The 142,526-nt window shown below is 38.0% G+C and overlaps 7 protein-coding genes across 11 annotated transcripts; 2 read left to right on the top strand and 5 right to left on the bottom strand.

Moving 5' to 3' along the window:
- Positions 1-3,631: 3,631 nt before the first annotated feature.
- On the bottom strand, positions 3,632-12,013 carry LOC133843845 (V-type proton ATPase 16 kDa proteolipid subunit c). Its single transcript, XM_062277581.1, has 4 exons — positions 11,847-12,013; positions 10,833-10,946; positions 5,529-5,718; positions 3,632-5,460 (listed from the first exon to the last, which is right to left on the bottom strand). The coding sequence occupies exons 2-4, from the start codon at positions 10,915-10,917 to the stop codon at positions 5,256-5,258; spliced, it is 480 nt and encodes a 159-aa protein (XP_062133565.1). The 5' UTR covers positions 10,918-10,946; positions 11,847-12,013; the 3' UTR covers positions 3,632-5,255.
- A 392-nt stretch (positions 12,014-12,405) lies between these two features.
- LOC133843846 (heat shock protein 75 kDa, mitochondrial) lies at positions 12,406-14,825 on the bottom strand. The gene is given in 4 exon segments (XM_062277582.1): positions 12,406-12,703; positions 12,766-14,414; positions 14,416-14,522; positions 14,569-14,825. Coding segments are annotated over 4 exon segments (2,070 nt in total). The 5' UTR covers positions 14,708-14,825; the 3' UTR covers positions 12,406-12,528.
- A 130-nt stretch (positions 14,826-14,955) lies between these two features.
- LOC133843843 (angiopoietin-related protein 7-like) lies at positions 14,956-17,048 on the top strand. Its single transcript, XM_062277580.1, has 3 exons — positions 14,956-15,296; positions 15,359-16,341; positions 16,409-17,048. Exons 1-3 carry the CDS (start codon positions 15,216-15,218, stop codon positions 16,545-16,547), a joined length of 1,203 nt encoding a protein of 400 aa, XP_062133564.1. The 5' UTR covers positions 14,956-15,215; the 3' UTR covers positions 16,548-17,048.
- Positions 16,982-22,559, top strand: LOC133843842 (AT-rich interactive domain-containing protein 2). 2 transcript variants are annotated; one of them, XM_062277578.1, is made up of 4 exons: positions 16,982-17,274; positions 17,337-18,397; positions 18,456-21,358; positions 21,413-22,559. In XM_062277578.1, the coding sequence occupies exons 1-4, from the start codon at positions 16,982-16,984 to the stop codon at positions 22,373-22,375; spliced, it is 5,220 nt and encodes a 1,739-aa protein (XP_062133562.1). In that variant the 3' UTR covers positions 22,376-22,559. The 2 variants fall into 2 exon arrangements, with proteins under 2 accessions (XP_062133562.1, XP_062133563.1); XM_062277579.1 differs by having other exon boundaries at positions 21,416-22,559.
- A 1,241-nt stretch (positions 22,560-23,800) lies between these two features.
- On the bottom strand, positions 23,801-25,128 carry LOC133843457 (guanine nucleotide-binding protein subunit beta-like protein 1). Its single transcript, XM_062277028.1, has 3 exons — positions 24,915-25,128; positions 24,343-24,856; positions 23,801-24,280 (listed from the first exon to the last, which is right to left on the bottom strand). Exons 1-3 carry the CDS (start codon positions 25,050-25,052, stop codon positions 23,961-23,963), a joined length of 972 nt encoding a protein of 323 aa, XP_062133012.1. The 5' UTR covers positions 25,053-25,128; the 3' UTR covers positions 23,801-23,960.
- A 16,754-nt stretch (positions 25,129-41,882) lies between these two features.
- LOC133841603 (mucin-21) lies at positions 41,883-121,189 on the bottom strand. Of its 4 annotated transcripts, none has more exons than XM_062274203.1 (6): positions 120,892-121,189; positions 118,470-118,995; positions 100,853-100,898; positions 70,615-70,738; positions 49,844-49,959; positions 41,883-46,656 (listed from the first exon to the last, which is right to left on the bottom strand). In XM_062274203.1, coding segments are annotated over exons 2-6 (2,616 nt in total). In that variant the 5' UTR covers positions 118,472-118,995; positions 120,892-121,189; the 3' UTR covers positions 41,883-44,328. The 4 variants fall into 4 exon arrangements, with proteins under 4 accessions (XP_062130187.1, XP_062130188.1, XP_062130189.1 ...); XM_062274204.1 differs by lacking the exon at positions 120,892-121,189 and adding an exon at positions 120,856-120,874; XM_062274205.1 differs by lacking the exon at positions 120,892-121,189 and adding an exon at positions 119,966-120,060.
- LOC133845983 (uncharacterized) lies at positions 102,746-103,655 on the bottom strand. Its single transcript, XM_062280681.1, has 3 exons — positions 103,507-103,655; positions 103,132-103,442; positions 102,746-103,075 (listed from the first exon to the last, which is right to left on the bottom strand). Exons 1-3 carry the CDS (start codon positions 103,580-103,582, stop codon positions 102,908-102,910), a joined length of 555 nt encoding a protein of 184 aa, XP_062136665.1. The 5' UTR covers positions 103,583-103,655; the 3' UTR covers positions 102,746-102,907.
- Positions 121,190-142,526: the final 21,337 nt, after the last annotated feature.

Below are 142,526 nucleotides of genomic sequence, written 5' to 3' on the forward strand. Positions count from 1 at the left end.
TCAATAAACACTAACTTAACCAAATACGTCATACAGATTTCAAGGAAAGACTGCAGGCTAATGCTCGGTATTTGAACTGGTCACTGTTTCTCGGCTGCCATGTTGTAAAACTGAGTATCACGAACAGCGATCAGTGCAGCAAATGCAACAAGTAAGAAAGCTACAGTCGAGTGTACTCGACTGTACTGTGTATGGGTACCCGCTACCCATTTTGAATAAAAGAAATATATTTTGCGGTATTTTTCTAAAATTATACCAATTATACTGCAAAAATACTAAAAATATACCAAACGGTATATTGGTATGTCGATATAGTACCGCTTTCAAAATATACCATAGACGGCACAATATACCAGATTGTCGGCCAAAGCAACTATGACCCCTAGTAAGTAGGCGTTTTTGCCCATACAAAAGTATTTCTTTAATAACTTCGACAACTTTTATCTAATCGCAACCAAATTTTCAGGAATCATAACTATTATAGTAGTTATTGTATATACCAAAATTCTAGCTTTAAAATTACGCTTGTTATTCGATTTTTTTTATTTGTGGGGAAGGAAGTGTGCGTGGCAAAAATTTGAAACAAACTTGATCTGCGTGCAAACATAACAAATGCTGACGAAAAAAAAATTATTGCTCTATCTCTTATAGTCTCTGGGATCTAGGTGTTCATACGGACAGACGGACATGGCTAGATCGTCTCGGCTGTTGACGCTGATCAAGAATATATTTACTTTATAGGGTCGGAGCTGCCTCCTTCTCCCTGTTACATATATTTCCTGCCGGCACTAAGTTATAATACCCTTCTACCCTATGGGTAGCGGGTATAACGAGTCCGAAGTCAAGGAAACACTTGAGCATCTTCTCTGTAGTTGTCCAGCGTTATACCGACTCCGGGTGAAATATCTCGATTCGGGGTGTCATAACGAACTTCGTGACGTTTTACGACTTCCACCCAGGATGGTGCTGTCTTTTACCAAAAATGCATCCATAATGTGTGACTTCTGAGACGAAGACACCCTTTACCGGCACAGCTACGGACCTCCACTGGTCTATGCTTCGACCCTATCAGGGGCAGCCGATCCTACCTAACTTAACCTAACAACCTTTATAAAACTTAATTTTAGGATTTGTTAGTTTCCTGCAGTTAAAGTGTTTTATCGCTCTTTAAGTTGATGTGTATCATCAATAATTAAAAGTTTAGTATCAGTTCTTCATCCCAATCAAAGCAATCCCTTTTTCGTTTCGAATTGAGAAAAGGTGGCTTAACAGAAATCCATTTAATTTAACACCATCATCAATAATGTTCATAATGTTCATAGCAACAATAAGGGTTTTGGGATAATCAAAGTTTGTTTCTTTCGTAAATGTGATTTTCATTTATGAATCATAATTATGACAAATGGGCAATGAGCATTTACATTTTCTATATAGTCGTTTGTTATGATATTCAGAGCTTTGGTTTTTAGATTAAGATTATATACGCGATATTACTTAATATACATAGGTAAACATGGCAAAATCCTAGTATTAGAAACATTGATTTAAGGATTTAGGCGATTTTCTGGACATGTTTTGCTCAACATAATTATTTTAATTTGGGAGTTTTTTTATTGGTTTTTATGTGTTATAGTATGTTAGTCTTTATATCATCTTCTGAAACTAAAAGAGCTAAGCACTAAAATAAACACTTTGGGTTCTCGACTTTTGTTAAAAACAAGTGAGTAGTCTACAGTTGTCTGTGAGATACCATCTTCAATAAATTCATTTATTGCAAAACTGCTAACACTCCCGAATCCTCAACCTGGTATATCGAAATAACAAAAGAGAGTACAAATTATGCCAGATTGTCAACCAAAGCAGCTAAAACCCGATTGTCGTTTTTCTACAATTTTCATCTGACCGCAAAAAAAATTTTCAAGAATCTTTAAGACTTAAGATCTTAGCATTCGTTTGGAGAGAAACACATGGCTATGTCTTCTCGACTGTAGATGCTGATCAAAAATTTATATATCTTATAAAGTTGGAGATGCCTCTGGAAGCACGGAGATATAATACTATTCTACCCCATGAGTAGCGGGTATGAAAATAATCAACTTTTTAAACTTCTGCAAGTTATCCTTACATTTTCTATTATAATCTCAAGATTTCAATATTTCAAGTTTCAAAATATAAATCGAAAAATATGACTTTCATTTTATGTATCGCAGCCGATAAGCAAAGTTGTAACTATAACAAAACGAAACGAAAATTTTGTAAAAACCTCAAGCATAACAAATTTTAAAACGTTGTACAAAATTTATATAATTCCTAGCATTTCACATTGTTTGTAATCCAACAAGGTTAAATCAATTATCAAATTGAAGCTAGATTAAGATTCCATAACGGTGTCAGTAAAAGAGAGTTGAATATTTAAAATCAGACAGCAAAAGTGTTTGTTTTATATATATATAATATATTAATCGTTGTTCTAAATTTTACAGTGGTGTTGTAATTAGACAAGTTCTTCTTTACCGTTGAAAAAAAGGTTTTTCACCTAAGCCATATTTACATATATGTATGTTCAAAGTAGCTTTAGTGCCCAACCAAGATCTCTTCACTAGTCCAGCCGTTGGTTAAATCCGATCTAAACCCATTTAAACCAATAGAGAAGTCAAAGTATTTTTTTTTTTTTTGGAAATTAGAAATTACAATTTATTTCATACAATGTCTGTTGTTGTTGTTGTTTTTATCGAGTACACAGTTACAGTTACAATTAAACCTTAGATCGATTGCATGCGAGGAGGGTGAGAGCGAAAAGAGAGAACGCAAATTGCACGGAAAACAATGGAAATACTCTACAAATTTTCCCCACCAAACGCAAACAAGTCGAACAAATCCGACAGCCACATACTCTACACACTTCAAGCAATTACCTCTGTCACTGACCAACTTACCCCCCGCGCGTCGCATTTCTCCTGCCCCCAATCACACCAAGTGAACGCAACACGGGCGCTGCAACTCAGTGGGCATAAGGAGGGAGAAGGGAATGCTTCGCGGGCGGGGGGGATTGGATGGCAACAGAGCATTATGTACAAATGTTGTAGACTACAGTGTAGAGCACATCGCGTGGATCCTCTTGAATTGTTGTTGTCTTTTTTGTGCATGTTTTGTTCTTGTCTCCGCTTTGGTGGGGATAACTCGAAGAGTCGAGTCACCGCCAGCGAATCTCCAGGGCCGGATCAGTGGCGAAAGGGGGGAAGAGGCGCCCCGCACAGGTTGGTCACCTCCGCGTTCTCAGCATCACGAATGCATCGGCGGCCAACGGGCAGGGAGGTGTTGCCTCGCCCCCTCTCTCCATGACTGCATACCCCGGGGAAAAGCGTTGCGGATAACTCTCAGTGGCCAGCAAGTTGCAGTGCTCCCCTCTCGCTCTCTCCTTCGTGTTGTGGTGTTGTTGGTTTAACTATACAAATTGTTGTTGTTACTTGCTAGTTGCATACAGATCGAATATTGGATGTTGGTTTTAAGGTTTAGTTTTCGATTAACTTCTAATTTGTTGGGATTTTACAATTTTTTTGTTGCATTTTTCAACGTTGACACAAAGTTGGTGTTGTTTTGTTGTCTACGTTATTGAGTTTTTGTTTGTTTGTTTGTTTTTCGTTTTGCTTGCACGACTTTTGGTTTGATGTTGTTTTTGTGTTGTGTCGGTTTGTTGTTTTATAATTTTGCTACTACATTTTCATGTTAATATTTTTTATACATAATATATATTTTATATATAATATTTGTTTCTTTACTATACAATAACAGCGGAAAAATTGTGTGTGATTTTATATAGGTTTTCATTCGGGTTGATTTGTGTTTTCTCATATTTCTCGTTTTTCAATACCATCCTTTTTGTGTTTATAACAACTCTTTCTCTCATGTTAATATGTATAATTGTTTATCATTCTTTTTGTATATATATATGTATATATATATATTATGTATATCAATACCGTAATTGTTGTTTTTGTTTTGTATTTGTATTACAATTTTTTATGTATTTTCTTATCACAAAAAAATCATAATTATATATATATATAATTTATTATTATTAATTTTTAATATATTATTCTTAGAATTGAACAATAATTAAAAATAAACATAGGACTTAGTTACATTTTTGTATGCATGTATGTGTGTGTGTGTGTGTTTGGGTGTATGTGTGTGTGTGTGTAGTTTTTATGATTGTATGTAGTTGTTGGTTGCAGTTGTCGAAGTATTGCCAAGTAGTTTTTTTTTTCTATGTTGTTCTTGTCGACTTCACCCCCAACAACAACAATTCCTATTCTCGCCAGCCGTTGTGAGCTTCCGCGGCACAACAATTGTTCGCCAGGGTGGCAACGCCATGCATGCGCGCGCGCGCTCAAACAGCTGCTACCGCCAGAGTTGCCCTTAAACAATAGCTGCAGTGTGTTTTAGATGTTTTTGTTTTGTTGTTGTTGTTGGTATTCGCTTTTATTTGATGTTATTTTGGCCCTTTTCGCTAAATTTGTTTTCAAATTTTTATGTTGCAGCTGAATGCGCAAATTTACAATTGTTGATTGATGTTGTTTTTGTTGTTGTTGTTGGTTTTTCTTTACAAACTTCTTTAACGAATTTTACATATACACTAAACATTATTTAATAATAATAATGGAAAAAACAAATAACAAAGAGCACACGTTTTGTGGAGCGCAAAAAAATAAGAAATATATAGTTTAAGAAAGAGACAAATTTGATATTTGATATTACAACTTTATGAACTTAACTGCAAAATTGATTTGAACGGAAAAATAAACTAAACTAAACAGTGCACCAGCAATTTGTTGTTGTTGTTTGTCGCAATTCGCAAAGTAAAATACACATAATTAACAAGTAAATCAAACGTAATAAAAATGTTGTCGCTGTTTGTTGTTGTTGTTGTTGTACACACTAAACCAGAACGAGAATGACAACCCTGGTGCCCAACTCCTATTTGCAGTTGCAGTTATTGTTATTTAGTTTTTGTTGTTGCTATATACAAACGGCCACCAGAGTTGCCACCCAGACGCGTGCATTTTCATTCCTTTTGTTGTCGTGGTTGGTTGATTTCATTGTTATTTTGTTGGATGGTTTACTATTTGATACACTTTTTACTTGCATTTCTTGACGTTGATGTATGATGTTCTTTTGTTGCTGGGCTGTTTGTCTACTTCTTCTTCTTCTTCGTGTTGTTGTTGTGTGTGTGTGTGTGTGTTGAATTGATTGATTTATTTCGTGTACAGGTAGATGGCCACAATCAAACCGTAGAGACCCAACACTTCGGCGAAGATGAGAATCAGGATCATGCCGACGAACAGACGAGGCTGTTGTGCTGTTCCACGCACACCGGCATCTCCCACGATGCCGATCGCAAAACCGGCTGCCAGGCCCGAGAAGCCCACAGACAACCCAGCGCCCAAATGAATGAAACCCCTAAGAAATAGAAAACAAATTATAAAATTGGGAAACTCTTTGATTTTCCTTGTCTCTTCGATACTCACTTGTACAGGGAGTAAGTTGTGGGCGTATCCAGTTGGCCGGCAATCAGGACAGCGACGACCAGACCGTAAATGGCAATGATACCCGCCATGACCACAGGAATGATGGATTTCATGATCAGTTCAGGACGCATCACTGACATGGCAGCAATACCGGTACCAGACTTAGCAGTGCCATAGGCAGCGCCGAGTGCTGTAATTGCGAAATAAGAATTGCGAATATTAATATTTTGAAATAAATAAGGAATTTTTACTTCATTTTCGTCATGTCCATCGAATCTTCTACCTAACCTACATATTTAAATTCAAGAGCCTTTCTTAAATGGGGTCACACTGACAGCCAAAGTAACCTTGAACTTTGTCCATTCCGTTATTTTGATCATTCTGTTCAAAAGTACTTCAAATTTATGCGATAAAACACAGTCAGCGCTAAATAAAATATACTGTAAAATGAACGTAACATTTTTGTTCGTCACATGACTGCCGCACATATACAGCCATAAAAAAATATGTATGTGAGTGTACATAACTGCTCAATACGCGCTAGAGTCAGAGTTGTTGAGTGGTTTCTCTCTCTTTGCTCTTTGTCGCGCGGTGTCTCTCTTGTTCTCATATTTGACTGGCTCTCATTACGATATTTATTTGATAAGGTCGCCTAAATGCAAAGAAGCTAAATTGCTAGAGTTGCCAAATAGTCTGTGCATGTGTACGTGTGAGTGTGTGTGTGTGCACGCGCACTGAATATTGAAATATAAAACCAGTTTCGTATGACGGTCAATGGTATTTGTTAAATTCATTTTCAAACAACTCATATTGTGTGTGTGTGTGTGTGTGGAGCGCTAATAAATCGAATTAAAACACGCACACAGTTACGCTCGTAAAGTGCTGGTAGGCTAAAAGCAAATGCATGCCTTGTGACTGCCACACTAAGTACACGTATGTGTGTGTGTGTGCGAGTAAAGCTTTCATGGTGTGCGGGCGTACGGGCGAACGGGAATGCGGCTACAGTCGCTTCCAGCATTAATTGTCACAGTCATGTGATTTTTAATACTAATTAACTACATTCATATTCGACTCATTCTTACGGTGTAAATTAAAAAGGCTTTGCTAAATAATTAAACGCTATCAACAATCGTGTGCCAAAGTCGTGCTGTTTTCAAATCAATATCTAATAGATTATCAAATATATATTATTATTTATTATTGCTGCTTCATTTGTCAATGTCGAAAGAGAGAGAGAGAAAGATAGAGAGATCACGCATAGATACAAAATGTACGTCATACGCACAAAAGCGGCGTCATCTCGCAGTCATAAAAAACCGGAAAGTACTCGTTTCTTTTTATTCTCTTTTTGTTTTTATCCTACTACTAATCTAAAGATACAACATATATAGATACACTTGCCGCTATCAATACATGGCAAACAAGCTAAAATCTGAAGCTCAATCTGACGTTGCATTTACCATCGGAAACAAACAAGATTTTTATTGGTCATCGTTCGGGGATTTCCAGACGCCAATTTAAATATAGCGAATGTATGCGCACGTATAAATAAATAAAATGCGTATCTGCATTTATTCAAAGTCTTTTCCCGCCCTAGCAACAAAATGGAAAGGCATCGACACTCAATTGCAATTAATCAAGTGATGTTCATTCATTGAAGACAATATTTTGCATCTACTATAGGAAAGCAAACCATCTGCCATCAAGGCATGTAAAAGTTGTGAATTAGATTTGTGGTAGGCAATTGATTCATATGGTTCTAAACAGGTTGAAAAGGTTTCTCCTACCTTTACATAAGATCTAACAGAGAACAGGTGCAATTTTTATTATCGCCATTAGCACGACAAGGTAATAATCTAGTATACATATGTGTGCTTGATTCTTCCCATACTACCGCAAATGTGCCGTTGTGTGTGTGACTAACTGACGTCACAACTTTTATCTGATTAAGATTCGCCCTAAAAATATAACAGCTGAGCTGCTGAGGTGAGCTACGTGCATCGTTATTATTGTCACTGACTGTAAAGGACAAACAGTGTGTACACACTGAAATAATGATTAAACACAAAACAAACAGACTTTGTTTTTGGCTTTGACAGCAATAATAAAGCGAACGTTGCGCTGCATTTAAATGTGCAAATTTGCACTTATTAATGAATACATCATTTCAATTTGAAAATGTGGCATTGGCTTGTGCTTGGTGCTCGTTTTAACTGATCTTTCGAGCGACAGACGCATGGCAGACGTTATCGTGGGCGTTGCTGAACAATACAATACACAAAACGCGGCGGCGGCGGCTAGAAGAGGAAGCAGCAAACAAGAGCATAGAGGAACAAAAACAAACAACCAACCAGCACATTTTAAGATAAATATAAAATGTGAAGAATAGTATATGTGAAACGAATAACGATATATGTATAGCTACATACGTATGTACACATAGCATACGTGTGTGTGAGTGACTATGTGTACAACAACAAATTGAAGCGTCACAGTTGAGTGCGCACAGCAGACTCTCTCTCGAGAGAGTGAGAGTGAGCAAAAGAGAGGCAAATAATAGCAGTAGGCAGCATCTTATCAAACACTACTCAAAAAGGAATGAGAGAATTGTTGTTGCCATGTTGTCGTTTTGTTTAAGACAAGCGAAAAGTCAAAGGCGTTGGAATGCACAATCTACACACTCGACGAACAAGACGAGTGAAAATCAAACATTGTGTACATTTGTTCTGAGCATCTTAAATTCATTTTCTGGCTCTAGTTCTAGCTCATCCATCTTTCTCACTCTCGCTGGCGCAGATAACAAAAGTTTGCAAAGTTTGTGATTACAATTGTTTGTTTTGTTGTGCATTAATCTTCGTTTTTGATTAGATAATGTGCTTGCACAGGATGTGAGAACAAGAATTGGCAGTTATAAATTAATCATATTAATTACAATTGGTTATTAATTAATCTAAAATATATATGGAGTTAAATTCCCCACCCACCAACACACGAAAACATAAAAGTTGAGTTGAGTTAGAGTTGCCACGTTTTAACTACCTCTCTATCTCTCTCTTACTAAAACAGGGTCGTTATTACACTCAAGCTCTCTATGGACATTGTAAGTTATCCCAAGTTAGCGAAAAGAATAAACAGCAAATCTAGCACGTGACTTTGCTTACAATTTTTACATAATTAAAAGAAGCACTTACACACATACGGTCTGTGCATGTATGTCTGGTCTATATATAAATATTGGTTTTACTATCATTTTTATATGTAAATGTATCTACTACTATTTTGCTACTGAGTTTGCGCACGCAAAAACAGCATGTGGGAGTAAAAAGTTGCTTGCGTGTTTGTGTGTGTGAAGGATTTCTGAAATCATTAATAAACGACTAAAACAAAAGCACAATGGAACAGACACTGATAAAAACTCAAAGCAACGCCCAATGCAGCAGCAGCTGTGACGATATCGAAAGCCAATGAGTCACAATTGAATCAGTCACAACATTTTGAGCGATGCACAAGTTATTTTGCAAGTGCGAGCTTTACATCAATTCTCTCTCCCACTCGTTCGCTTGATCACAGCGTTGCCAGACTTCGTTGCCCATCAACTAACCAATCAGTTTTATGCAAATACAGCAGCAGTTTGTGAGTTGAAATGTACTTGGGGAAACGGCTTAACAATGAATTATGCTGTTGACTTTGCATTACATAAGTAATAAGTACAGAGGCGATATCATTGTTGCCATGTCAAGACGTTTTAGCGCTATCTAATATAAATCTTGTGACACTAACAAGAAGGGTAAACATTATTTAGTGCAAATCACAAGACTGAGTTTTGATGCGTGACATAAGAATTATGTCATTGATTGTTTACTTTCAAATAGGTTGAGACCTTTTCTTTTGCTGTTGTCCAGGAAATACGGTTAAAAAATGCATGAATTAACAGTATAGTATTCTTTGATCAAAAAAGTGAACGAGGAGCGCGTGCTATTTTTTCATTACTTTCTTTGCTTTACGCTGGTGATCTTATCTTATCACTGTCAAGTTATTGGTAAATAATCCCGCCCCACTTATCAGCTAAGGTAAATAAGTAGAAATGTATGGCCTCAGATAAGCTTCATAAAAGAATCGCAGGCATGTGATGCCACTTTGCAGTGTTATGGACTCGACTTGGCTCGACGATTGATCGTCGCAAGGGGTGTTTGAGGTAACAAGACGGGGCATGTGATTACGATTATGATTATTATGATTACCATTACTGCCTTGTGAAAAATGAACAAAGCAAGCAAAGCGCTCAATCATGTGTTTGTTTAAATAGTATTTTCCATGTGAATATTACGATCAGATAACAACAATGGGATTGATCGGAAATCAAATACACGTATGTATGTTGTGGGGTAACCCGCATACATATATCAGCTGACTTATATTTACATGTTAATGACACACGTGATTTAGAAAAATGCATATGACACATACATCAACATATACTGCGTTTAGTGGAAACCTTAAGAATGCTACTGCTGCCTGTTATTCATTAAAAAGATAAACCAAGTAACGAGGGGCAAAGAAAAAAAATCATTTAGTATGGCAACACCGAAAAAGTTGGTCTTGTGACTGTGTGTGAAAAGGAAAGCGAGCTTCGCCGACTCGTACAACTTCACCAAAAGCGTAACTCTGCTCTACTCTCTCACGTACATAAGATTGAGAGAGCAAGAGCGAAGAGAACAATAACGAAAAGTGTGCGCAGGGCTCTCTCACGTTCACTGGTGCTCTCTCGCTCTTCTTTTATCTACCGCTCAGAGTTGCTGTTGTGTGTGTATGAGTAATGCCGTTTTTAGCATGAAGAAAAAAACGGCAGCAAAATTTCTAATTTCGATGCTGCCATTTTTGTGTTTGCAATAAAAGCAATTAAAAAAAATGCGCACAAAACATTTATACAAAATTCAATTGAATATTTTTTTTATGTAATAAGGGTGTCTATTAACTGTTGTGGTTAAAACATGGAATTTTTTTTTTGCTAGTCACGCGCATTTGAAATGAACTCAAACTCAACACAGACACAAGTGTTTGTGTGTGTGACTTTGGATGTGTGTGTATTGAATTTTTGTACACTTGCCGCTGCCGTCCTCCTACAAACGTATCTACATGGATACTTTTTCTTGTTTTTTCTTTGCTGCGCTGCTGCCTTTTCTTCTTCTTCTAGTCTTTACGCCACACAAAATGTTCGATTTTTCTACGCATGCAGCGCTCTGATGATTTAAAGGAGTTTTCTGCGATGTGACGATGATAGATTAAAAATGGGAGAACACTCACCTGAGAAGATAATGGCGGACGCTGCGCCCATAACACCGAAGAAGGGGCCATAGATGGGGTTATCGTTGCTGACATCTGTAGACATGTTTGCTTTGTTTTTTGTGTTTTATTGGGCTACAAATGAAAATCGAAATTTGAATTTCTTTTGTTTCTGTTGCTTTTTCGCTTATATTATTGCACTTTGATGTTGTATTATATCGGCGCGTTTTTCTTTTAGCTTTGCAAGAAACAAAGTATTTTTATTACATATACAATATACGTATGTGTGTGTGTATATATATGTACAAAAAATCTTGCGCTGCTTTTCGAACCACAATGCTGCTACGACGACGTACGATTTGTGAGTGAGAGCGCGAGATACGAGAGACCGACCGAGAGCAAAAGCACTCGCTTGGCTGACGATTGCCTCACAAATTATTGAATTTTATCTCGACTTTTTGAGTGCGACGCTGAGAGCTCTTGTCCATGTGTATGTGTGAGTGCTCATGTCATGTGAGTGCAAAAGTGTGTGTATGAGCGCATGACGGAATGAGCTCACATAAAAAAGTCCAATTGGCAATGACAACGCGCTGGAAAATTACACACGCACACTCACATACATTCACCGAGTCACATGCACACGCACATGAGTTATTTAAAACTTCTTTTTTTGAAACACAATTGACAGAATTTGCGCGTTTTTCTTCGTTCTTTTTTTCTTTCGTTCAGTTGCTGAGTTAATTTTGCAGCAACTTTTACGCTCACCGTTCGCTCACACATACGCAAACATGGTTCGCTCATTGCCATCGGCCTGTATTGTGCATATGTGTGTGTGTGTCTGTGTGTGTGTATGTCGTGGCAGAAAATATTGTACCAAATTTTGGTATGACTTTTTTGCTCGTGGCTTTTTCTTTTCTGTTTGCTTTTCGTTTTTATATCGTAGCAGCATTGTTGTTAACATTGTAATATGATTACATTGTTGATTTATCATTTTGATTGCGCCTCATATGACTGGTTGTTTTTTTTTTCACTCACGTGATTAGAAATCTAATTTAAAGCAACTCGCTTCTGTGGCTGGCCTTTCGGGTTTATTGCTGGCTGCTGCTGCTGGGCGACTGACTGCACGCTCTGCTTTTGGATACGGCACTGAACGGGAGTTCGAGTTTGCGTTTTCTTTTATAAATTTTGGTCACGGGGGCGGTTGTAATCAGCGTGACCACGGGCTTAATTTTAATATATACTACGTTATAGGCAAAATATACCGAAATATGTCGCGATCATAAAGAGTGGATGGTTACATTTAAAATGTTGTATTGGTATTTTCCAGAAATCCAAAAATGCAAGATACAAATACATGCATACCATCAATGATTCAATTTATAGCAAAACGAATATTGAAAAATCACAAGTGTTTATGAAATTATGATAGTTGTTTTTGCTTACGAATACGCTACAAATTTGAATTTGTGAAAATATGACAAACGGTCACATTGTGGAACCACATCGATATTTTTAAATCCGAAAATATCGATTTAATTTTTGCAGTTCGTAGGAGTTGAGTCGGACTGTTATTAGGAAATTTAAAAATGGAATATTGTTGCTTTTTCAACTTATTGAACATTAACATATATTATCGTTTATTTGGTAATTTTTACATTTTAACTATTATTATTACATATATATGGATCTCTATAATTTTGGAAATAACAGACTGTGCTTAATATTTCTCTAAAGCTTTTGTCAATAAGCTGTTCATGTTGGTCAGCAGCATACGAGGATCTTCCGCTAGTCCTGCGCCCACCATGGCATTGGCGAACAGCTGCTTAGTGATCAATAGCGCCAATTCGGGTTCGCTTTCGCGCAAGGCGTTCAGTTTCTTGATAATGGGATGCCTGCAAAGGGAATAAATATATTATTATCTGAGGTGGGGGAGACATAAAAAGCACACTCTCACTTGGGATTGATTTCTAGTTCGGGCTGCAACAGCGCAAAACGATTCTCTTCGGGCACTTGATGACTCTGAGTGCGTATGAAATGCCGAGCTGCGGCCATCTCCTCGACGGTGATGACACACGGATGTGTATCCAGACGTGTGGTGGCCTTTACCTTGGCCACCTGACCCTTAAGCTGATCCTGCAGCCAGGGTATTAGGCTATCCAACTCGGAACGCAACAAGCTGCCCTGGCCAAAGTCTTCGAGTGCAGCTGGATCCTTGGACTCGTTGCGCATCTCTTTCTCAACTGACACGAGCTTCTTGCTCTTGAACTGACCCAACTGCATGAGGACTAGCTCATCGTAGGGTTCGTAGCAGAAGAGAACCAGCTCGTTGCGCTTCTTAAGGTTCTCGTAGTATGGCGAAGCCTCAGCTAGAACTCGATTCGGTGCAGCCAGGTAGTAGATGTCCTTGTGCTCATCGCCCACCTCTTTGTAGTACTCCTCGAGTGAAATGCGACCTGTCTCCGACTTGGAGGATTCGAAACGCAACAGCTTGGCAATCTCCTCCTTCTCGGCCGGATCGTTGGAGGTGACAATACCTTCCTTAAGGAAAAGACCGTAGTCGCGATAGAATGCTTCATATTCCTCTGGCTGCTTCTTGGCTCGTTCCTGCAGAAAGCGAATGACACGACTCGAGATCACGCTGGACAGCTTGCGAATGAGATTGTTGTTCTGCAGCAGCTCTCGGCTTAAATTCAATGGTATATCCTCAGAGTCTACGACGCCCTTGACGAAGCGCAGCCACTTGGGCAACAGATGCTCAGTCTTCGACTGAATGAGCACCTTACGAGTGTACAAAGCGACGCCAGTGCTGCCGTCACGCGACATTTCAAAGAGTCCCGGTTTGCCCTCGGGGAAGTAGAGCAGCGCATGGATGCTCAGTGGAACGTCAGCGTTGTAGTGAAGCGTGAAGCGAGGCGTGTCGAAGCTGTTGCTGATGAAGCGGTAGAAGTCCTGGTGCTGCTCCTTGGTGGTGCTCTGTGGATCCATCAGCCACAGCGGCTTAATCTCATTCGCCTGCTTGCCGTTCAGCAGAATGGGAGAGCCCACAAAATTGCTGTACTTCTTGATGACAGCACGAATGCGATCCTCATCCGCATACTCACGGCACTCGGTCTTCAGATGCAGCACAATCTTGGTGCCGTGCTCCACGTCCGCCACCTCCTCGATCTCATAGCTGCCACTGCCGTCTGTGGACCAGCGCAAACCAGGCGCCTTGGGATCAGCGGCACGCGTAAACACCTCGACACGTTGGGCTACTATGAACGAGGAGTAGAAGCCCACGCCAAACTGGCCAATAATATTGGATCCCGAGTCCTTTGCCTTACTTGGATCATTCTTTAGCTGCTCCAGAAACTGCTTGGAGCCACTGCGCGCAATGGTGCCCAGATTGCTGACCAGCTCCTCGCGTGTCATGCCAATGCCTGTGTCCTGAATGATCAGCTGCATCTGCGGCTTGTCTGTGGTAATCCGTATCTCAAGCGGGCGATCCTTGGCGGCTAATTGCGATTCGGCTGTGGTGCTGAGAGACGTGTAGCGGAACTTTTCCAGGGCATCGCTAGCATTCGAGATCAACTCGCGTACAAATACCTCGTGATCTGAGTAGAGGGGAACGTGCTACAATGTCCAGCAATTGACGGGTTTCCGCTTGGAACTCGTGCTTATCGACAGTCTTCGAACTCTCTGCTGCAGTGGCCAAATGCCGCTTCGGTAGAGCTGTCAGCAATAAGATGTAGAAGTTTTTGGTTTGTATTGTAAGTGCACAGCTCACCTGTCGTTTGTTGTACCAAGAGAGGAGCCGCTCGAGTCCAACTCAGAGTGCGATTTGTTTGCCGGCAAACGCTGGCCAAGCGAATTACTTGACGAGACTTTAGAAGTCCTCCAAAAGCACGCACGCTCATTTTTATCTATGTCTTACAACACGAACTTTTGTCGAATTTATAAAAGTAAAACACTTTTGTTTCTTTTTTGAAAACTAATTGGAAATATGTGTTATTTAACTGTCCGGTCGCACATGTGTTGCGATTGTCAATAACATGTGTAATCGATAACTCTTTTGTTATCGCAGTACTTGTTTAGGGTGTGACCAGCTTAAGCGACATATAAAATTCGTTATTCTTTATTATTTAAATAAATGTTTGTGCTTGTATTCAACGAATTTTATTATAATAAAAGCTGTATTAAGAATTCAAATAATATTTGTTAACAGCTATTTGAATATCTTAACATTAAATTGTGGAGAAATTCAAATTGATAAGCTAATGTAGCATAGCTGGCATTTGACCCTATTATGAGTCTTATCATTGTTTGTAATTTTGCACAAACTCGGCAGATTAAGAAAACTATTAATTTCTGCTGTTAGTAGATTAAACATATTCAACGCTAGTTGAACTACAATTTCCGGCGAAAATGTATCTGCTTGCCATATTCTTGGGCATCTTTTTAGGTGGTCTTTCAACTTCTCATTCAGAATTTAATGTAAATAATGAGGTAAGAAACTTGTATTCAACCTTTGCTCATTTATTAACGGAAAATTGAGTTTATTTACAAAGCTCGATGCTGTGGAAAATAATTGTGCGGCATATTGTCTAAATCTTTTTTTGAAAAGCAATGAATTTGCAAATAACAAATTGAAATCTTGTGAAATGCATAGTAAGCAAATGTCTATTCTTCAAACTGAACTAGTAGTTTTGAAATTAAAAGAAGAAATCTCTGAAAAGAAACTTAAAAAAGCTGATGAGAGATGTACAAAGACTCAAGAACAGCTCGACACCGATCTACACTCAATAAAAAACCTTCTTTATCACCTCACGAATCAATCGAGAGACGAGGCAAAGAGACTCAAGGAACAGCAAAAACAAATCGGAGATTATAGGGATTTAATTGAAGAAAAGAACGATATAATTCGAGTCTTACAATCTAAATTGGAAATCTATGAATACTCAGCAAAGATATTGAATTTTAATGTTTCATTAATTCCACCAGCGCCTATGATAAAGCATGAGATACCTGAACAGCAAATTAAAATTTATGAAACTAGTTGCTTGAGTATGGGAAACTCTTCAGATATTTTGGAAATCCAAGTACCAGGAATGCAACCATTTTCTGTGGCATGCGATGGAGATACTGCTGGACCTGGATGGACTGTAATTCAACGAAGAGTTGACAATAGTGAGTACTTTAATCGTAGCTGGAATGAATACCGAAATGGCTTTGGAGATCTGGAGAAAAGCTTCTTCATGGGATTGGAAAAGATTCATCATATCACAAAATCACAGAACTATGAACTATATATACATCTGGAGAGTTTTAACGGTTCTGTTCGCTATGCACGTTATAATAAGTTTGGTATTGGAAACGAAACGGATGCCTATGAACTAAAAGACTTGGGAGCGTATTCTGGTGATGCTGGCGATGCGCTAGTTCAAAATATAAATATGAAGTTTACAACTTTCGATCGGGATAATGATAAATTTTATAGCAATTGCGCCAGTGAGCGCGATGGTGGCTGGTGGTATAATCAATGTGCTCGATCGTAAGTACTAGTAAATTATTCGACTTTTACAAATACGCTTAATGTATATATATCTAATTATTTTAAGAAATCTAAATGGACGTTACTATGAAAGCGAAATGGATGTATGGGCAGGCATTTGGTGGTGGAATTGGCAAGAAACGCGCACTCTGAAAGCAGTGCATATGCTGATAAGGCCAACGAATACGACTATAGTGAAAAACTAATTGTTATTTAAATGGGAAGTTTTGTAAGTAAATAAAAATAGTTGTCAACTGTTCAAATAAACTTTTTTGAATAATTTGCTTATTTCTTACATTTACGGAAAACAAAAGTACATAATATTAGTTTGTGCTTTTTAAATTCTGTAAAAATTAAAATTTGTATATTACTAGCGATATTTATTTTCGAAATCGGTAGTCCAGCACATATTTACAATCAGTGTAATTGTGAAAGGCGCAAAAATACCGAATGTATATTTTTGGAAATACAAGTTACGGTCACATTAAATGCAACCCTGCTTGTGGAAGCGCGTCGTCTGCGCGTTTTGTAGCTCGTAGTTTTTTTGTTTAATTTTTAACTACTATAAGTGAACGTGTGCGTGGTTTTGACTTAAAAGAATGTATTACGCGTATTACCGTTGCAACTAAACCCACATAAAATGACCTCCATTGATAGTGTACGTGTACTGCTGCAATCGCTGCCAGCAGCAGCGCCCTCTGTCAGCAGCAACAACAACGCGCTGCAAAATGAGTTGACGCCGGCAAAACTTGGCGCTGCTGCAACTCCATTGCGCGCGAGAAACGCGCAGCAGCAACAATATCAGCAATATGCTCCACAGCAGCTGTTTTACGGCAACACGCCGGAAAAATCAACGCCAGGAGTAAACGGTCAAGGGCAAGGAGCGCCAGAAGAATTCTGGCGGGATCTGCATCAGTTTCACGAGCGGCGAGGGTAAATCTTTGATCTTTAACTTAATATCTCATTTTATTAAATATAAACGCATATGTTAATAGCACGCCACTGACGCAGGCGGCCAAGATCAGTGGACAACACGTGGATCTGTATCGACTTTACCAGGAGGTGACCGAACGCGGTGGCTTCAACAAGGTGAACATGCGCGATGAGTGGGACGAGGTTTATAGTGCATTGGACACGCTGCGCGAGCGCTGTGTGAATGGCACCGCCGGCATCAAGCACATCTATCGTCGCTACCTCGACAAATACGAACGTTTGAATTTCCACGGCGAGGATCCCGACAAATTGGAGGCTCTGGAAGCGGCCATCGAGTGCGCAGAATTGGGCGCCAGCGCAAGAGCACGCTCTCGTGCCTTGGCCAGCGGCGGTGGTGTTGGCAGTGGCCTGGGACTTTCCGGAGGTGGCTTGGGCAGCATGTTTGGAAATGCGCATTCCACTTTGACGGCGGTGCCGATGGCCTACAATCAGCGGCAGCACATAGTGAATGCGGATCGCCGGCGGCAGTACAAGATGTCCACACAGCTACACAAGCACAGCAGCTATGAGAAACTATTGCTGTCGCTCATCTCACCGCTACCCAACGAGCAGGACTTTGCCATCAATGTGTGTACGTTGATGGCCAACGAGCCGCGTCCCACGTTGCAGCTGAGTGAGTGCCCTAAGCTGCTGGACGTGCTGCTGGCACATCTGGGCGTCTATGCGGATTACACGATGCGTCAGCTCTTCCAGCATGGACACAACACGGCTGGCGTGCAGGTGCGACGTCATTCGAAGCTCAATTTCTGGCGCGATCTGTTGTACGACAAGCCACAGATATTGGACTTGTATACGGATGAGCAGGCGTGGCTGGACAACGGTCTGATTAGCAAGGATGTCGACGCTGCTGGCAATTTGGAGCAGCTGTCGGATGAGTTTGACTTTGAGCTGGACTTTTTGAACCTGCGTCGCAGCCATGGCACCGACGAACGCATTGGACAGCGTGTGCTGCAGATTGTGCAGCTGTTGCGCAGCCTGAGCTTTCATCAGGAGAATGTGACGCTGCTTTCAGCGAATCGTACGCTGTGGCGATACCTGGTGATGGGCGCCAATGTACGCTGGAGTAAGTTCAGCATAGCGATTATAATCATTTCGTATTCTAAACTCTTTTTGCTTTGCAGGCAACATTCACATTCAGGCCTTGGAGACGGCTGGGAATCTGGCGCAGCAATTCGAGCTGCTCGATCCCGCCACAGACGAGTTGTCGCGCAATTTGCTGTCCACGCTGTGCGAGGGCATCGAGTCCAACGATCGCGCCGTCATCATCAGCTGCCTGGAGATACTTTATAAACTGTGTGGACGCGAGGGCAACGCCCAGCATATAAGTCGCTGCCTGGGCTTGGATTTCTATCAGCGTGTCATGCTTCTGCTCTCGCTCACCGATGTCATGCTGCTGATCTTTACGCTGGAGGCGATTTATGCGCTCAGTGCGCTGGGTGCACGTCCCTGCTCCATGCTGATGCAGGTGCGTGGCCTGTTGGATCAACTTGTGGCGCTGCTCACTGTGGAGGCGCAATCCTACGGCGCTGCTGGCTGCATTTTGATGCGCGTTGTCGAGGTGGTGCCTGGGAATATGCTGCCCACAATGACGCAGCCAATGCCAAGCAACCAATTGACGCAAATGATGACAGTGAAGCAACCGCATCCCCAACCGCAACCAGCTCCCATTGTGGCAGCTCTGCCTCCGCCTGCTCCCACCCAAGTGCAAGTGTTGCCACCGCAGACTGAAGCCGTCTCGGTGCCCGTCTCAATTGTGCCTGCCCCCAATCCAGCGCCGCCTGCGCTGCCTGTGCCGAGTCTGCCGCAGGTGCAGCTGCCCATGCCCAGCTTGCCTCAAGTGCAGCTGCCGCCAGCTGTGCTGCAAGCCGCCGCCGCCGCCGCAGCCACATCCTCCCAAGCAGCAACCGCGACTATTTTGCCCGCTGCTCCCTCGGCGCCGCAGAGTTTTACCCACGAGGACGAGACGTATGCGCTCGCCTGGCTGGGCGCCACTTACGAGCGTGCTGGCAATGGACACGAGCATCGCGTGGAGCAGCAGGAGCTGTACACCATATATTTGTCGCACTGCCAGAAGGCGGGCAAACATTCGGTTGTGAATCGCGTGCAATTCCCCCGTCTTGTGCGACTCATCTTCAATCCTACCGTGGGACCAGCCATTGTGCGCCAGGTGGATGGCACCGATCTGCCCGGAACACACTATATTGGTATCCGCATGCGTGCCCAGCCGCTGCCCATGCAACAGCACAAAGCAGCGCCGGCGGTCGTAGCTACAGCTCCAGCAACTGTGGCAACTGTTGTTGCCGCTAAGAAGGATGCCGTTGGCAAAGCGGAGCCAGCTGCTGGCGAGGCACAAGAGGAAGCGACGACAGCGGCGGTGGCCACGCCCAGCTCTTCGCTGATCAAGAGTTTGCTCGCCAACAAGGTCAACGAGCGGCAACTGAAGCAGAAGGCGCAATCCCAGCCACAACCACCAGCACTGGTGGCCACCACGTCCTCGGCGACGGGTTCGCCAGCAGGCCAACCCATTAAGGTCACTTCGACGGCGATTAGTGCGTTCGTGAACAATCCGCTGATGCAGCACACGCCCGTCAAGGTGGGTCAGACGACCATTAAGCCATTGCATCCGCAGCTAGCGTTGGAGAAGAAACCCATGACGGACTCGGCCCCGCCTCCTCTGGCGCCGCTGAGCGGTGCTAATGTGCTGACCAAGGACTCCCAAGGACGCACACTGATCATACAATCCAAGCGCAAGCTAACCATCGATGAGGAGCAGAACAAACGCTTGGCCTTGGACAGCAGCAGTGTTGTTGGGGTGGCTGCTGGCAAGGAGGAGCCTCAGGTGACGCCCTCGAAGAATGCGGCGAATCTCTATGCGGATCTGGCAGCCTCCATACTGGAGGACGAGGATCTGGACGATGTGCCGCCCCTGGCAGCATCCACACAAGACCAGCAGCCCACACAACAGCAGCAGCAACAACTGCAACTGATTCCCGCCAAGGTGCAGCCGGCACAGCGCCAACTGATCTTTCCGGCGGGCAATGCGACTGCGGCGCCGCCACAACTGAAACTGGCCACCACAGCGACCATCAAGACGGACCAGGGACTGCAGACGGTGCCCGTCATACTGCAGCAGAAGTCGGAGCAGCAGCAGCAACAGCAACCCACACAGACACAGTACGTGCTGGCCACCAACCAGCAGGGCCAGACCTATCTGGTGGCCCAGCAGACGGCACCCGTGGCTGTGGCACCGCCCACGGCACCGGCCACGCCCACGCTGCTGGTGACACAGACACAGCCGCAGCACAATCAGCAGACGAAGACGATTATCATACTGCAACAGCCGCAGGGAGTGAGTGCATCCAATGTGCCTGGCACACAGAAGGTGATCATGACCACGGCCCAGGGACAACAGGTGCTGGTGACGACGACCACAGCGCCAGCTGGGGCCCAGCCACGCCCCCAAACACCGTCCGTTCAGCAACAACAGCAGCAACAGCAGCAGCCACAGCAAATCTTCATCAATCCGCAGCGTGGAGTGCCAGCAGCTTTGGGTGCGGGTCAGATGTCGCCTTCGCTGTTGTCGCAGCTCAATCAGATCCCGGCCACCATCAAGCTGCATCAGCCACAGCCTGCGACACAGCAACAGCAACAACAGCAGCAGCAACTGCAGCGAAGCAGCATTGTGGCCACGAAGGCGTCGCCGATTCCACAGCTGCAGCAGCATCAATCCATCATACAGCAGCACATCATCTCGAGCCCAGCAGCGACCACAGCAGCAGCAACAGTTGACAAGCGGCAAATACTGCTGGGTGGTATCAAGGAGACGACGCTGATTACTCAGACACCGGTGACGTCGGCGCCACTGCAGCAGAGTCAACTGAATTCGCAGACGATCATTACGACGCAGCCGCCGATTGTGGCTGGTGCTCTGCAGCAGCAGCAGCAGCACATACGCAACGTACTCGAGCAGCAGCAGCAGCATCATCCATCCATCATACAGCAGAAGATATCGATGCCCACAACGGTAATTCGCAGAATTCTCTTCATCGAAATTTTGATTTCATCAAACTCTCTTTAGCAGCTGTCCGATGCAGGCAAACCCAAGACGACGCCTGCGTTGCCCATAGCCAAAAAGCAGCTCCCGTTGGCAGCGTCGCCTTCGCCGTCTCTGAAGCCCCCTCAACAACCACAGCAGTTGCCTGTAGCTACCAGCGAATCCGCCAGCAAAGTCGTTGAAAGCAAGCCAGCGGAGCAAGTTGTAAGCCCTGCGCCAGTTGTTGCTGTGCCGGCAGCAACTTCGGTGACCAGCGTGATCGCCCAGCCCAATCCCACTGGTAATTCTCAGCCAGCCGTTGCTGTGCCTGTTGCCCCTGTGCCCGCTGTGCCCGTCGACGCCAACTGGCTGTTCATCTGCGATTGGCGCAACTGTCCGCGTCGCAAGTTCAAGTCGCTCAACGAGCTGCAGCATCATGTGTGCAACGTGCACTGTCCCGATCACTTGGATGCTGGTGCCGAGATCTATTGCCAGTGGGGCAGCGGTCCCAGCTTGTGCGACAACATTGCGCGCAAACGTTACTCGCTGATGACGCATCTGGTGGATCGCCATCTAGCGCTGGACGATCTACGCGCCAGCGTTCAGCGTCGCCTTGCCACGGGCATACACAATGTGGCGCCCGCCCAGCCCACGGTAACTATTGTGCGCAATGCAGGGAATGCGGCGGCAGCGGCGACGCCAGCAGGAAGTGCAGCAGCTCCGGCGACGGCGGCAACGGCAACCGCTGTTGGCACCTCTGCATTGCAGGCGATTAAACGGCATTCTGCTGATTTCCTCAACTCGAAGGAGCTGATGGATGAGAACGAGGGACCAGTCACGAAGAGCATTCGCCTGACAGCGGCGCTGATTCTGCGCAATCTCGTGAACAACACATCGACGGCAAAACGCAGCCTCAAGCGCTACGAGCCGCATTTGGCGAATGTTGCGTTCAGCAATGTGGAGGCCAGCGGTGTTCTGTCGCACATATTGCACGAGCTGAGTCAGTAACAGATTAGGTGTCTATATCTACTATATACTATTGTTTATACATACATGTATTTTTGTACGCTATTCTCCATGTGCTGCTCTTACAAAATTATCAACAACAAATTAATTCAACTAACGACACTACTTATAAAATGTGAACAGAATTGAGTTGCTAAATTAATATACATACATAATAATATTTTAATGCGAAATGTGTCTTTATCATAGATATCACAATCTTCAAATGGACTTTGATATTGTTATTTGTCTCGTCGTTTAATCGAGTAACATATTCTATTGTGTTGGATCTGCTTTTTAATATGAACAAGAAAGCTACAGTGGAGTATGCTCGACTGTGAGATATCCGTTACCAATTGTGAATAAAAGCATAACAGTGTGGTATTATTATTCAAATATGCCAAATTAATATACCGCAAAAATACTAATATATACCAAAGACTATAATTGGTATATTGGTATACAACAAAATGTATCAGATTGTCAGCCAAAGCTACTATGACCCGTAGTAAGTTGGCGTTTTTGTTTAAACAAAAGTATCTGTTAGATAACTTCTAAAATTTTTATCTGAATGCAATCAAATTTTCAGGAATTATAAAAACTATGTATTATTGCGCAACTGAGCGAGGCAAAAATTTTAAACAAACTTGATTTGCGTGCTAACAAGTGCTATCTCTAGCTCTTATAGCCTCTAAGAACTAAGTGTTGATGGTGATGATATATACTTTAGATGTATATGAATGTCTGTATTTACGGTGATGTCTACTTTTACCCGTAACATACATTTCCTCTCGACACAAAATTATAACACCCTTCTACCCTATGGGTGCAGGTATAAAAACGTATTTGGGTAGAATACGATTTCAATCACTATGAGATCACCTTCCTTGATTTTATAAAAAATCGAGACAGTCTTGAAAGGGTCTAGGAAATGAAGAATACCCCAGTTTATTTTCCAAATTTTATAATTTTCAAAGAATTTCAGAGAAAATCCTAATCACTTAAAACTGAAATTTAATGTATTTTATATTTGAGAATGAAAAAATTAAATACCAGTCAATTGCCCCAAAATGTATAGCTTTATGTTTTTGTAATCGATAATTTATTCATTATGCAAATTAGGCTTTCTGCTGTCGAATACTTCGAAAAATCTTTAGTTTAATACCATGTTCTTTGCAGGGCGGATGTATAAATATGGCTGAAATGTCGCAGCGTAATTCGATTGTTACATTTGAATTCCCTGACTTTATGCAGAATTTTGTGTTAAATATCGTCAAACAGTTGACTAATTGTTTCATTTCTAGACAATGGACTAATAGCATAATATCAACGGGATATCATAATAATATGACATACTGATACGCATAGTCTAGAATTCGATATATTTTAGATGCATGGTCTTCAAAGTTTGTTTGGCTTTCTTCTGCCTCTAATCCAATAAAATATTTCTTGCTGAATGAATCTTCATTTATTAAGCATACAAATTAAACTATTTTACAGCTGTCTACGAATTGTCAGTCAGAGAAAGGTTGATAAACTCAACTGTAACACTTAAAACTAGAATAGTAGCGCGGCTATTCACGCTCGCTTAATTGTACAGATCCCACAGCGAGATCTGGCCATCCATGCCAGCGGCTGCCATAATTGGAGCACGCCACATGGACACGGGTTGCGGGGAATAGGCAATGTCCATAACGCCGCCTTGCTTGTGCTGCGTGAGCACGGCCAATGGACGCAGACTTTTCCAGGAGAAGATGCGTATACGTCCGTCCCAGCCACCACTGGCAAAGACCTTCTGATCGCCACGTATGCGCACGCAGTTGACGCCAGGGTTCTTAATGCACAGTTCCGAGCCGCGCTGCAGCTGCATCGATTGCCGTTGATAGCTGAAGGTCGTCAGCTTATCGTCTAAGGGAAAAGAAGAGAAAATGCTATAATTTCTGACTGTGTAAGGAATATTCTTTGCATACTGGCAGTGCCGACAATGCCACGATTGGTTATGGCATCGTAGTCCACGGATATAGCTTCAGGCGCCAGGTCTACAATGTCAATCATGACGCCGGAGCTGAGATCCCAGGTGAGAAAATGTCCCGACTCGTAGCCAGCTAACAGAAAGAGCTGCGATGCGCACTCGAAGGGCTTGAAACAGGTGACGCTGCCCAGCTTTGGCAATTGTGGATCATCCGGTAGCAGCATCTGTGTGGGCGCCGCCGGATCTGTGACATGCAGCACCCCAATGGCCGTCTCCTCGCAGGGATAGAAGAGCAGCTGTTCGTTCGTATTATTGGGATTGATGTGCAGCGCTGTTCGGCAATATCCGAGGTGATTGCCAGGAATGCTGCGCTCCTTCACATAGCTGCTGTTGCTGATCGAGTAGGTGGTGATGGTGCCACCCTTCTCCTGTGTGACAAGGTGTTCTTTTGTATGGTGAAGATTTGTTATTGGCTCGCTGCCCACTTCAAAGTGCATCGGCGATCGATTTGTCTACAAGCCAAACAATGTAATTTGTTGTTATGATGTTGTTGTTGTTCTTGTCAGTCACCTGTAGATCCCATAGAAAGACTTTGCCTTTTTGCGTGCCAGCCAGCAGACGTTCGCTTTCGTGGAAACACAACGAACTCACAGCTCCCATTTCCGGGCACCGCAGACTGAACACGGGATCTGGTGGTAACACAGCCATATTAAGTAGATATTAATTAGTAAAAAGAAACTAAAGCGTGCTGCGTTGTTAGCTCGATAAGATAAATAGTGTCGGCGATAGATTGTGGTGGCTAAACGATAACAATTTGCATATATTATCGACCAGCGACAGGTGCATCTCAGCAGTGTGACCAATTTCGATACTTTTCCGTTAAATCTGGCCTATTTGAAGATCGATAACTGAAGAAACTTAGAAGTTGAAAAAAGGTGGAATATTGCGTTTGTTTGCTTCACTTTTTTTTTAATATTGCGAATAGTTTTACTTACAACTATCCTCTAAATGGTTGCCTTCAGATCTGATTGATGCAGCGTAGGTAGCGGCGCTTGTTCAGTACTCATCTGCCATGAATAATGACTGCTGCATTATTTTATTAACGAAACTGATTGTAGAACTGATTATTACTTTTTGATTTCACAAGAAGGCAAGTACTCTAGCAAAAACAATCACAAACATCAACAATTCGTTTAAAGTCGATTGTTGGAATACAATATTTGCCCTTAGAATATTATAATTAACCAGGAAAGGGAGGCAACCAAATAATGACTTTGAATGTATTTAGATGAAACTATAAGAAATCCACCACAAGAAATATGCAGTCCACAATATACGCAACTCACCACAGCCAGCGGCTTTGAATAGTTCGCCACGTAACCGGTAGAGGTCGCTGCTGCAAGGCGCGTCCCACAACATTTGAAATGCGACAATTGAAACTCATAAAACAGAAAATAATAGAAGCCCAGCACAAATAATATCAAAAATATTGCCGCACAACCACTGAGTATGAATGGGCTTAAACATTTATAGCAAAATATCATTAAATCACAAAATGCCACTGAAAGCGCCAGTGCTATTAAAAACATAACAAACTGCAAAGCCGGGCGGCTTTAATGGACTTTGACAGCGTCCAGTCTGCCCGGCCTAGACGCTAAGGCAACGATCATAAAAAGACTTGTCAGTTGTACTTGGAGTGACTGTAACAACCTCAGTCACAACTACAACAACAAAAAGAACAACTAAAAATAAATAAAAGAACAGCGTGGAGAATTATGTGGCCAAAAAGATCGCAAAATAAACATGCTATAAGCTCGTTAATCAATGCTAAGTTGACAGTTTTAAGTGGCTTTACCGATTTTATTTATTTGTATATATTTTTTTATATGCTTTTCTTGGTGTTGTTGAGACTCCTGTTGCGTCTCACTGTCAAATGATTTAGTAGAAGGTTTGCGGAAAAAAACAACGAAGAAAAATCTAATTTTATAGCAAAGAAACAATTTTTTGAAGTGTTGTAAAAATTCCAGAGCTGAAGAATTCGTACTCCCACATTGACTACGTCTAATTGTTAGACGATTGGGGTGCAACAAGTTAACAATTCCTCCGTTAACAACTCTCGCAAGGAATTCTCACAACTCGCAGGCATGAAGTGGAGTTCCTTTAACGGCAAAGCGAATCATAAAAAAGGGTTCAAAGCCTGCATTACTATGCCAAGCTCATTTGCTTTCGTTTCGGTTTTTATTGGCGCAGAAACTGTGGAGCAGTCGGACAGATAGACGGACGGAGAGTGAGAGAGAGAGAGAGAGACGGACAAACTGTGGACAACTGGAAGAAGTACATAAATCTTTTTGGCACAGCGGCCGAGGTGAAGCATTTAGTGGCCAAAACTATTTATGCATGCGGCTATGTGGGTAATCCATTTGAAATGGGTCAACGACTACAACAACTGTAGCAACAACATCAACTCCTTAAACGATTCGAATGACCCAAAAGCAGAATAAGCAAGCCCAGCCCAGTTCCAGTTCCAGAGATGTTTAAAACATATTAGCTTGTTACCTTAATGAAGTCATAAATTTTCGCTATCGGATTGGAGCATCAGCAACTCCTTGAGCCGAAGCCTCAGTCGCAGTCGCAGGGTTTCTAAGGAATTCCAATTGCTGCCAGACGTAACCAAAGTGTTTTGGCACACATATCCACAACTATATATATCCATACCCACATCCAGCACACATCTATAGTTATATCCACATATAACCAATGCTCGATAGTTAATCAGGCTTAGTTTGATATATGCTGACAGTGCGGTCCTCTGGTGTAGGCCGCCACTCCAGACTCGAGTCCTCATCTCTTCTCGGGGATAACCCGCTGGGCGCGTTCCGCGTATCCGTAGCGTTGGCTATGAAAATGAAGTTATCACGCGACAAACAATGAACCGGGTTGCTATTGCTACCTATAACTTTATATGGTTGTCATTATTAGCCAGAAATTAAATGGCCCTCGGCCAGCTCCCAACTTATTTATGTGCTACCTTAATGGACCTCATCTACTCCATGTTCAACTCGCTATATATGTTAGTGTGCATTATGTAGGAGCCAGTCTGTGTCCAGTGTTGACTTTTTATGTACCTCACGTTCGTTTCTTTTTTTTTATGGCATTATTTCGCAATGCTCATGGATAATGAATCATATGCCGCATATTCCCGGGAACAACAAAACAGAAAAGTCGCAAAAGCATCGCCAGACATTGCAAAGGTGTTGGAATTTTGATTTGACTGCAACAATGCAGCTCGGGAAGCGATCAATAAAACCTGCCACTTATTTTATTATTGTCATCTGAAATACAAAAAAAAAAAAATATAAATAACAGATCAATATTATTTTCGGGGGTTTTTATCCAGGCGTTTTTTTTATTGATTTCTTCACAAATATTTGCATAATAAAGAAAGTGAAAAATGAGTTTTATAAATTAACTACCATGAATTAAATTATTAATTTAAATTCGATTGACTTTTCACATTGATTTTATTTTATCTAAATAGAAATGCAAATAAAAAATATGTAAAATTTAAAAAAAACTTTCTTTTTTGGTCAATATTCGAGTTGATTTAATAAAACCTCATTAATAAATAATGATAAACATAATAGGAGATTGTTGATTTAATTATTAGTAGTTAAATGATCACAGAATGAATTGTTATTATTATTATTATTATTATTATTATTATTATTATTATTATTATTATTATTATTATTATATTATTATTATTATTATTATTATTATTATTATTATTATTATTATTATTATTATTATTATTATTATTATTATTATTATTATTATTATTATTATTATTATTATTATTATTATTATTATTATTATTATTATTATTATTATTATTATTATTATTATTATTATTATTATATTAAATATTGAAAAATAATACTAAAAATGAAATTCCAAATAGTAACACATTTCTGAAATTATTGATTAAATCCACAAATATAATTTGCGATTAAAGCTTGTTCCAGAAACCACACGAAATGTGCCACGAGCTTTGAGATCAACATTGAAGAGAAACAAATGTAAGAGAAGAGGAAAACAAGACAAGACAAGACAAGTCGAGTTAGAGATCCAAGCGCAATCAATTAAAACATCGACGTCTATCAGCATTATTATAAATCAAACGATAACATAAAATTGACACTAAAGGCGTTTCGCCCATTTTTCATGCGACGACGACGAGATTAAGCCTCGAAATTGTAGATTGTAGATTCAAAAAATCGAGAAAAAATAAATGTAACTAAAAAAATGGAAATAGAAAATGAAAAACAAAAACTGAGGCTGAACTTTGTTTTTACTTATGCAAATTTTCGTTGGCAAACTGGATGGGAAAAACTGGTCGGCACTCCAAAGTGCTCAGTAATTGATCAATTTCCGCTAAACAGCATACCGGGGACCGGATCCCCAAAATCGAAACTTGAAAATCAAAAACCCAACAAAAAATAACTAAACCAAAAATTCAAGTCGATGCATAAATAGAAAAGAGACCCGCAGCGACAATGTGATGGCCACTTGATTTTTAAACTGATTTATGTGGTCCATCGATATACAAATCGAATAGTATGCGAATGAGGAGGAGGCTGTTAGTATGCTCACATACTCGTATATCGAATAGTTGCATCTCATGCAAGTCTATTGGGCATTTGCCTAATGAAATGGCGCTTCACCTACTCTCTGGTGGCCATCCATTTATGGCCATGGTGGGAAGCTGCTGGGAATGTCTCTTTACGTCTTCATAACATCGCACCTACGCGACAACACTCTTGGAATACATTCCACCTCAGTGAAGATCTGATGCGATGAGATGGAGACAAAGACGGAGACGGAGACGAGAGGCTGCCAATCGGATGCAGTCAGCCAAAGTGCCAATCAATACAAGGACTACAGCAGAGTATCAAGGCGACTCTGCACTGAAATCGAAACCTTGTCGCCTGGTGTCAATAACATTGTACCAAATAGGGGTGCTCCCAGCTTAGAGATGGGCGCGTGTCGCGTGTCACGCAACTGCCGCGTTACTCACGCAAACACGCAACGTCAATAATTCGATAAGCAAGATGTGTTGATACATGCCTGACAAATGTTATTCATTGCAATTCGATTTTGTGCATGCTCAACTGCAATTTATAGATTTTATTCCACATGCCATGACACTCAGTATTGTTAGGCTACATGTTTATTAGTTTACATCTTAATTACATAATATTTACTCTCACTGCGAATCAATTTAAACTGACTTTAAATAATATTATTCATTAATAGTTTAGTTCAGCACGAACTCTTTCATCACGTGGTGACCTGATTGTGACTTTAAATAATATAACTAATTTATATTCAGAATTGTATTATTTAGTTTGGTCACGGACTCACTCATTACTGAGTGATAAGGTGACTGGACTTCAAAGTTAATTTGATTAATTTTAATTTTATTTTTCTGATTTTATTTTTTATTTGATTATGAATAAATATATTATGATATTATTTGGTTTTAAATAATATAATGAATTTAAAGTCAGATTATTTGATATTAGTTTAGTTAATATTCATTTAATCTTGTCACGAACTTCGCTTATAACTATGTGACATTCATCGCTTAATTAGCATCATTTTAATTTTGTATTTTTTTGCACTTAATAAATACAATATAAATTGACTTTATATGACTTGAAATAATATTATTAATTTGGTGTGTAATCAGTTATTTTTGCTATTAGTTGTCGTGTCACGATCCTCGTTCATCACTAGGTGACATGATTGCTGGGCTGTCAATGTCCATTGGCTGATTGGGCTGCCTTTGCCTCTCTCGATGCCGAACAGCGCACAAAATTCCAATTTAATTGCGTGAATTAAAGCTGTAAATCATTATGCTAAGTGCCCTTTAATGTCTCAAAATGCAGCTCATTTGCAAGTGCACAGCCTCAGACTCTGTGCTTGCACCTTCTCTGCGTTGAGTTGCAACAACCTCAGAGCGTAACATGAGGCATGCCCCCGGGCCATGTAATCATTTTGGACTGCCTGTCCGTTGCCGTTGCTGTTGCCATCGTCAGTTCGATAACAACAACGTCTTGTCTCCAGCTTCTGGGCAGCAGCAACATCTTGTTCAATTGCTATGTGAGCCTACGCACTACTTTCAATTATCAATTATTAAGTTAATATCTTCTTCAGTCTCTTCTACTCGATCTCTCCTGCTGTGTCACTAGCCACCTGTCAACGTTCCGTTGCCCACTTGGGAAAGTGTTAATGTTTTAATTTCGCATGCGAAGTGTTGGCAAATTGCTCGACGACGTTGTGACAATGTTTTTACTATACATATAGTAAATGTAAGTGCTACCTACATATTGTATGTAATCATAATAGATCCAAATAATTTTATTTTGAAAACAAAGTATTTAAAATATTGATGACACTTGTTGAACTATTTATATAAACAAAAATCAATTATGAAAGCTATGTACAGTGGAGTGAGATATATACAAATATACCAAATTATTAAAAAAATATACCAAAGGCTATATTTGGTATATTGATATCAAAATATACAATAGAGTACAAAATATACAAGATTCTCATACAAGATAACTAAGGCACAAGTAAATAATTTGTACAATTATACTTTTAGCAAGTTCTATCTAAAAAATTATATGGTTGAATATTGATTAAAATTTAAGAAAATAAATAAATATTTATAAGTGCTTTAAGTTTAAAAGCAACTCAAATTTGAAAATATAAATGTGATTTTTAAAAACAAATAAAATCGATTTCAAGTAAAATATAACTTATGAATTATATTTTATATATATAGAATCTAATTTTATAATTAATAACTAAGAGTCTAAATTTAAGCGATCATAATATATAAATCAGCTTTAAGCTTGTCTAATCCTCCTATTATTTATAATTGGATTAGAGATTATCCAGACGTTTTTCGAGACAGTTGACAATTATATAAATAAAAATACAACTGTAAGATTGATGATCTGTCAAAAAGAAAACAAGATAAATATTTAAGCCATCAGGTTACGCTGTTATTTATAATCGATTTGCTGATGATAAAGCAAGTCATCTTCAATAATCTAATGTTCAACAAGTTTTTAAAGCCATTAGAAAAACTTTGTTTGGATTATAAAAAGTGGATTTGTTGGCAATTTTGCATGTTTTCCAACTCGTTTTGTTATCAAATATGTAACTTAATTTCGTAAATATCATATATATTATGGGTACAACACACTTTATATAAATATTTGATAAAAGTTTTCCATAATATTTTGACAATAGGCTAAATGGTGCAACCTGTTTGTTGACTTGTTTCTATCATTCGGACCATTAAGTGTTAGCCATGCACTTATCACTGTACGAAAAACAGAGTGAATTTAATGAATGGCGCTAACTCTGCAGCCAGTTATGAATGCGTACGAGTACTCGTATTCATACTCGCACTCACATTCGCACTGAGTATGAGTATAATTAAAATGCCACTTTAGCTGACAGCAGCTGGTTGCCAGCGATCGAAAGCGAAATCAATTTCAAGTAGCCTGCAACCAAATTGTCTCAAGTCAAAAAGTCCATAATCAGCTCTTGGGCGGGGCTTTTTGGGGTGGATACATGGCCATCTCATTGGCCATCACACCATCTCACACATACAATATACCCGTTAACGGACTGTATAATTACAGATCGGCGAGGAGGGCCGATCGAGAGGAAGGCGATGGTCCGACTGATAAACACCTCGAAGTGAAGAGAAAAAATGCGCCTGTTAATTACTGTAATTTGTTGCTGTGGCTGCCACTAAATGTGGCGACAATCGCAACTTGTAGCCAACAGCAGCAGCGGGATTATTTGACCCAGTTGTCAGAGTTGTCACAGTTGCCACATGCCGCATGCCACATGCCACATGCAACCTTAATAATTCAGGGACATCAACTTTAGTTTAGCTAACTGAAACTGCGCAAAGTCAAACAACAAACAAACGAAACCCAAAAACGAAAACTAAACGAACGAGACAGTAAAACCCACAAATGTCGAACACATAAATTATTTATAGAGCTTCAGCGAAAGTCTGGCTCTTTTCGTAGCTAAGACGATTGGCAATACCCTTACTTAATGGAGGCCATAAACTATATAGCAAATGTAACGACAGTAATAATGATCCTGTCTTAAAATGCAATCTTCAATTACAACAAAGCACGATTTTTCGAGTATTGCAGTATTTTTTCTGTATATTAATTTTGTATGCTTTCACGCTAATACCGATATCTTTTGGTTTTATTAAAAATGGTTAGTATCTCATAGCCGAGCACACTTGACAATACTTTGTTACTGATTAATTGTCGATTCTCTTTAATCTACTTTCATTTTTAATTTGTAGTTATTTTCTTCTTTCCAAAAAATAAGTTAAGAAATAACATAGAAATAATATGTTGTTTCATTTAACGTCCTTTCGTTAATAACAATCTTGTTTTTGATGTCGTTATATAAAAACTATATGATTCTTATTATAAGCAGATATTTAAAATTTAAAATTTTTTTCATAGTACTTGAAATTATTATTATTTTTTATTGGGTATATTGATTTTGAATAATTACTTTCATTAATATCAATGCAATGGTCAAATACTAAGACATTTAAGTTGCTTGACGGAATGTTTTCAAATATTTTTTTCACTTTAAATAGCACTGGGCGTATTTTTAATAATTTCTTGAAAAATTGAAATTTTCTATTCAATTAAAGTATATTTATTTGAAGTTTATTTAAGGTAATATCAAATGGTACAATTATTTAAAAAGAATTTAAAATGTATTTATTAATTATTTAATTATTAAGTTCGAAAGTGTCTGTAAGAAAAGTCTTCCTATTTTATGTTTTATGTAAGTTGTATAAGAGTTTCAATTGGGCATAGAGAACTCTTCCACAGTATTCAAATAATATTTCTGAATTGGACAATTATCTACAATCTATCTACATTGCAATTCGACTATTTTCTTAATATAATTGAGAATGACTTTTTGATTTAACTCAAAAGCCAATATAGGAGGCCACGCATATCAAGTTGGTATTTCAATTGGGTGTCAAGTGTGTAGACAGTTCGTTAATTGAACAGTGTCCAATGGAACAATATTTGCTAAAGGGCATTTGAGATTCGTGGTGAATTGTTGTTGGTGTGACCCTCAAGGGGGCGTCAGCTGCTGTTGCTGTTGCTTTTGCTGCTGCTGCTGTTGCTGTTGCTATTGTATTTTATGAAATGTGTTGAGACTTTTGAAGTGCGTATAATTCATTTTGGCTGCATTTTGCATGTCAGTCAGTTAGTCAAGAGCTTGACGCTGGTTGACACGGTGACGAGGAGTTGGGCGGCTTGGGCCAACTGCAGCTGTCAGTCAAGGCTCAAACAGGCCGCAAAGTAGCTGCTGATCAGGCATCAAGCAGCCGAACAACCAAGCAGACAAACAACCAAACAACCAAACAACCAACCAGCCAACAAGCCAACCAGCTGACCATTGGCACATTGATAAATGGCGTTAAAATATTTCACATGCGCGATGTCAGTTTAATTTTCATCAGCATTGTTAGACTATAACTGCAACTGCAATTACATTTGGGGGCAAAGTGAAACTTTGGCCATTTAAATGCATGTGCCAGGCACGCATTTAACTTATCTGCTTAGCTCAAAGCAAGCGTTACGCATACGCCGCGTAATCCGTTCGAAAGAAAAACTTTGCTTACCATAAACTTATTGTAAAACATATTAAATGCGTTGTATGGCTCATTAAACACACAAATACTTTTCAAAACCGGTAAAGAAATAGACTGCACTAACTATCCGCAGAGTTAGCCAAAAGGAGGAATTAGCGGTGGTAACTAGAGCTAACCCGGCTAGCAAGTATTTACGAGATAAAAGCACTTACGATTTCATTAGCCAACTGCAGTAAAACAAAATCACCGCCGCCAAGAGATATGTACTCGAGTATGCTAAATTAATATTTGCCTGTCAGCATTTGACAGACGCACTATGGGCTTCTTAGAAATTTAATGTTGCGAAAATCAAAATTAGAGATGAGTTGCGTAGTAATCCTAAATTGAAGAGGATTACCAAATTTGAATTTTCCTGAAACTAAAATATTTAATGTATTAACTTGAAATACAATATTAAAAGTTTTATTATTATTTTGTTAAAATATTACTGTAAAGAAAATAATTATCATTTACGGATTTAATATTTCCTTTTCATACAAAGTAATATTTCACAATTTCTCCATATGTAAGAGCATACATATTTAATTATAAAGTCAATTTCTTATGTTTTTTTTTCATTGTAAGACTTACTTCATGTTTGTTTATTTATGTATTAATTTAGCTATTTGTTTTCTGGCTCCACAAGCTAAATTTTATAAATGATGTGCACATATTTTAATTTAATGTACATATATATCAATTATTACTTTTATTTCTACGTCATGAATATTCAATAATTATATAATATATAATCTTATATACATATATGAAGTGTATTGAAAGCGGTTATTTAATGTTTAAAAGCATGAAAGTTTTTGATGAAATGCAATTTCAATTCATATATTTTCTGTAAAATAATTGATTTGATAAATTTTTAACATGCAAATTATTATTTTTTCGTTGTTCAATTAGTGTTAAGTGCATTTTATCCTGGCTTGCAGTATCTCGAAAGGCTGTCACAAATTTTTGGCTACTGTATTTGGGTCTGCTGCCCCACCGTGAGATGTTGGTAGAAAACTGGTAACAGGACAACTCGATGGAGGCGCCACAGAGCTGCACTGCATGATGCACGATGCACGATGCGAGGCGGCTCATCTGCGTTTCAATTAACTCGAAACTCGATTCGCAATTGACTTGAGCAACATTTGCTTGCATTGATTTGTCAAATTGACAGCAATAAATCGATCAGAGCCAGTTACAACTGACAGTTAATCATAAGCTGCGGCAAAAGCGTTGACAGCTGACCAGGTGAAAAGCAACTCCGCAGAGGCAATTCCTCACCGCCCACCGCCCCCCGCCCCAAAGTAGTCGATGTAGTTGGCAAGTTTTGCGTAATGCATGCAAGCTGCCAATCAGTCAATTGTCTTGATAAATGCGCACATTGACCAAGTTGCATACGTCTCTAAATATCTATATGGACGGATGCCTGAGGCGGCTTAGGCACGGCACGGCACGGCTTGGTGCAAAGTCGGCTTAGTTGGATACGAGTTTGTTATTTTCTGGGCAGGCAGTGCAACAAGTTGCACCAAATTAATTATAAGCCACCCACCCGACGGCGACGTGGGACGCCTCTAATGCCTAACCTTGTTCACAGACACTTTACTAAATGGTTGGCGCCGCCGGCGGTCGCGGTGGTCAAAGGAATGCAATGATATGGCATTGATAGCGTGTCTGTGTCTGTGTATGTGTGTGTGTGTGTGTGTGTGTGTGTGTGTGTGTGTGTGCATTGCCACAAGATCAATCGCGCCACAGATTATTGCAAATTTATTTAAATACATTTATTTTGCGTTATTTTTCTTCGATCTTTGCCTTTCAGGGATTTTGCAACCCAAAGCCATGGGAAACTGTCTCACAACCTGTCTAATGACAGTTATTTATCAATGAACATTTTGTTTCAGTCTGTGTATTAATCTATCTATGTGTATTAAGTGCAGGCAGGTTGAGGCAAGGGAATTGGATTGATTACCACATTTGCCGGTGGGTGGACCAATTGCCATGTGCATTGAATGATCAATTAAAGCAATCGATCTTGGTTTAATCATAACATTTTCATTAATAACTTCAAGTACTCAACAGGTTTAGTAAAATGTCTTAAAAGCAATTGGCCAATGAATGTTTTATTATAAATATGATCTAAGGACGAAATCCTTTTCATTTTGAATTTATCATATACAACATACATGAATACTATATATTTCTAACTTCGATTCTTCTTTCTAAATCTAAATTTTTTACACTTTTGCTCACTCTTACTTCACCATATTTTCATTTTGTATCGATAATCAGCTAAATTCTTAAGATTTTACATAATAGATTCAAATGAATTTCTCAATTTTTATTCGTTAAAACTGCAACTCTTAGAATCCGTTCAAATTGAAAGCTCATTTAAATCAAGTCTGTTAGCTTTTGAATAAGAAAATTATTATTTTGAGCATTTTATTATTCATTTACTTCAACATCATTCAATTTGAATATATATTGTTTATGAAATGCAAATAAATTCGTTGAATATCGTTAACTGCGGGCCATAAATATTGAAAGGCAGAAATTATTAACCATTATAAAAGTACTTAAGTTGTTTCTGTGCACAGTGCCTGCCGGTTATGGCCATCAATTTGTTTCGGCTCTTAAAAATGTTTAAAAAAATTGTTAAAAATGCATAAATTCGTGAACTGTTCATACCCTGGTCGTTAATAGGTAAATTAAGATGTTTACGAAGGTAAATGGGGATTGGAAATATTATATATGTGAATATTAGACTTACTTTAAAATAACATAATTAAAATGGAATGTTGTTTAATGAGTTTATTAATGATATAGATTATCCGTTTACAAAATGAAGTTCTGAAATATATCCATTACAAATAGAGGGTATCTTAAAGTCGCGCATCCCTGACTAGAGCAGTCTTCACTGTTTGTGTGTTAACTTTTTCCAGCTGGCAGTTAAGCCATTTGACAAGTTGACTAAGACAAAACTCACGCCGCCGCACTTATTCAAAACCTTATGCGCAATTTAATAAAATCATTATGCAGCTGTCAGAGGCAATGACATTTGAGGCAACTGCAACTGCCACAGAGCTTGCACAAGTTGCGAGCTGTGGCAGCCAAGGAGAAAAAAAATGTGTAAAAAATATATATATACTTTATTGATTTCTGGCGGCGATTTGCGCAACGTTTTGGCAACAGCCAACGCCAATTCACACACGAGTGTTCGCCAAATGAATCTGTAACTGAATGCGAATGCGAATGCGAATATGAATATGAGTATGAGTATCTGAATTGAAAACCGAATCCGTATACTCGTAGTGGGTAACTGGGCAAACATCTTCACCTGCTGCGTTTCGTTTCATTTGGGGCCAACTTGACGTTTCAATACGATATTGTGGCCAGCATTTAAAGCCAGCTCACGAATGGCGCCAACTCGCAAGCATTTTTTTTATTTTATGATAAATCGCCAAATACCATTGCTAATTACACAGAGCAACTGAATCAGACAAAATCAACCACATCAGCAACTGCATTTGTCTAACGCTTAACGCTTTAAGTTTTACGCTTTACGCTGCTCGCTTGACTTGGCCAATTGGTTGGCCGTTTGATCCAACCACCATTTTGAAACTGGTCGCATTCATTTGCCATTTCAACTGCTGCTATTGCTCACTGTCTGTTGTATTTTAGGCACTTGTTGCCATTGAGGCCTAACGCTCTGACAGTCTCTTAATTATAATTAAATTACTTAATATTTAATACGGTACGCGTGTCTCGCATTAACTAACAAATATTAATACAAATGTATACACATACATATATGTACGTTGTATCCTATAAAAAGCAAAAGCAAAAGGAGTATTGAATTTACACCTCGTAGGATTTGGGATGCCCCATTAAATAAACCGAAAATACTGAAAATATACCAAACAGTATATTCGGTATATCGATATAGTACCACATTCAAAATATACCATAGATGGCACAATATACAAGATTGTCAGCCAAAGCAACTAGAGCCCTAGGAATCATAACTACTATTGTTATTATTGTATACACCAGCGGGGGCGGAAGGGGGCGTGGCAAAAATTTAAAACAAACTTGATCTGCGTACCATAACAAATGCTGTCGAAAAAAAAATTATACCTCTATCTCTTATAGTCTCTGAGATCTAGGTGTTCATACGGACAGACAGACAGACGGACATGGGTAGATCGTCTCGGCTGTAGATGGTGATCAAGAATATATGTAGATACTTTATAGTCGGAGATACATCCTTTTAACTGTTACCTACCCTATGGGTAGCGGGTATAAAAATGATTTGCATAAGACATTTATTTATTAAAATCTACTAACTTGTATAATTCAACTGCTTATCATAACTTCTCATCATAACGTATAGTCGAAATTCTAGAAAGACAGTCATCTTTCTAACATTGTGTTATGAAAAATATAAAAAAAAATTCTATGACCTTATAACTTTGTTAATGGAACTTCCACTTTTAGATAACCCATTTTCATAAAATATTGTATTTGATTTTAAAATGGAAAAAAATGAACACAAATATTATAAGTGTTTTATTTAAAATGAATATTCTGAACAAGAATTGCTGCATAATAAGTGTACATACTATACATACATACATAATACATATGTAATAAAATAATTCTCTTTATTCTAAGACTTCCTACTGGCTTCAGAAGTTTAAAACTCATTTTCAGTTGCCAAGTGCAATGCATGTCTGAATTTTTGTTTTTGTTTTTCGTTTTTTTGGTATTGTATATCATGTTGTTCGATGTGTTTGTGTTAGCCACATTTGTATGCCAATTTTAGCCCCATTTGCCGGTCATGGGCTTCGGTTTTAAACGTACCCATGGTTGTCCCCACAGCTTACCTCTTGTCCCCTGCAGTCCCCGCCCTCTACCCATCGAACTGCATCTCGGTTGTCCCATTGGCGGGCCAAGCAACAACGATGTGGGCATAAATCTTGCACGCATATTTAAGTTGATGATGTTAAATGGCTGTACTAAAAATACGAAATATGCATGCCGTATGCAGGCAACAGTTTCATCCTGTCGCTCCAAGTGGAATGTGCCACAACACCACAGCACACCACAGCACATCGCAACAAGAACAACAAGAGCAACATGGCGACATTCATAAACTAAAATCCAGCCGCAAAGAACCCCATGATGGTCCAGGGATGCGGTTCATCGGGAGGGGCAACGGGACTCGTCGTGGGTTTTGGGGCTGGACAACAGATCCGTCCAATGCAACGGGGCCAACAAAACGTTTTGCCAAAAAGGAAACAAAACGATACAAAAACTACACAAAATGTACACCGAATTTTTGATACTCTGTCATTCACAAATTTGAAAAATCTGTATTTTTATTACCCTCATTACTGAATTAATAATTAATATTCTGTAATGTAATAATGTAATAAAATGAAAAGATTTAAAACATACTTTTTTGTTAAAGATTTATTATTGTATATTCATTTTAAACTGCAAATTAGTTCATATATAGTTCAAAAATACCAACAATTTGTATTTGGTATATAACATATGTATATTACTACTTTCAAAATATACCAAATACATAAAAATATACTAGATAATAAGCAAATGAAATTGTTTCTTGCTTAACTTCTGTTGCGCATTAATATATAATTTGCTTGACGATTATTAAAAAAAAAAACAGTACACCAAGCGTAAGTCATAGCGAATATACCCTATATTCAAGTCAAGTTGTAACAACGATTGGTTTTTCTCAGTCAGTGAAGTTTTTTCCTTTTTCGTTTTTTTTTATTATTATTTCTTGGCATGTTTTCTTTTCGCTTAACGGCGGCAGATTTGAAAAGAATTTTTGCTCGCAAATGAAATTGTTTCCTGTTAAAAGCTAAAAAAAAAGACAAAAACAACTACTACAAAATATGTGAAGCACCTCGACCAGCAGACTTCGCACACACACACACACACACACTGGGCAGGTTACCTGGAGCTGAACCTGGCACCTGCCGTCGCAACGATTGATGAAATTAAAAGGTATAAATAAAAATCTTTTTAATGGGCTGGGGATTTGGAACTTAATTTTTTAATTAAACAAGCAGCACACGGAGACACAGAATGATAACTGGCCAGGAGGAAGGGAGACAAGATACGAGTTACAGCCAAACAGGCAAACAGGCAGTCAGACAGCTATGCAACTCCGACTGCGACTGTCACTGGGACATTTATGCAAAACAGCCACCGATTTCCCTACGGCCACTTTGGTCACTTGCGCCACTTGTGTGGTCCATCCTCAGCGACTGCCACAACACTCGTTGTCCGAGTCTGTCCACGGTCTGCTGGCAGCAGTCTCAGCCAGAGAGCAGACAAGACTTCCATAACTGTGTTTGCTTTTCTTGGTCTGGGCCGAGTCTAAACACTCTTAAGGCGAGTAGGAATGAGCTGGGAGGAGAGTCTGGCATGGATATAGGGACCCGCAGCATAACATGTTAATCCCTGACTCCTGCGACGATGTCAAATGTCAGCACATGTCATTTGTCATTGGGATTGTGGCTGAAAACAGGCTGCAACTTCTTTACTTTGTCGCCTCGCCAAACATTTGTCACTTGCATTTTGGCCTGGTTGGACCACCTCAGCAGTTGCAAGCATAGAGGCCATAGAATTGGCTGGTTTACATGGTCAGCTGCATCTTTCTGGAATGTGCTGCGATGCTTGCTATGCGATACTTTTCTGTGAAAACCTTAATGGTAATGCCATTGATAATCAGTATATTTATATACTGTAATTGTAGATAATTTGTAATACACTGTTGAAGACCTCCAAAGGTAAAATAAATTTACCCTTCCGTTAGTAAATAAAATTATCGAAGAAGATAACATCATTGTTAGTTATTTTTTTAATTATATATAATTTTTATTTATACGATTTCTCTGCACACGTTTGAAAACCAAGATGAAAATGACACAAACTAAAATTAGAAAATAACACAAAATCTGCAAAATACTTTTTATTGACTGAAAAATGAAAGTGGTTAAATGTAAAAATAAGTAAATTTGTTTTCTTTGATTTTTGGAGTTATTTTTTGTTGTTGTTTATTATTAATTTATTATTTTGCGTTACTCGTTTTAATACAAAGAAATGCAATAGAATAAGATATAATGATATACGGTAGAGGAGTAAATAGTTTCACGAGAGTGAGACAGAGATAGAGACAGAGACAGAGAGAGAGAAAGAGAGAAATAGTGATATATTAAAACTGTGTAGACATGAATAAATGTGTGTGTGTGTGTGTGTGAGTTATACATGTGTGTGTTGTTTATACATAAATAATTACAAATTACAATTTACAATGCGAAATGCAAAATGGCGGTAAACAAGACAACTAAATTACAAGTATTATAATTATAAGTAAAATTAATTAATTTATTCATTAGTAGTACAGGTTGGAAATGAACATAAAAAATTACAGTTGGTGCAAATGAATTTACAAATGACGAATGAGAAGTGGCCAAAGTGCGAGACAGTTAGCTGCAATTTGGCAAAGGATTAAATAAATAAATTCTCGTACAATTAATAAAGATTTGATTTTAGCATTTTGTTTGTTTCTTTTTTCTTTTCTTTTTTATATAATATTCGTTTCGTTTGTTTGTTAACATAAAATGTTATATTACAGCAACGCGCATATAAGTACAGTAGTTCAATTTGATTCATTTTGTTTTTTGTTTTTAATTTTTTTTCTTCTTTTATTCATTATATTGTATTTCTTTTTTCAATTGCTTACTGTTTTTGTGTGTATGTGTGTGTGTAGCTCATAGTTGTTGTTCAATTTGAATGCTGCATCAATGTCAAGTTAAGTAATAATAAATGTTGAATTGTTTAATTGTTCTTCTTGTATTAAGTACACACTAATTAAATTTTCACCTAAGCAATTTGCATTAACTTTTCCATTTTCTTCATATTTTCATTTATTGTTTTGTCTGTTAATGTTTAATTTACATTCATACATATTGCTACATATAAACTTGACGCTTCAGTTTTTCAATGGCCATTTGTTAATTTATTATTGATCTTCTATAAATATTTTGAATTTTTTCATATTCATTTTCATTTTCTTTTAAATTTTCCTTTTTACTTTTAAATTTTGTTTATATATTTGGTTTGCTAATTTGTTTGAACTATTTACGTTTTGTATTTCATTATGTTAATATATATTAATATAAATATACGAGAAACAATTGTTGTTTATATTTATATATGTATATATATTTCTATATATGTAGAAAAGCAGCAGTTGGTTTTTATTTCAATTTGTTTTTATTGATTTTACATATTTAATTAATAAATATAACGTTTATTCAGTGTGAATTTTGGTGTTTGTCGTCGTATATATTATACGTTCTATATGTATATATATATATATATATATATATACTTATTGATTTGTAGCATTTTTAGTATCATTTATTTAAAAGTTTTTCTTTTATTTTGCTAAAGTTTCAGTTTTCTGATTTCCGTATTTTTTGTTTATTCAAATTTCAAATATCCAAAATTAGTTAATTGATTTAACTTTAAGTTTTCTGATTATTTTTAATCAATTTCCTGCAATGCTTCAAGTACTATCCTTTAGGATATTTTGCTGCCATTTGCAACACTGTTTTTTCGACACAGTGTTAAGCAACCCTAACAACATGCTGTTTTAAAATTCGGTTTATTTGTAGCATTTTCTCTCTGGATTTTCTCAAATTTTTCTTCAGTTGTGCCTATTAAAATTGTTTTGTTTTTTTTTTTACTTTTTAATATTTAAAGTTTTCGTTTCATATTTTATAATTTTTTTGTTTGTCTGGAAGTGTTTTGCTGTGCGAATTGGTTGTCAATTGTCTTAGTATTGTTTTGTTAGTTTTTATTTTTGCGTATGAATTTAAAAAACATTCTCATTAAATTTGTTTACTAATTTGCCATTTTGGTTTTTGGTTCATTATAAAATTTTGAAAATATATGCGTATATATATTGATTTTTGTTTGTATTTATTGATTTACTTATGTATTTTTTTTTATTTTTTTATTTTTTATATATTTTGTAATCTCATTGCTAATAAATTTAATTGATTTAGTAAACCAAAAGTCGCTATCGTATTTGCCTTACATTCAGTGCTGCAAAACATTCATTATATCATTTAGTATTCGCTGACACCGTTATTAATTTGTTTTTAATAATTACTTGATTTTATTCATTATATTTATGCAACAATTTCGGTTTTTGGTTTTACGTTTCCTTTTTGTTTTTTGTTTAGTTTTAAATAAAAATCTTATTGTCTTTCATTTATAACTATGTAGCAGTTCTGCGAGTTCTTCCATGGAACTGATTTCTTGACATTTTGTTTAAGAGCTTCAGTGTCTTTGTATGGGATAGGAGGATGGCCAGTCGAGGCAAGAATAATGTTAGTAATGTTTCAGAGCTCTAAATTGCTTGGCCAATTAATTTAGTAATTTAAGGAAAACAGTTGCTCAATTACAATTCGCAATGGTAATTGAAAAGTGTTGTTATAATTAATTGTTTCGTTTTTGTTTTGTTTTTTATTAAAATGCAAAGCATGTGTTCCAAGTTATGGCAAATACAATTTGTAGATTATTAAATTAGCATTACACAAGTGATTGCAATTAAGAATTGTTTTCATAATTACTAAAGTAATTGCTATGGTAATTATTATTGGTATTTCAGTTGGTTTTTAATACCCTCTTGCTTTGAGTACTTCGAGAAGATGAAATGTGGCCTGAGTTCTGTGCTTATAAGCATATGTGTGTGTGTGTTTGTGTGTGTGTAAAGTCAAGTGTTGCAAAGTTCTGACTGAGTTGAGGTATCAATCAGTAAGCCAAAGTTGTCGCTTACGTTTCCGATCTCTGTGGCCTGGTGCCCAAGCAACTCCCCACATATATATAAATGTTTATGTATTTATATATATATATGCATATATGCAAGTATGTATATGTATCAGTTCATTATATAGTATATCTATAAATTTATATAATTAATTGCATAATTTTCGCTTGAATTTACCTTCTATGTCACTTCATATAAATTCTTTGACCTTTCAATTAACACACATCTCGCAAGCTGTACTTGAGTAAGAGGTATGCGTCTAGTTATCGATAAATCGATATGCGATTGCAATTGCTCGATGCTACTACACTTTCAACACTTTCTCAACACTACGCAAAGTTGCGAAGACGCCGTTGACTATGATGACGCCGACGCTCGTTGTTGATCTTAATCTTGGCTATGCGTATGGATTCGGGCAGCACTGATGTGGGTGATGTGGCCAGAAAACCGCTAACAAAGGTGAGGCGACTATTGCTGCCAGTGCTGTCGATGTTGCTGCTACTATTACCGTTGCTGTTGCTGATGTCGTGCTCATTTGACACGTCCTCGAAGACATCGGGATATACGCTTATATTGTCCAGATTATCAATTTCAATATCTCCCGCCCCGTTGCGGACATAGGTCAATTGGGAATAGGGCGTGGCCAGCAGCTTTTGCGTGGACTTTCTCAGAGTTTTCTTCGTACTTGTTGCAGCCGTAACAGTTGCTGCCGTTGCTGCGGCTGCGGCTGCTGCTGCTACTGCTGATGATGATGATGTTGCCGTTGTTTGTTTTGTTTCGGCGAGACTATTATTCAGATTGCTGTTGATGTTCTTGTACACACTGAAAACCTTGTCGACTTGCAGCTTTGGTGTTGCAAGCAACACAGTTGTGGCTGCTGCTGCTGCTGCAGCTGTCCTTGAGGCAGAACTACTCTGTGCTGCTGTCGGCAACATTGTTTGGAATCGCGTGCTGGCTGTTGCACTGGTTGCTCGCAGCAATTTGTATGGTTGCTGTTTGCTGCCGCTGTCCCGAAACAGTTGTTGATGGTTTTCGTTATTGTTGCTGCTGTTGCGATGCCTGCTTTGCTTGTGTGTGCTCACTGTTGATGTTGCTGTGGTTGCTGCTGTTGCTGTCGTGTTGCCCACAGTGCTTGCCTCATGCTGCTGCGTTGTGTGCCATTTGTTGTACATTAGCGTGGCCACAGTTGCTGCCGGCGGCGTTTGTTCCAGTACCAACTGTGTGCCTGTTGCTGCTGTAGTTGTGGTTGTTGTTGTTGCTGCTGTTGTCGAGGTAGTTTTAGCCACTTGGCTGCTGCTTGCGGCCGTTGCTGCTGTTGCTCCTGTTGCTTTGGTTTCGTAGTTAGCTATTGCCTGTGTTGTGGTGAGAAACTCATTCTCATCTCCATCCTCAGTCAGCTCTGTTTCGTATTGCAGCAACTCGGTGTCATTGCCGCTGCTCGATGTTGCTGATGCAGATGCTGTTGCGAGTGTTGTTGATGCAGATGCTTCGGCTTCCAACTCTGTGATGGACGTTGCCCAGAGATTGTAGTTGCTGTTGCTGATATACGATTTAATACTGTCTTCTGCAGTTGTTGCTAGCAACATGTTGCTGGCGTGTGTGCTGCTGCTACTGCTGCTGCTACTGTCGCTGGTACTCTCACTAATCTCGCTAAAGTTTTCATTTGTTGCTGTGGGCGTGGCAGACCAAGTGGACCAGGGCTCAATGCTGCTGCTGCTGCTGCTGTAGCCATCGTCGAAGCTCGTGGAGTAGCTGCTGCTGCTGCTGCTGCTTGTGAACATATCGTCCGTGCTGGTATCAACTGTGGCTGCTGCCGTAGGTAGTTGCTGCAATTGTTGCAATTGCTGTCGCTGCTGCTTCGGTTTTCGTCCCTTTCTTCGTCGACCTTTGCGCTTGTTGGCCAGCGTTGTTGTCGACGTTTTGGTTGTTGCTACGGTTGCGGTTGCAGATGCAGATGTTGCTGTTGTTGCTGGTGCTGCTACTGCTGCTGCAGGTGATGCGTTTGTTGTTTGTTGTTTTGTCGTTGTTGCACTTTTGGCAGTCGTTTGTTTCGTTGGACTAGCTGTGACTCGTTGTTGCTGTTGCTGTTGCTGTTGGTGCTGTTGCTTGCGTCGCTGCTGTCGCCGCGCCAGCATTGAGGGATCATTGTGATGATGTCGCACCTGATGTTGCTGCCGTGTCTGCTGCTGCTGCTGCTGCTGTTGTTTTCGACCTAATGCTAATTGTTGTTGTTTTTTGTTAGTGCTACTTAGACTACTACTACTATTATGGCCATGATGCGCATGTTGCTGTTGCAACTTTTGATTTTGGTTATTCGATTTGTGGCGATTGTTTTTGTTGCGCGAGACTTTGCGATTGTTGCCGCTGCCGCTGCTATTGCTGCTGCCATTGTTGCTACTATTGCCATTGCCATTGCCATTGGCCCTCATTGCAGCTGTCTCGCGCCATTTTGGTAACGTGTGCTGATGGAAAAAGAGCTCGGCATCGATCTTATTGAACATGAAGCAGGCATCGTTGACGCTCTTGACGGTCTTGGGACCGACGGGTTTACCTCGATGCGTGAACCCGACACGTCGCTGTAGATCGACAACGGAACGGAACACGAAATAACCGTGAACGATGGTCTCGTTGAAGTAGCAGGTATCGCGCAGTTCCTTCTGCAATTATACAAATTGAAATGGGTTAGACTACAGAAGAATTGTTGTGTTGTAGTATGTATGTTATGTATGTGTATCTTCAGTTATTTTTTGTTCACTTCACAATGCAATTTATGAGCAGCATTTCCGCTGTGAAAACTTGTCCAAAATATTTTCGACAAGCAGCTTACAAGTGAGAGCGTACAACAACAGCATGGACAGCAACAACAACTGTGAAGCTGGAGTGTGTTTATTTATAAAACACTTGAAATACCAAAACGACAATCCAAATTAAACGCGGCTTCATTGTTGATGTGTCTTCTGCTGCTGTTGCTGCTGCTGTTGCTGATGTTAGTATTGTTGCTGCTGGTAAAGGTAGAAACACTATCAGTTGCCCAATCTGCTGTTATGATTCTGTTTTGAATTAAAGTGTTGCAGATGACGCAGATAAAGATTTCAACTCAACATTTAACAATTATGCCATATTTAGTCGAGACACTTTATCTTATTTTTTCCCTTTTAGCCAACTCTGATGGTATTTATAGGTTTTAATTGCTATTTTTGAACAGCTTCTCAGTGGGCACTTCACTCAATTCTCATTCCTCAGCTCAGAGTCTGTGTGTGAAGCATTTATTTATTTTTATATCAAATCGCGCTACTTGCTTCAGTTCTATTCTTCACATTTCTCAAGTGTGCTCTAAACGCTATTTAATTATTTTTAAAAACTAGCTTTTTGAGTTGATTGATTAGTGTCAAATTGCAATACAACATTTGCGTTTGATATTCCTAAAATATTGAAAGTTACATCAACAAAAAGTGACAGCTGAAGGCCATAGAAAAATTGAAAAGAGAGTGTACTTTTTACTGAAGAGGATGATACTAAAAGATGAATTAGTATGGTAAATAAAATACTAAAAGTGAATAAATACTAAATTGTAATAAAGGAAGTCAAAGATTTGTTCATTTAAGACAATTACAGAGTAAAGAACTTCTCAGATTGTATAATTTTTACAAATTTGAGCTATTTTGATTATCTGCAATTCTTTACGAGATCAATTATATTACTTGCTTCTACTAATACTATTCAGCAACAGAAAGGCCTTATATATATTATATAGACATCAATGAAAAGAAATCAATAACTTATTCCTATTCAATGTTTATGAAAGAACTAAAAATGATGACTAAAGTCTATGACACTCAGGTTGAGGCATGTTGTGTCCACTCGTGGTTGAAGTGATTCAGTTCAACTTTATCTAACGTATTGTAACCTCAACCCAATCATGTGTCACAAATATTGACCTTCAATGAAACTGTAAATACATTTTTTATAAGACATCATAAAAATAATAATAATAAAATCACAGTATCAGAGTGCAAGTGTGAGAATGAACACTCGTAACATATTTGCACATGAATTCATGTTGGATTTATGGCCATAATCGAAAGCAATAAAATGACAAGTGCAAGTTTTGACCTTTGTTGCTCTATTGTTGTAAGATTTCAATGTTGATGTTTGCACAGCTCGATTGAGGCTTAACTAACTAACTAACTGTATGAAAGGACATTGAAATATTTTCGCAATTACAGCATTACGAATTTGCCACGTCATTTGATTGATTGATTAGATATATCAAACTGATATAGAGGCGCGTCGGATGTCGTCGAGTGTGTCTATTTGTTGTTTGAATAGTCAATGATTTTTATGCGAGCCACTCAACTGACTGCTGAGTGCGTATTTATTCGACTGACATTGAAAATTATCTGCCTCAAAAACTGTTACAATGTCTCAAAAATACAAAAATAGTAAACTTCGTTGGAATTTCACCAAGTTTCAGATGCATGAGAACAGTTGCAATTTGGAGCTGCCAACGGATACATTCAACTTTTCTCAGATTGTGCGTTTTGTTATGCAAATATTACGCATTCGCCGCGTTAACAGACAAATAACTGGAATATCTGTAAAAAACTCTGTGCCAGTTTATTTATATTTCTCAAGCAATTTGTTGTCTCGCCCCAAAGTTATAAGCAGTTATTATATGTATATTTATTTATGTTTATGTGCCTGTAATTGCATTTGAAATTTCAATATTGTAATAAATATTTTTGTTTTCTGTTGTCGCGCGTTTTCCATGACAGAATTGGTGCAACTGCAACAGGTTTTTCCCTGCTTACAATCGAGTCGAAATTATGTAAAGTGAACAACTAATAGATTCTCTGTTATAGAGCAGTGAAAGGGACTTAATTCTGATGTGATTGTTGTGAAATATTCTGAATATGTAGCTAATAAAATACTTTAAATAAATATGTTAAAATATATATCCTATTTGAACGACTTTGACTACTGCTCTACACTGTATACCTTACACTTACAGGGTATAAACAAAATGAAAATTTATTTAGTGCAACTGTCTGAGCTGGCGCTTAGCTGGCAATTTATGCAATTTGGCCAAATCGTTCAAGTATCATAGCCATTGTCGTCGTTGTAATCGCACTCGTTTGCATAAAACCATTATGTGCTACATGCCATAAATTATAGTGTTTGCACAGTTAGTTTGCATAAAGCGGCGGCATTTCAAGTACAATGCAATTCAATCCCAATTGCGTTTCAATGTAATCACACATTTTATGCAAAGAAGTGTGGGAGAGGGGGAGAAGGAGAAGGGGGCCTTGGCCCTAAGTACACATCATTATTGTATGTGCGATAAGATGCGAGTACTGGGAAACAGAATTTCATGGGAGAATCATGAAAAAGAACTTATGAGTACATTCGAAGAGAGTCTTGTCAAAGTCATCGCAAAATCGTATTAAAAGCATCATTTTGTAGCTTGAGTTAGACTAAAGTCATTAAGAATTTGGTTGTGATCAGATAAAGATTGTGGAAGTTATTTAATAAATGATTTTCGGTTCTTAGTTGTTTTGTCTGACAATCTGAAAAAAGTTTGTACTATCTAGTGGATTTTCAATGTAAACCAAATATTGTCTTTGGTATATTTCAGTATATTTTTCGGTATACGAGTTTGTTATATTTCTAGAAAATTACCGCGCACAGTTTCTGATTTTATTAAAGTTGTGTAGCCGGTATTTCGACTGTAGCTTTCTTACTTGTCAAAATATACTCTGTATATATACATTTTATAGATTGCAATCAAAGTGAATAATAGTTGGTTATCAGATACACCAAAAATGATATTTTAGTCTTACTTACCATGCCAACTAATCTCCAATTGTCGTTGAAACACAAATATCTTTGCGTTTCTTTTGCGTACAGTGCTATTTTGAATTCGTTCACAAAGTCCGAGAGGCCGACTATCGTTATATTTTCTGTAAAAATATGAAAGGTAATCAACGAACGTCAGTCAAATCTGTGGATCTTTTAATTGACGTAAATATTTGGCTGTTCAAAACATTTTTTAATTAAACGCAAACACGGATGTGATGTGATTAAGCGTGTCAAGAGGGGGAAACTGATTTAAATATGTAAAAGGAACGTGCTTATTATCATAAGTCGCAGTCAGTAATAGTAAAAGTTTGTACTTTACTCAATAACAGGGGCCACGCCCCTTTACACGTGTAGAAAACTCGATCGCACTGTGTTTCATCTCAAAAGAAATATTTTTTTATATTGTGTAATTATTAATTTCTCACCTTTTTATCAGCCTAATGGAAAACTAGTTTTGTAATATTATTTGTTTGAATGTTTTTTAAATATTTTTTTGTAAACATTTTAGTTGGTATAGATCAAAGAGATTTAACTATTTAAAGTGAATTTTACCCAACTTTTTTAATTTATTTTAAATATTTAATTTAGTTAGGGAAACTGTAATTTGCAATATTTAATTATAAAATAATTTTATTATATTTCGATTAAACCATTTTTAGAGTAACATTAGAAGAACTAATAGCAAGAATGGTTCGTTTTAAGTTACTTTCAAACCAGATGCTATGTTGTCGCGTAGTCTCAAATTTTCGCACCATTCCAATAGTGTTGGAATCACTGTGACTTCGCAGTGGAATTTTGTGAAGAATTTGGACTTCTGTTTATCATCAACGCTGTGTACGATGTTTGCTTAACAGTTAACAAACTCTGAAGACGTTTCAAGGTATGCTGCGTTCTAATTTTAAAAGACTGTCTGCAGATGCAACTTGTGGCTATATAAAGACGTGCTAGCGGAGAGGAGAGGGGAATGCATAACCCAAACTCAAACTCAAACTCAAGTAGCTATAGGCCAGAGATAGTCACTCTCTCACTCTACTAATTATAAACTAACAATGTATTATTGGCCCCGCCCCAATCGGTGGATGCGTCAGGGCTATTGAACTTCAACGTTGTGGCAGGCAACGTCGTTTGGTGGCAGAGAGCTGCACAAAAGTCACTAATAAGTAAAGCACTTGAATGGAGCCGAGAGGCAGCAAAAGAAAGGCAGCCACTCGAGTTAGATTGATAGGTGACTCTGGGTTCAGCTTCAGCTTCAGCTTCACCATCAGTTTCAAGCGAAGAGACTGAGACTCAGACATCAGCAGAACCAGACCCAGACCCAGACCCGGGTTGACTTCGACAGCGGACTCCCTTCCTTCCTTCCTTCTCCTCCCCGTGACATCATCGTCTGCCAGTAATTAAATTTATGCACAGAAATTCTTGGCAAAAGTTGCTGCCAGACCCACGCATTGAATGGAAGGGTGAAGAGGGGCGGTCAGGCGGACAGGCGGATGGAGGGACAGAGGAACTCTCTAGGGAGCTCTCATATTTCATAAGCCGGCACCGAGCCGAGGGCCAGTGCGCTTGAGTGAGTTTTGTGCTTCACACCTTTGGCCGGCTGCAGTGGCAAGCTGGTAAGCTGGCATGCTGGCAACCTCGCAGCGTGGCAAGCTGACTAGCAGACTGACTGACTGACTGACTGACTGACACTTGTGCCAACTAACCAGTTGTTGGTGGCTCCTTTTGTTGTTATTGTTGTGATTCATGGCGCGTTCTCATAACTTATTGATTTCATTAGTTTAGTGACACATGTGAGAGTACTCTGAAGTTTGCACTTCTGAGTGCATGCCTCGCACTTGCCACTTGACTACTTGCAACACACCTGCCCGCCATCGTGCCGCATGCCTTCATTCCTCTCTCGTTATTCTCTCTGACTCTTGTTGCCTTAGACATTTTTGTTTGTTTTCCTTGCAATGGAGAATTGCATGGAGTATGAAGTTGTTGCTCTTGTTCCTCCCTTCTCTTTCACTCAATCATTCCCTCTCTCTCTCTATTCTACTAACTTGCTCCACACGAAGCTAGCCATTTTGCATTGTTTATCTTGCGCTTTTCCAGGGGGTTCTCAATGGGCTTTCAGTGAATACGTTTCCCCTTAGTATCGTTAGCTGATGAGCAATTGTGCCAGATACAATATCTAGGAGTAATGGCAACTAGGAGAATGTTATTCTAACTGCATTTCTCAACTCGAGGTATGGAGTAGAGAGTTTTATATTAAAGAGCGATGGTCTTATCAAGGTCTTAAACACTAAAAATCAAAACTTTGGTTGTGTTAAAGTATCATAACTTTAAGTGTATCAATCATTGGAAATATTTATAAATCTTTGTATAAAGTATAATTTTCATTTAATATTGAAGAATAGAACTGTTTAGCTTTGGAGTCTGTGCCAAAAAATAAATATAAGCGACTAAAGCTGCCCAAATACAATATTATAGTATGTTTATTTTTAAATCTCCCCTGCTACAAAAATAAACGAAGCTGTTTTGGGCTCAAATGTTTTCACGACAAAATCACATCAAATGCATTTATGCTTGGAATTTTTATAGGCATCGATGGTAGATATTTTAAAGATTTCTGTTCGGTTTGTTTTTCACTCAATAAAAAGCTACGATTGGGCCACATTTTTGCCGCAAGTTATTAAGTTTTTCAACTTCGTTGTTGTTGTTGGAGTTTCTAATTAAGTTATTAGTCACACAGTGTGGAATTTTGTTGCTTGCAGCTCGCCGAAGTCTGAGTCTCGAATTTATGATTTTGTTTTCCAGAATGGGAATGGGCGTCGGTTGAGTATCGATATCGATACATTCTGATCTATGCACTTAAAATGCATCACCATAAATATGGCAAAATAAAACATTAGGTCCCGAAGCCCTAAAGCTCTTCTAATTGTTAGATCCCTATCATCTCAGACTGAGATTTTAGGCTCGTTATGGTTATGGTTATAGTCATCGTTGTGCTTTGTGGAGGCGTTTTTGAGTGGTGGGTGTGTTTTGTTTTCTTTTATGAATTAAGTATTTATATATTTTTTTTGGGACTAGTTCTTAAAGTTCAGAAAGAAATTAAAGTTGTACTAAGCTCTTCCAAATGAAATTAATACTGTAGATCAAATACTAAAAGATTTCTTTGATTTAAATATTTTCTAAAATTGGCATTCATCATATAAAGATTTGAAGAACAAGTGCTCCAATTAAAGTAACCAACATTTTTATGCACACACATATATCACACTTTATGGAGTTTTATCTCTTTTTTAAGCGCATTTTTAGCTGATATCCATTTATGGTTGGACCACCAACTGCGCCAAAGCCGCTAAAAATCTTGATATATAATGTCAAAACTCTCAAAATGTGACATGTAAGATCATTATAAGAAACAACAAGAGCGACAAAAGAATACAGGTAAAAACAAAAAGCATTCACAAAACAAATAATAAAAATAAAAAAGCTGATATAAAAATACAATAACAACTACGATAAAAACAGTTTAATCAAATATGCAAGCAATGAGGCTCATCAACATAAAATTAAAAAATCATAAAATGCTAAACTGCACAGCATGAACAAAATTCAAAAATTGAAGAGAATCCCAATCCGTATCCAAATCCGAGAATTCGAGAATCGGGCTCCACAAATCTGACAACAAGCTGGGGCGTCAAAATGCCGCCTAATTGCGGCACATGGTTGACTGAGGAGCAGAGGAGCACGCTGGAGGAATGCCAACTGATTTTAATGACCTTACGATGTGCGCGTCATACACACACACACACACACACACATTCACACACACGTATTCAGGCTGCTTGGTCACTTTGTCATTCCATCAGCGTGATAAGCATCAAGCATCAAATCAACTATCGCCCCCATGCCGTGTGCCCCGAACCCGACCAAAAATTATGGATCTCACGTAAAGCTTCCAGCCAGCATTTGATTGAACCCTATCGAGATTATAATGGTGGGCGTATTGGCGATGGAGTTTAGTTTGATAAGCATAAATTGCCGCTTATCTATCAGCAGTAAACCACTTGAATCGATCTCTATGATAATGCCATGTCTTGTGGTATATTTATAATCTAATATTGCTTTTCTCAATTTGCTTTCACTTTCTCTCTCTCTGTTTGCTGGTAGGAGAGTTTACAATCGATCATTACGATTTCAGAATTTATCGATTAATTATAAGTATTATCCCATAACATTAACCTGAAACCCAAACTATCATAAATTCAGTGATGTAGCTATAATAAATATTCAAGCGCATAAAATTATTTAATAAATGATTTTGTGCATTATGAATGAGTTTAGAAATAATATTCATTTTTTTAATAATCAATCAAATCAATAATATTAAAACTAAAAATATTATATAAATGAACTGCACTGAACTTCGTAAGGCTTAACTTGCCTTTGGAATTTTAAATTTTTGGTACGGTTTATCAACATTTTAACTAAATATATAAAAATGGTACAAGTGAATTATATAGTAACCATATCCGCACATAAACAATTATTCATCAGTATTGATAGTATTCATAACCATGATATCTACTTGATAAGGCTCATATGGAAATTATAAGATTTTGCTTCCCTTCGAGATTTTCCAGTAGGAAATATTAAAAAAAAACACATGAATAGAAAAGAAAAAAGAAAAAGCGCTGGACTTGTTATTATTATCTCGTTTTTTTGATAACCCTTAATAGAGTGCATATTTTTTGTATATTTTTTTTTTGAGTATTGATAAATTTGTTGGAAAGCTTGCTCGAACTTTATCCTTGTAAGTGAAAGCCTCTTGCATGGTGCATTTTAAAAATTTTCAAGGTTTTCGTTCTCTTCTACATTTTTCGAGTAGGAAATACTTTAAAAATAAACTAACAGAAAACAAATAAGAAATTTGCAGTCGAGTGTGCTCGACTGTGAGATACCCGCTACCCATTTTTAATAAAGGCAAAATATTGCGGTATTATTTTCAAAATATACCAAAATACTACAAAATACTGAAAATATACAAAATGCTATGTTTGGTATATCGATATAGTACACCATTCAAAATATACCATAGACGGCACAATGTACCAGATTGTCCGCCAAATCAACTAAGAGCCCTAGTAAGTAGGTTTTTTTGCCCATACAAAAGTATTTCTTTAATAACTTCGACAATTTGTATCTGATCGCAATCGAATTTTCAGGAATCATAACTACTATAGTAATTATAATTGTTCGTGGCAAAAATTTGAAACAAACTTGATCTGCGTGCAAACATAACAAATACTGTCGAAAAAAAATTATAGCTCTATCTCTTATAGTCTCTGAGATCCAATGTTTCATACGGACAGACGGACAGACGGACATGACTAGATCGTCTTGGCTGTTGACGCTGATCAAGAATATATATACTTTACAGGGTCGGAGATGTCTCGTTCTACCTGGCACAAAGTTATAATACCCTTCTACCCTATGGGTAGCGGGTATAAAAAGAACGGGAAACGAAGCATGGGCTTTATGACTAACCTTCAATTCTACTTTTCTAATGACTTGTAATAGAGTCCATATTTTTTTTTATCGATTACATGTGTGTCGACAAATTTGTTGGAAAGCTTGGTTGAACTTTATCCTTGGAAGTGGAAGCTACTTGCATGGTGCATTGGCCCCGTTCCAGGAATGTTGTCTGAGGCGTCTGGCAACGCATTCCCATATGCAATATTCCCGGAACTTTTGCGCTGATGCTGGCAGAGCAGACGGACAGCAGGCGGGCGACGTCTTAGATTACGCGTTCGTATTTTGACTGCGAGGTCTAAGTAATGGCTTTGGCAACAACAACAAAAACAACAATAACGAAAACAACAATAACAGCTGCGATTTGTCACATGGTGCACAACTAGTCGCCATTGCGAACGCCATAGGAATCGCCATTGGGTGGACGGTTGGAAGTAAGTATGTGGCAGTAGTAGTAGTTGCATGTTGCAGCAACCAGCAACAAGCAACCAGCAACCAGCAAGCGACAACAACTCGGCATCGCATCGCCAGTTATTGACGTTTTGTCACGTTTCCTGGAAAAAAACCGTTTTATTTGCTCGTCGCTCGCTTTGGTTTGTTTTGTAAGCCGATGCCACAAAAGCAAAACAAACTGCAAATGCAACAACAAGACGTCGAGAAGAAGGAAAAGGAAAACAAACTTCAACTTGAAGCCGTTGCACTTGCAACCTCCCGGCTGCCACTTCCTCCTCTCCCTGCCTCTTCCTCTCCCTCCTATGTGCTGAAGTGCTGAAGTTGGAGCCCTGAGCATATCTCACTGGCGACTCAAAACAGCGCTAATTGCATTGGCACGCCCGCCAGGGGAGAGAGGGAGTGTTGGGCAGAAGGGCACATCAGGTTGGCTGGGGAAGGGGAGAGGGTGAGGGGAGGGAGCTCGAATAATTAGCGCCATTTAATGTGGAGCGTACTCGACTTTTACGCACGATTCCTGCACTGACGCCACTCAAATTGGCCCAGGCGGAGGCCACAGTGTCAATGAGTTAATTAGCGCACGATTTGTCGCCCCCACAGAGACCCCAGATCGGAGACCCAAGACGATAGACGAGACCAGAGCTTCGACTCTATAGAGACCACAGAGCAGGCCACTAAGGGCCATAGTAACCGAGTGAATGTCTGTCTGTGTGGGTGTGTGTTTGACACTTGGGTACCAAAAAACAAAACAAAACAAAAAAATCAAATCTGTTTTTATTAAAGTCATCGTCGCACATTTCTGGGTCAAATGCGTCTGCCCCTCTTCCTACTTTGACCCTCTGTTGTATAATTTATGTTGCGCTGATTGCATTTTGTAGTCCACAAAAAGCGCAATTAAAATTATTGAAAAAAAATTTAGATAAAAATGTAGATATTTTCGTTTGCTGCGCGCCCTTTGTTTTTGTTGTTCGCTTATTTTCAGACTGATCAAAATTGATTGAAATGTGCATGCACATCATAAAATGAAAATGGAAATGAATCTAAAGATGAAACTGCTAAAAGGCATTCGTTGTCACATTCCAAATCCACACAAAACATCTGAATATTTTAATGTAATCTTGCAGCTAGACTGATAATCTTTTATGCGCGTTTTATGTTTTATTAACGCACTTAATGATGGCCAAAAATGTTGGTATTTTCATAAACTGGAGAATAAGATCCAGTTAAATCTACAATTCAAGAAATTAATCTTCAAAAAAGTATTTGAATATTTCCATAATAGAATACAAAATTAAAAAATTTCAAATTTCAACTGAAATCTATTTCAGTTCTTCAACACGAAGTAATGAAATATCTGAAGTCATTTTTAAATTACTGAAATTAAAAAATAAATTAAAATGAAAAAATCAAATTACGTTAATAATCAAATTTAAGTTTGTTTTCTTATTGTAGAAGATTCAAGACGATTTTTTAAGTATTATTGCCCTTTGCTCTTTACGTCTATACTTTATTCATAATATAGAATACTAAATTCTTTCAGAAATGTGAATATGTAATTACATTTGAATATATTTAAGATTTGCAAGTCACCTTAGCATGTTTAAAACTTAAGCTTGTGCAGTCTGAATTTTAAATTGCATAATTTTAGCTTTGCTAGTTGTATTTTTCCATGAATCAATCATATGATACAACACATTTGCTGGCGATGTTATCGATCTACACAGTTGATATGCATGCATGCAGTGCTGTTATCGATATACACAGAAGATATGCGTGCAATTAAAAGCACCTCACGCCATTTATCACAGCAATGTCCCAAGCTGAACGGTATCGATGACAACAACAACAACAACAGCAACAACAACATCAAAAGCAGCAGCAGCAACAGCATTGGGAGCAACATCAGCAAGAGCAGGAATAATAAAACTTAATAACTGCCGCCTTTTGTTGATATTGGAAAAGAGAAACAGAGAGAGAGAGAGAGAGAGGGAGAGAGAGACAGAAGAGCGACCACACGCAGGCGGCATGTTATTTACAGTTAATTGCTGCTGACTGCAGCGAAATGTAAAATTACATTGATAGTTGCATCAGACGATAGCAGCAGCAGCAGCAACTGTAACAACAACAACAAATTGCTGGGGGGGGAAGTTTTTTTTCTTATTTTTTGTTTATTTACTCGCATTTAGCCGCTGCGGTTTCGCTTTCATTGTTGTGGTTGCAACTTGGCGAGCAAAATGAAAAATAAATTGAAACTGGCATTTAATTAAGTTAACTGCCGGGTGCTTGCGAGGGGATGAGGAGGGGGAGGGGGGAACGGAGACGGAAATGTTCGTTATTGGGTATTGAAGTAGGAATTTTAAATATCAGTCGCTGGCAATTTATTTCAAGCAAATACGAATATATCATGCGAGTTGAGCTAATTGCAGTTTTATCAGCGCAAGGACGCCTTAATCGTCGACCCAGCCCAGGTTGCAACATGCAACAACAGCAGCCGCAGCCGCAGCCGCAGCCGCGGCAGTTGCAACCTGAGCAGCAGCCGCAACAAGCATTTGCTAGCAACAAAGTCAACACAGGCCATGGATTTTATTAATTAAGTGCAAACGCAGTCACTTACAAGCCGTTTAAACTGCGTGTTAGCCAACTTGAAATGGGCCCGCTAATGCGCCAACTTGAGACACCAGCTCAGCTCAGCTCAGCTCAGCTCCAAAAACTACAAAGTTGGAGTCCCAGTTGCAGTTGGAGTCGAAGTCGGAGTCGAATTCGCAATGCAATTGCAAAGTGTCAACTGGCCACATAAAATTTGGTATCAGCAGATGGAGATGGGGATGGAGATGGAGATGGAGACTTGACTGGGGTGGGCCACTTGTTTACACTTAACAGTTAACTGTTTGCTCCGACTTTTTGCCCAAATTGCAACAGCCAAGCAATTTGGGTAAACAAATTTGTATTTACTTTTCGATGTGTTGTTTTTATTTTGTACACTCTTGGTGTTTGTGTGTGTTTAACGCTTCATAATGCACTGAGTTATTGTGACAATTTTAATTGTTTGCCGCATTGTGGGCATTAAGCATTGAATTATTGCCCAGATATGCGCAGAAGCATTGATTACGTCACTATAAATTAAGATATACCCGCCACTGATTTATGCGGACAGGTGTTAATTGTCATCGATTGGCCAATGAAATAGTGTCCATTACTTTTAACCCAGCAGGAAGCCATGCATCCATGTCTTTTAGGCGTGGGTGTGGAAGTCGATTTGGATGTGGGTGTTGATCTGGCGGGAAAAACCGCTAATTGAAAGCACTTAAAAATACAAACAACTCATGTTTTGTACCACTGATAAACTGCACTTTATGATCCGTGTAATACACGAACAATCCAGATTTATATGCCTGCCTTTAAATGTTGCCGAAATAACTGCATTCGAGTTATTCACACAAGTAGTTCGGAGTACTCGTATTTCGGGCTACTTTATGACAGTTGTTACTATTGCCCATAGGGTGCTTTCAGATTATGGATATTGTGCGGAAAAGCAAATGGCAACGGTAGTATTATCAGTAGTACAGAAAAGCTTTTTAAAGCTGTCGTCAAGACGTCAAACTTATCTGTCTGCCGAATTTCGATATCGATGCAACTATTCGAATTCATATATAAAGAATTTTAAAAGGAGATTGCAAATGAATTGCGAATGAGGTAAAATGCAACTGAAAATCGATATATAGGTTTTTAAGTTCAATATGTATATGCTGCATACTTTATATCAACTCTAATAGAATTGATTCCATATAAAAATCCCTTAATGAAGAATACGTCCACACTGTTTTTATCTCTTCTCTTTCTAGAGAGAATATTGTGGGTGGTTGATTGTGCCTTAAAATCGAATTATAATGAGATTCCATCTGAAACCTTTAAACTTTGCTATAAAGCATCAGAAATAATTGAGTAACAGACTCACACAAATGTGGTTAAAGCATTGGTATATAATAATAAGTTCTTTTCTTACAAAGTGTAAAACCAATAAACTGACAACCTTTGAGATTCTTCTCATCCCTAAGCGTTAACACTTGAGAGTATTTAGGACCACCCTAAATAATTGGGAATCAAGCTGAAACTATTTTCCAAGGCATAAAAACGATGGGCGTGACCCGAGCACTTACAACATAATTATTATAGAGGCCACGGTCAAAGGAAGGGAAGGAGTCTGGTTGAGAGGGATTTAATGATGCCATTAATTAGCAAAAATTACCAACAATAAGAAGAAAAGGAACTTAACACCCGCCGGGGATAGTCCGAGGACTTTGTAGGAGTCGAAGCCGCAGCAGGAGCAGCAGCAGCAGCGACAGCGAACTGGATGGCAAAGAGAGATCAGTTAGCCCAGTTGGGTGATTGTTTTTTTTTTTTCTTAGCCAGTTGTAACACCTTTTGATTTACGTGCAGCGCTCGTGGGCCATAAAACAAAAGTTAGAGCCATCTTTTGGTATTGGCCAAGTCGCTCTAAAGTCAGCCTGATCTATGTCGTTGGGCAGGCTCATGTTACGCGGCAGGGCGCCGGCAAGACTAGAGAAGAGGTGCGCAGAGGGAATGGGCGAGAGGGAGAAAGAATTGTTGAGGGCATAATAAAAACGTCAAGTCCTTGTCTGTGTCGTGTGTGTGTGTGGGCCAAACAACTGCAACGGCAACAGGATTGGGCCAGGTCCGAAAGGTGCTAACTGCGGCCGGCTGATATATTTTTTTGTTTTTATTTCACTATTTTTGTTGTGTTGCTGTTACTGTTGTTGCTGTGTGTGTGCCTTTTATTGTCTGTAATTTTTGCCAGCCAACATATATTTGTTTTTTGTCTTTTCCCTCGTTTTTGTTTGTTTGTTTTATTGTTTTTCGCGCGTCATTATTTCTACTTTAACGTTGTTTGTTTTCAGGACAGCACCAGCTTCTAGGCTCCTACTATGTGTACATGAATGTATCTATCCCGATGGGCTTCGACCCATACTATGTTTACTTTTGCCGCGTCTCTGACATTGAGTGACATTGCTGTGCAACTGTCAATGTTGGCCAGGCCTCTCTCCGTCTCTGTATATCATTTTATTCAGTATTTCATTTGCTCAGCTCTTCAGCTGTACCTTAATTAAGGCTTCAGGTGTAAAATGCTCATAAAGTGGAGCGAGCGCCGCTGTCGGACAGCAAATTATGCGAACACACACATCGCCACACACACACATACAATACACTATAGACTTGCCCCTTGGGCCTTGACTGTTTCCGAGCATATTGCAAATCGATTCGTTGGAAAAATAAACTTGAATTGTTGCACTGACAACATCGTCAGCAACTCTGACTCTGACTCTGATGTTGCATGATGGTTTTGCTGGGCTTGTGGAAACTTTTCGCTTATTCTTGCGGTTTTTTTTTGCAAGTAGCAGCATCCTTAAAGTCCACACCAGAAAGTGGCATTTATTAATCTAAAATTGAAATTCATTATAACTTGAAACAAAGCATTTAAAATATAAAATTGGATAAGCAGCAACTCGAAGAAAGCCTTGATTCAAAACGTTTCGATAATTCTATTTTAAATAATTATGATTATCACACTAAAACAACAACAAAGTCACTCATTACAAAAATATATAAATTAGCCAATCTTTTATCTTTTCGATTTACTGTTACAATATTTTCCAAATAATTTGTGGAGAAGTATAATAGTTACATAAATTTGTTTAATTGACAAACAAGTGTTTTGCTTCTTTTTTTCTCTCTTTTTCGTCTATCTAATTATTTCTCTCTTTTTTAGTCTCCCTCATTGACTCTACTCAGTTTTTTATCTGCCTGGCGCTTCATCGGCTTTAATAATTTGCGCTAATCTCTGCAAAGCATTTCTCGTCACTCAACTCTTTCAGCTTTAAAGGCAACTCCTACCAGTCGCGTCGGTCAATGTCCTATCCTTAATATATTTATTTCGTTTTTAGCAGAATTTTGTTTTATGTTCGGCTAAAAAGTCTAACCTGTTACCCTCGTGGTACCTGGCGAAGCAAATCTTTTTAGACGGCTTTCGGCTGTTGGGTCCCTTTAATAATGAGATAAGAAAACATTTTATGTTTTTTTTTTTTGTGTTTTCTGTTTTCCGTTTTTACTTCTTATTTTTGGGGCTGTCCAGCGACACAACAGGAGCAGCCCCATTGCGGATAACTCTATTAAAAATTATTGAGAGCATTATTTTATGGCAGTGGCGATTGTTGCCATTGATTGCTTTCTGCAGCGGAAATCGCTTAATGGTATTCTATGGAAGCCATTAAGGACACACTCCACTGGGTGGTCAAACTTAAACTCAACCCCGAATGTTTTGCTCCCTCTTTTTGCCTGGTTACGTCAATGTTACCCCGTTGTTTGGCTGCCAATTACCTGGCTACAAATGATGTGCCAATTGTAAGCCATCAAATGACTTGCTCAATGGATTTCCCCCTCCCATTCACTAGCTCCAAAATGGGCAATTACCAATGCTACAAATGTTTCTGGCAATGCAAGCAAGCAAGGTGTCGGCAGGCACGCATTGTCATTTAGTCAAGATACAACAACGACTCTGAGCACGAAAGGCGAATGCTAGGCTATTGGTGATGAGACTGTGAAATTATCACAGTGTGAAAGAAACAAACTGGGAGAAAATGATCAAAGTTATTCAAAGTCGCACTGCAAACAGCGTTTGCTTTCCATTTCAACTCTCTAATGCAATCGAGAGTTAAATATGAAAACCATTTCAAATAATTTCGATAAGTGAAATATTATAATTTTAGAGAAAATTCAATTTTATTTAACCTTGTAGTCAAATATTTTCTAAGAAATATGCCAAACAAGACAATACTAAATTTAATATTACTCCATACTTTGGGAGATATAGATGTTAGAGTTACAGAACTTGATGAAAAGCATATTTATTTGACTGTGTAGAACAATCGATGTATCGATTTAGAAGAAAAAATCCTTTATACTAAGGGTTACTAAAATACACTGAATACTTAAAATATGCTTGAGGAAAATTTAAATGAATTTTACTAATTTAATAGACGGATAATTTATAATCAAACAGTTTCAACACACAGAAAACAACTACAGTAATGAAATTTAGACAAATGCTTCTTAAACTGTGATCACTGTGAACCGCGTTGCCCAACACTGTTGCAAGTGGAACTGAAGCCAAAAGCAGCAGCTGGTGCAGACGTCTGTCTAACCAATATTCGAAGGCGTCGCGTGCAGCGTTGAACAAAATGTGGCTTATACAACGACAGACACGCAATTTTGTTAACCGAAAAACGTCGAATGAGTCAAAGGAGGCAAAAACAAAAAACGAAAACAACAAGAACTCGACCGAAAAGAGATCCGACGCCCTCCGTCCGCCTCTCCACATTAACAACTGGCTAAATACATAAGTTTTTTTTTGAGCTCTTTTCGTATGATTAAATGCTTGATTTGCATGAGGGCCACAAAAATGGGGAGCAGCAGGCCGAAAGACGGCCAAGACCGAGACCCCAGGGTCTGGTCCCAAGTTCGAGTCATGCAACAAAATGTTGCCGCCTTGCCGCTCATTATACGGTAATACACACGTTCATAAGCGAATATTACGAATCCAGTGCCCAACTTATGAGTACAAGAACTACAAACTTCCAACACACAACTCAGAACTCAGAACTTAGAACTGAAAGCTTTGCGTTGCAACACGCGATGCCAACTTTACGTAATTGGAAAGTGGCTGCCACAAAGAAGCAGCAAATATCATACACAAAATTGTAGCGTATGCATCTCCTTTTTGTAGTATGCGGAAAGCAAAACCTGCCACCTTTGTAAATGAATTGATTTATTCGCTTGGCACAAGCCAACAGACAAATTAATGCATTTCCGTTCTGGGCCATAAACGGGGCTGCCAACTCAGTTGACAGCTGTCGCAGGGGTCGCGGGGGGACAACTTTTGGCCTATCTCTCGCTGTAGTATTAATAAATATGCTAAATTTCTTCGAGGCGCCAGCACAGTTGACACATTTCCTGTTTCACAAGCATATTGAAAATCTCTTTGTCATTTGTGGCCAATTCTACGAAATTTCATGGGAATTAGCTCACATATTTTGAGCACTAAATCAATTGAAAAGACTTTGAGATTATCTCATACAAGTGTTGAACAATTTCAAGTAGGAAAAAAATAAAAAGAGTTTCACAACAAGAAACTGATTGTTTAACATCAAAATGAAAATTTTATTTTCTAAGAGTTTAGTATTATTATTATTAATTTGAAATATTAATATATAATACTTATTGATAGATAGCATATAATATTTAGTATTAATCATTAATATCTCTAGAAAATTCAAACATCATATTAGTTCTTTTTTTTTTAGGGGTAGTTGATATTCATTTTAATATTAAAATTAATATAACGATATCAATAATATATTTATACAGTTATACTAGTAGTTATCTTATCTAGGTAGTATCTGGTAGCTGAACGTACTTCAATTAGACCTTGCAACTGTCCAAAGAAAGCGGCTGATTTAAGATCGATCAATAAAATCAACCAACTGCTGCGGCATATGTGTGAGTGATAATCTGTTAGATGATCAGGCATATTCCTCGTAGCACACTCCAAGCCATTAAATTGTGCATTTTACGACGCTGGCAGCAGTTAAGCAAACCAGACCACAACCATACCAGAACCAACCGTAGAGATCTCTTGGGGTTAGTTTGCCATAAAAGAAATGCCGCCTTCATATGGATGGCAGATAAAACAAAACACCGCCGATCGAGCGATCGACTATGCTGATCAACGGCGCAATAAATTCATCAAACAAATATCGGTGGCTGTAGTTTTGTGGCTGAGGCTTAAGTCGACGTCGCTGCGTTATAATCGACATGAATATTAAAACCACAAAACTATAATCAGTGCGATATGATCGTCGGCTGTGGCCCCGGAAAACATATCAATCTCATGTGGAACAGACGATCCCAACGATACAATCGCAGCCACCGTTGTGGACCTTTTTTTTTTTTGGTTGTTGTTGTTGTTTTGAGCCATTAACTGGCTGCAGACGACCTAATGGACATGATCTTTCGTCACTCCCAGCAACAACAAAAGGGAATGTACCTTTTTTATTTAGTTTCTAAGCGGTTCCCTTTTCCCCTCTCAGTCCTGATCTTGATACTTGGCGTCTGTCGCTTGTTGTTGATCCCCTAAATACCCTTTAAATTGAACGTAATTCCCATCACGGAATTTATCATCCTCATTATCAATGCTTGGTGCACAGTGCTAGCAAACGGAGTCCTTTGAATAATTTGTATGGTGATTAGATATTAAAAGCAGTAATCGATCAAGTGAGTTCGAGAAAGAATACTGAATACGAGAAGTTAAATAAAAATTTTATAGTGGAAATATTAAAATCGAAGTTTTTATTTTTAAAATAAAATAGATTTTGAGTAGAATTTTGAGTTTGGAAATAATTTGACGAAATTTTGAAATTTAATCAAATAGACTTTTTTTTAAAGGAGTGCAAATATTTTAGAAATAAGTTTGCAGTCTTTTTCATTTTTCCATTATGATTAGACTTCCTGATAAACTGATCTAATAATAATAAGAATCTTTGATATAGCATAATTTAACAAGCTGTCCTTGAATTATTCCATCAGCTAAACTATGTCATTGTGTTTGTTCCAAATCGTTTACATTTGGTTCCCACGCGCTCCAAAAAAAATGGGTAAAAAATGGAAAAACAAGGGAAACGTTTTCTAAGAACTTTTGATTTCAATGCATTGACTAGCTAAAGACTTCAGCTCCTTTGTCAGGTGCTTTAAACTGAAGTACGTAATTGCTGACAGCGCAGCTCCTGCCCTGCTCCTCCCATTGTGAGCAAACGGTGATCAGAAGATCACAAACGCAATCGCTCATTACCAATAGAAATGCGAGTGAAGATCGAACCCATTGAAAGAAAGCAAGGCAAAGGCAAAGACGAGCGCTTTGAAGCGAAGCCGAAGTCGAAGTCGACTTCGAAGTCCAACAGGCAGTGCATTGTTATTCAAATTTTGTGAGCGTGAGAGAGGGGAACAGCGAAGAGAAAAGAGTGAAAGAGAGATACTTGAACTGGGAACGGTAGTGAGACGAAGTCGGGTCTCTTGGTGTTGGTGTTGGTATTGGAATTGGAAAACTACATCAAATTGGCGCTTAAATATTTTCATAGCACAACTGTGGGAAACAAAAATATTGAAACAGAGTTGAAAACGAAAGAAGAAGAAGAAGATGCGCAAGAAGAGCGAGAGCCAAGAAAGCGCATTTGCTTTTACCTTCTTACTTAAACTGTAAACTTGAAATGGCCACTTGAGTTTTGAAGCGTTAAGTGGAAATCAATGGCAATGGCTGGTTGGCTGCTTGCATGGTTGGCTGTGGCGGCGATGGCGGTGATCTCGCGGGGATCGTGTCCAAAAGAGACCCCGAGAAGAAAGATCGAGTGAAGCAATTGACCAAAAACTGTCGAACCTGCCTCTGAGTTAGACGACTGACGATCGGCAAGCGGTACACTTGTTCAGCTTTGTTGTTGACCATGTTTTTCTTTCTATTTTACCACCGTTCTCCTACTCCATTCCTTTCCCCTTTTGGCCTAGACGAACGTGCGGTAGGTAGACGACGAGAGGGAGTGAGAGTGAGAGCGAGTGGAAGGGCGAGAGCGAGAGCGAGAGCGGGATAAGAGACAAAAATCGGTTGAGAATTTTTTTGTTTTCTGCTGACATTTGTTGTTGTCGGCGTCTCTTGGAAATTTGTTTGTGCGCAACGGAAATGCATTTATTTGTCCACATCTCGGACGGCGTTTAATGAAGTGACCGCCTTCCACCACTCTTCCTCTCACTGCCACATCACACCATGAGAGTCAGTCGAGTCTTTGTTGCTGCCCCTGCCGGGGCGTTAATTGATGAATCTGCGGAGCATTGCTCAAGAGCAGTTACAATGGCTCAACCCCTTCTCCTTCTCCTTCCCCTTTCCCTTCTCCTGGTCCGATCCGGCCAAACCTCGGGGCATGTGCTATTTCTTGGAATTTTCACGGCATGATTTCCTTACGAACAACAGTCGAAATTCCTACAAGTATTTCTCTCGACTTGTTTTCATCTTTTCCCTACCACGGCTTTTCACGTTAAACACATCTATTTAAATTTTAATGATGTTTGTAATGATGGTGCTAAATATTTCCCACATTATATTATCACCTATCGGTGGCAACAGCCATTGAGCATTTGGTCATTGAGTAAAATAGTGGTTGGTTTTTTTTTTCTTAAGGTCGTTAGTTTGAAATAGATGCATAACTCTGATAACTTGGATTTTTATTTGTTTATACTACTATAAATTTCCTACAGTTGACATTGGATGTCTTGCACTGGACCTTCGCATATATACGACAAATCGAAGCTACAATAAAGTTCGAATTTATAAGTTGTAAATAAACCGAAGTATAAATAATAAACAAAGGTCAGCATCTATACCACATAAACATTTCAAGAACTCAAATTGCTATTAATTACATAAATAAAGCAAGTACTAAACAATAGATTTGTGACACCAAACGGGTTGTTTGTAAGAAAGTTTCCAATGAATACAAATTTGAGCTTATTAATCCATGTATTAATGTCATTAGATGTTTTATTCGTTGTTTACTTCTGATTAGAATTTTCTTGGAACGAAAAGTGCAAAGACAAAATAGTATATATCAAATATTTTGAATTAAATCTAGAAAGTAGTAATGGATCTCAAAATAATTGAGTTCATGAATAAATAGAGTCGCTCTTAACAATAGTTACAGTATTATTTAATACTACGCATTGTATTTTTTGTGGGGTCCAAGAGTTCTTGTAAGTTTTGATTGATCACTGGCGCAGCCGCTTTCAACGATGCGGAACAATGCTAAACATTTTTAATGAACTACAGGGCAAATAAAGGGCTCTATAAAGAATCGAAGATGGGCTGGCCAACTGCTAGTCAAGTCCCAAAGGCAGAGTTAGCAATAGAAAGAGAGAGGGAGACAGACATCATATAAAACAATGATCGCTTGGGACTTGACTCGGACTCGGTACTAGACGTTAAACCCTGAACATTTGAACAAGAAATTAACAGCTTCGAACTTGTTACTTGTATCTCTGACTGTTCCCCCTACCACTCTCTCTCTCTCTCTCTCTCTCCCTCCCTTTGAGGGTGAGGTGTTGATTGGGCAACGCCCTGGACACCACTCGATGTTGCCACAGACAATTGTTGTTGGCAACGAGTGGAGTGGAAGGAGTGCGGTTGATAGAAATGATTGCGTTCTTAAATTTATGAGCGCACATGATGAGCTATAAAATGTTTTATAGCCCAAGGGCTGTCAGGCTGCTTCTAGCCCTAAAACTGGCCCTAGTTCTGCCTCACGATCTATGTATGTCGACCGACTACCCTTTCGGTAATCTGGCAATGTGGCATGTGGCATGCCACGGCAAAAGAACTTTTACCTCAACAATTTTCGCCTTTGAGCAGGGCTGTGTTGTTGGCATTTTTCACGTTGTTCTCAAATTAAATCATGTGATTTATTGCGCTGCTGTTTTTCCGGGGGGATTTTGGGCTCGGAGAAAATGGGAAAATTTTGCGGTCCTCTGATTTGTTTTTGTTTTTTTCTGCGGGCGGGTTGAAAGTGCGGAGCTACCAATTGATTGAAATGTCAAGATTCATTAGCCACAAGGCGCTTGATTGCACTCACAACACACAGTAACACAGCAGCACAGGAGCGGTTCAATGGGAAAGCGGGTAGCATTCTTATGCATTTCATCAGTTTGTCAAACTTGCAGCTTATCCCACATAAATGTTGTTTTTCTTTTTTGTTTATTTATAATTCCCATTAAACTGAGCTCAACATTGAGCCTTGAGCCAGTGGGAAAAACCCAAAAGAACTAGCTAATAACAAGTGTATGGCGGGTTTAACCCAACGATATTATATTTTATTTATAAAACCAGCACAGTGGATAATCCCGATGTCTACCTGAAGCTTCCATGAGTTTTTGCTCGAATGCAAATGAATGAAATTATGAAATGTGAAAATGGTGAAAGAGATTTCGGGAACACACCTTCGGCGGTTCACCGTGGGCGTGTAAATTGACAAAAGAACTTTTCGCACATTAGTTGTAAGTGGCCCACAGTACACGGAGACGGGAATGGTTCTCGGCTTTTCTTTTCTTTTCTGTTCGTTTCATTTCTCTTCACCTGGGATGACATTTTGCACCTGTTGTTTGGCATTGGTCGTGCTGCTTGAAAATGCCGAGGGACGACAATAAAACAAAGCCAGATTTTTTCCAGTATCTTTAGGGTCCTGTTGTTCGCCATAGCTCGTGCTGCGACCCTTAGGCTTGAGTTAGGTAAAGGGACAGCTGCACAATAATACTAAAAATAAAAACAACATCAACAGCAGCGGCTCTAATTAGCCATGGTCATTGGCTGTTTGTGCGGGCTTCAGAAATAGTTTGGCACTTTCTTGTTATTGTTGTTGTTGTTGCTGCTTGTGTTGCATTTTGCGTCCAGAGTGAAAGTTTCCTCAAATCGTTGCGAATTTTTATTATTTTTACTGGACAGTCTGCACCATAAATTGTGCACTTTATGCTGCGAGTGTCGAGACGAGATATTTGTTACCTCGTGCACTACAAAACGAGATATTATGTTTAGCTGAAGATTGAAAATCTTGTATTAATTCTAACTATGCACCATTAAAGCTCATTAATTTGTTGTTCTCAGCGTAGTTAGTTTCTAGATGGACTCTTCATTTGCTAAAGAGACGAGAACCGGTTCTGGAATCTTTGTGAAAATGGTTCAGCGCGAGAATTGGGTCAGTCGATTCTGTTAGAGAGTATTTCGACTGCAAAATTTGCATTTATCAAGTGAGATCATTACTGTTGTGATAGTTATCCGTTTAATTTACTATGAAATTGGTTTGACTTAGAATGGGAAAACTTATAAAGAATTTGAGTTTATATGAACAGATAATAGATAAAAAAGATTTGTGTAAAAAAAGGTATTTTTGTTGATCCCTTGAATCAAATGAGAAGCTGTAAACTTTATATATAATTAAAATAGTTTATATAAATAATTGTTTTGAAATTATGTTTTGAAATTATTAAACAATAAAAGTATTTATGTTTGGTATGAAATGCAGTTCAGTGAGAAATATATCTAGGTAAAGCTTGTCGACAGCCTCAAAGAGTTATTTTTGTAACGGTAACAATAATAGATTGTCGACTATTCAAAGCTTTCAGAACTAGCGTAATCCCCAATTCATAACTCAGGCGACAGCTACTGCATGAAACTATTGAGACACTTGACTACTTGGCTTATGGTCATTCATAACTCAAATGAATAAATGACAGCTCTGCTTGGTGCCAGAGTTCTCTCTGATACTTTGAGATACTTATAGAGAGATAGATGTGAGTAAGAGTCCAACACGTTTGCAACATTGTTAAAAACTGTGACAAATACTGAACTTTTGCAGTTGCTGTGAATGTGAATGTGAATGTTTAATGGGGATTGGTCTGGGGATTGGGTTCACTTCACTGTCATTGCCATTGTCATGGAAATTAGAATATGTATATTTTGTTTTTAGTTTTGTTTTGTGTGTGAAGAGAGTGTAAGAGAGGAAAGGAATGTTCAATTAGATGTCGTAAATCGTCTGCCATATGTGATGGCATTTCCTGCAGACGTGTTAATAAACAAAGACGGGTGAGGAGCGAAGAGGGGGGTACTTGAGATGCAGATGGAGGATACTTACGAATCTGTGAAATGTCTGTCACTGAGACTGTTCCTTCCGCAGCTAGGTGTATGGCTTTGTCGTGTGCACACTGTGACATTATTACGTAATCTTCTACTGTACATAATGCACCTGAAATCACCACCTGAAAGACCAGAAAAAGAAAGCATACATTACAACGAGTCAACGAGAGTGAGAGAGACAGAGCGAAAGAGTCTCTTTTTTTTTTTTTTATCATTGGCGCACTTATCGCTATCGTGCGTATCTATAAACAGGGCAATCAATATTGTATCTAACAGATACAACACACAAAACCTAAATTGCATACCAGTGTTTACACGTTGTCACAAACACAACACGCCTTTTTTATGACCTGCCCCCTCTGTTCCCCTCAGCCACCCTTTGCCCCCTCTATCTCGTTACACGCTCCTGCATGAGCGTGTAGGTCGGTAGTTGCCTTCTAAGTGTAATTTATCATGTTTGGTTAGTTGTCTCTCTTCGGTATTTTATTACATTCATTCATAATCGCGCCTTTGATTTAATGAATTTATTGTTTCTCTTCGCTTCGTTTCTAGTTTTTATTGTGCCAGGTCAGGTTGTAAATCAGAATGCAACTGGATCGAACTATATTCGTTCGAATACCCGTTAAGCCGCTGCCTGATAAACCAAACTATTGCTAAAACCCAGTTGCAAATTACGCAAATAAATTGTTACGAGTGAAGTGCCAGTTGGCCTAGTATTTGTTTTATTATTGCAGTCATTAACTTTGTTACATTCATTCATATTAAATTGTTTCTAGCTAATTTTTCATTTGTTTTTATTATTGCATTAATACATGTAGATTCATTCTTTCCGTTTAACATATTTAAACAGTTTTTTCGTGATCTTGTTTAATTTATATTTATGAATTTTGTATTTTGCACAACTGTCAGCATTATTTCGTTTTGTAATTTCTTTAAAAAAAAATTCTTAAAAGCTCTTTATGTTATTTTATTTTTCCTTTAGCATAAACTTATATTTCTTTTTGTTTCTTGTACTATTATTTGTTTTAATTCTTTATATTCCCTACTCATAGGGTATAATCTATATACCAAATATTCGGTTTATTTTAGTATTTCGCTGTATATTGTAGAATATTGTTTTATTTAAATGGCTGGCGGGTATCTTGCAGTGAAGTGTCTTGTCTTCATTTCAAACTCTAACTTTTTACCACCATTTACTATTAACATTTATAAAGTATTGTAATAAGTTGTGCAAATTATTGTTAAGATTATCGGGTCGCTTTGTTTATGTTTTTTACTCTTTTTTTGTTTTACTTTTCATTATCATCATACACTCATTAATTGTACACATTACAAATATTGCTTCACTTCGTTTTCAACATGTGGAGCTTTTATATGTATACATAACATATACATATGTACATCATTGAACGCTCTTTAATATTTGTTATAATTTTGATTTTGTAACACTTAAACATTGCGGCAACTGAACTTCCTACTTTTAGTCCTTCCCGGTCAATGTCTTTCTAATGGTTTCTCCCATTAGTAGCCTCATCATCGATAGCATTCATTCCCCCCGTCTATATCAAAAATGGCTTGCACCCTTCACAGTGGCCGTTAATTGTTTGGCGCCACACGAAAAAGAAACCCTTCAACCTGCTGGCTGTGAACGTTAGACCACCCGTGTGAGAAAGTGAAACCCCCACGCGTGTTTGAGCCACTCGAAGGCACTTCAGCAGCCAGTCAAGGCCTCTTGAGATTGGAAACTAAGCAGCTGGCGCAGCTTCGGGGCAGCAGGCAGCACAAGTAGCAGCCACAAATTAGCTAAACTTCCTCGTTGGAAGCCGCTGCATCGAAAACGTGATAGCCGAAACTGTTTTATGTTAACTGTAACAGCAACAGCAACAGCAGCAGAAACAGAAAATGAAACTGAAAACCCATCGAAATCTTATCAAAGCCGGTCGCTCGGTCGCACACACTTTGTAATGCTTTCCACAGTACTATCGCCCGCCCCGCCTCACCTTGCGCCTTGCCACTCTTCCTATCGATGGAAATTTATGCTCCGCATAACCTCGTTTCATTCTCACCAAAAACGTCTGTAGTTGGTTTTCCCAAGCGTAGTTAGCGCTACTTCAACTTAGTTCAAGATACAGACGAGCGGGTGGACGGACAGACGGACGGAGGGCGGGCGTTTGGTAAAACGCATTATTTTGTAATTATCGACAGAGTTCTAATAAATAAAACGAACCCAAGACATACAACACTTGAACAGCAACAACAGCAACAACTACAACAACGTTGCAAGGCCCCGCACAACACTTTTGACTGGGTTATAATTTTTTCCTCTTGGTTTTTTTTTTCTTCTTTTTTTGGGTTGATGAAATTATGAATGAAGATAAGGTATGCGACCAACGTGAATGGGCGTGTATATATGTATGTGTGTGTGTGTGTGGGTGGGTTGTAGGTGTGAGTGTGAGTGTGAATGTGAGTGTGTTGTTGGCACAGCAAGTGCTTGTCAACGTTGTTGCTGTTGTTGTCTTTGTGGATCTGCTAATAGCTACACTCATAGTGCAGAGTACTTAAAATCTTGCCTAGAAGATGTGCAGATAACTTTTTACATACTTTATACATAGGCAAATTAAAGTTATGGAGCATTTTCTCCCATCAATAATGTCAGTCGCAGTATTATTTGTTATTATTTTTCTGACATTTTCTTAAAAGAATTTTTAAATAGCATTTTGAATATTGGGTTACAGAAAAGGATGTAACAAATGTAAGCATAAGTGTCTAAAAAATATATTTGTCAAGATTTGGTAAACTTTATGTAAATAAGTTTAAATACTTTGCAATCAGAGTAAATTTCTACGTTGTTGAAATTTTTATTTACATTTCTAAAATTAAATGCATCAAAATTGCAAATATATATGTATTTGTTATCATAGTAGAATAGAAAATTCACATAGTGATCCAATATTTCAGGTATTTTTAACAACATAAAACGTTGTTTTATTCTACTGAAGCTTCATTCTTATGTAGCTTTATTTACTGCAATATTCGGCACATTTGTGATTTTTTTTTTATCAATATTGTTCGATCGATCAATCTGTCAAAATACTTACAATAAAAAAGAGCAGTCTTTTTAACTGATTCGACATTCATTCGGCGATTAATGTACATAATTTTAACCCATTTACTGCCAGCCAAGCAGCAAACTAAACTTGCGCAGCTTCGCCTTCTATTCGCGATTGCTTCCGCCGAGTTCTTCCACGTCTAGCAAGATGGTATCGGGCTTGGATAATGCTGACATTGAACTTGTAGGCGATTTGTGGGCGTGTCAGACGTGCAACAATTTCAATTTCAATTTCAATTTCAATTGCAATTTCAATTCGAGTTAGATACTTTTTAGAATGGTATTCAATTAATGCTGTTGCTGGCGGGACAACACACACACACACACACACGCACACACCGGCACATACATTTGTAGAACTGACATTTGGCGATTGGCGGCGCCACTTCCGTTTCCGCTTTTGCAAAACAATAACGAATGACAAAAAACAATCACAATGCGAGCCTCTGTCACGTATTTATTTATTGCACTTGCACCGAACTGTTTATAAACTCTTTTTCTTGCTTTTTAACTCCTTCGCAAAATGTAGTATTATTTATATTTGTTGGCTTTGCCACCCAAATGTGGCACGAGTCGACGGAGAGAGAACGAGACGCCAAATGAAAAATGATTACAGTTTTACAGTCGAAACTGAATCCGCAGAGTTGAACGTCTTTGCAGGGCGATTGAATTATCGAGACTAACCGAAACGAAACGTGCGACATTTTTTGTTGCTGTTGCTGTTGCTCTTTGCTTTTGCCGTTGTTGCTGCTGTTGCTGGTGTTGTTGTTGTTGTTGTAGCTGTTGTTGTTGGATACGGATACGGCCAACACTGGCAGCACCAACAGCAACAGCAACAGCAACAGAAACAGTAAGAGCGACGGCAGCAGTGCCAGCAGAGCTGCACAGCAAACATGTTGCATGTCGAACAAGAAGTCCCATGACACAGCATATGCTGTCTAAAGTTGTCCAATCTGGAGCCCAATAGTGTGCAGCATAGACTGTTATATAACATTGCACTATATAATATGCATAAATAGCACAAATATCAATATTTAAGATAGCATTATTTATTTAGTTATTTATTAGTAAGATAATATTATTTATGTCACATTATTTTGTATAAATATTTTAATAATTTCTAAATCAAATATTTGATATAAAACCGTAACAAATAATTCCCTGTTTCTTGCAACTATTTTCATGTCCTTTGGTCTCATATACCCTGTAGTAAATTCCATTCTAAAATTGCTCCCATACATTCGATTATATCATGTGTTTTGTAGCATGCGAGAAATTTTGTTAACATTGACAGCACGCGCTTATGTTACTAACGCTTACTGTTACCAACAGTGATAGAAGTCGAACCTGTTGTATGAAATGTTAATTTAACTGGCACTGTTGATGTTGCAACTGAGACCGCTGTTAACATTTGTTGGCTGTTAGATCGACTGTTAATTGTAACGGAAATACTTGAATTGAATGTTGAATTTAAAAAATTATTTATTTTGTGACACATTTTTTGAATTGCATTTAAAGGGTTCTAATCAATGTTACGCTCTTATGCACTGATGATACATTTGGTTATGTATTTAAAGATTTCTAATCAATTTTTGTGAATGGTTTCTTTGATGGCTCTCCCCCGTAGGCATTCGAAATGAAATCCAATAAAGTGCCGGCCACGCGCCACGTCCATTAATGAGCTCAATAATGAAAATTGCAATAGTTCCGGGTGTCCATAAAACTGGTTAACGCCCACGCAATAAAAACAGGAGCAACCCCTAAATGTGGCACAGTTTAAAGCGATTAGGGTCACAACAAAGGACCCAAAGGACCGAGAAAGGACACAGAGGACACTAAAGGACTCAAAAGAGGACCCGCATGCAGGGACTTCCGTTGTGTCTGGATAATGCTACAAACCACTTTGGCTGCCTCATGTGGGTGGCTCCGCACGGAAGTTGCCGAAAAACTGCAAGCGTTTGATTGAACACTGATTGACAATGCCACAGGACCAGGAAGGGGCGTGGACCAGGGAGGGGGAAGTGGGGGAGTAGCCAGCCAACCGTCAATCGATACTAAAATTCATCGACATGGACATGCGTCCATCTTCATCATTGTTCATCGCACAATGTCGATTTATGCTTCTTCCGTCTATTCCCCTTTCTCTCTTTCCCTCTCTCTCTCTTTACCCATGTCGATTTCCCACTCTTATCCTTTTTGTTCGCCTCGGCCTTGTAATCCTCGATAATGGGCTATTGTCAGCGCGTCTGATGCTTGACGCCTGCCTCCAACGACAACGTTGACTACAACGACAACGACAACGAGAACGATGACGATGACAGCTACTTGCTCTCACTCTGGTTGCTTCGTTGATTGGTGACGCACTCTGCTATTGGATTACCCATTTCTGCAGCAATTAAGCAAAGAGTCTCTTGTAAGCGCATTAAAGTCGTTGCAAATTATGGACTGATTGCTGATTTCAAATGAATCGGTTTAAATATTACCAAGAAAATGAAAGTAGTGACTACATTAGCAAATGCTTTTATATGAAATATTAAAGATCTTATTAAAATAAATCCATTTCAAACATATTAAAATGCTACATGTGTTTGATTATTTTTATCTATATAAAATATGTCTATTTCGATATATTATTTTTGTGTTTTTTTCGCATAACAATCTGAACAAATTCATTAAGTGGGCTAAAATGTTAACTGCACTTGATTTAACATTATTTATTGTGTTATTGGTTTTCTTTGTAGTTTTGATCGATTTAGAACATTGTTGAAAATTTTAAGCTGTCGATAAATTATAAATATATTCCATAATTTATGTGCATTTCAGTTTGCCACACATTTTGCAGTCATCAGATTATTATAATTTATTGATATTGCCATATTTCATCGATCAAACTCGTACTGACTGCAGCTATCGTAAATATCCCAACTATCGATAGGTTATCGTGGAACCCACATATTATTGTTATTATTTAGCAAACAGAACTCCAAGTATATTAATTAATGGGTCTATATATCAGTGATCTATTGCACTGACCGCGGCGATCATAATTACTCAAACTATCGATAAACGTCAACGTTTATGTAATGATCAATTAGCTGATCGATCAATAGCGAGCATGGTTCGATAGTAAAAGACACTGGTCAAAAGTGTCAGAAGTGTGCCCCACATTGGCGCCCATTGGCGACATGAGTAACATTGAATCGCGATAAACAATATAATTAATTTCCCAATTTATTCGATGATTTCGTTTTCGCTCGCCTCACCTCGCTATGTCATTGTCTATGTGCGAGCTCCAATCAGAATCGCGGGTCACCCAACCAACTCTGATAAGGCTAATCCATCAAAAGACGTGAGTCACGCTAGGAATGCCATTGCCTATCTTCAGGCGTCTTGAGATAATATCGCGCTGCTCTGGCCAGCTTTTGGCAAGCTGTTACCAGGTGCGTAACCTCACGTAATAGCCAAAGTCATGAGCCGCTTCAATTCCTCCTCCTCCTCCGTTAGCTTCTCCTCTGACTGCAGCTCTCTTATCTATCGCTTGTCACAGTGACGTCACAAGAATGTATGTACTACGGTTAATGATTAGATTGTTTTAGCAACAAATAGTACGAAATAATGCTGGAATCGCTTTAGACTTCTTCAGATTTCAACGTTGCCAAGTGACCGACGAGTGTTGCTCGTTTACGAAATAAAATTAAATCAAAGAAATACAAAAATATATATGTATCTGTCTCTTTGGAATGCGCACTCGAGTGGTGCAAAGCAAAGCACAACAAATTAATCATCCAGATGTTATGTGACAGACTTAAGATGTGGACTGTGCTGGGGGTTAACAATATATGATCGAACCTCGTGACCAATTTGGAAATCAGCACAAGTATTACTCTACTGCATTACTGGACACATGATTTGCGCTTATCGATTCAGTTTTTTGGTTTTTGCTAGTTCCAGTTCAAAGTCCGATCAACTACTTGAAACTGAAACTTGTCTAGTCTTTGGCCCTTTAATAACACTTGCTTATCACACACACCTCTCAGACAATGCATACAAGTAGTGCTGTGTTTGGGGATCTGTATTAGTTTGCTATTTGTCTGTTAAGTGCCATTTAACCCAGTAAACGACTTCTGGCGGATTTATGCCCTACAATATATAATGACAAGGCAAACACTTTCGAGTGTGCCCCTTGCATAAGAGAGTTCCAAGAACACCGAGTCGTAGTACTCCCCGAATAGTGTCGCAATTTCGCCAAGTACCTTGGCTCTGTAATTCGCTGTTCAAAGCACATTTGCCAAATATTTTGCTACCACAACTTTTGCAACGGCAGCGTATGCATACACAACAAAAAAACTACTTTATTAATCAAATATATTTGAGAACTAAAATGATACAATAAACCTCAAATTATAGAACCGATTGAATATCCCTTTATAATTAAAATTTAGCAGAAGTTTCGAGTTCCTAAGTATAAATAATTATTAATATTAATAATAGCAAAACACTTTGGATAGGCGAATTTTACTAGATTATTTTAATCGCTATATATATGGTATATATATACTTATATCTATTTTGAACATAATAGTATTTTTAGTATATTTTCAGTCATGATGTTTAGTACATACATTCATAATTACAGTGTTATGATTGTAGATTTATTTAAAAAAATACTTGTATGAGGCAATCAACGGTTGCAAGAGTTAAGTTGGCGTTCACGATGTGGTAACTATGTCTTAAAATGTCCTTTTAGTACTTCAACTTAATGCAGTAATCAACTGATCAAGTGATTTGAGCAAGCTGAAGATATTTTTCGTATTTTGTGGTATGCAATAAAAGCGAAATGAGACTAATGTATTTGAGCTAAGCTAATTGGTCACGTAGGTGGTCCCAACTACGAGCCGTTAGTTGCTTGTTTAATTGGCTTACAGCGAAAAGACAACATTAAAAAACGCAACTTATTGTTTGACTAATGGCACACCGCTTCTCCCCCTCCACTTGCTTCTTCAGCTCCAACTAACAACGTTTAGCTGCTGGCCAAACCCACAAAAAAAAGACAAAAACAAAATGAAGGAGAAATAAAAATCTGCGAGATTTTTGGCCGGCGGCTTTTAGTAATTGGCCTTTTGACTTCGGCGCTATCGACGTCGTTTAATAAACTTAACAATTTAATTTGACCATTTTGGCTTTTTCCGCTAACAAATTGTTTACGTTTCGACCACATTCCATGGCTATCGTTGACAGTTTGATCTCACTGTGCACACCAAGTTGGCAGCGCTGCACAAACAAAAACAAAAGCAAAAGCAAGAGCAAAATAAACTTGTGCCACTTGAACTTTGTGGTGAGCAGCTGACTAACGATTAGAGCTGGAAGTAAGCAGTGTAGCATATAGCCGCTAATCTCCGGAACTGAATCTGCCATGTGCGGCGATAGAAATCATTGACTGATTACCCCCCAATTGTATTGTTGCTACTCATTGAGCGTGTGGCGCACAGCTTGGCTTTTGGACTCCCCACGTTGCGACGCGTCGCGTCGCGTCGCTTCGCGTTGCGTCGATTGATAATTGCGCAAAAACATAAAAACGATTGTCATCATTGTGAAATTGATTAGTTAATTGGGCTGCTACATGAACTCCAGGGAACGATGACGCATATTAGCAAGAATGGAGATGGAGTAGTGATTAAATTTAACAACTTTTACTATCTGAGGTTTTTTCCTTTTTCTTCTGAGTTTCCCCAATTATTAATTAGATCTTGTGTTTAAAAAATGAAAAAGATTTCCCCAACATGATAATAATTATTTCCCAAAAAGAAATTACTTTTTTCTACACTTTCTTATAGCTGTAATAAATTCGCCAGACATTCCGGAAATTGGATTGTAAATAGTTAATGCTATACGCCCATGCAATACGTGTTCAAAGTCCCGCATTCAATTTTATTATCAGAAGATTCCTCCTTGTTGTGTTCATAACTGCTCTAATTAAAACATATGCGCATCCTTATCAATCGAGAGACGCCAAATGCTAATTTATAATGGTTACTCCGCTAACTGATTCCGTGATTCTGACGTGCGAATACTTTGGCGATTTATGGCCAGAAATGCGGCCTAATTGAAATCGTAAAGATTGCGAGGCGCACAAATCAAAACAAATCGTAAATAAATCTGTATTCACATACATGAGAGTATGTGTACATACTCGATGGCGGAGTATTTATTGTAAAAATTGAACGAAATTCCATTTGACCATTTGCACTTGACAATACTATCGGCCACGTTTGATGTGAGGGCATCCAGTGAGAGCCAGAAACAGAAGCAGAAGCAGAAACAGAAACAGCACAGAGCGAGCGACTTGCATTGAACTTTGGTATCGCATCGTATATTATTAAAGCGCCGGACAGCTCACTTATCAAAGAATTAGGGGCCGGCTCATGGGCCCACTTGAGTTGGCTATTTCGGGCCTGGTCAAGAGCGGGCTGGGCGGAGCGGCATGGGTAGGGGCTGGCCAAGAAGCTGGCCGGGCCCAGCTAATGAGCATTAATTGATTTCAAATGTGCACTTGACGAGCTGCTGATTTATGATCGATACAATGCCAAACTTGATACACATTGCGGACAGGATCCTGCGGTTTCCTGGGCACGTGTTTCCCTTTCGATACATCTGTTTCAGTTTCTGTTTTTGTTTCTGTTTTTTTTGGCCAAGCCACAAAAATGTAAGCAAATTGGCGGTACTCGAACAATATTTGTCTGTCTGGCTACAGAAAAACCGCAATGTCAACAAAATTCCCCTCAGGCGCGTGTCTCGTGTCTTAGCGCAAGTATCTTTGCATCTACTCAAAAGTATCTATATGCATTTCGGGCGTGTGGCCGTCGCTCGATTCGTGTTTAACAAGCAATAAAAGTGATTAAAGCAAATCTAAACGCTTGTTTCGCGTCGATTTTGTTAATTACTCTTGGCCCCGGAGGCCAGGGGAGTTTTCCATTTGTTAATCAAAATTTTGTAGAGCCATGCAAAATGCAAATGCAAACGCGAATGTAACAAAGTAATCAATAGAACGGAAGCCCAAGCATGCCAAGGGCTTTGATTTGCTTGTTTAAGTAATTACATAATGCTTCAAAACTGATGAGGGTGGCAACTCTGGTAACTCTAGCGATACTCTGGGCATGAAATGACCAAATCTGAAGAACTAGATAAGTTTTACATGCTTAGAGTAAACTTTTGCTTTCATGCATATACAAATTTGGTACAGAATTTTATTTTTTATTGTGCTTTAACTCAATCGATAACAATCTTTTATATTCAAAACAATAACAATCGACGAGTGGTAAAATATATTTAGAATTGGGTAGCCAATTAATGTATTACGCAGATTATTGCAGTACTTTATTTCAAGGTAATTGCTCTTCAGTTTTACTGATATTACTAATTAAAAGTCTCTTAAAATATGCGACTTTAAAAGCTTTGCAAGTTTATAATGTTTTTTTTTTGTTTATATTATTATGGTTATAATACTTCTCCTGGAGTACTTTCTGTAGTATTCTTAGAATTAATCAAAGTTGTATTGCATTTATTTCGTGTGTTGTAGATTGACACAGAAGTAAAACTCTGACCAAATTAAATATTTTATTTCAATTTCATATAAGTTCATTTTATTTGGGTTTTTTTTTTTTTGAGTCTTTAAGAAAGTGACATAAAAAGTTTTAAATGTTTCTAAAATTTTTAAATTCTTGAATTTTTCAATGTCAATATTACTTAACAATTTTATTTTTTATTATATTCAGTTTTATTTTTTAATAAACTTAACTCTACGGGTTTTTTTATGTTATTGTTTGAAAAGTATTTGTAGTCCATTTTAAATGAATAAAAATGTATAAAATATGAAAATATTTGTTCATATTTTAGACGATTGCTTCCATAGTACATTTGGCTTTTCGGACAATTTTTACGGCGGCCACTTGTAATGCCTTTAGCTACATATATTCGTAACTCTCCCCCACCTGAGCCCCAAACTTATAGTACGTCCATTTGGACGTGCCACACACCCCCGTGTTGCATGTTGTGCTGTGGCATGTTTCTCATACCCCAGCGATGCAGGTTTCCCCCGTTGGCTTTTCATCCATTTTTTCTTCTAATTTTTTTTTTGGACTTTTGGCATTTTCCAGCGGAAATGTGCGCCAAAATGCTTGCGTGCCACACAGCGGGGCAAGAACGAGTGAGTGTATGAGTGTGTAGTCGAATATTGAATGTGCTACACGTAGTTGAAAATATTTGAAATTTAAGAAAGAGTGAAGCGAGGTTGAAAGGGGGAGAAGGAGAAGACACACCGCCCGCGTGCAAATGGCGCCGGCAAATGCGTTCGTTGAACTGCCAAGAAATGCAATAAAATCAACAAAAACACACAAACTCTGAAAAGAAAATAAATGTGCGTATGTATCTGTGTGTGTATGTGTGTGTGTCTTTGGCGACGTTAAGGACGCGCCATAGGCGAGGCGACATGATCCAAGACAAACAGCGTGCAGCGGATTTATGGGGTCGTCGGGTAAGTATCTGTCTCTCTGTCTCTCTGCCCCTGTCTTCGCCTTCTGCGAACGGAAGCGGAAAGACGCGCAACTTGCGACAACTTTGACTCCGAGCTGTGTGACATACAAATGGGCAACAGGACATGTGGACGAGACCGCAGAAAAGGAAGCTGTCAAAAGGCTGACAACCCTTGGCTCCTGCTGCTCTGCTCCTGCGACTCTCATTTCATATTATTTGTTGTCCTGCTGCCAAAAAAAAAAAACAAGGAAAAAAAAGTCAGTCGAAACGGAAGCGAATTATCTTTGCCTTATGCAAAAAGGGGTTCATCTTGGGGCTGGGGTTGAAATTGATATGCTGATGAGAGTTATATGTCATGTGCTTAAGCAACTGTCTCTTTCTCTCTTTGGTTGCGCCTGTGTAATGTGGCGAAAACTTAATATTTTAACAAGCCATCGCAAAGGTATCGAATATGGATTTTTATTGCCGCACATTACTCACAACTGAATGGGCAGGCAATAAAGTTATTGCCGGCCATTGCATAAGCGGCACAACATGGCGTATTATTAATATTTTCACATTTCCTCATGCTCTGCGCCTCGAGCAAAAAATGGTCGACAAATGAGCGACCATAGAAATCATTATAATCATTATAATTGCTGCAAAAGCCTTCAAGTCACTTCAAGTTGGGCGAATCAACAGAAGTAGAGACTGAGTAATAACGTAAAGGGAAGGGGAATGCTGTCTTCTTAACGATTAGTTTGCTTTGGCAATCTCGTAAAATCATTAAACATATTGTAAGTTAGATTTGTATCTTTCCTAAAAGTATGCTGTGAAAACTTAAATGCACTAAGCCACTCAACTGAGTTGCTATTAAATGGGTCAAGTTGAAAAACAAAGTATTATTTTACCGATTTCATCATTTAACCTACGTCAAGTATCTTTAAAAAAAAAACGTGACATACTAAATCGTATCACGTATTCGTTGCAAATTTATTGCCAAATATAAATATTAATTATTTTTGGAGCATTATCTATGGCAATATGTGCAGCTCAAGCGCTTTCAACATATCACAGTGACGTCACAATCGAAGAAGGTTATCTATAACCTTATTTCCTTTAAAATCACGAAATATGTTTGAACGCTCATAAATTGTCGAAGGTAGGATTAAGCAGTGACTCAAAGTTGTCATTCACTTCCATATTGTTGATGTGAAAAGTGAGAGTGAAAGATTTTGTTGTCAGTTACATTTAAGTAGAAATAAAAACGGTTCAAAGTTTTCAATGACATCGAGAAGCTTCGCTACTTAGTCGACGATCTTTGATTGTTTCACAGTCTATCAATGCAACTCAAGGTTGAGTGATGTCTAGTTGGTTAAACTTTGATGTATCGATAGACGGCTTTTTTAATTTAGAGATAGGTTTTCAGTGATTCCATTTAGAAGATTTCTTGCATTCCTTAGAAATTTGGACGTATTTTATTCTTCAGAATGTTTTATATTCATAAACCGAATTATTTTCAATGCTAAGACTTTACTATACATTCGTCTTTGGTCCTAAGAACGTAAACACTGTTATCTGTTAATTCGATGACTCTATTTATATCATGGTGTATCAAAAACTTTAGTGTTACCCATATGGTAGAAGGGTATTAGAACTTTGTGCCGGCAGGAAATGTATTTTTGTAACAGGCTGAAGAAGGCATCTTCGACACCATAAAGTCTATATATTTTTAATCACCATAAAGAATAGAGACGATAAAACCATCCGTCGATTTATCCTTTCATCCATATGAACACAGAAGTCTCAGAAACTAAAATATATAAAGTTTACATTTTTAAATAATAAGCAATACTTTTGTGTGGGAAGAAAACGCCTACTGCAATCAGGTATTAGTAGCTTTGGCTGACAATTTGGTATATTGTAAACTCTATGGTATATTTTGAACGTAGTACTATATAAAAATACCTTATATAGAATTCGGTATAATAAAGTATGTTTGCTGTATATTTAAAGAATAATACCGCACTTTTTTTCTTTCATTAAAAATGGGTATCTCTCAGTCGAGCACACTCGCATGTAGTTATCTTACTTGTTTTGAAGATTACAATGCAATGTCAAGCCTTAACTTTCCTCTATGATCTTAAGTGCGTAAAGTTTCAATCAAAATATTGGTCTTAGTTAATTCGACAAATAATGTTTTGTACTGATAATCTGTATATTTTGAAGGATCAGCAACCTTAACATTTAGTTTAAGGAATAATTTTCGATTTGTTTTCAGACTTTGGATGATTTCAAACATTAACTTCTAGCAGATAGTTTAAGCTTAAAAGCTTTACGGTTATTATATCTATATTTAAATACTGATCTTAGCTAAGCTGATAAATCAATGATTGGGAACCTTTTAGCAACTTCTATTTAGAGCTAACTATTGAATCAATCTGGCCAAATAGCTAAATTGATAATAATAACAGCAATTACTTCAACTACTTGCTAAGCTGGCAATGTGCTAGGTGCAACTTGCAGCTTGCAACAAGCAACGAGCAACTGCGACTTCAACTAGGTGCCAGTTACGCTCACTGGCCGAAAGATGGGTGTGACTCAAAAAAAAAACAAAAATAAAGAGAGAAGAAAAACAAAAAACTGTTTTGGACGAACTGTGGCATGAGGCACGCCCCCGGTTGGCAATTTGGAACGCTTCGTTGCGCGTGAAAATTATGATTGTTGCGTTTTGGGGGAAATCTCATTAAGTTAAAGGCTGGAAAAAGGATGCCGATGGGCGATGCCTTTTTAGCCTAGGCCATAAATATAGGTTATATGCAGGTAATTTGCATGCACTTCCAGACGTTGTTGTTGTTGTTGATTATGACAGCGGTATTTGAGCCAAATTGAAAAGCTCAGTGACCGACGACGACCGCCCGTGATAGAGAGGTGGTGAGGGGAGAGGGGCAGGAATTAACCGCATGCAAGCGAAGTATTTTAATTAAGCTCACATTTTTATAGACATTTCTTAATGACGCATCATAAATTTCATTTCTGCAGCCTGCCTTCTGCCTAGAAGAGTTTCCTCGCCATCGATCTGGGAGGGAATCCTTGGGATATATAAAATGCGCGGCAGGCGGCGCTGCTCATAAATGGAATGGAAAGTGAATTTTATGCGTTGCATTAAACAAAGTTGTGAAACCGAAACGTTTTGTATATTAAAGTTGAAGCACTCTGCCGCTGCCGCTGCCGCTTGATAACTTTATTGCGGCTCGACTTTTGGTCTTTCCCCGTTCTCCACTTGCATGAGGTTGGTTGCATGAGGCAACTTTGTAGCTGGCCTTATCGATGCATGCACTGATAAATGTTTGACACAGTGTGTGGCTTATTTGAGTTACAATGCGACGTCCTCGCTGCCACCCGCTCCCCACTCCCCACTCCCCACTCCCCACACCACGCTTCCATCCTCCGCACCTCAGGCACCTCAGGCACCACAACTGCCGACAGCTTTGGCTCATGAACACTCAGCGTGTCATTCACCCGGGGACACCGGGCAATTTCAATTGAGTGGCATGAGTGCTAGTTGCAGCCACACTGACTATGAGTATGAGTATGCGTATGAGTGTTAATATCTGTATCTGGTAAATACGTTTTTATGACTGTCCCCAGTTATATGTTGTTTAAGCTTTGCTTGGCCACACTCGGAGACACAAACATTCACACTGACTCAGACATAGTATAGACTGTGAGTGTGTTTGAACAAGCAGTAAATGCTTCAGTTGCTCGCATTATGAATAAAAGGTAAACAACAAAGTGACAGAGAGTTGGCAAAGTGCAGCAGGTGCACCGATATCAAGCGATTCAGTTAAGATAAAACGGCAAAGTTATGTGTGACAAATAATTGATTGCAAACCAAATTCGAGTATTCATAATGCCATTCGGATTAATTGGCGATAAATAAAAGATCCATAGAGATAAAGATATATAGATATATGTATGTATATTACTTACAAATTTCTTCATTATACAAGTACTTGCACGCTTTAAAATAAAATACTCACAAAGAAAATATTGACAGTATTAACATGAGTATTACGTATCCCAAACTTCTGAGCAGATTTTAAGATTTTAATTCAATAAATTTTTAATTATGTTTTACTAGTTTAGAGAGATTTTCTTAGTGCAGTTCTTGTTTAATTTAAATTACTTCGTAATTAATTTGTAGTAGTTTAAATTTGTTATATTATATTAGTTATGTCAATCATTTGGATGTCATTCAGACAATATTAGATTTTAGTTTGTAATTCAATTTTCTAATTCTGATATTGGAAAAATCTCGTTACTATTGTTATTATTTATATTATTAGTTTTCCCTCTATGAATATATTCATTAAACTGAAGAAGTGACTATATAGTAATTTTCTAACATAATTAGCTATTAAGAATCCCATAATCGACATTCACATTCATTCACACTTTGCACTCATTTGAGTTTGTCTGCCAAGCCCGAGTACAAAGTTGCACTGAACATTTTGCATTTCACATGTTTCGTTTCGATTTCGATCGTGTGGCATCGAATGATTTATTTGCATATGCAACATCGAAATGCACTCACCATTCACACACACACACACACACAGGGGCAAGCCTCAAAAAATTGAGGCGACTTTTAAGTGGCCGGCACTCGACCAGTCTGAGTTATTTCATTTTTATTTTTTTGGTATTATTTATTTTCGTTCGGCTTTTGTTTGGTTGCCTCGAGAGGAGGAGGAACTTGAAGTGGAGAATCTGTCGCCAACTGCTCCATTTCTCAGGCGGCGTTGAGCGGAGCGGAGCACTTTGCTGTAAAGCTTATTAACGAAATTGTGTTTTCATTTTGTTTTCCTTCGTTTCTGCGTTTCTTTATTATCGAATTTAATGGATTTTTAATGAGTCTTAAGCGCAGCTTTTGACGGCATTTTAAAAGTGCAGTTTCATTATCGCTTAATCCTGTTTATAAGGGCGCTGCTGCAACTGCACATATAACATATATGTTAACATACATATACATATATATATCTCGATCTCTCTGTCTCGCTTTCGGTGCTCTGTTCGACAATAATCTCTCAACACTTGAGCTTATCATTCGAATTTAATTACTAAGCACACACACATTTATATGAGTGGCAATAAAATTATTGTTATTTATTCTGGAAAATGTTTATATGTAATCCCCAACGAAATATCATTAATCACTTGACCATTTTTTTTAGCCAAGTGCAAACTGTCTCAGAGCTCCAAAGAGATATCAAAATAGTAAGAGTAAAGCCCAGAACAATCGATACCAGTTATGTCGCAGAAGTTCCAGAGGGATTTCTTTAATTGTCTTCTTCACAGCTCGGCAATATCAAAGAGAAATGTTACGTGCCCATAAAGTTCCGAGTATTCGTATTGTAATTGCGCAGATATTGTCATGAAATAAATTGCATTAACTCACAAAAGATAATAATACAATTCTCGCTTGGCTCGAACAGAATTTTATCAGCTCAGTTATGCGACTCGAGGGTCTTTCGTCAAGTAGTAGAAGGGATTTGGACAGTTGGGGCATTGACTATGATCGATTATGGTCAGATAATGGACACAAGTGTGTGCCATCGCATCATGGCTAAAATATTTGGCCAAAGGTTCAAGTAATTATGGGGGACTGCCTCGGAGTGCAACACAGACAAGGTCGTTGGCATTGTGTTTGGGGTTCTAACTGCCAATTGATAACAATTTTGGCACTGCAAAATGCGAGTGCTTAAGTGTGTGTGAGTGAGAGTGTGAGTGTGAGTGTGAATAAGGGGAGTGAGTATCTTTGAGTGCTTTTACAAGCCGCACAATGTGTACTTTCTGTTCCGTTGTGGTACCGGGAATGTACTCGTAGTACCTACAAGCAGCCACTTCATTTATCGCCAATGGAATTTTAATTGAGTTAACATGTCGTGTAAATGAAAGGCGTCTGGGCGTGCAGTTGTGATTCAAATGAAAATACTCTCGAAGGGCGGAACTTTATGCCATGATCTTGTTGAGTTCGTTGTCTTTTCTTTGGTTCGGAATTGCCCAACATACTATATTTATCATAATTAGGGAACGAAGTTTAATGATGCAGGACTTAGCTTACGACTTAAGAGAATCTTATTAAGTTTTGTTCCTAAGTAAGAAACATTTTGTTCCATACAATAATAACTATATTTAAACGGATAAAAATTGTAGAAGTTATTTAAGAAACACTTTTCATGAAAAAAGGCTCGCTCCAATCGGGTCTTAGTTGCTCCTGCTAAAAATGTGATACACTTTAACTGTATGGTATATTTTGAACGTGTATTTATACTATATCGATATACCAAATATAGCCTTCGGTATATATTTTTATTTTTCTGTACATTAATTTAGTATATTTTAGAATATATATCGAGAGTCTCGCAGTCACGCCCACTTTCTTACTTTTTATACCAAATTACTTCAAAAACTGTTGAATTGAGAGTGTTAATTCATTACATGCGAAATGTAAAGATAATGTCAAAAGAGGTCAAACCCGTATACAAATATTAGGATTGATTTAATTCGTCAATATAATATTTTCAGAGAGCAATACAATCTTTGAAAACATTTTCTAATTTTTCAATAAAATATTTTAGAAAGATTTTTCTTATGTTTTAAGTCATAAGATAAGCACTTTAAAAATATAGTTTAACAAATTTTAATATTTAATCTAATATTATTAGATTGGTATGTGTTAACTATTGTTTTGTCTGTAAAGAATCTTCTCATTTCAAAGGCATCTTTATTGACTCATTGCCTCATACATCTTCGTCAGGCTTTTGATATGCGCCACTTGTAAGCCCAGTTAGACTATATTTATTTTGAAGTCTAACTGACCTAAGCCACATTATATGTTAGGCATATAAAGATATGATAAAGAGTGGACAGGCAATGCTTTGCATAGGTTCGCCGCATATTCATGCTGACAGTTTGGCTTCATTTGTTGGACTTTTGGCTTTGGGTTTTTTTTCGTGGCTCGTGGCTTCTTAAGACTAAACAAATGGGTTTTTAATGCCAAGCGGACCAAAATAGAACTGATCGACTGAATATGCTAAAATAGAAATGGTCAAATTCGCTCGGCATGTGCTCGGGGTCCAATGTTCAAGTTGGCGCCATCTGGCGGTATTTTTGGGTATTTTTGCAGTCGTATCTGCTAAGCGCCAATCAACCAACAGAGACTCGTTGTGACAAGTTGCTGACAGGAAATGAACAGTTTCAATTACATAAAACTAGAAGAGATAATTGAAATAATATTTCCAATTTCGCTTGGCGTGTGGCGCTGCTTAGAGTTATGCATTTCTTTTTGCCATTATTATTAATTTTTGTCTACAGCTCGAAGTTGCGGCCCGCGCGCTTTTCTATTATCAAATACGTAAACATTGTTACGCTTGTTAATCCAAAATATAACAAATTATTTGACAAGCACGCTAATTGATTTGATTCTCGTGAAATTTCGCTTGTGCCTACAAACTGTGTCAGTGAAATAGGAAATTAGTAGGTATTCCCCCCATTATACGGACATTTTTATACACTTACACAACAGTTAATTGCAGTTCGCTGTATTGCCCCATATAATTATTAGTATTCTTTCTTTTTTGCTGTCTAAACGATTTACAACAATTTACTGTCTCTGTACTCTAATTACTTTATTTCATTTAGTGATAATTAGTTAGATATATAAGACAACATTTCAAAAACTACTTCTCGGATCTCTTTAACAAGTTTTATTGATTGGTCTACACTTGGAATAAATCTAAACTAAATCTAAATCAATCTAAACTAATACATAATATCATTATTTGTATAATCGATGCAAATCATAATAAATTGTTGTGCTAAATTTATGATTTCATAATCAAGTTGCTAATAAAGGTGGTATACTTTTGCTGCAAGGGTATAGAGGAAAAAGTACAAACAGTATTTTGTGTATGCTTGGCATGCAAATTCCTGAAATACTTGTACAGTGAGTGGAGCATTTAAGTAGTTCGATAATTTAAGTCACGGCTATTTTGATGAGCTGATAAATGGTACTGCAAATACGCGATTGAGAGTCACGCATTTTCTTGTGGGATTTACATAATAAATATAAATATTATTATCAGAATGAAGACTGTTTATCATATGGAAGAAATGTGTGTATACTATATAGAACTAGTATCAGAGTCAGCTGATCTTGAGTTAGCATCGAATCGAAATGCAAAATTATTAATTATGTCAAGTTATTAATATTAAAATATAATACCAGCAAGCAGCTCTTCCATTATGTTATTTATACTTTAAATGCTATGCAAACACAACGTAGAAGAAGGCTCCAAAATACTTCGCAATAGATTTTTGTGAGCCATTCAGTGGGCTGGCTCTTGGGGCGGATGTTACCACACACATGGCAGATAAGACCAAATGCGTTTTGCAATGTGTGCTAACGGAGCATTTCGTGTGATATAGTATTGTATAAAATGCGAGGTAGACTATAGGCCCATTTTGTGTTTGTTCAAGACAAGTCAACATCAACATCAACACCAACATCATCGTCATTGTCGTCGTCGGCATTTGCGTTGTATGTTACAGGAAATAAACAATAAGTAATTATGCACTCGCTTAAATAATCGCCCACTACCAAGGTGATGTTTATAACTGTTTCTACCCACAGTCGAGATACACATGCACATGTGTATCTTGTAGATACCCGCAAATATGTATCTTATGGCTAGATTGACATAGAAATCATCGTCATAAACAGCTCGCTCTGCTTTGACTTGCCAAGGAAAATCTAACGAAAAAAAGCCGCCTGGCGCTCGAGTCAGACGCACTCCACACTCCACACTCCACACTCCATGCCCCATCATCACCAGGAAGGGGCAGAGTGGTGTGGCATGTGAAGCAGTCGCTGCATACACTGAGCGGAAGTTTAACTTTTGATAAAATAGGAGAACGAAGCAGCAGGCAACAGGCATCAGACATCAGGGCCGAAAAAAGCTTCTTCCTGTTGTGCTTTTGACAGTTATGACCGGGTCACCTTAAGTGGGTCACTGCAGCTGACATAAGCTCGCTTTCTGTGGTGGTGACAGGTGGGTGTGTGTTTTTGTTTGCTCAGTGCAGCAAAAGTGAAAGTTAAGGAGTTTGTGGTACGATTTTTGTGATTGCATCATTTATTCCACATTACGTGTGATTATCCATGAGAATGGCTTGAAATACTTTTATGATCTCTGTTCTTGAATTAAATATATACATATTGTAATTTTGTTCATTACATTATTCTATAAACATTGAAACATATTTTGAAATACTAAGGAAAACCTGTATAAACTGTTTTTAACAATTTTGATAAAATTGATTGGAAAGAATTTTATAAAAATTGTTTTAGTTGAAGATTTTTAAAGAATTAACCAACAAACAACTGCTGAAGGTTAATACATAATAATTGATAATATAAACTTTAAATTCGCACTTTTGTTAATGTTTGTTAAATCACAACTTATTATCAACTAATTATAAAGCACTTCAGAAAAAAAATACGAATCACCTACTATTAATATATTAGTTGATTATTGATATTAATGTCTGCACGTATTTCATTATTTCATAATATTGATTAATATTAAAACTGATTTAATTTAATTGTATATAATAAACCTACCAAATATTTTAATTTGAATTAGAAAAGATGAAATGGTTATAAATGGCTCTAAATATTTAGTGGCAGCTAAATCACAACTCTACTATAATTATTATTTAATAAAATGATTCGCTAAGTTTTTTTAAGCTTTGTCCAAAGCAAAGTTAAAAGCTCGATTATGATTAAATGGCATTGACTAACTTTCAAGAATTTCGAAAGGAACATTCGATTTAAATTAAATAATTTATAATTAATATAATTTATAATATATAATATAATAATATAATTGAATTAGAATTCGCAGAACACTTTATTTACAAAATGATTTGCTAAGCTTATTTATGAGCTGTGTTCAAAGCAAAGTTTAGAGCACGTGGCAGGGCACGTTGCATAGAAAACATTTTGATAACCCAAGTAATGCTTGCGTTCAGAGATATTCGAGTAGAGTCTATATTTTATTATCATTCGATATTGATGGCATGCCGTACCGAAAATAAAGGCGCTTATCTAAGTGCGCAGCACAAAAGTTGGCTGCGAAGTTGGCCTAAAACGTGCTGGCTTCGGCTATCTGCATAGCATATTTGCTTTGCCGTTTTGACCACAAATTTTGCACAGTGCAACAAGGTGAGAATAGGCTCAAGTTGGGGACCTGTCGATATGTCGATGTCGTTTGCGATGTCGATGTCGTTGCCGATGTCGTTTGTTGATGTGAATGTGGGTGTCATTCAATGCCACCCACTTTATCAACATCAGCTGGGGGAACGACAAGGCGGCAAGTCAGATATAGATAGCTGGCCAAGGAGTGCGCCATAATCATAGCTACACATTATTATAACAACAATAACTATAATAGTAATAAAAACATTAAAGAAATAAAATTGCCTCTCGATGTAGCGCCAGCTTCAATTGGACAGGTAATCGGAGATAGTGGGGAAGGGGAAAGGAAAGTAAGAGGTCTGAGTTGGTCTTACCCACATTTAGATACACACAATTGGGTGTCAGTATCTTTTCTTTTTTTATTAATCAATAAGAGCAGCCAGCGCTGCTTTTGATAAGATTTCTAGACACAAACACAACGCAGTTTGGGCTCCACAACGTGTGCGACTGCTATCGGCATAAGTTTATCAAGGGGGCGGTAAGAGGGGAGTCGTTACTACTTACTACTGAAGATCTGCGGGCAGTTGGCCATTATAGTAGTAGTCGTAGTAGTAGTATTTGGGCGGCTTTTGGCAATCGAGGTGAGCGATAACAGTTAACGGCGAATACCAAAGTGACAGGGCCAACCGCATTGGCAATAATTGATAAATCTAATGTTTGCACAGCATTTATTATTGTATAAATTATAATTACTATTTGCACTCTGCATTTCGCATTAAGGCGCAAGTATCGGTATGCGAATGTTGAGCGAGAAAGGAGACTTCGAGAGAGAGAGAGAGAGACCTTAGTTTGAAGTTCTCCATTAGCTGATTGCTTAGACTGCCCATCAATTTGCGACGCTCATAATATTTACATAAACCAGACCAAAACATATGCTATCTGAATTTTCTATTTAAATTAATGAGCACTGCAGAGCGTGTCCCACTCTCAGATATCCTGTAATTGCTAAGATAAGTAATACACTTTTTATAGCCGCTGCCAATAGCGAAACAGGCAGAAGGAGACATCTCCGACCGTTGAAAGTGTACTATATATACATATATTCTTGATAAATACTTTTGTGTGACGAAAAAAGGCTGATAATCTGATATATTTTGCACTTTATGGTACATTTTGAATGTAGTACTATACCTTCGGTGTATTTTAGTATTTTTCTGTATATATATTCGGCATATTTTATGAATAATACTTCACTGTTTTTCTCTTATTTAAACTGGGTAGCGGGTATCTCACAGTCGAGCACACTCGACGGCTTTATTCAGGTGTTAATTGTTTTGGTTGACAACCTGGTATATTTTGAGCTCTATAGCATATTTTGGGTCTAATAGTATATCGATATATTGAATATGTTGATTTCAGTATATTATAATGTTCTGGATTTGTAAATTTAGTATATTTTAGCGGGTAAGTCTCACTCAATAACACTATACTGTATCATTTTAACTTGTTAAAAATATCAAAGACTATGAGAATTGGAAATTCCCTTTTCAACACTCTTTATAAATGTGGGCTACACAAATAGTGACAAGTAAATAGAAATAATAATAGAACATATTGACTAAAGCAAATAGTAATCGTTGTCGGCTAGTCTAAATGTCTTTTGGAACACATGCGCAATATTTTATAATTAACACCTTGGGGACAAAAGCTGTTAATGTCGACACACATTTGCAGTTACCATAATACTTACAGGGCCCAGACCTTAGCTAACTTTGAGAGCCTGATAAACATTCGGCAAGGAATTCCATTTGCATGCGAAATTCAAGCGACCTTTTCACTCACATTTTTCATTATTTGATAATGATAAAAATTGCTGGCACAGATACAAGACAGAGATATTATTTTTATCAGATCTATCTATACGACTATAGTATATTAATAGACATCTGCTCGATAAGACAGTGCACACAAATAGCCATTGTCTACAGCACGGTCACAAAAAAGAAATGGAATTTATTTTTATTTATACATGCTTGATGATTGGCAAATTATTGTGGCATTTATAAGCTTCCAGATATGATAGCATGGGATGGGCGATGGTCTGGTTGGCTGGCTTTGTGTTTTAGAGTAAGTGAAAGAAAGGGAGTAATTGCTATAAATGGAAATGATAATTTCTTTGTTAATAGATTTCGTGTAGAGATTTATAAACATACTTTGGGTAAATTGAATTTCCAATTTAACAATAGTTTAAAATTAGATTTTCTTTAATAGGTAATAAATGGAAATATACGGTTTACTAAATGATAATTCATTGATGACAAGAAGCTTTAATTGATTTTCGCTTTGAACCATGCTTTAATAATAGATTTCTTCTTGGAAATAAGTCCAAAGATAAGCTTGATGATGTTTTATTGATGACATTCTTTTACATAAGATATTTTTCATAAAATTGTACCATATTTAATCAATGTCAGCTGGTTAGCGCGAACACATCTGGCATCAACATTAGGTTAACAAATTTATTATCAAGATAAGACTTCTTAGAATAAAAGGTGCTATAACAAACACTAATAGATAATTTGGTAATAAATTGAATATCATTTGACATGGGCTTAAATGCTATCAGCATCAAACTAAACGGAAGGAGTGGCCCAGAGACACTGATATTCGCGCATAATGACAACAATTAAAGTGTCTGCATTGGTGTTTGTACTATCAGCAGCACTGACAAGCCATCAACCTCAGACGACGCGATGGACAGACAGACAGACAGATGGACAGACAGACAGACAGACATTATATACACTTATGTATGTGTGTACTCAATCAAGAGTCGTCGTTGGGCGGTTTCCATGTCAGTTTGAAAGAAAGAATGAAAATGAGGAGAGCGGAAAAAAGTGCAATATTTGCGCAGACATTAGCAGAGTCAACAGCGGCACATTGGAAATAGCACACAGGCAGTGGGTGAAGGGAGAGAGAGATAGAGACAGAGGAGGGAACTGTGATAGTGGAGTGACAGGAAGATTGCAAGCGGAAACCGTTGCAAGAACTCCGGAAAACTTTTCAACAGCAAAAGCCTTTTAAGGCGCACAAATTTGTGATTCTACAATCGAATGTGCCGCCGCATAAATCAAGCAAGCGAGCAAGCAGCCAAGCAGTCGGACATCAGCTGGCGCTGGGTCTTAAGTTTTCCAAAAGTTTGTTGTTTTCCATCTATTTCGTATTTCGTATTTCGAATTCCAACGAAACCGTTGCGCAGCAGACCAGGGCAGCAGCAGTAATTGTGACAGCACGGGGATCATATCATATCTCATATCACGATAAGACTCAACTGAGCTCAACTACTCAACCGCCCAACTGTAGTTGTAACTGTATCTGTGGCATGTTTTTTTTGTGCTGTGGGTCAGTCGATAAGTCGTCGTGGCGCCTCGAAATCTCCCATAGTATATAATACGTGTATCTGGCCCATTTGCAGGATACTGTGACACTTTCTCGCCTCCTCCCCTCTTCGGCAATTATAAATGTATTGGTTGAACCACCATTTATCAATGCCCGTCATGATGATCACAAGCAAAAACACGTTTTATATTTTATTGGTATTATCGACGTGCACGTTTTGGAAACGCGACAACAATTGAATAACAAAAACTTTCCGCCTGGCATATACTCGAATTATAATCAACAACAAATGTTAAATGCCCGTTTATAAAGAGGCCCCCATAAACAAATAGCATAAACAATAGAGCGATCCAAAAACACTGGAAACTTCGCAGTGATTTAGCGGAAATATATCTATAGATTATTACCATACATAGCGCTCGAGAATGAATTGTCGGATTGACGAATTGTCGAATTGTCGAAAAAAAACATAGCTGATCTGGTTGGCAAGTCACAGACATCTTATCTGCCAAATGCAATAAGAGTAAACCACAAGTGGAATTTATAATGGCAATACGAAGAGGTACAACTCGTATGTGTATGTGTATGTGTATGTGTATGTATGCCATTTATGGGTATATCTACAAATTTGTGCTGTTGTTGCTATCATTTGGCTTGTTGCTAAAGGCAACATGGCACCAGACACCAAAACGGTTCCCCATCTATTGACAATTCAATTAACGTTTTCAAATAATTTGTTGATAAGCGCCCCATGGGTACCTTTTCGGGTATGCCACAGCCACAGTCACAGCCACAGCCAGTAACTACAACACCTAATAACAAACTGTAAAAGTTAATAAAGAGCACAGAGGAGAAGTGAGTCGCACTTTTAATACTCTACTTTTTAAAGATTAGCATGAAATTGGTCTTGAAGACAAACTAGAAACAGCTTAAGACACTAGTAAGAATAATTGAAATTAGAAAATAATTTCATAGTTGTAAATATATTTGTTATTTCATTTAAACTTATCATTTAAATATCGATTTCTCTCAACTATCAATAATAATAATAATAAAATAGTAATAGGAACAAATTTTAAAGTTTTATATTTGCATATTAACTTTTATTTAATTTAAAGAAAGAAACAGTCCTAACTCCGCTTTTATTCCGAGATATCCGAATGGGTATTTAATAAATATATCAAGAAATTTTTTCCTTGATTCCAGCTATTAAAAATATTTTCTCACTCATATTAATATTAATAATAATAATTGGAAAAGAATTTTATTGTCATCTTAAAATTAATTTTTTTTATTTAAATAAGTTTAATTCAACAATCCGTACATTGTTTATTATAATAGTTTATAACGAATAAATTTAGTAAATTCAGAATGAAGTATTTTAAAATACTTTGCATTTATATTAAGTAATTTTTGATTGAATAATCCTCACTCTGTTTTTATTGATAAGTAACATCTTCTAACCCAAACTACCCACTTCGTCTTTGTTTCAGATTGAATTTTGCTGTGCTGCTAGTAATTAATTAATTGCTATTAAATGGGTTATGTTAATTGAGCGCAATTTGTGCGCCAGGTGCAAGGCTATAAAAGCACCAAGGCACTCAAGGTGGAGAGTCAGTAAAAGTATTGGATGCCAATCGCCATGATGATAAAGTCAATTTCAGTGCTGCTAATATCAGCATGTTTTAGTAAATTTGTAACTGGTCAGTTGCACTATAACTTAGATGCTAGTCGAGGAACAAAAGAGACTTATTCGATATACCCTAAAACTGGAAATTTTCTCATTCCTGCGGCTAAAGTGTGGGCACCAAATGCAATGCAAGCTGGAGATTTAATCTGGGGTGCACAAATTACAATTTTGGGTTACTCCTTGGTGCTGTTGGCGTTTGTTCTGGATTGGTTTGTGGCTCGTTGGATTGCTTGAAGTCAATTTGCATAATTTCAGCTGCTTTCTCACCATGCAATTTAGCTATGTAAATCACTTTTTATCATTTCATTGCAATCATCATGGGGTATAAAAACTTCAGTTGCGTCGTGGGAAAATCTAGTTGCATTTAAATGGAGCGAAAAGAAACTTAAAGTAATCTTAAAAACCTTTAAATTAAATTGCAAATTATTAAATGTTGTTGAAGTGAAAGTGGTAATGTAAATAAACAATAAAGATTTTCTGCTAATAATATTAAAACGTTAGAGTTGTATATAATTTCTGACTTTGCTTATATCCAATGATCAGTAAGTTCTTAGTTCTGGCTGTCAAATTGACGTTAAATTAAAAAGTAAACTTGACGAAATAGAATCTACAAATTTGTTTGTAGCAATTCCAGAAATTGTCGATATTTAATACGTAAGTGCTAGTTATTTATCTAAGAACAGGCATAAACATGTCATATAATTCAAGTTGTAATGCTCGGGTTTCGATCGGTGATGAAATACACCATCAGGCTGACAGAGCAGCATGAGTTTGTGAAATTAATGAAGTATCATAATTCGTTTATAGATAGATAAGAGCAGCTCTTTTCATTTAGTGACTCAGCTTTTACAAAGTCGCAGTTTGAAGAAATTAAATTCCTGGAATATTTCCATATTGCCTTGATCCAAGTTTATTATCGCTATCTAATGAAGCTAGTTGATAGCAATGTTTTGGCTCACACACTTGAGTCATCTAACATATCGTGTGTGCTGTGTGTTCCCCGTGTCTTCCAGGTTATTATCGAGAGTTAAGTGTCTGGCGCCAATCATCGACGCTATCAAAAATGCTGCTAAGCTCCACAAAAAGTGCCGCTAATTTGGCCCTTGATTGTTCAGTTATTTGCACGGCTCACGCTCATTACTTGCTCGTATTATTCGTTCAGGGTCTTTGTGTACATTGAGCACACAATATTAGCCCCTTGGCATTAATAATAACCCCTTTGCATTAGCTTTATTAAATTAAGCTCACGGCTCAGGCACTTGGTTAGATAGATATGTTAATATAAGCGTTAAGACCATCGATACTTGTGTCAGTCTCTGACTCTGCAGAGTTTGAATCAATTCATTTCCAGAGAGAGTTTTGATTTACCAATCGAATGTGACTTACTTAGTTCTCGCCCAAGTTTTCTGTGTGTGCAATAAAAGTGTAATTTATGAAATAATTTATGTTTTATGGCTTGCTCGGAACGTCTATATGGGGCCCAACTATAAAATATGCATTAAGTAAGTCATAAAATATCTAAATAATAAATAAATATCAACTGGCCAGTTGTCAGGCATAGGGCTGTAAACCAATATTGATCCGAGTAAAACTTGTTTAAACAATACTCGCAATAAAAATTGAGTTACAACCAAGCAGAAGAAGTTGCACAATAAAAGAGAAACTAAGTATTTTCCGGAATTTACAAATAAATTTTGTAAAAGCACAATTCATCGCAGAAGTTGTGTTAATTAATTTTCAAAATTGTTCTATTATTGGCAAAGCCACACTCGATGGCCAAATTGGTGAAAGGCATCTGCGTAATTGACCAATTTGAGCTGAAGAGCCTGAAGAAGAAGTTCAAGTAAGAGGGGCACAAACATTTCTCACACATTCGGAGATGCCTTGAGGGGCCATACAGAAAATACTTGAAATATACAGAAAACACTTGAAGTGTTGAACAACTCAAGCAGCTCGAGGCACGACTGTGACTGCGACTGCGATGAGCCTTTGACCAGACTCGGCCAGCACATGCCAAAATAATTTGCAAAAATCAGAAAACAGAAAACAAAAAACCAAAAACAGAAAAAAGATGTTCATTTAGAATAAATAAACACAAGTTAAGAGAGTCTGGCAGTCATCTCGCTTGGCTTGTCTTTGGGGGACATTACTCGCAAATTGTGTAAATTCATAAAGAGTGAAAAATAACGTTAAACGGAACTTGTAAAGACGTCGCCAAGTTGTTTCATGCCTGCGGAATTTCAGACATTCCAGTTATTTATTTCGGCACATTAACAACCGGAGACATCCAGAGTCAAACCCACCCAATACCCAACACATAGCATGTGCACGGTGTGTACACACCCGGGGGCACACTTAAAATTGATTGTAAAATAAATTAAAATGAATAAAAAATCAAAAATCGACAAAAAACGAAAACAAAAAACGCGGCAAAAGGCAAATAAATGCGAATACGAAATGAACATGTAAAGAGCTTTGGCAAAAACAGTATAATTTAATTAGCGAACAGTTGTTGGCATTTTATAATTATTTACTTGAAATTTCCGTTGAACTTACACAAAGTGTATAATACCCTGCATCGAATAAAGACAAAAGTGTCGCAGGCACAGTTCTCATAAATTGCGTATACGTATTTGTGTTTCTCAGAATGCTGTTAGCATATTTGCGTTGTAACAACAATGGATGAAGCTTGGATTATCTAGGGTAGCTGCTAGTCGAGCAATTCGCTCGATCTTCTTTTATGAGTTCGGCAAATATGTGCTCAGGGCCAATGCAAGTGTCAATTTATCGACAGACTCGGCAGATTGCTGCGGCCACGACTCTATCGTGTATTCACATTGATTGTATCGATTTTTTAGGGCAATGCCAATTAGTTCAGATAAAATATTTGGCATAGTTCTGATCGGTTATCAATGAATACCTGGCGAATACCTTTTTTTTTTTTGGGGCTAGGCCTCGCTAGTCTCATGTGTTGGCTGCTCCTTAGAAGCTTGTTTACACTGACGTAACGTGTGATACAATGGAATGTAAATATTACGTTTACGTTGAATTCTTCAAATACTCGTATTATTTGATACGATATGCGATAAACAAAAACACAGTTCATAAAAACCACAAACAAATACGCAAGTGTACAGATCGTGCAGGTAATTTAGATAGCACTCGTATTACGCTCCACTGATGTTTACTTACAATTATTATATCATTAGTGATTTTGCAACAATATGTTATGAACAACATTTTCTTTAATTTTCGCATGAAAAGATACTCACCATCAGGAGGTAAATAATCTTGGCATAGACCGTAAACTGTGGTAACCTGAAAATTAACAAGAAATATATTAATAAAAGCGATTGGAATTTGAATGTTGCATTAAAATAACATATGTTGTTTGAATTAATTGATACTTTAAAGATACTTAATCCCAAATCATTTACCATAAAATATGATGCATTATAGTACTTCGAAGCCTTAATTTTAAGAATATATCATAGCATACTTAAACTTCAATTTAAGTGGAAGAACGGACTTAGAGGGTTCTTAGAATATTTCATTTTATTTCTAAATCATTTAATATTATATAATAAATTATCTTGTAGTTGTAGTACTTCGCGGCATTTGTTATTAGCTTATTTTATTGTGAAAATATAAAAATTATTTAAATCGCTTTGAATATGTATTCTTTATAAGCAATATTGCGTTTCTCAGTATCCTAGTAGACAACTGGCTATAATAAAGTTTAATTTATTTTGTGATTTTTCAGTAAAACTACAATAAAATATAGTTTGTGCTTCCCCCTATGCATATTGCTCGATTGCTGAGTAAGTGCAGCCCATAATTCAGATGCATTGCCCAGCAAAAAAACACCCACAGTTCAAAACAATTGTGGCAATATATTAGAGCATACGACACATTTGAGTTTCCAAGTTTGCAAGTTTGCAAGTTTACAAGTTTTCGGGTTTTCACTTTTCTCGGTATTTTTGTTGTTGTTGCTGGATTTGTTTCACGCCCCGAACTATAAGTCAGTTATTGTGACAGACTGTCTGACGTTTATTAAGTGGACCAGGCGCATTTGTTTTGCCAGAAATAGACTGCATTTCGGCTAGATAAATTCTTCACAATAAATTCGCTTGAATTTATTATGCAATTAGTTAAAGGCGTGCATAAATTTCACACTGACCGCCAACAAACAGCGCACAAGGAGCCAAACTAATTGCCAAGTCAGCGGAAACAAAGCCAAACTGCGAAGGAATTTGTTCAACACTTGGCTTGGCCCAGCACAAGTCGAAAGAGCCTTGGGATTGTTATGCAATCCACAATTGGAAAAGGTCAGGAAAAGTGAAAAACACAGAAGATAAGCAGGGAATGAGTTTCTTATACTAGAAATGTGAAATAAGAAATGGAGGCCGAGTGAAATCTTTCTGACTATTGAAAAATGACTGTGCTAAAGCAAAAAATATATTTGGAATTCACTGAAAAGTCAAAGATGGTGTAATAAAGCTAACTTGAAATATAAGAAATATTCAAGTATAGGAAAGCTAGAATAAGATGTTACTGTATAAAAAGAAAAATTTAAGGAAATCAGCAAATAATAGAAAGCAAGAAAATGAAAAATATATAAATGATATAATAATACATACATATTTTCCAACAGAAAATAATAGTGATATAGAACAAAATTTAGTGAATAGGATAAAAAAGGAAAAAATAGTCACAAATACTATTAGGATGTTAAAATAAATGAAGTAATTACATAACAAATAGGAAAGCTGTTATCTAGTCTGCATCACTGTGAGATACACGCTTCCCATTTCCAATAAAATCAAAACATAGCGCTAATATTCATAAAATATAACGAATTAATATATATAAAAAATACAAAACTATACCAATTGTTATACATTAAAAATATACCATCGAAACTGAAATTAACTTTAATAATAATAATAAATTTGTTAAGCTGGAAATACATTTCCTATACAAGAAAGAGAGACAATTAAATGTCAAGAAATTTTCCCATCTAGCAAAAATAAATTTGTTTTAAGTTGTGAAAAACACAAATGAAAGAAAAGTGTTACTATTTATTTCAATGGTAAAATTATTTAATAAATAGTTATTACGAAATTTAAATTTACTTAAATAAAAATTAAGGTGTTAGGCTGGTTAATAAGAAAAGAATGGCGCGTCAACTGTATTTCTATGAAGCTAATTTGAAATGCTTATCAATTTGCTGTTTGTCTCTTCTACGAAATCAGCTGGTAAAATTCCCCTCAATATCACGATAATATTGGAACAAAAACTGATGAGGCTTTGTTTGAAATCCGCATTTAATAAAATTTCATTTCGACTGTAACACAAGTCACCAGATGTCGCAATTTAGCTTTGGCATTGGCCTTGCCATTGTAGTTGAAGACTCTAATGCGATAGTCACCGGGTCGCAGAAAAACAGGAATGCTCTGGCTCTCCAGCCGCAAATTGCGCAGATTATAGTAGCTCTAGAAGAAATATTGATTAAAATTAGGAAGTCTACCGAAAATGTGTGTGTTCTTACAGGTTTTATTGGGCAACTGGGACTCATATTTCCGTATTTGCGAATGTTGCGAAACCAGACTCTGACCAGACCCGTTGCCATCATTTCCTTGAGGGTTTTGCAGGTGTCGATGTCATAATTCAACAGTGTTAGGTAGTTCATAGAGTCCTCAACTCTGTACTTGACCGTTACAGTGGTGCGACTCGATGAGATCAACTGTTTGACATGCATATCCAGATTAAGAGATGCATCTTCACTGAGCCAACCCGTCAGATTCGAGATGATCTTGTCATCGAAGTCGACGAAGACCTTTTTAAACTCAGTGCGTAATGCTAAGAGAGTTGTTTGAACAGTTGTGTGCGAGGGTTTTTAAAGATCAGATCCATTCAAACTTACTGCTGAACTGGCGATTGGGTGCGGTCTCCACCTGATTGAGTGAGTTGAGCACAAAGTAAACGAGCAGCAGAAACATGACTTTGTGTCTTGAATGACATTGGCAGACAGAAGAGCTCGCTCTCTCTCTGTGTTTACAAACAAAACAATGTCATTAGCTGGTAATGAGCTCGCTATTTTTGGCAGTAATTTATTTTTAGCCAATGTTTCAAAATTGAACATTATGCCAATTATAGATAAGCATTCCATTTTATATCACTGTTTCGGTAGTGCGCAAACTGTGAACTCGTTAGCCCAAAAGAGTGTTTTTATACCCGCTACTTATAGGGCAGAAGGGTATTAGAACTTTGTGCCTGCAGGAAATGTTTGTAACAGGCAGAAGGAGTCATCTTCGACCACATAAAGTATATTCAAATGTTTTTGATAGAGTCACCAGCCGAGACCAAGACAATATAGTCATATCTGTTTGTCTGTCTGTCTGTATGAACATCAAGATCTGAAAGACTCTAAGAGATAGAGATCATTTTTTTCGACAGCACTTTAAGTTTCAAAATTCTCATACTATAATAAGAACAGTACTTATAATTCCTAAAATTTGTTTGCGATCCAATGGAAATTATTGAAGTTCTTTAAGAAATACTTTTGTATGGTAAAAAATTACTTCTGCAATCGAGGCTTAGTTATTTTGGTAGATATGATATACTTTGTAATCTATGGTATTTTTCAATTGTAGTAGAATATTGATTTACCAAATACAACACTTGGTATATTTTAGTTTTTTCGGTATGTTTTTGGTATATTTATAGAATATGGCTTTATTGAAAATGAGTATCGGGTATCTCACAGTCGGTCACACTCGACAGTAGATGTTTGACTTGTTTTATTTGTTTATTTAAAATTAATCTAAATTCGAATTAGTAACCTAATAAGGTATAAATTTGAATTGAATCATGTAATTTAACGAATGTAATTTACTTAGCAGAAGATATTTGAAAAACTCCTCTACGCAGTGTTTGATCATTCTGTGGAGTTTGGCCTCTCGTTAATGCTAACCAACACAGCAATTAGGCAATTGATCAAAATGTAAGTCTAGCAATCAATCAAACGCGTTTAATCAGCAAATCAACAGCTCGAATTGATTGACAACTTGTTGACAGTTGAATTCGCATTTGATGAGCTGGAAGTTTTGTGGGCTCTGCGGGGGGAAAAACTTCACCTGGTTGCTTTGGACCCCCCATGCTGATTTAAAGCGACTGCCACATAAACATTCAAGTTCAATTTCTTTGGCTCTTTGGCACGATGACTGACAAGTTAACCGTAAAGCAAACTGAAAGTTGTTGCATCTAACAGATACAAATGACGTTGATGTTCAGTTAGCTGTTGTTGTTGTTGCTGCCGCTGCTGCTGTCATTGTCGTTGTCGTTGTTTGGCAAAGCGGCGTTTAATTGGAAACACAGTTGGGTGTTGGTTTTGACCGGTCTCTGGCCACGAGCTGCTGTCTTCATCAGCTTGAAGCGTGGACAGCTGATGGATGCGGACATTTCGATTCATTCTCGACTCTGGCAAACCCGTTTCAAAATGCTATCCAGTCAGCCAGCCAGCCAGCCAGCCAGCCAGAGAGACAAACTCGATCAAAATAATCAAATACAATATTACGCATACGCCACGGTGCACAGCCTCAAAAGAAATGCTCCGACTTGTATTTTTTTTTTTTTTTTTGGTTTTGGCCGTCTTGATTGGTTGAGTTGAATGCTGAGCTCTGTCGCTTTGCAGTTTAATTGCAAATTATTCAAATGCTCCACAGTTGCCGTAGATTTTTGCAGCTGTCTCTGCCTTCCCCTCTTACCCCTGCCAGCTCCTGTCATAACCAGTCGGTCTGCCGCTCCCTCTCTGCCTCAACCCCCCAACAACCCCTTATTGCTTTGCAATTATGTCGGAAATTAACAACAGCGCCCGCAACTGCCTGGCAAAAAAAAAAAAAATAGAAAAAAATAGTGAGTGAAAAAATATGTGAAATGTGCAAAAAAATTCCGTTTTTTCTCTCGTTTGTTGTCAAATGAAATTAGGCGTGAAATGCAGTTTGAACTTTAGCTCAAATATTTTTACAACTACGAGCACAACCATACTTCCCTCATTTTTCACTCGCTTTTAGATTTATTTGCAAGTGTTTTTCGCTTGGCGCCACGTGAGCCATTTAAAAGGCGAAAAATGGTAATTTATTGTGTTTTGTTTTGTTCCTATTCTTGCTATTGCTTTTAGGATCATAAATGATATATCGCTGGGTGTGTTTGTTGCCAGGGCGTTGTTGTTTGTTGTGCCGTCTGCGATATCAATATTGATATTCTCGAGTTGATAAAACCGGCACTGCAGTTAGCATTATCTCGATCATCGGTAGCAACACGCCATTTCTATACTCTTTAGTTGTAAAAAAGCCTAAGGTGGTTTGCTCAATGTTTGAAATTTTTATTCAAACTACCTTTTTACTAGAAGAAATATTTAATAAATATATTTTTTTCGTTGTACTTGTAATTTGATAAATTCCATGTCAAATTTATATAAAACAAATTAATATATTTAGCTTTATATTAAAAGGATTACTTTGCATCTTATATCATATATAAAATATATGCAGCATAAATATATTAAATAAATATCTTAAGTATTTTATCTTATCTTATTTTATCTTGTACAAATCCGAACATTCCATGAGAATAGTTTCATTGAACCTACAAAAATGTATCTATCTACCGGTTATAAATAAATTCGAAAGATTTCATGCTAAGCAAATAGACTAGAAAATAAGGATAATAAGTTATATTTTACCTCAATTTTGTATATATTAAATTTGCATAATTATATTAAATATCTGTTACTCCATTCATGTGTGTTTTCTTATTAATTTCAAAGATTGATTTTCAATACATTTTTCGGTATTTTTTTATGAAATTTTACTGCAATTGTAAATTAATAAATGTGGAAAATTCTTTACTAAGTAAATATGCTATAAATTTCAATAAGTAGCTTGAGATTTCATAGATTACTTTGCTTCATAAACATTAAATATGCTGCAGGTGTTAAGTGTATTAAATATCTTCATTAATTCAAATTACTCCATTTTGTTTAAATCTTTTTTTTTGTAGTACTAAAAGTCAAAGTTTATCATGCTAGTCACTATCTATTTTTAATATGCTATTTCTTTTTTTAACTTCTTTTTTTCTTGATGATTTCATAGTTCGATGATCCACATATTTTTTTACTATACAGAGCATTTGGCTAGTGCAGCACTATTCTCTAGAATATTCTTGTTTTGTAAGAATTAGTTCGAAGTCAAATGAAGCCAACAGCGAACTGCATGTGGCAACAGGCAACAGAGAACATAGAACAGAGAACAGTGAACACTCAAGAGGCAAGAGCAACACGTTAACATGGTCAATATGCAGCAGTTGCCGCAGTGGCTACTGAGATGTTGTTGCAGCGTCTTAAGTTGCATTTATATGCAAATAACTTAAATTGTTTTCAATTTGCCTTGGTCGCCACATTCCTTTCGCCAACTTGCAGCTAATTTTATGGCTAATTGTCCGCTTGGCTGTTGTTGTTGTTGCTGCTGCTGCTGCTGCTGTGATTGCTGATGAAGTTGTGATATTTGCGATAAAAAATGTATGTGATAAAAATTATAAAGCGTCGATAGTTACAGCCAGGAATTTCTTAATTGCCCATGGCAGGCAATGGTCAATAAATTGGCCAAGACCCGATGCAGTCTCAAGTCTGCACAGGACAACACTTAATAGCGGCAAGTGTCAAAGACGTAAAGGCTTTGAAATTGATTTCCGAAAGGTGATTCAGGTTACACTCGAAACTAGCTTTCGTTTCAACCCAGTTTACTTTATACAGCCAACTTGCTTTGACCTGATTCCACCTCTGGCTCCTTCGCTTGCCCCACTTAAATGACAACTCGACTGGACAGCTGCTTAAGGTGGCTTGAATCAGCCAATTAGACCATGACGCAACTCTCAACTGTCCCTTAATATCATATCCCTAAATATCATTTTCAATTTCCTTTGCCGTCAAAGAAAAATCCTGCTACTCGGAAATTAATCAAATTTTTGCGGCAAACCGGAAATACATTTGTGCTTTCTTTGGCATTTGCTTTGGCATTTGGCAATTTATGCGACTGTCGCATTGCGACAGCAAATAAATACTTTTATTTTTGAGAACCATTCGAGTGGAGAAAAGTAAATAAAAAATGTATGAGATGAAAAATCAATGCATACTTCGCACACAAATCGCAATTTAAGAAATCAGAGTGAGGCGAATAATAATTGTGATACAGCGAACTAAGAAAACTTCCATTTAAATTTATATTTATATAAAAAAATGATACCATAACATATATTAAAATGCCCCGACTTGCAGGAAATCTTAAAATGTTTTATTAATTTTCTCTTTTTCAAAAGTTAAGACTAAATATACATATATGCACTGAACTTATCATTCAGTTGACTTACTATATATTGATGTTGGATTGTTGAAAATATTAAATTATTATTATTATTATTATGGATAGAAAGCGAATAAGTCACTCACTAAGTAATGAAATTAAACCAGAAATGGTACCGCTTTCTATTACATTTATTTCGGGAATTTATCGATTTCAACATTTACAAATTGTGACACATCTTGTACTTGATTTGATTTTGTCAATATTTAATCGGATAAGGCCGGATTACAATCAAAGCGTTGGAATGAAGTATTTGTGGTTAAATAGACTTTGGTAACTACGTCTCAACTATATATCATGTGCGCCTGCACGTTTGTTATTTTCCTGCAAATATAATTTATAGGGCTTGGATGGCCCTTGGCTAATACGCTTGGCAGGGTTTGAAGTCATCGAGTCTATCACAAACCTACAAAAAAGGGCATTTGGAGAACGCGCTTCGAATTGAAAATGCGCAGTTCACACTCGAACTCACACTCACACTCACACTCATACTGATAGTTGTATTCATACTCAAACATATCGTCACCTATTTGATGTACCATTCTAATTTGCATTGACTGTGACTCGTTGAGATAATGACAGAGTGATTGTGAATGAGAATGAGTATGAGTATGAGTATGAGTATAAAACTCATGTAATGCAAATGTGATTGCCATTTTTATGAGCCAACAACAGTAACTTTGTAAACGTTAATGTAATTGTAATTGAATTGAAATTGAAATTGAAATTGTAATCGTAATTATAATGCTGCAGTTTGCCATTGTTGTTGTCCAGCTGATTATAACATTACTTTAGTTTAGTGGTTTACTCAACTCTGTCGACATATTGACAACTTTGAGTACAAGAATGAATATATCAATAGTACTATACACCAATGCGACTCTTAAGATATGTTAATTCGAACCGGTTCTTCATTGGGAGATTTGCATTTAATTTTAAGATTGCGAATTATTGGGCTTTAAACTTAAGCTTAAGTCTATATATCTGTGGGTTATTATTATTGAGGGAAACCGCTAATAGGATTACAATCTGAGATCATACATTCCACATAGGATTACGACTGATTCTCAGGAATAGAATGAAATATGCGCAATTCATCATTGGTTACTCATTAGTTGGATTGTTTTGTTTCCGATTTTATTGATCAAGTTATCAGACTTGGGATTAAGTGTTTATGCTTCTTACATGAATTTCAGGTTTAGGTGGTTATAATCAAATTAACAGTCTGTTTGCCAATTAGTATAAAGATTTTATAATGTTGAGCTTGAGTTAGAAGTTTTCGGTGTGTTGTCACTCACTATTAGAGCCTAAATTGTGATCAAATATTTGTCAAATAATTAACGGTAATAACTTCGTTACTTTGAGCCTTGCAGTTAATTTACTACATTTATGAAACATTTACTTTTTATACCCAATACTCATAGGGTAGAAGGATATTATCATTCTGAACCGGCAGGAAATGTACGTGTACGGGCGAAAGAATCATATCCTACTCCATAAAGTATATGTGTTCCTGATCAGCGTCAACAACCAAAACGATATAGGCATGACCGTCTGTCTGTCCGTCCGTATGAACACCTAGATCTCAGAGACTATGAAATAAAGCTAAAATTTTTCCGATTGCATGCAGATTAAGTTTGTCTTAGATTTTTGCAAAGCCCATTTTACCGCCCGGAAATCGAAAAAATCGAATAGTAAGCGTAATTTTTATACCCCCTACCCATAGTGTAGAAGGGTATTATAACTTTGTGCCGGCAGGAAATGTATGTTACAGGTAGAAGGAGGCATCTCCGAAGCTATATTCTTGATCAGCGTCAACAGCTGAGACGATCTAGCCATGTCCGTCTGTCTGTCCGTCTGTCTGTCTGTCTGTCTGTCTGTCTGTCTGTAGATCTCAGAGACTATAAAAGACAGAGCTATATTTTTTTATCGACAGCAGATTCAAATTTGTGCCACACCCATTTCCGCCTCCGCAAATTGACAAAACTCGAATAACAATTTTGGTACATAAAATTGTCGAAGTTATTTAAGAAATACTTTTATATGGAAAAAACGCCTTCTTACTAGGGGTCTTAGGCGCTTTAGCTGACAATCTGGTATATTTTGCACTCTATATTATATCTTCAATATACCATATCAATATACCAAATATACCATTTGACACATTTATAAATTTTGGAATATTATTTTGGTATATTTTGAGACTAGGTAGCGGGTATCTCAGCACACTCGACTGTAGTTATCTTACTTGTTTAATATATAGTCTCGAATGTTAGTAGATATGCACAATCATAACTACAGTCTTAATGATTCCTGGCTGCGATCAGATATAAATTGTAATATATTTGGAGTATAATTAATTATATTTATATACTATTAATAATCTTCGGTATATTTTAGACACTTGTAGGTATATTAATTTGGTATATTTAAGTATAAAACCGCACTGCTTTGTTTTTATTAAAAAAAATATCGGGTAACTTACAGTCGCGCACACCCCATATATTTCTGTGTTGTTTATTAAGTTTTCTGCACTAAATATCTGCTATGCTAGTTGATTTTTCAATCTAAATTTAATTGGCCAGTCCGCAAGTAGTTTCTCCTCTCAGGATTAGCCCTACCAAGTTCATGCGGCTGTCTAATAAATTGTCATTTAATTGCATCATTTAATTGTGCAATCCATTCACAATAACAACCACAACAAAAACAATGACGAGCTGCTAAAGGGCGCTTACTCGCAGTTCGCACATGTTGCATGTAATTATAGCAACAACATTTAGACGCCAGTAATTATTCGATATTTATATGCAATCATTGTGCGATGCCAACAAGTTTCCAGTCAAGTCATGAACTCGGCCACAAGGAAATGACATTGAACAGACACCCAACTCAGCTTTCCCTCCCCTTCCCCGTTCCGTTGCGTCTGCTCGATGTCGCCCTGACATTGAATAACATCTATATTAACTGGCATCTAACTGTAAAACTGACTCAATTGCCTCCCCCGATTTACCCCATCAACAGTCGCAGACGTAGTATTAGCCCCAATCTCAGTCGCAATCAGCATCGCAGTCCCAACCGCAATCCCATTTACGGTTTCAGCCCCTGTCAACTCCCCTGTCTGCTCTTAGCACTTTATTAAATGATAGTTTATCCACTTGTTTACAGCATCAACGGACGAGATAATCAATGAATTGAGTTGGAAAATGCTAAAGTCAAAGAGACAATTATTTTTGGACTTTAAGAAAATTCTTATTTTTTGAACAATCATTCGTATAATTTAGATTTCTAAGCAATTTCTCTCAAAAATGTGGTGGGATATATTTTTAATTCAAATAAACTTTTATTAAACTTTGATAAAATGATTTTAAATATATTCAATGTAATTGAATTTTCTAGATCCATACAAATTTTAGAAAAAATAAAAAAGTAAAACATATCTCAATACGTAATATATTTTAATTGTATTTTTGTGTTATATATTTAATATCTCTTCTGTGATAAAGTGAAAGAAAATTTTATTAAATGAAAAATGAACATTGAATATTCCAAACAATAATAGAATAGTTGGTACTTAAATAGTTATACCAAATTTAATTTAGTTGAATATTTTCCATGTACTAAATATAGTAATAAACTAAATTTAGTAAATACATATTCATGTCAATGATTTTTTAAGATCATTCATCTTAAACTTTATGTCTTTCACCAATCGTATTTAAGTTTACTTTAAAATATTTATACTCTTGGAATTTAAATCAATTTCAATGTTCTTGTTGCTTTTAGTTTTTTTCTACATTATTTTTTATCGCTAAGCTTAATCGTATTAAAGTTAATTTCACAATTTTGATACTCATTAGCAATTTAAACCAATTTGAATGGTATACTATTTTCCTTACATTATTTTATATCGAATAAAAAAACCAAATTATTTTGTTCTTCTATGTAAACCTTTTCTAATGAAATGTTTAATCAATTAAAATAATTTAAATTTCTAAAAGTATTTTATGTTCGCAATTAAACACTTAAGTAGCTTAGGTCAGTAATAGCTTGAGTTGTCTGATAAACTTGTGCTTTGGACCCGGTGTACGTATTATTTTTAGACAACAAAGCCAGACAGACAAGTGAATCAACAAGAAGTTGTGCCGATATTAAAATATTTGCACAGAATCACATTTGGCTGATTCCGTTGATGTTGATGTGGATGTTGTTGTTGATGTTGATGTTGGCAATGCATTTGAATTTGCAGTCGAGCCAGAAGAAGTGTAGACGAAAATATTTTCCCATGTTCGTCAAATGAAGAGGAACTGTGTGGCACACCCACACAACAACAGCAACAGCAACAATCACAACAACAACAACAACAACGATGATGGTGATGACGATGACGACTCATGCTCATCCTTTCACCCAAGCAGCAGTGTGGCAAGTGCAACTTTCCCACAGCACACTGTGGCAGTGTGGCTCTTGAGCTCTCTCGGCCCACAGGCGTGATAAGTGCGAAGTGTAAAGTGTAAAGTGGCAAACACGCAGTTCAACATTTTCACAATTCCACAATTCATGATCAAGTGCAATCTTTTGACATTAATATGACAACAAAAGGAGCTGGCCAAAGGAGCAGCCACTGGCTTTTTGCCCGTGGCGGGAGAGAAGAGTTTGCAACATCAGCAGCAACTACAACTGCAAGAAAAAAAAAACGAAATCAATTATGCGCACGAGGCACAAAGCCAACAATGAATGATAACTGCAAGTCTGTGACTTCAACTGGGGACTTCGACTGCGACTGCGACTGCGACTCCATAATGATTGAGTATGCGACAGGCGAACTGTGACAGGCACCGAGGCTCAGATCGCAGATCTCAGATCGCAAGAAGCATTTGCCATTCGTTGATGAATGTCTGTCAAATTGCTGACAAGCACGCAGTGGCTGTTGCTGTTGCCGTTGCTGTGACTGTTGCTGTGACTGTTGCTTTTGCGGTGGCTGACATTGACACAATACGAGTGTTGCTCACAGCACAAAACAAAAAAAAAAGAAGAGGAGACATGACAAGACGCACAATCAGCAGCGGCGCGAGACGCAACAAAGTTGCGCGACTGTGGCATGAAAATATTTTATAGCATTTAATTTCAAACTCCACTGCGGCCTGTCATCTAATTGAGTTGTTGGCTGGAGTCGCTCGCACAACAAAAAATTTATCGGCATATTAATGCAGCATATTTCAAATGCCTTCAAGTCTCTCCCTCCTCTGCCCAGTCAGGCTGACTTACTTCCTCAGTGGTTCGAATCCCCCATTTACTCGCCTCCATGGAACATGTTTATGCAATTTGCTGAGCAGCTGAACAACTGGGCAACTATATAGCTGGACGATTGGACTACCGACTGGACTGGGCGACTCTACAGTGCACTGGGAGCTGTTGTCTTATCATATGATTTTATTTATGCTACGGGCGCGCATGTGTGCGATAATTGGATTATTTACTTTCGCGGCTTAGCAGCCAACAAAGTTGTGAAAATTGTCGGGTTTTCGCTTTCTATTAACTCGGTCGATCATCGCCAAGTCAACTCAAGTCAAGTTATTGTTGTTGTTCGGCTTGTTTTGCAGTTATTGTCTTGTGGTTTCGCTGATGGAGTTGTCTATTGGTTAATGTCAGGCGGTAGTTCGACTTTGGACTTCAAGCAAGCACTTCAAGTTACGATGTCAGCTCGTTCGGGTTAGAGGTTTTTGCTTTTATGTTTGCACAATTTCAGTGCATCTATTTATGGCGTATCAAATGCTGTTGAGCTTTACGCAAATCACTGTTAAGCAGCGGAAAACGTAAAAATGAAGACACTTACACTTATCTGTGGAAAAGACTTCAAATACTAGTACTTGAAGTGGCCAAACTATTTGCAAATTTACTTAAATTTAAGCAAACTTTCACAAGTATATCAATATTTCACTTAAAAGCGTCAACTGGAACTGCAAATAGTCTGATAAGTTTGTAGTAAGGAAAATATACCATGTATGTGAAAATATACCAAATTAATATTCAAAATATTCTGCAATATACACAATTCTATATTTGGTACTACATTCCAAAAATACCACGAAGTACAAAATTTACCAAATTAATTTTAACAAATTCTGAAATATTATGTATGTATGTATACACATTAAAAATAAGAATATACCAATATAAAAATACCAAATTGTCTAATCAATTCAATTAAAACCCGAAAGTAGCCGTTAAATGAAATTATTGCATTTAAAAATTAAGTTGTTGAAATATTCTTTACATTAACCATCAGTAAAATAAGAAGATCGCATATTCGCAGTTCAATAATAAAGATTGACTCATTAATTATCTAGAGCTGGAAATTACTCTAATAGAACCCTGAGCTCATCTTTCACTTTGTCACCGAATGTCGGTTGTCATTATTCAGCAGGCAGCAGCTGCTGTGTCTGTTGCCACTGATGGACTGACTGTAACTCAAAACCCAACAAAGACAATTCATAACACCCAATTGACTGCGAGTCCAACACGACATTAATATGTATGCCACAACGCGTTTATCAAACATTTGAAAAAAGACGGCGGCGTTGCTTTCGTTCCCAGCCATCACCTTCGCTCACGCCGATTGACCCAATTAAATGGGCATTATAAAGTCATAAGGCATTGCAGACGTGCGAAGCCAAAAAAAATTAGCAAATAGACAAACCTGCGGCAAAAACTGAGACCAAGTGTGGCACCCAAAATCGAGTCCCATTCCCATTCCCATTTTTCCAATCCCAATACCGTGTGCCACATCGCATTAAAATGTGCATGCAAATTCGAGTGAACTCATAAATCACAAATCACTTAGCCAAACAGTTTCGAATGTGCTTGGTATGGATGTAAATGTGCCTCGGCTGGCAACGGGCTTTCAGCTGCTGCCGGTTCGCATTTGGGCCTTGGGCTGGGGACATGGGCTTACAAATGTTCATGTTTGCGCGATAATATTGACAAATTGTGCAAACATTCGCACACAATTAATAAAGCCAGACCCACACGACCAGAGAACCACCAGGCACCAATGAGCCACCAAGTTACCAAGCTACCAAGTCGCAAAGCTACCAAGTCACCAACACACCAAGCCCACGTGCGCGGCAGCCCGTGTTCGCAAAGACAAAGCTACTGAGACAAGACTGAGACGCGACAGACACGAGACAACATAATTCCAATTCCAATTCCAGGCGGGCCCCGGAGCTACCTAAAAACCAAATCCAAGAAGCTAAATGTCACTGTGGATAAACTGTCAAACATCGGCTTACCACAGTGGGGCAAAACTTTAAATTACACGGAATAATTTAAAAGATAAATTTAATTTACATTAATTATCGATTTAATATGAATTCTAAATATAGAGTTAAATTAATTGTCCCAAGAAATTTAGTTAGTTCCCAAATATACTTTACAAAATGGTATATACACACCATAGCGGGTATAAATATACCTCAACATTAATTTAAGAGCAATATAAAAATATTGATATAATACTACATTTTAAATATATATATATCAGCCAAGGCCAGAACAGTAAATATGCGTCTTTCCTCATACAAAAGAATTTACCATTTTTATCTGATCGACACAAAAATTTCAGTATTAAAAAACTTTTGCGAATATAGTACGAAATACACCAATAATCGAGAATCGGGTAAAAAAAAATGTAAATTTATCGAAAAAAGTTTTCAATACTTTTTAAACAGTTAAATTAAACATTCATATCGTAGATTTACCCCTTAGTGTATAGTAGGATTTATTTAAAAAACCTTTACACCATTTCATATTAGGTTTACTCCCTCTTGTAACGCTTTGAAAATCTCAATCTTTCAATTCCTGACTATCAGCTTATTTCATTTTAGTTGAGTTTATAAATTTAATGAAATGTAAAATAATAATAATAAATATTACATATTTTTGTTTTACTTTTTGCACTTATTCTGTATTAGATCCATTGCAACTTTTTCAGAAAATACAAGAAATCATTTTCACATTTTTAAGAAACTTCGATCCACTGTGCACACTGTTCTCGCTGGAGCACATTGCGTTGTTTAAGACAATTCTGGAAAGCAATGCACGTATTCCATGGAGGCGCCCACACGCAGTGGACACATCTGAGATGGATAGCTGTGAGCTGGTGAGCTGGATTTAAGTCTGGACTTGAGCTTGGACACGATTCGCCCACGGCACAAGGAATGCATGGAGCCTGGCGTTCGAATGAGCTTGCAACTTCTTTGTGGCTGCCACAGAAGAAGCGCGGAGCCTTTTCAAATGGTTTTGCCACTTCAACGCGGCGCTGTGATTGATGATTGTGGCACTCGCAGTTGTCAGTTTTTGCCTTTGATGTGGCTCCAGACCAAAGGAAGAGACTTCCTACCAGGCCCCCCGTTTGCTTTCCCTCGACTTTCGTTTTCCAACTAAAGTCCGCAATTTATGCAGCATAACTCGTGTGTTTAGCCAAAGTAGGCCTAAAACTTAAGCCGCTTGGAGGCTGGAGACTACAAGCTGAGGATCGAGAGTTCGGAGTCCGAGTTCGGTGTAAGCGGCTTAGAGCCAGGAAACTGCGACAGACATTTGTGTTGACAAATCAATTAAATGCGAAATTTAAAGGTGCACAGTAGCGCCAATCCGGGACCAAGCAAAAGCCTCGTCCATGGCCAGATAAACGACTTGCAACACGCAAAGCACAGCAAAGCAAAGCAACTGCCCTGGTCCACAGGTTCTGAACTGTGCCTAGACCTGAGCTGTGCATGTTGTGCTCGGCTTTCGGCGCTTATCGAAAAACATTGATTGCTCTGTGGCGACGCGTCGGTGCCCAATGCAAATCGTAAAGTGTGAAAACAAATTGCGAATTGCACAAGAGGCAAGCATAGGAAGCGGTGGCAAAGACACGGGTAAGGGGAAGGGGAAGGGGCAAGGAAGGAAACTCATTGCAGTTGCCAGATAATTGCACTCGATTTGTAATTCAAGATTAAGGGCAAACCATGTTATTGGTGCCTCGACTTCTCGATCTTTGTTTTAATTTATGTGCACTTGACGGCTCTTTTGCATTTTTGCCTCAGATAATCACTTAAAATGTGGGCCATGATTTAAGTGATTATGTAAATTTGAGTCCTTCCCTCCTCTCCCTCACTCTCTTCCGCATTCGCAGTGTCAGGGTGTTCCTCTCGCTGCCTGCCACATGCCCCCTAGACACGTTGTGTAACCTTCAAGTGAACAAAGAGAAAGATTGGTCAACAACTTGAAAGGCATAAATTGATTGCCAATTTAAAGTAGAACGTTAAGACTCCAGGCCATAAACTGTGATTGAGCTTCAAATTGTGAAAATGTATCTGCAACATGCATAAGGGAAAGTTTTATTTTGTTATATTACAAATCTGTATATTATTGCTAAATTGGAACTGAATTTTTTGACTAGAGATTGAAGAAAGTATTTGCTAATATGAGTAGTTAAGAGAATAAAATGATTTCAAATTTGGATAGCATCGTGAATTGAATTGATAACTCTATTTTGTCAAACATTTTGTAAATGCTACTTGTAAACAATCTGTGGTTTAAGTTAATTATTTCTGCATACTCGATTAATTTTTTCAATAATATATAAACATCCGCTACACACAGTTTAGTCGAGTATTGCACCAGCACTTAAAACAAAGTATTATACAATATATACTACAATGTTTCAATTTATTTTTCTGAATTTTCTAAGTACTTTTTGTATTCATCCTGCGGGTTAAGTTTATTATTTCATGATACGAGTATTCGAATCGTTTTTTTATACCCGCAACTTATTTTAAAATGAGTAGGACAAAAAAACAAAGTACAATAATTCAACAATGATGTAATTGTATTCAACCTTCAAGTTTAGTTCATAGCTTTATGAAATTCCTTTACTTTGTTTACTAAATGAACATTCCACTTCTATTCAAAATTTAGCTTTGTATAACACAGATGTTCAAAATATACATACTTGAAATACATTTTAACCGTCACATATTAACGATTTTTGAATTCTTATTTTTGAATTATATATTTTATCATATATATTTTATTATTTATATTTGAAATTCGATGATTAATATTATATTTAACTTATGTTTTGTTGTTATTTTCACAATTAATTATAGTTTTACATTAACTTTGAAAAACCCAAAAATATTTAAATGTTGTAAATACTTAAGAATCTTGGACTTTTTGAATTACAAAATGAATAATGTCATGTTTGTTAAGCGAATTGTAGAACATTCATGAGCTGAATTTATGATATGAGTTTCTCAATTGCTGTCATTCAACAATAAATATAAATATTTCAAGAATTAATGCCAATAGATGATTCAGAGAATAAATTATAATATTTAAATTTATGTAGCAAACATGTTTCGGCTTATCCATAAATATTACGAATGATTAATATTATGTATGCGAATAAGAATTCTTGAATACTTACATCGTATTTACTTGACCTCATTTTACCCATTTATTTTGCATCTAATTTGCATTCGTATTTCGGCTACGCTTTTTTGTAATATTCAATCCAAGCGACCATTTGATAATCGTAAGAGAGTTAAGTTAAATAATTAATGGGATTGGTTCCTCGATGCGATTCTGTTAGTTTTCACTATTATTTTCTTTTATAATCACAATTGATGCAAATTCTGTTTTCGATATGATTGCTTCGAATTGAATTTAACTGTATGAGTTATAAAATGTCGTAAGCAATATTGCTTTGTAATGAACTTGATGCTTTATTTTAGAATTTTGAACACCTTTAATATAAGCACTTCATTTATTATTATTGCATTAGGCAAGCACTTTTTCTATATATTTAATTATTTGTAAATTTATTGCAAGTACATATTTAATTAATTTATTGATCGAATGGAATTTTGGATCTTCGGCGTTTAACTCATTCTTGATATTGTTAGCACAGTCTTTAATAATTGTTAAAAAGTAAAAGGCTTCAATTGTTGCAACTGGAATCAAATGAATTTGGGTTAGAATGTATTCGCTGTGAATATTACGCATACGACACGTGGCACAAGCGACCGCAGTCGGGCACTGACTGAATTGATACCAAAGAAATCAAAGCAAACACTGTGAGGCCAAAAGGCCGAAAATCAAACTGTGATTTTCGATAAACTGTTAAGCTGTTCGCTAACTGTTACTTTCAGCCATTTTGCTGAAAACAAGTTCTCAACAATTCTACGGGTTTTTCTTAATGTCTTTCCCTCACATGATGTTGATGTTTTTGTTGTTGTTGTTGTGGTGAAAAATCGTTAGGCTAAGGCAACAACACTAGCAACAAATGCCAAAAGTGCACGAACGAAAAGCGAAAGAGGAGGTTAAGGAGACACAAACGTGGGCGGGGAGCGGACGGGGCGAAATAGTGTGGATGGGGTGCGGGAAAAACTAAACAGACGGACGGCCCAAAACGGATGGCCAAATGTGGCCCCCCAACAGCAACCACGTGAAAAATGCCGGAAACAGAAATCGATTTGCACCAAGCGTTGAAATGAACATGTATGTGTGGCTGTGTGCGTCTGTTTGTTGGTGTTAGTGTGTTGGTGTGTTGGTGTGCAATGAGCAAACAGCAAACGACAGAAAAGTGACACAGGAAGAGACTGAGACCAGCGATGGTTTGTCCCATGATTTGTCGCGCTAAAGAAAACTCCCGAACTCATTTGTTATAAACAATTATAGCAATTGGCAGCTTCGTGTTGAAGGCAAATCACATAGTTAGAAATACACTAAACGAAATTATGTCACACGCGCAGCGCACGAAAGTAGGCAACGAATTCGATTTTTGGCCGAAAAAAAAACCGACACGAAATGCGAACATTGCGAACACTTTGGCAATTGCCTCAGTTTTGTTTTTTTAATTTCATCAAATTTATTAATTGACAAAAAAGTAACAATTTTGAGGAACTTTTAATCAGCGTTTACCCGTCGCTGCTGCTGCTGTGGTTGCTGCTACTGCTGCTGCTGCTGCTGCTGTTACTGCTGCTGCACGACGCGTTGAAAATTCACGTAACAATTGATTTGTGTGTCAAAAATGTCACAAGTGTCAAAATTGTACACTGCGTTGCGCTTGAGAGCAAGTTGCCCGACAGAGAGAGAGAGAGAGAGCTCAGATTACAGAGAGAGCACGTGCATAAAGAGAGCCAGAGTGCCAGAGAGAGCGAGTGAGCTGCTGCTGCTGCTGCGCGTCGTAAAGAGTTCTTTGCTTAGCCACAAGCACGTGTGTCCTGCAGAAGAGCAACAATGCGGGAGAGCTTAAAAGCTTCTATTAAGCTTTTGCTTAGTTTAAAAGCTGCTAGCTAGCTGTTGGGCTGTGGCTTAAATGATCATAAATGAGCGGCTAGAAAGCTTCCCCATTAACAGCTTAGAATTTGAAAAACACATACATATGTAAGTAAAAATTGTGTGTTTTCAGTTAAGAATAAGCAAAATCTCGATAAATATTTTTTGAAAATCAAGAATAGTAAAAGCAAGTTTCCTATTATTTTAATTACGTTTCAGTTAAAATATACATTCATTTGCTATTCATTTTAGTTAGTTTACACTGTAGCTCTTAAAAGTTTTGCCATTGTCTTGCGGGTAAATCACAGAAAAGCCTCAAAAAAGGGTTAAACTTCGTCTAGTCCTTTGAGAGGGGACTTTGTGTCTCGCTAAACGGCTTAAAAGGCTCAAGTGTTTTAAAGTTGAAACGTTTTTCTTCCACATTGCACAGCGAGGGGCGTAGTTTGGTGTTTGAAAGAATGCAAATCCCAACAGTTTATTACTAAGTAGTAAATGTCTGGTCAGTCAGGTGTTGAGTCCATACAGACACTCACACACAAAACACATGAAATACACTGAACAATACATACACACATAAATTATAGTTATTGTTTTATTGTTAACGATATTTGCATTTGCATTTTCGCCTTGATGAGCTGTTAATCGAATTAAACTCTTATTATAATCGTATGGATGTTAATTGATTAAACTCGGGCACGATATAATTTTATTAGAGACGTGAAGCGACGCGATGCGACGCGAGGAACGAGAAGCAGAGGAGAGTTGTATTCGCAATTCGATTCTCGATTCCCGACTCTCGACGACAGTCGAGTTTGTCTCGCGGCTGCGGTTTTTGTTGTGAACCCAACTAAATGCGATGCGAAACTGGCCGACCAAGGCAGAGCCGGGCAATGACGATGGTTTCTTATTGGAACAGCGACAGAGGCGCACAGCACACACTACACTCAGCTGGGGGGCGGAGTGAGGCAAGAAGGAGGCGAGGAAAGGGGAACGCGAGACGGGATGGGACGAGAGACCGGCCAGCGTCAGCTGCGTCGCGTGAGTGAATATTGCGGGTTGGTGTGGGGGTTGTGGGGCGTCTACTGGAGCAACGACGTTGCTGCTTTGCTGCCTGCTGTTGCTCTGCTTGTAAATATGTCTCTGTGTTTGCCTCTGTGTGTGTGTGTGTGTGAGCACGCCACTTGAGGCTAATAACAACCACAACAACATCAACAAGAGCAGCAACGACAACTACAACGACGACGAAGACGAAGACGAAGACGACGACAACAAGAGCAGAGTTGATTGCAACCGAACTTGTGCCAGGAGCTCAAGTTGAGAAAGCTTCACATTTTGCCGCTATCAACTGAGCGAAGTTGCAACCAGATGTAGCGCCACACACACACACACACGCACAAAGAGAGAGCGACAGCGACAGCATGAGGCAAGAGAGTGTGAGAGCGCAATTATGTAGTTCGAACTTCGAAGAGCGAAATTAGGTCTCTTTAGCAGTTTGCGAAAGTTGCCTGACACTTTCCAGAGAGCAAGACAGTGAGAGAAAGAGCAAACAAGAGCGGGAGAGAGTGAATATGCCCGCATAACGGTCAATGTGGTTTCGTATGCGAAATTGCATGCGATAAATTGAAACTCTCTTAATGTCAGAGCGAAGAAAAAAGAGGGATGAGAGCAACAATTGATGGGGGTTGCTTTTTATAGTCCATATTGCAGTGCTCCTGGGGTGACCATTTACAAGTCGAAAGAGTGAGATGACCAGGCTACACTTAAAGTTTATTAAGTTGACTTACGCTGGAATATAATAATTTTCAAATAATTGCAAAAATTAGTAATTAATTAGTAACTTTAATAATGATTAATACCGTTTACTCCTTAATTTATATAAAAAAAACTTTTAAATATTATATAAAGCTAATCTTAGCTAAATTTCCATTTTCAAATTCCACTTTTCATAATAAATATAATTGATTAAAAATAATTAATAAAAAATTGGAAATATAAATATATATATATATATTATATATAATTAGATTATATATAATTTCGTAATTTTAAATGCTCTCAATAATCTTAATTGACTTAAGAAGAATAAGAATTGATATTTTAATTTGTAAGATTCAAATATACAACTAAAGTACACAATAATTTCCCAATTTCAAACGTGAAATTTAGTTGTTACAGTAGGTTAGTACTGTTCCATTAGAAAGCTTTTATCCGTTACAATATTAAAGGAGAAGCTGGTCACCCTAGCTGTATGACTGCTGCTTCTTCTCTCTTTCTGTCTTTCACTCGGCACTCGTCTCTTTCTTCGACCGCGACTGAGGGTTGTTGCTTACCCCTTGAACATAGAAAGCTAATGTCGCAAGTTGCGCTCTCGCATGCGATAAGTGCTGCGTATTGCAAGGTTGCGTGCAACAACAGGTTTGAGTTTGAGTTTGAGAATGTCTGTTGCATGGATTGAGCGAGCAACATGTTGCAGCTTATTGAATAACATTTGCCAGCACATGCAGTTGGCATTGGCATTGGACAGGACGGGATCATCATCATCATCAGCAGCAACAGCAACAGCAGCGGCAGCTCGAATGCCGATTACTCACGCGATGCCCGCACACGCACAAACACACGCAAGGTTGTGGCGCTGCAACTGCAACTGTAATCAGTTATTGAGGTGTTTTGTGATATATTGACAGCATTAAGGCTGCGATAGTTGCGATTCATTAATCATAGAGATCCTTAGGAACACATCCAATTAATTTGAACACCACAAAACAAAAGTCGCGTTCTCTCTCTCTCTCTCTCTCTCTCTCTCTCTCTCTCTCTCTCTTAATGGTGTGAACACGAACTAACAAATTGCGATCCACAGCAACTACAACAACAGCTGCAGGCAAGCACCACCCGCGCCACAGAAACAAAACAGTACAAAAGAAACGAACCCGCCGAAGGACAAGAGCCTGCGGCATGCTTCAGAGTCGCATCGTAAAAAAAAGTTACACGCATGCGCAGCGGGTGGCGCTGCCTTGTAATAAAAATCGAAGTGAGAAGAGAGGGAGGGAAAGAGAAGAGAGATGCAGAAGAGCTCACATATCGAAGCTTTCGATCAAATAGCCTATCTGATTGGTCAGAGCTGGTTCTAAAGATCAGCGATACAGCTGCCGCTTGTGTGTTGAAAAATTCATTTTAATAAGCGCCCGTAAAATGAACCACGCAATATCTGCGCAATAAATAAATGACAATTATGAATTGTTCGGAACCCAGCCTCGACGCTAAGCCCTTTGGCTCCACACACACACAACAACTGAACAAGCGGCGCCCACTGGTGCGCTATGGGCCACAGCATCAGAGTATCTTGAAGATATTCATCCACACAGCTCACACAGTCAGCGGTTATCGCAGCTGCGATGCTGTCGTCGTGCCAGGCCATTAATTCGTTGTTTATCGCACCTTGTTAAAATCCCATTGCCTATGAGATGAATACGCGATGAAAAATCGCGAGAGAGAGATGGATATTGTGAAAAGAGAGGGAGAGAGAGAGTGTGATGCGATGCGATGCGATGACATTCCAGAAATTCCTTAAATATTATTTATTCTTTGATTTTTATATGGCAAACTTAGTGAATTATTAATTAATTGCTAACGATTTCAAAAGACATATTTTGTAATAAATATTAGCATATTATAGTTGAATATGTTAGTACATTCTAATTCAAATTCAATCTTTAAGATCAATTTCCGTTTTTTCCCAACTGTTCACGTCCAAAGTTGTTGGACTAAAACAACAACAAAAAACAATGTGATCAAACTCTATTAAACTTCACATCAGATATGCAAATGCATCCAGCAAAATTATTACTTACTTTAAATTCACCTGACATCGCCTTACTTATCCGTACGTCTTCGTATTCTACATTGGAAGTAAATTATTATTATAATTATTTTAGAACTATTTCTCTAATTAGGTCTCGCAGCATTAACGTTAGAAATGCCGTAGGTATTACTCAAAATACTTAGTAGTCATGCAGAAAAATAAAAAATCCTCAACGCCTGAAGTCCAAATTCCACATCCATCAATAGGAATATGTTTTTGTTGTGTGAATTTATTTTTGTTTTGATTTTTTTTTTAAATTACTCGCGTTCAAAAACTGTGCATGACTTCAAAATATTATTTCTTCATCATCTTTATTTGCACACGAAATTCCCAAAGCGTCTGCCAAAAATAAAATTCGCCCATTCATTTATTAGTTTATTTTTGCAATTGGCCGTAGCAAAAAATGTCATAGAGCACCACAGCAGATTCATTTCTCTGGTGAATTATCCACACCAAAGCGAAGTACTGAACATCGAAAATTCCAAATGCTTAGCCAATTTCCAGTCAAATTCCGCGCATAGTATTTATTTCATCTGCTCGTTGTTCATTTTCATACGTTGTGTACAAGTTTATCGCATTGACTGTTGATTTATGCAAATTATTAAACGTTTTCTAATAACTCATTATGCCGCGTAAACAACGCGCCGCATGACAGTCACTTTGAGGCAGAGATGGAGACGGAGACGGAGACGAGTTGGCAGATGGTCCGCGAGAGAGACTCCAACGAAGCACGAGGCCTTCAGATGTCAGACAGACATTACAGAGCCAACAAATCCCTCCCCCTCAAGCCCCTCTTTTCATTACATGTTCAATTGACAGTCAGTGTTCATGGCCGCCCACTCTTTCTCTCGCACTCTCCGATAACTTCACGATAACACCGATAACTGTAGAGTCAGCCCTGGTTGGTCAACTACTGTTGCGTCTTTCTAGCTAAAAATCATTTCAGCTATTTTTCTTCTTTTGTTTTCTAACACTTAATTTGGCTTTTGTTGTATTTCCATAGTTGCCTGTCATTTTTAGCATCTGTCTACTGCTGCAGAGTTCCATAGCGTTTAGCTTGTCAATATTTTCCGATTGGTAATTGATCAAATATTTTGTCTAGTCTCCTCATTTGCATTACACCTTGTCTATTTTTCAACATTTTTTTTTTTGTTTTTTTGCATTTCCATTACGTTGTTGTTGATGAATTCGCTGTTGTCTTGAACTATCTGGAATGCACTTTGAGGGGTCCAAGATTTTACTTTCGATCAATATTATGTTCGACTGAGAATGATCTCAAGATTTACAAATGGTGACCTCAATTGTTTTCAAATCTTTAATAATTTGATGCGTAACACAGACGTAATTTTCCTGGCATTTGCAACTGTAAATTAAACAGAAAGAAAAGTCAGATAAGATTTTAAAGTGCTGTAAAAATACAATAGTACATATTAATATTTATTTTGTATATTATTTAAAAAGAAATTAAGTAATACTGTTAAACATAAAACATGTGCTATTTATTATATATTTTTTTTATTTAGATTAAATTGAATTTTGTATAAAGCAATTGAAATATTCGGTCCTGCCTTTTTTATTCCCAGTCTAATGAGATGCTTAGCAAAGTCAAACGATTTGACCAGCTAATAGCAAGTGCAGCAGCTCTTGCCACATGTTGCAGTTGCTGTTGCTGAGGTTGTTACTGTTGCAGTTGTGCCCATTGCTGGGTTCAACTATTTGCATTTGCATTTTAGCACCTCAACAGACGGGCGACTCCAATGAGGGCAGTTCATGGAGTGGACTAAAGGGGAAAGAGTGGGATACTTTGGGAAATGGGAATGGTGTGGTGAGGGGTGCGAGGTCCTGGGTGTGTGGTGTGGCATCTACAAGCGCATTGTGCTGATTGCGCATGCAAAGTCACAAACGCAGTCGGCGACCAAATGAAAGTGGGCAACCGACTGTTGCATTTCTTGTTGTTGCTGTTGTTGTTGTTGCATTCTTGGCGTTTTGCGTATAACTTAATTCTGTGCGCCTCTGACAGCCACGCCCACTACCAACCAACAAGAAGAAGAAGAAGCAAAACAAACGAGATTGCCAGGCTTGACTAGGTTTCCACCTGCCTCTTGTTGTTGTTGTTGCTGGTGTTGTTGGGGGCTGTGTGGGTTGCCCCAGCTCAGCTCCACAGCGCGTATCTAATTACAAAAAAACGAGACAGACGCTGATTTCAAAGATAAATTGCCGACGCTTTTGCCGTAGCTGTAGCTGTAGTTGTAGTTGTAGCTGCGACTGTTGCTGTTGTTCCTGCAGTTGACGCACTGCAGCATTTCCAGGGGCCAAGTGATGGATGTATTTATGCGATGCAGCGACGCCAACGAAAATAAACAACAGTTTATTGGCATTGCCGACTGCGTCTGCCTCTTCGTCTGCCTCTTCGTCTGCGTCTGCGGACTTGACTCGACCGCCTCCTCCAACTTGGCTTTTGGTAAGCCGTTGCCCAGGTCTAGAGACCAAGCTCGTGTTCAATACGTAGAACACTCTCGCACATGTTTGCATGTTACTTGTGTATATTTTTAAGGCATTTTAATTGTTTAACAACATTTACACGAGTCTCGATAGGTGTCGTTTTTAGGTCTACTCCAAGAACCTTTTGCTAGCCCACAATATTTCATGGCGCGGAATGTTTGTTACTTTATGAGAAAGCGATTTTTATGCGCCTCTCTAGACTTTGCTGACCAGTTGACCACACCATCGTGTCGCATCGTCTGACTTTGACTGACAGCGGCGCTTTGGCCAACACTTGATTTATGCTACAGTTTGAGTAATGCATTCTGCCAAAACACGCCCAAGAACCCATTCAGGTTGGCCAAATCAAAGCTCAGCTCGATGGCGCAAAAAAGATGTTTACAACCTTCAGTTCGTGGAAAAATCTTTAAGACTTCAATATTATCAATCAGAAATTATAATTTATTTTTTGTATTATTATGCAACAAAATCTATGTTATGTATTGTAGTTTAGCAAAACTGTTTCGTAGTTTTATTATTCTATTTTTGGCAGTAAGTTTAACGACTTGCTTAAATACTAAAATAAAATATTAATATATTGTTGTTTTTATGTTTTTAACATACGCATGTATATATTTTAGCATATTGAAGTCGCTTGCAGTAATGAATCAATTTGTTAATTATTACCATGTCTTGGAATGTTTTTGATTTTTCAATCAAATGAAACCAGCACATTTGTCATATGAATGATTCTATCATGAGTACAATTCATACTTACACTCTTGTTTATTATATATGAATATATATATGAATGGTTCTATCATGAGTAAAATTCATACTTACACTCTTGTTTATTATATATAATATATATAATATATAATACGTAATACTAGTTGCGCTGTATAAAGAAACGTCATTGTGTCCTTCAGCTAAATGCTAAATGTGAATTAATCTTAAATATCATAAGTGGTTAGGATCAGCCGCATCACCCCCTCAGGCAATGACAACGCGAGCAACTGCATCAGCATCGCAAACAGCAAGACAGCAAGAGCAGCAGCAACAGAACAACTTCCTCACATAATTCAATATGTGGACACAGCAATCTAGTAGATTGCATATTGAAACAAAAACAGAAAATAAAACAAAATTAAAGATCCACACTTGACCTCAGACGCTGGCAGCAGGCGCAGCAGCCACTGCAGTGGTCAGTTCCGTGGGCAACGTTCAAGTGGCTTTTATATGGGTCTCCTCCGAAAGAGTTGTTGCAACGCAACGGCGTGGCAAAAGGGAGTGACGGGGCAAGGGCAAGGGGAAGGGGAAGGGGAAGGGAAAACTTGGGCGCGCATTCGTTAAGTAAACATGCTACGGTACGACGCCTTCCTAAAAACCTGGCATCCATTCCTCAGTTGCAGTTGCAGTTGCATTCGCATACTCATGCCTTGGCGTCAGTGTGCTCACAACAGCAACAACATCTTCGTCATCAACATCGACAGGCAAAGTACACACAACACACACATGGAGACATACACACATACACACATGCACACACAAATGTATATCGAGAAGTCAGGGATTGTGTCGGCTTCGCTTTGCATCTTTTGTTCATTTTAGTTTAAATATTGCCTACCTCAGTCTCTCCTTCAGTCCGTCTCTCTGTCCCTCTGCGTTCCCCTGTTGCTCCGTCTCCTCCAGCTGCCAATAGTGCATGGCATTTCATGCACTTTTCATCTTTTTCAATCAACTTGGACTTGACCGTTCGAACGGCAGCTAAAAAACGTTCGAAACAACAACTGTGTTTTGGCTTTTGAGGGCGCTAGTTTGGGATCTGGCCGGACCATCATCTTCCTTTCTGCTCATCTTTCCCTAGCCGTTTATTTGTGTTTCTTAATATTTTTGTTAAATGTTTCAAGCGCGCGTAAATTAATCTCGAGCTTAATTGCTTTTGCTTTTTCGTTTTTTAGTTTTTTGCATGCCGCGCTTCTTCATTTTACTCGACTCGAGTGCTACTTGTCCTCCAGTCCTCTCCCCCTCCAGAGTTCCACTTTGCCTTTTGCTTTGGGGCCATCAGACAACGTGCATACCTTGAGGCCGAGCGCCATCCTTTCCGGCCAAGCGGTTATAAATATGTTTTGTCTATTTTTAGTACTTCCCCCGGTCCCCAGGTTACTTGGACTGTCATCGTCAGCTCAGCTGCTTAGTTAGTTTGTAGCAGTCGAACTTTGAGGCAGGACAATTTAGATTGTGGAACTAGCAATTCATTTAGTTAAAAGAGAGCTTTTAATTGTATTGATGGTAAAGACTTACTTGCAATTAATAATATTTGTAAACAATACTACATTTCTATATTTCTATATATATATATTTCCATATATCTATATATCTACATATCTATATATCTATATATCTATATATCTATATATCTATATATCTATATATCTATATATCTATATATCTATAACTATTTATTTCTAAACTGTCCACTTATGCCAATTTATGCACTAGATTTTCCTTTTATTTTTCTCTTATTCAACGAATATATTGAGCTTAAATTGACTGGCTATTGCCAGATCTCTGCAAGGAGCATCTCCGTCTATGGCTCCAGCTGAGCTGTCGCCTTGTCTTGGCCGAAAAGCAAAGCGAACAAGTTAAGTACGAGTGCGATACAAAGGCTGCCACGAGCCTAAGACTCCAGTCGACTGCAGGCTGACGGCTGGAGACCAGAGACTGGCAATTTGTGTGGATCGTGGAAGGGGGGGTGGTTGCGAAGGCGGAGGCGGAGCGGATCGATCGGTCGGTCGGTCGGTTGGGCACGATAACAAGATTAGAAAATAAGATTTATCTCATAGATTGATAGATTCGATTACACGCAGCGGCCGGTGGCAGCGACTGGGGAGGGCGTGTAATTACAACAAAAGCAACAACTCCTGACATGGCCAAGAACAAGAACAAAACGAGCTGGGAACGCGAATAGACGAGAATAGAGAATCGAATGGATCATGGAGAACGGACTTCGGGCTTCAGAGATCGGTTACGAGGCCGCTCTTCTCTTGGGGCTTTAGCTCGGCTCAACACTCTCTGGCGTTTTAATGGACTTTTAACTGGTTTCTTTTTCTTTTTTTTGTTGCTTTTGCTGTTTGCTGTTTGTTGGCTGCACAGCTGCTGCACCTGCAACAAGGAGCTGCCCCATCGGCATGGCTGACTGGCTAGCTGGCTGGCTGGCCGGGCGTTGCATATTTACTAATTTAATAATTCAAAAGCATTTAAATTCCTAATCATATCTCGGCAAAGCGGCCGGCCAGTCGTCTGGATTAGCCGGACTCTCTGCGAAATGAATCGCCCGTCGCAATTTGTGAAAATTTCTCACCATTTCATGCCGCCAGCTAAAGCAATGTTGCTCCCTCTCCGCTCTTTCTCTCAGTCCACAATTGAGTCTCCTTCACTTGCGATCTCTCGACTGTGTGTTAGATTTCCACTTTACTGTCTATGCAATTTGTTGGCTAACTAGATGGCTATCTGCAGCAGCAACATGTTGTTGCTGTTCCATGCGGTTTCTACACGTTCTTTGTGGCCCGCTGCGCTTTCATGTTCTTTTCATCTTTCGCAGCGAATCCCTCCTTGTCTCTTTCTTTCTCTCTGCACTCTACAGCGAAGTCTCTTTTTGGACTATTACTACTGCATTTTATGCATCGCCTGGCGTTAGTGTTTTGCGTCTTATTAGACTCTAATTGCATTGCCAGTTATGGCCAGAGTTTGCCTGACCAACTTGCCTTGCTGGCTGCCTTTCAGGCTGGCTAATACAACTGGGCAAATGGGCAACTGGGCAACTGGACATGCACCAATTGGAACTAACGTGAACGCCTCCGACTGCATTTCTTTGGCCTAATCGAAAGGGTAGTCGGCAAATGGGCTTTCAATTTGGTTTTAACTCAAGTTCACATCGCAAATTAACCGCTACGTGGCCTAGTTGCATATCATAAAAGAGCTGCTATAATTGAGACTAAATAGCTTAGTAAAATCTGAGAGTATATGACACGCGAATAACATAACATTACTTAGCGCAAAGATCACAAAACATAAACTTAAGTCACTTTCACATATCACAAGCATTGTTCTCAACTATCGAATAATATTTTTCTAGTCGGATTCTTAAAATTAACCTAAAAGCAGACTACGTAAAATCATTGACGTTGACATCGCATTTCATAAAACATTGCTTATTTTTAAGTAGTATTGCAATTATAAATTTATCAGAATATGCATCTAAATCACAAAATTGTAATATTATTTGTAAATCTATTAAAATTAAAATTTAATGTTGTAATAAAACAACAATTTATTTGTTCATTTATAATATTTAAACCTAACGTTTTTTTAAAGTGATAAAAACATTTAAGAAATCTGTAACTTATAATAAATTTAACGTAATATGTAAAACTTTTCTCCTCAATTATATTCAAGCATTTCATCACATTTTCTTTAAGTCTAGCGGGCGTCTTTGAGTCTACGAACATGACAAAAATATAAATTCAGTTTAGGTGTAGTTTGAGCAAACATTGGACGTCATAGACTATGACGTGACGCATTTCCCAATAAGAATAGACGACCAAAATCAAATATAACCTAACAGTTTCAGCCGGATTTTTCTTACAATCGTCACCGACTTTTGTTTTGAAGGTCGAATTGATACATGCGAGTTGTGACGTCACACATTTGGTGCATCATGGGAGGATGTTTTGTGGGTCGACGTCATGCTGCCTAGACGCCAATTTGGCGCCCAACGTACGCACAAGTTTCCCACTTAAGCAAAGCCTGCCCAAATTATTATTATCGCTCAACTGCGTAAAGCTAGAACAGCTAACTATTTATAGTTGTTCGATGGATAGCTGAAGCAACAGCAGTTAATGAACCGCCATTAAGTGACCTTGTCCAATATTATTGAATTTATTTTTAATAAGGAAGAGGAAATATTTCTCAATACATTTGTATAGCTAAAAGAATTGTTAATAGGTATTTAAATGCGAGGAATTAATTAATCCATATTTTTTTAACAAAACTAGAAAAAAAATCCTACTCCGTTCGTCTCTATTTAAATTGTGGCATAACTAAGAGTAGTTCTTAAAGCAAATCCACAACATTGACTGCCACATCCATAGAAAAAATATGCCCAATTTTGTTACGCATTCATTGAGAAAAATTCCACAAAAGTTTTGCTGTCTGCCATTGAATTTGTGTGCAGATATTTTTGTCGGACGTCAGTTGCTTGTGGCGTAGGCGACTCGGTGTCTGCCAGACATAGACACTGAATGAGGTCGTCCTTGTCGGGCGACAGGAGAGGAGAGAAGGAAAGGGGCGCTCTTGCCAGAAGTTTGTCAGTTGCCTAGAGGGGTGAGGTGAATTTGGTAAAATGCAGACCCAACTCGTGGTCAAAGATTCGAATAGAACAGACGTAGGAGATGCCACACATCTGGGTCGTCCTTCGTTCCTCGTCCTTTTCGCAACGTTTCAATAAACTTTGATTGCTGGCAATTATCTGGGAGCTGGCATCAACTGTTTTGTGCGTCATTTCAATTTGTCGCTTATCCTTTTGCATTATTTATGGCTGGTTCTTTGTGCGCCTTTTGGCCAGCAGGATTTGTTGTCAATTACTGCAGCTTTTGCTCAGATTATGACGGCTACCCGCAGCAAATTAGGCCCAATAAAAGTTTCGCACATAAAGCACAACGTTTCTCGAAAAGAGTTGCAAAATACTTTTGCACGAGTCTAATTGAAAGATTAAGTTGGACTGGGGAAGAGCAAACAAAAGTAATTCAAGATAAATCGCTTGACTAACTCTTTAATGAAAAGAAAAATGGGAGAGGATGAGTCGCAAAATGTTAATTTAAATGACTTGTGAGATTGAAAAAACATTTCTGAAATCTGAAATTATTAATGCGGTGAAGAAAAGATGGAGTCTGGATTATTGAAAAGAAATTCCAAATATTAAAGTGAAAGTCTACAGCAGCTGAAGTCTATTTATTAAAAAAATTAATCCAGTGGCGGATTAATCATTTGATTAAGTATGTGATTTAAAATTGAAATATCTGTGTTTGGTAAATTCAATTTATCAAGTCACCCACCTAAAAAGATAACTTTAAACTTTTAATGACTTATATAAAATCCTCACTCTACAATGAACAAGAGAAGAACGAGTACAATGAAAAGTTGACAACTCACAAAGGTGAAGTTAATCAAAGTCAAATTAAAGAACCCTCGACTCCAACATGTGTCAAATGCAGACACAAGAGGAATTCCCTTCCACTCCAGATCTGAATTCAATTGATAAGAGCTTAAAGTTGCTGACAATAAATTTGTCTTATTCAACTCCTCCCATGCCCATTGTCCAATTTGGGGCTGAGTGAAATTTATGCAGCCTTGTTAAATTTTCACACTTCGCTTGCGAAATGGAAAAGCGAAATTTGCTCGCGTATTTTCGCCTCATTTTCACTTTAAGCTCCAACGCAGATCCTTGGTCCTGGCGCCCAGCTGTGCTGATAAATTCTTATGCGAAAATGGCAGAAAGGAAAATGGCTTTTTGGCAGCGCCGTGTGGCGTGGCAATGAATTGCAATTTCCCTTTCTTACAGCATTAACTTTGCCACTCCTTGTTGTTGTGCTCTATTGTCGTCGTTGTTGCTTCAGGATAACAGTGTGAAAATCACACAAACTCCCTTGGGGCACAACAAAATTTAACGAAGTTTCCACAAGTTTGCAGCTCCCCGAGTGGTTGTGCAACACATGCACTTTGCAAGTTGCAAAAATGTTGCTGCATATTTACGAGTGTAGTCATATTTCCATATTCATTTTATTTCTTCCTTCTTCTTTTGCTGCTTTATTTTATTTCGGTTCTGCTAAATGCGTCGCCATGAAATTTTAATCAAGTTTCAACTTCCGCTGTTGTTGTTGCCATATTTAAATGGCAGACATGTCTGCCGCCTGGCATTTCCGCAACGACAACATTTTTTGGAGCCTTGGGGCATGGTCAGAGCAGAGATAGCTGAGGCTGCCTTCCATTTGTCTGAATGTGCTTTGGGGTTCAACGAACCCTATAATACGATTATGTGGGAGATGAAGCGGCACATTAACAAAGATTTGTTTAACATAATTTGCATGAATAGCAAAAAAAAGAAGCTACAAGAGTTGTCTCTTTAGGAATTAATCTTCTACGATTATGTCTGCCACATCCTGTGCAAGGATTCAATATAAATAAATCCGATTCTCATTTGGCACACCTTTTGCGGACTGACATAAATTTCATTTGAATTATGACACTTATGAATAGACACAACTATGACTTCAACTATAATCCATTTATGCCATTCAAAACACACATGGAGAGAGCAAATATAAAAAAGTTGCAAATATCCTTTTGTGTTTCCCTTTGTGGCACATGGCACTGACAAATGAAAACAAACTGCAGCACGTGATGCTGCCTCATAAGTGATATGACAGCTCTATAAATATTGAAAGTATTATTTTCTTCCTCATAACACATTCCCAGCGGACTTCGTGTGTGGCTTAGTCCTGCAGTGTCCTTCGTCCTTGCTCTCTGATCTGTCTTCCATTCGCATCCCTTGCCAAAGTCGCGGCACAAAAAATGCGCCAAAGTCACGTGCGACTGACAGCCAAAATTGACGGTGTCATTAGGTTGAGCTCTGGAATTGCCATCAACATCAACTGCCAGGAGTTGTTCTCTAATTGTCAAAAAGTCAGTCAGAAAGTCATTTCTTTTGGCAAATGAGAGACGCACTTGTCAACGGCCGAAACGTGTCTATTAAAAAACTTCCACTTACTTGTTTACTATATGGCATTGCACTGTGGATGGAACTTGATAAAAAAAAAACAGAAAAAACAAAAAAGTGTCAAGAGCTCGAAATAAATAAAATTGATTTACGCTATCTCGTTCATGGCAAAGCACTTTATAAAATATGAGAACTCTCAAGTTATTTGGACTCGAAAGTGTGAAAGGAATGTGGCGAATATTTCAACCCACTTCTAATTTTGTTCATGATTCACTTCCATCGATTTCAAGTTCAACAAACCATAATTACAAAATTCAAACCACAATTAGACAAGTACAAATTAATCTACAATTATAAAAGTATTAATTTCTTATAACCAAATATCAGTTTTACGAAATATTTATTATAATGTGACGAAATTATTTTTCAAGCGCTTTCTAATTAAAATAAAATAAATAATTTCTAATTGACACTCTAAATTTAATGATATTAATAAATTCAAAATTAGTATTTCAAATATATCTCTAATTAAAATATTAAGCCACAAGCACAGCCTACATCAATATTATTTAGTTCAAATATTCGATTGTGATTTTCAACAACAACTTTCCATTTCTGACCATTATACGAGTCATTCTAAGGTCAAACGGGACCCGTGCCAGAGTGAATACCCCTCCATCCACCTCCCCCCACCGATGTAGACTAAGAACTCGCCCTGTGCTCAATTAGTCGTCGTGTGCGTTTGTGTTTCAAGTGCTTTACACAATTTTATTGATAAGTCAGAGCTCTGCTGTGCGCCTTGCCACTAAATGCTTCGGCGTCCGTTAGTGCAACATCTGAAACGATCATTTTGGAAAATGTTCTCTCAGTCGATTGGCAGGTAATGCGTCTAAAATGGACCTCAGATAAGACCTTTTGGCTGTCCACATATATTCGAGATAAATTGAATATGTAAATTGAGAAAAAATTCATTGATGATTTTCGTAGGAAATTTTCATTTTAAATTACCCCGCAGATTGAGCTCTATTCAGAATGAGTCACGCCACGATCGGTGGCTACGAATGCAGATGATTCACGGGAACTGCAATTAAATGTCAAAGGCCAAGGTACACGCCCCCAACGCCCACGCCCACGCACACGCGGTTAGCCAACGCCCCCAGCAAATGAATTGAGAGAAATGCGATTGCAAATAGTTGCAGATTGCAAATGTGGCAAGCTTGTGGCTGTGGCTGTGGCCATGCGAAGGTCACGTGGCAGCTGAGCTCAGCTGCTCTCGTTCATTTGTTGAGGCTGCAATGACAAAGCCGGCCAAATTAGAGCTCGAACAATGGCAACTGCAGCGGGACAGGCGAAAGGTGAAAGTGTGTGGCAGGAAGGAGAAAGGCTCAATGCGGCGGCAGCCAGCCAAGCGCAACGAAACCTTTCACAACGCCTACAAAAGGTGTGGCCCAACCCAGGTAACGCCTGGCAAGGACACATCGTAGACCAACACTCACCCAGGCACAGAAAGAGACACGGACACGGACACGGGCCAGGACACACACTCCTTTGTTTGACAATAAATTATGAGGAAGAGAAAATAAAATTTTATGCATTTTACATGCTGAATTACGAGCTCTTTGGCCATGTGGCATGAGCCATATGCCACATGGTCCCATTCCCAATTTGCAGACGCCCCATTTTGCAGCTATTTTAAATTGATTTAAACTTGCATTTGCCACTTTTGCGGTCAGCTATAAATCTCTTTACTCTGCTGTATGTGTGCGAGGGTATTTTACGTAAAATTCGCAATTATTTTCACTTTTCGCACACATAATTCATTTCCATTGGCAGTGAAAGTGCTGCAGTTGCATACTTTCGGGCGGCAGGGCTTGATATAAAGCAAATGATTTACTATCAAAGTTGGACCCAGTTGTCCTTGAGTCGCAGACAGATGATGTAGTGTCTGTATAATTACGGATTATTACGCTATAATGTATTTATAGTATAACAAGACTTTTTCGGGATTCCCTTGCAGAGGTTCCCATATATTAAACGTTTTATTACAATTCTTATAGCAAGGTATCCTTTACTAACCACCTTTCATACCCGCTACCTATAGGGTAGAAGGGTATTATAATTATATTCTTGATCACCAAAATCCAAGATGATATACCCATGTCCGTATGTCCGAATGAACACCTAGATCTCAGAGACTATACGTTAGAGAGAGATGCAGATCAAGTTTGTTACAAAATTTTTGCCACGACCCTGAAAATCGATAAAAAAAAAACGCCTAAAAACCGTATTCGATTTGAAGGTAGAGCTAATTTTCGGTTTTAGTTGCTTTGGCTAAAAATTTGATATATATTGCAGTACTATATCAATATACTAAATATAGCCTCGTTTATTTTACTATTTTTGCGGTACACTCATTTTGTATATTGACCTCACTGACTTGCGTTTATTCGATATTGGTAGCGAGTATCGCACAGTCGAGCGCACTCGATTGTAGATTTCATACTTGTTTAAATTGCGTTTTTGGTAAGCTGAGAAATGTAGTTTAAATGATAATAATTCAGCTATAATTAATATTTTGTAAAATGTATATTGTACTCTTTGGAAATTATCTAGATCAATCTTTATTAGTTGTGTTATTGTATTTTTACTTTTGTATAAATTCTATATATAATTTCAATGCCAATTATCTAAGTTGAATAAATTTGCTCAATTCAGAAGAACTATTGCTAGCGTCAACTTAAATAATTGATCTCATTTACAAATGGAGACCATTCTTCTTAAAGTATACTCCACTTAGAGCCGTTGTTACAATTGTTACCTGCGGTGAATCAACCTTTATAATGGTTTCTTCCCTAACTCAATACCAATTCACTTGCCACATGCACCTCACACACAGACTCACACAGAGAGAGGACCTTGGTTGGTCTCATTAGTCGCAGCTGAAACATTTTCTAATAATAGTCAACAAATAACCAATTTTCCATTAATTTTACCCACGCTTTAACAATTGGAATTATGATTTAGGTGAATGTTTTGATATCGAGCAAATTCAATAAGTCAAACTACAAAAATAAATAATAAAATATAATATGATGACCGATTTATGAGACGGCGCTTGATTAATGTCCTCGACAAAGGCGGCGACGGTCACAAAAAGGACAAAAGTCCAACAAAAAAGAAAATAACATTCCATTGATTAGAACGCAGGACCTCACACAAAGCCGTGGCCATGGATAGTGTTTTGATTTATCGCGAGGCTAAAAGAGAAATTAGCCTAGAAATGTGGATTGGGAATGTGGAGAGTCGACTGCTGAGTGCTGAGTGCTGAGCGCTGAGTGTGGAATGTGGAATGAAATGAGAACTGGCCACACAGCAAGTGAAGGTGGCTCTGCTCTGCTAATTGAGCAGCCGAAAACAACGAAGAATGAAGAACCAAACAGCCACCAACCAGCTGCCAAATTAAGTTCTCAAAGGATCTTGGCCTGGTCTTAATGTATGCGCTGCTCGATTCTCTGTATTCTTGTCGTCTTTCTTTCTTTTTAATTAAGTACAACAACGCAGCAAAATTGATTTCACATTTGAGATGACTCGCCCAGTTCAAGTCAGGTCCGGACTCCGACTCCGACTCTGACTCTGACTCAGGTGCAACGGCTTCGTTATCGTTGCCAAAGATCTCTGAGAGATGCGCGTTGGGAGATAAGGCCAAATGCCAGCTAGATGTTAGGCTCGACCGCAGCTTGGATCATATTTAATATAGATTGTAAAATATTTATAATCGCTTATCGCTGGTAAAATATCTGCCGCAGGATCCAAAGAGCCATCGAGCTGCCAAGTCATTAGGCTGCATTCAAAATTTGTTAGGCTTCGTTTTCAGGGCGTTTCGCTAGCGATTTGCGCGCGTTTTTCGAATGTTTTGTATGCGTGTGCAAGATAAACCATAGAAAAATGGTATTCAATTTTGATTTCAAACTAAAAGCTCATTTCACATGCATAAATTATGTTGAAATTTATGCAGTTCAGCTCAGACCCGAAAAAGTTTCAGGCGAAGTGAGGTCCCAGATTCATATCTGGGAATGTCCCATAAAATAAAAGCTGCGAGCTCCGAGTCTACCTGAAAGACATTGATCACAGCAATGATAATATAAATTCCAATTAACTTATCAGACACTGGTCCAGAGTGAGACATTCAACGGTAAACGGCACTGGCAATTACAAAAGAATAAATTTTCCCCATTTTCTCGAGCATTATCGGTGAGAAACTATCTCTAGCCTGACGCCGTCTCAATGTCTCTGCGATGTCTCTATAAAGTGCTGACCATGCACATTCAAATTATGGCATATCGGTTGACCAGTTGACTTGACATCTTCAGCACAAACGTATCGGAACCAACTTCATCGAACCACCAACTTATCTGTATGTTATAGTATATGAGTTGGTATGAGGAAAAAACTCGCTTCGCTGTGGCCTAATGAAATTATTAAAAATGCATTTTAGTTGAGTTCACAAAAAAAAGATGCATAATATGCATAAAAGGCAGCTCCACAACATACATAAATAATCTGAGCATGCTCCAACTTCAAGTCTAACTCCCATCTCTATCGCTCTTTGACTCGCTATTTCTCTTTCTCTTTCATTCTTTCTTTGCTACTCAGTTGAGAATGCATCTTGGTCCCTTTGACAAAACTAATTATGAATTCATTTTGTTTGCCAACAATTAACTGGCCCTGGGGCGTGGCACATTTTTCATTTTGCTTATTAGTAGTCGGTCCCCAAGGATCGTTTCGAAATCCTGCCTCCCCTTCTTTGATTTATGACAGCTTCATACATGATTTAGATTCCAGTATAAGGCATCAGAATACATATATGCAAAGTTCACAAAATCTATGCAGCCAATGACTCTTCTCAATGCTGACCTAGTTTCTGACTGTGAATTGGTCTAAGAGCTAAAGACATTTGTAGAAAATTATTATATTTTATCAAAATTCACGTCTTAAGCGAATAAAAACTATAATTAAAAAATTACTAACAATTTAATGTAAATAAAATAAATATACTGAAATATACCCATACCGAAAAATACTATAAAATCCGAAGGCTATATTTGGTATATAGGCATACCATTTCATTTACAGTACAGAGTATTCCAGATTGTCAACCAAAGCCAATAAGTCTCAACTGCCGCCAACGTGTTGTGCTGCATTTTGAATATGTTTATCATCATATTTTCTAAATTTCGAAGTTAGTATAATACAAATAACAATTTTTTTTTAATATTTCTAGCAATCATTAAAAAGAGAATCTTCACAAAGTTATATCAAATGCTGACAAATGCTTTTTCTGTTATCACATGCAATTTGAATTTACATATTTGAAGGTTTTGTATATCTTTATAGAAAGATTTTGCGAAATTATTGGTCGACTTCTTAGGCAGTTTTGTGTCAATGGTGCTGCATAAATTAAAGAAAGCTGTAACAATCCGGCAAATAACTGAAAACTATGTCCAGTTGCACAGTCAGTCGCCAATAACAGAATAACTCATCGAGCTCGAGACGTGGCGAGGGATGAGGCCGGGAAGGGAGGTCACATGGAGCTGAGAAGAAGTTCGAGGCCGGGGTAAAACTGTAAACTGGTTCGACAATCAAATGACCATTTATAACAGCAAAGACAGCGAAAACTGCAACCATAGACGAAACAGGCAGCAGTCAACTGGCCAACAACAGATGCAGAGCCACCCACGCGTTGAACGTTGCTCGCTCATGCCACAAATGCCACAATTACTTTCTAAATGCCACAAGTCAAAATCAGCGGGGCGAAACATTTGAATTTGCACCAAAACCATATTAGGCGCCAATCGCACAAAGCGCTGATAGAGAGGGAATAGGGAGAGCGAGAGGGTGATGGAGAGCAGGGATTGAGGAACACCGTGGACAGTGGCCAAAAGAATTTCATGGGCGTTTTCTAATTTCTAGCAGGCTGCAACAACAACAGCAACAGCAACAACAGGCAACAAATTCCAAAGTCAAAGTAATGTGAAAAACGCCTTATCCGGTGGGGCAGCTATCGCAATGGGGGAACTGTCAACGCTGCAGGTTGCCCGCTGCATGTTGCAAGTTACAAGTTGCAAGCTGAGTCTGAGTCTGAGTCTGAGGCTGTGGCGGTCGCTGGATGGAAGCCAATGGCCACCCAGGTTGCTGGCTGGTGGCTCATTGGCCACTTCAGTGGTTGCAGTTGACAAACGTTGACAGCGGCGACAATGTAGACGACGACGAGTCCACGCTATTGACATTGCGAGCATCGTGCCACAGTGGCAGCGAGGCAAGTCGAGTCGGGCGTCGGGAACGATCTTGATTTCTTATTTGAATATGTATTTAATTCAGCGGCTGAGCGTCGCCAGTGCCATCGATCGTGACAATCGCCAACGCAAGTGCAAAACTCTTCACTTCATGTGTCGAACGATCTGTGGCAAGTGGCCAGAAGAGTGTGTGTGTGTGCCACTTGCTGACCGTTCTGCTGCTCTGCTCAGCCTATCAGAGGTGATTAAAATTGACGTTTCGATATGTGATGACGCTTACACGCAGTGCTCCCCTCAACACTTTCTTTTGCTAAACGTTTTCATCATTTATGAATTGATCAATTTGTTGTTGTTGTTGTTGTGGTTGTTGCCGCTTCTGCCCTGCTACAGCTGGAGGCAAACAGCCAACAGGCAGCGGCCAACGGCCAACGGCGATCATCAGCCGCATCGTTTGCTTTGTTTGTTGTGGCCATTAGCGTCACTTGATGGAACCACTAGCTGCTCCAGCCATCAACGATCCAACCATCCAACCATCTATCGTCTATTGAGTCGTGCCCGCTCTGACTTAATTTATTTCAAATTGTTGCAACTGCAAACGCAACTACCTCTCTCACCTTACCCTTTGGCTGGCGCTGCAAATTATTTACACAACTAATTTATGCATTTCCTAAAGCGTTTCAAATTAGTTCAAGTCCTCTTGGGAATGCGTTGGACAGCAGCTCATGAAATTGACAATCAAATCGAATTTGTGTAAACAAAATTGACGCATCAGCGAAGCACAGAAAATTCTGTCTTAAAGTGTCTTAGAAACATGGAGTAAGTGTGTTAGGGAGATGTTTCTAAATGCCTTAAACTCTTTTCAGTTGATTTGATTTCTCTCTGAAGAAAAAATACATTTTTGAATTGATATCGTTCCTAACTTGAAAAATTCAAGTGCTCTTTATTTAGGAACCATTGGAAAGCTTTTGTATAATAGCAATTAATTTTGATTCGATTCCAAATTGAACTTGAAAACGTTTTCGGCAAATATTCAATTTTTAGCAATCTATTGTACATACCACACTTGTTATACAGTAGATTGAAGAAGAGCCCAATTTAATAAACCAACCAGACTTTTGATATCTAAATAGGAACATTCTAGTTCACAGCTATTCCTTTCAGGATAAATCGAGCTCATCAGTGAGTAATATGTACAGATGCAAAATTAATTTTAATCCATTTTCAATATAACCATATTGTAAAAGTATACTTAATGAATATACCGTAAAAATACTTAAATAATCCGAAGGCTATATTTGATATACCTCTATAAAGGTATATTTTATTACATATAAACGACTTTTGACGCTGATCGAAGATGCCTTCTTATGCCTGTTAGATACATTTCCTGCCGGCACAAAGTTATAATGCCCTTTCAACCTACGGGTAGCGGGGACAAATAGTCAAATTGTCTTTTATAGTGGAATTTTTTAGCGGAAGAATTTTACGGTAGTTGTGCTATTTTTAAATTCGCAGCTGTATCTCAAGCTCGCAGAATAGACAATATTTGTATTGATGGACAGACAGTAATACGGATATAACTTAAAATTACTGTTAAGGTCAGAAGAGCTTCTTTCTGTTTGTTTTGATAATTTGCACAACACTGACAACACTTTTAATATAATAAATATATAATGAATATAGCAATTGAACAATATTTGAATATTATTGATTATCTACAACAATTACGTTAATAGATTTTAAATTCGCAAGACAGCTTAAATCTGTCTTTTGCTTTCTTCATTGACATACTTT

The sequence above is a fragment of the Drosophila sulfurigaster genome, chromosome 3 (genome assembly GCF_023558435.1).
Source record: "Drosophila sulfurigaster albostrigata strain 15112-1811.04 chromosome 3, ASM2355843v2, whole genome shotgun sequence".
NCBI classification, from domain to species: domain Eukaryota; kingdom Metazoa; phylum Arthropoda; class Insecta; order Diptera; family Drosophilidae; genus Drosophila; species Drosophila sulfurigaster.

Coding starts and splice junctions, on each gene's coding strand:
- LOC133843843 (XM_062277580.1), top strand. CDS start 15,216: ATGTATCTGCTTGCCATATTCTTGGGCATCTTTTTAGGTGGTCTTTCA. Junction 15,297..15,358: donor AATTTAATGTAAATAATGAG/GTAAGAAACTTG, acceptor TTATTTACAAAG/CTCGATGCTGTGGAAAATAA. Junction 16,342..16,408: donor TATAATCAATGTGCTCGATC/GTAAGTACTAGT, acceptor AATTATTTTAAG/AAATCTAAATGGACGTTACT.
- LOC133841603 (XM_062274203.1), bottom strand. Junction 49,960..70,614: donor GACAGACATTTCACAGATTC/GTAAGTATCCTC, acceptor ATATTTTTACAG/AAAATATAACGATAGTCGGC. Junction 46,657..49,843: donor ATTGGAGATTAGTTGGCATG/GTAAGTAAGACT, acceptor GTATAATTGCAG/AAGGAACTGCGCGATACCTG.
- LOC133845983 (XM_062280681.1), bottom strand. CDS start 103,582: ATGTTTCTGCTGCTCGTTTACTTTGTGCTCAACTCACTCAATCAGGTG. Junction 103,443..103,506: donor ACCCAATCGCCAGTTCAGCA/GTAAGTTTGAAT, acceptor CAACTCTCTTAG/CATTACGCACTGAGTTTAAA. Junction 103,076..103,131: donor CCAGTTGCCCAATAAAACCT/GTAAGAACACAC, acceptor TATTTCTTCTAG/AGCTACTATAATCTGCGCAA.
- LOC133843457 (XM_062277028.1), bottom strand. CDS start 25,052: ATGGCTGTGTTACCACCAGATCCCGTGTTCAGTCTGCGGTGCCCGGAA. Junction 24,857..24,914: donor TCTTTCTATGGGATCTACAG/GTGACTGACAAG, acceptor TTTGGCTTGTAG/ACAAATCGATCGCCGATGCA. Junction 24,281..24,342: donor TGGCATTGTCGGCACTGCCA/GTATGCAAAGAA, acceptor CTTTTCCCTTAG/ACGATAAGCTGACGACCTTC.
- LOC133843842 (XM_062277578.1), top strand. CDS start 16,982: ATGACCTCCATTGATAGTGTACGTGTACTGCTGCAATCGCTGCCAGCA. Junction 17,275..17,336: donor CAGTTTCACGAGCGGCGAGG/GTAAATCTTTGA, acceptor ATATGTTAATAG/CACGCCACTGACGCAGGCGG. Junction 21,359..21,412: donor AGATATCGATGCCCACAACG/GTAATTCGCAGA, acceptor AACTCTCTTTAG/CAGCTGTCCGATGCAGGCAA.
- LOC133843845 (XM_062277581.1), bottom strand. CDS start 10,917: ATGTCTACAGATGTCAGCAACGATAACCCCATCTATGGCCCCTTCTTC. Junction 5,719..10,832: donor GTCCGCCATTATCTTCTCAG/GTGAGTGTTCTC, acceptor TCGCAATTACAG/CACTCGGCGCTGCCTATGGC. Junction 5,461..5,528: donor ACAACTTACTCCCTGTACAA/GTGAGTATCGAA, acceptor TCTATTTCTTAG/GGGTTTCATTCATTTGGGCG.